Below are 132,195 nucleotides of genomic sequence, written 5' to 3' on the forward strand. Positions count from 1 at the left end.
TGAACATTGAAGAAAAGTAGTAGAGTCCATTGCTCAGATTGGTGCTAATTTATGTAAGTGCTCACATGGTGATTGACTTGGTAGGTGCTCATCAAACTCTGAATTACTCAACAGAACACAACTGCACCACCATCTTCTTAAAATAGCCTGTAATAGGAAATGTCTGTGAGAGAGCCCCAGGCTTATAACATCCTGTACAGTATCACAAGCAAACATTGGATTCTTTTTTAAACCCTTTCGTGCTTACAGTCACATTGGTGTGATTAGCCCTTTCGCGCATATGGTCAAACCGTTGTGATTAGAACACTAGTTTGGAAAAATTCTTAACTTTAGCTTTAACTGTGATTTAATGTTACAAAGTATAGCAAATGTGACGGTGAAAACTATGAGAAGCTTAATAACGCTAATGAAAACATAATGAACCATGTAACGTAACACATATGCTACACGGCATAAAATAAGTCACGTACGAAAGGGTTAAAATTTGGAATGCCTTTTTCTCATTTTCTGCCGATTTGGAATGCCAAAGTTTGTTATATAAATGCTGACCATCCGGGAGGTTGCAGACCAATGTGTGCTCTCCTGTGAAACACTCGATGTTACTGCTTCTTTGCACACAGCGATCCCCATGCCAAGCTTGTGCAGACATGAATCTGAGGGAGACGCCTCTTGTGCAGCTTTGTGCAGGCAGACCGCAAGCGCCTGATTGACCAGTGGGGCCGTAGATGAGCAACAGGACAAACAAACACCTAGCCAACTTACCCACCCCTACGTCCCAGCAGACCAAAGGCTCTGTGTTCATCGTCTGCCAATGACACCGCTGGGATTGAACAGAGGCATTTGAAAGAAGCCTTTTACTTATAAAGCGTTTACTTTATGGATTCTTTCTGGAAATTCAGTTCTGACTTCCAGTTTCAGGTTTTACCTTGCTATAGCTAATTTATCCTTAGATACATTTATCTCTCCTTTGTGAATTTATTCTGTGGAATCTTCAAGGCCTGTATGATTGCAGAACTGTCCTTGACCGCTGTATTTCCATCATGTTTTTTTCTCACCTCATTATAGTCTAAGAGCAGACACACGAAATTGGGCTTGGGAATTGCCGAAAATAATTGTTCTTTTTTTCTTAAAGGGTACTTAATTGGAATATTCCGTTCACAGTGTAATGGAACTATAGCCTACAATTCCTTTTCATACACAATAAAAAGCTAAGGCATCTCTGCATGTTACCTTAGCAATTTTTTCAATGGTTCCGCATGAGACATTCACTGTCTATTGCTTATATGATTTTTTTCAATATACAGAAGTGGTGTCATGTGAAGGTGCAATTACTTTAGTAGAATATACATTATACTACAGCATATTTTGATGGACCACTTACTGTAGGACCACACATAATGTATATTTTAAATTGGAAGTTGAACAAGGGTATTTGTGAAGTTAAGCAGTGGTTTAATAGCTCCAACACACATGCCACCTACCAGACTTCAACAGAAAATGTTTTTGACTAACTGTAGTTTTTCTCCAGTAAGTCAATGATAAATAAATCTATTGGAGTTCAGGGACTCGACATGAGAAATCTATTAGTGTGTTTTGCTTTAATCAGCCCGTGGATGCATTACTTACTGAGGGTGACTACAGAGTTTTTTCCAGACAAATATGGATTGGATGTGACAACAAATCTTATATAACCAAGACGGTATGTCATATTGTTCCTGGTTATTTTAAGTATCTTTCAGACTTTCATCACTGGAACTGAAGCATTGCGCATTTAATTAAAATAGAAAAAAACCCACTTCTTTGTCTTGAGGCTCAGCAGAAAGTGCCTCACATATATTTCCATTTATTGCTTGTATTTCAGTAGTTCTAGAATGTATATAGTAAAATGTATATTCCTAGAGTGCTCATTTATTCTGGCATTTTCTCTCAAAACTACACTGCTGTATTATGTTGAGAAAAAAAGTATTTTGATGTGATCTCTGACATACACAACATCGACAGCTTCACACGAAGTCTTTGTTCCATCAGGACCCTATGAGGCTGCAGCTGGATTTGTGAAAGGAAGAATCATAAGTTTCACAGGGATATGGTGACAAAACGTTGATTAGATTTGTAATTGAAGGGTCCGCAGTGATCTGGGGGTAAAATGTTTCACTATTTGGCTTCAGAATCACATGCAAATCCAATGTCACAAAAAATAAAGCCATGCCGGGCACCGCATAGATCAGCCTTGTCTTTAGTAAGCACACTTGATTGATACTGATGCTGTACTTTCAGACTTGTAAAAAAAAAACATTAAAAATTAATATTTCAGAGCACTCCTGTGATGCTGGCAGGATGTTCACAGTGACCCAAGAAACTTGGTAGTCGTAAATACATCTAAACATGCACATTAACCATACAGGCATTGTACATGCTAAAGACAAAAATTTACCATACACATATGTAGATTCAACATGTTGGACTGCCATAGTACAGCAACATTGTTTTGTAAAGGTTTCTCCCAATCAGAACAGTATTTTCATAATGGAGACTGAAGTAAACGTGGGATGATTTCATCCCGCTTTGCTGCAACACACATTATACAAAACTAAGTTTGAATATATATGTATGTATATACACTGTATGGACAAAAGTATTTGGATGCCTGACCATTACATTGTAATGACATTGTATTCAGATACATATACTTTAATATGGAGTTGGTCCCCCTTTTGCAGCTATAACAGCTTCCACTCTTCTTGGAAGGCTTTCCACAACATTTTGGAGTGTTTCTGTGGGAATTTGTGCCCATTCATTCTGTAGAGCATTTATGAGATCAGGCACTGATGTTGGATGAGAAGGCCTGGCTCGCAATCTCCATTCCAGTTCAGCCCAAAGGTGCTTGATGGGGTTGAGGTCAGGGCTCTGTGCGGGCCAGTCAAGTCCTTCCAAACTTCCAAACTCATCAAACCATGTCTTTATAGTCCTTGCTTTGTGCACTAGGGCACAGTCATGTTGGAATAGAAAAGGGCCTTCCCCAAACTGTTGCCATAAAGTTTGAAGCATAGCATTGTCCAAAATGTCTTGGTATGCTGAAGCATTAAGATTGCCCTTCACTGGAGATAAGGGGCCTAGCCCAAACCCTGAAAAACAGGTGTGGCCAAATACTTTTGTCCATATAGTGTGTTTACATATATGTCGGTATCTGCAGAGGGGAGGCTGTGGGCCTGTGGGAAGGCTCAAGAGCAGAAAACACACTGACAACTCAGAGGCTCATTGTTGCTTTTGATCAAAGATAGACACAACACCAGTTAATGGAAAAACATGGAAATAGAAACGCCCAGTGACGTCTTTTTGAAGAATGTCTGAAAAGATTAATGATGTTCACCGTCCCTTCTCCCTGCTCATTAGCAGTGCTGATTTTTTGAAAGCGGTACCCACACCAGACAGTCAGTGAAACTCGTAAAAAGGTCAAATAAAGTCATGTGCTGCCATAGCTCCACTAAAGCATCTTACCCTATGATATGCAATTATGCATACCATCCAATGGAAAAGGAAAGCATCCAAAACCATTTTTTGTCAGTTTCAAATGGGATTGAATCAGGCATTTGACAACACAAAAACTGTGAAACTGAATTTTTAGGTAACATAGCACCAATCTTTTCGATTTTTGCTTATGTTATGCAAGATAAACCTTAGGGTATGAGAGGATTGATCATCCTTGAGAATCTAGTCCAATATGTATGCACTCCTTGACTAGTTTCATATTGAGATATATAAAATAAAATATGATATTGTCAGGCTTCCAGGTGGAAAGACCCAGGCGCAGACCAGAATGCCAAACTTTTTGATAGTGTGACCTGGGGGGCGTAAAGTAAAGGTCTTGGCTTTAGGGTACTCGACTACACCACCTGGGGACTTTCACCCCAAGAAATGTTTTCAACTTAGAGCCCCAAAATCTTGCACTGAGACAAGAGGGTTCTCACCCGCAGGTATGTTAGAAGTGATGACAGTGACGTAGTATTTCAGTTTGAATACAAAAGTTTATTAACAAATAAATTAATTAAAATTCGAGTCTGCAGTTTATTTCTGCCAATGTTGTAAAAACAGATTAGTCTGTAATGAGCGACGAGCAATGCCGCAAAAAGGGGTAATGGCTGCTATCAGAGACAATAAAGAGAAGGGAAAATGGCAAGGGATGAGTAGGCTGACCGCTGGGGAGGTTACCTTTGCTTGGAGAGGGAAGAGACCAATACACCACGCGTGCCCTTGTTCCTGGTGCCCGCTTACACACACACACGCACATATACACACACAGCAAATAGTGACCACGGTAAATGGTGAAGTGCACTTTACCCCAACCAGGGGCCCCAACCAGCTGGTCAAGGACTAAATACACATGTCGCTACGGACAGCTTCTTCACCCCATTCCTTCAGACGGGGCCTGAAGACGCACCTCTTCAGACTCTACCTGGACTGACCCAGCACACAATTGCTGCCCCCCCATCAGTGCTGTCGTAAATTGCTGTGCTTGTTTCTTGTTGCCGCCTTTACCCTGACGCTCATTGCGCTGTTTGAAGTTGTTGAAGTCTGCCGTTTCAAAGTGTATCATATTAGTTGCCCTATAGGCTGTAATTGTACAAATCTAATAGTACTGTGTCCTCAAACAGACCTTGCTCTCAGCTGAGAACTGTCTCATTGTGGAACTGTACACATCCTGTCCCCGTACTGTCGCTATACTTGCTGTATGCACTTTTGTGAGTCGCTTTGGATAAAAGCGTCTGCTAAATAAATGTAAATGTAAATATAAATATCACATAGAGAGATACTGGGCAAGACACAGTAAAAACAATGAAATAAAGTAAAAACACTGGGGCAGCCAGTACCACACCACTGGTCCGTCACAATGAAAAACCACACCAAGAGGTGGTCTATGTGGCTTCCAGTTAACGTGAGCGAGATTGTGCTTACTCGGCATCTCCCAGCACAGACCATTGGTGGAAAGCACACATACCACCAGGAAGCGTTTGTGGACCAGCAACGCCTTTCAGCATTGGTCGCAAAGCAAACAGGAAAGCAAGGAACCAGGGGACTTGAACTTCCGTACCAGACAAAGCTGCTATATATACACAAATATGGAACCTTGGCTAATTAGTAGTTAGCCACCCAAGGAAAATCCACGAAAACAGGCAGAATATCCAAAATCACGAGGCAAGGACAAATCCAAAAATTTAGGCAGAAAGTCAAATTAACCAGGTAGAGAATTATTCCAAAAACAGTAGACAATCATAATACAAGAGGCAGAGCATACAGATATAAAGAGGCTGGAACAAAACAGGCTAATACACTGAGACAAACTGGCAGAGCTCAAAGAAAACAGAGGAGTATTTATACACAGACTAATAATGACTAAACAGGGAATAGGTGAGCAGGACGGGCTTCAGGTGGTGGGTGTGGCAGAAGGGCAGATCGGCAGGACAGGAGTTGGGACGACGGAGCACATGGGGCTGTAAACAAAAACAAAAGCACATGCACGCAAAGACAAAGACACACCCACACTGACACACAGGAAGACAGAGAAACACAACACAAGCAAGACATCTCAGGCTGGATACTGACAGGTATATTAGATCAAAATTTAGAAGCATGAAAAGTACCCCCAGCCAAGTATCTCTACCAAAATGGACAGATTTATGTACTTTTTGTTCATACTCTACCTTCTGGCAAACCATTCAATGGTGAAGAAAACTTGAAACTATTCCAGTACCAGCAATTATTGAAAATGCACATTCCAAATTGTCTGCTGTAGTCAAGTCAATTTTGATGCCATCTAAACTTAAAAACCAGACCATTGCTTAAGCCAAGCACAGGTGCATAATACCCATTCATTAAAGCTGCATCAACATTTCAAGCTGTGGTACCCCTCCACCTGATGAACCAATGAAACTTGAGGCAACAAAAGAGCTGATAGCAATAGAAGAAACATTTCCATCCTTGAACTCTGCTTTGCAAACCTTCATTTCTTAGCTACATATGATATGGCAAAGAGTAGACAGGTGAAAAAAGGAGAATGCTGCTGGACAAATTCTAAATGAATGGACATGCCTTCTACATTTCTCACTGTTATCAAATCCTTTGAAACTTGCTCAGAAAAAAGGAGTAGTCTAAATCCCTGCTCATCAATCTGAAAGTTCATTCACATTTATACTACATGTTCTGGAAAGCCTGATAACAATCAGTCATGACCCCCTGGGATGAAAAGTCACAAGAGCAAGTGCCTGACCACTGACTTCCCATTTCCATTTCACATGCCTTTGTCATATCAAACAGTACTGCCCCTTTTCCAAGAGTTATTCCAAGTTATTTTTAGATTATCAGATGATTGAATCTTGTCTTAAAATAGTCCCTTTACCTAAAGCATTCTGCAACGAACGAAATTCCATTTAAGTTTCAGTTGATAGGCCTGCCAATAGGAAAACAGGGTCCTAACTACTGTAGCTGATGTTTGTTGCTGTTGCTGTTGTTTTTTTTTAATTCAAATCTCCTCAAGGTAAAACACACTCTTTCTCCTCTGTAGGCCAAGATCTCATCACCCTTTTTGGTAATATCATACAGAAGTAAATTTAACAAGGTTCCTTAGTTAATAGTCATTTTACTGCAAGGCCTGCAACTACACATTATTTACAGTTAATCCGTTTCCACTCATGTCAATGTGTATAAAGACATGAATGTGTAAATTATTAAACATTGGCCATGCTATACATATTTACTGGGGTATTACAGCATCTTTTATTTTGCATATGCTACTGCTGTTGTACAATACTACTACAATCATGAGCCCATAGCTGGCCCTTTGTGACAAAAGCCTTGGGCCACTAAGGAATACATCAAAGTCATCAAGTTCATACCCATGACCGTAAGGGAGTGCTGTTGTTATAATGACAGGGAGCATTATGCATATATATATATATATATATATATATATATATATATATATATATATATATATATATATATATATATATATATATATATATATATATATAGATGGCACTGTGCAAAAGTCTTAAGCACGTAAGATTTGTCACAAAACATTTATCTTGAAATAGTTCTTTTCTATCTTCTCCATTAGTGTGTCAATAACAAATATCATATTTTAGATTTCCGAACATTTTCTTTCGAAGTGAAATGTGCCACTAAGACTAAATAAAGAAAGAAAGTGGCAAACTAACACAAAACCTTCCAGACCCTCCAAACCTTTTTTGTAGGTATATACTCCAATGCATGATAAAACAACTATACCAAACAACTATTTCCAGATGTGCTATTCAAGCTCTTCTGAAGAAGCACAAAGAAACGGGCAAGGTTGAGGACCAGAAACGCAGTGGTCAGCCAAGGAAACTTAGTTCAGCAGATGAAAGACACATCAAGTTGACATCTCTCCACAATCGGAGGCTGTCAAGCAGTGCCATCAGCTCAGAGCTGGCAGCAACCGCAGGGACCCTGGTACACCCATCTACAGTCCGGAGAAGTCTGGTCAGAAGTGGTCTCAAGGGAAGACTTGCAGCCAAAAAGCCTTCCTCAGACATGGAAGCAAAGCCAAGTGACTCATCTATGCACGAAAACACAAAACCTGGGATGCAGCACAATGGCAGAAGGTGCTCTAGACCGATGAGTCCAAATTTGGAACGTTTGACTCTAGAAGAAGGCAGTTCATTCATCGAAGGGCTGGAGAACGCTACAAGGATGAGTGTCTGCAGGCAACGGTAAAGCATGGTGGTGGTTCCTTGCAGGTTTGGGGCTGCATTGCTACAAATGGAGCTGCATGATTCTTATCCATCATGCAATACAATCAGGGAGGCGTCTGATTGGTCCTAAATTCATTCTGCAGCATGACAATGACCCCAAACATACAGCCAGAGTGATAAAAAACTATCTTCACCAAAAAGAGGAACAAGGAGTCCTGCAACAGATGGTGTGGCCCCCACAAAGCCCTGATCTCACCATCATCGAGTCAGTCTGGGATTACATGAATAGACAGAGAGAATTGAAACAGCCGAAATCCATAGAAGAACTGTGGCAAGTTCTCCAAGATGCTTCGAAAAACCTACCTGGCAAGTACCTTACAAGACTGTGAACCATAGTATACCATACGAATTGGTGATGTTTTGAAAGCAAAGAGTGGTCATACCAAATACTGATTTAACTATTGATTTTTGCACCTTTGCACAGTACTGTATATATATATATATATATATATATATATATATATATACCCTTAAAATGACAATGACCCCTGTTTTTTTTGCCAGCCTGTAAAGATCTAAAATGAATTCAGAATTGCATTCTGAGAGATAGCTTCAAGCTGCTATCAGACACATTTTGTAGGATCTCATGGACAACTACGCATCGTCAAGTTTAGGTGATGTACAGAAAATAATAAACCACACCATTAGAGCATCAATCAATCATCCAAAACCTGTTATTTATCCAACCCATGGTGTAATATGATTGAACATATAATACTATGCTATGGTTTTGTCACACTGGATTACAACCCCAGGCAGTATTGCCCATATCTAATCTCAGCTTGGACAAAATAATTAGCCTTAAGCAATTTCCAACCAGTCACTTAAAGGTCAGTGTTTACCAAATAGAACAAAAGAGAAACAGAGATGATTAGTTATACCTTGTGAATTTGTATTTGTGTCTGATGTGAGAGATTCTAATATCTAAGGATGCTCACCTCTCATGCTCTGTATTTAACAACTGGAGATGATCAGATATTATATTTGATCCACGGGGGAGGTGGATCACCGTGACAAACAAACATGCTGCTGATTTCACCCCAGCAGAAAGCATTCAGCCATGTTCATCCAAGGCTAAACAACAATGGAAAAATATATCAATAGATTAATCTTCCATCAGTTCAGGGCCCACTCAAGGAAATGAACTGAGCAAGGAGGCAGTGAACCCATGAAAGCAGGAGAAAAGAAAACATAAAAGGGGGCAGTTAAAATAATACAGACGTACACACACACACACACTCAATCTTTCACACACACACACACCAACACAGTGCTTACAGCACTTACAAAAACAGACAGGCATGGATAAACATGTATCACGCAAGTTAAATAGGATATGTAACAAAAATGATAATTGCAGATTATTAAAAGCAAATTTAAAGGGATAGGTTTTTCAAATGGGCTTAAAAGTAAACAGAGGTTGTACAGGGCTATACAGCCCTGTTGTTCTCTGGCAAGCTTTACCATAGTGTAGGAATCTGCACAGAGAAAGCTAAGCTTCCCTTTGTTTTTAAAACAACCATGGAGACACAAAAAAACTGTTGCCTGACAATATTAGAACCTGTTGTGATAGATAGGAGGTTAGTGACACACTCAGGGCCTTGATGATGAAATACCTTAAAAGTATAAAAGGAACCATATAAAATATATACTGTGCTAAAACCAACTCGTAGGTGGTGTAGACCCGAGGACTGGAGTAATATCTGTCCTCTTGTTTGTTGTGGTTAATAACCTAGAGGCATTTTGTACCAGCTGAAAGGGAGATAATGTCTGATCATTTGAAAGAACCAAAATGGTAGATTCATGGGACATAGCATTCATTAGCAGGTCATTTGGTTCTATAAAAAGGACCATCACTGTGACAGGAGTGGAAGCTAAACTTAATTTGTTCCAAAAGGCTATTTTTATCCAGGAAGGAAGTTGATTGTTTTAAAGCAATTTACCCCAAAGTCTTATCAAGGAAAGGTAGCTTAGAAATAGGCCAGTCATTACAAAGCCCAGAAGTATCAGAAGATCAGGGCTGAACCACAGACCTTAAATAAGTAGAGGCTGTACCACTTGCAAGCGAGCTATCAATAAGCTCACTTGCAATGTGATGTGATGTGAGAACATCATTGCACATGGATGCAGACGTCTTCAAGCATTCTAGCAGGAATAACACTGTGTCAACTAATCAGCTGATATCGAATGATACAATTTTTACAATATTCTTTCAGACTAATTTAGACCTGGAACAGACCTGGTTATCAGAGCAGAAACTGATATCTGATTATGGCAATATTAGGTCTGTGAGTTTCTGAATGATATCATGAGCAGCTGGAAGGTCTATGATTTTTTCTGATGGGTGCATAGCTTGTTCAGTTGTTTTTTTTTTTTTTTTTTGCACCCTGACATGGTTCTTAATGTTCTATATTTTTATATTTCGTGGAGGCATTTACTGAGAAAGTCTGAAAGAGTCCTCCTTCCTCTAACCCCTTTTTGCAAGAATACCAAGAAAATAGATGTGGGAGAGCAATGGGAAACATAGAAGAAGTTAGGAGACAGGTCAGTCAAGAAAAAAAAAATCTGTGACTTTACCTCAATCACTATCACACTGTATGTGCAATAGCATAGATTACCGTCTGCACTTCATTTGCTAATTACAGTTACAAAGGCTGTTGTGTTGCTGGAGGAGGATGAGGCAGAGGGTGAAGGGCACAGCAAGAAGCAAGTGTGCAAGAGATAAAACGCACATGCTAAAATGTATCACTCATTAACTACTGAGATGTTACACAGTTTATTGAGGTTCTTCTTTAATATGGGTGTTACAACCAAGTGGGTACATGCTTTTTCACGAATAAAGCCACAGAAAGAATGGAGAACATATTTATGATAACAGCCATAATTACATTTTTAACTACTTTTAATCATTTAGTGGATGCTCTTACAAAAGCAACTTGCAAAAAACAACACTGCTGCGACTGCATCTCCTATTGCTAATGTAATAACATTAATAATTAAGTAATTAATCAATTAATTAATTAATAATATTACTACTACTGCTACTACTACCACTACTACTACTGCTATTACTAATATAATGATAATAATAATGATGATAATAAATAAGAATAATAATAATAATAATAATAATAATAAAAACTTTTGTTCAATGGGTCAGGATATTGAGGAAAACATATATGAGGAGAGCATATTGCATCCAATATGCAAGATGATTTTGTGGGATTAAAATAATTGCAATGGATGACTCTTCTACAGCAACAGGCAATGAGCGGTCACTGACACTGAAAAAGAAATTTGAGTAAGAGTAAGCAATAATACTTGCCTAAATGTATTGCTCTGGAAGATGCGAGCAAAGCACAGAGGCAGTTAGATTGAATTCCCTGCTCCTCACGTCACTCTAATCTCCATCTCAACATGTGTCTTGGATGTGTGCTACATATTTTAAATGCCAGTATTTCCTTGTTTTCTCTTTTTTGATATTCTGTCTGATTTTTATTAGATGCAGGTGCACCTCGAAGTAATCTTTCCCACTGTAGAAAACCTTTTTTTCTTCTTAATTTCGCTACCCAATTAAATATGACTTTTGCACATCCTTTGAAAGTAAATGGAACAGGAGGAAGGCAATGTATTCCGCACAGGATATGCACATGTGTTGATTCAGTTATTTAAAGCTGCATAATAAATGGCCTTGCGCTTTTAGTTTTTTTTTCTTTTTCAAATGTCAGCTCTCTTTCTTCAAAAAGATACAAAAGAAAAAAATCTTAAACAGCACAGACTTGGGACAAAAGGTGAAACATTTATTTTTTGCCATGAAAAGGTTTACAGCACTATTAGGGCATTATACATGTATTTGCTGTGGAAAAAGGCCATTAGGGTGTGACGTGTGTGCGAAATAATGCAACCCCTGGATCACCGAATCAGATCAGCTTGTGTTCTCTCAGCAATGACAACCCACGCTCTCAGGCAAAGTAGGGACCTGCAGACCTCCTCCTTTTTGTATGTATTAGCATTCTTCTGTATGAATTTGTGCCGGTCATTGTGTTCCGAAAGGCTAAATTTGTGTGAAAATACCAGATGTGACTGCGTTACCATCAGTTATCATGCATGGCTATTACCATGATGTTGATACCATGATACCATGGTGTGACAAAGGCCAGCGTAGGTCATGATGGAACATTGGTGGTTGAAACGTGTGAAAGTGTTGCCGGCGCATCTCCAAAGCCAAGATATCAAATCAGTGAATGAAACATGCAAAGCCATGATCAAGGTCAAAATAAAACAGTTTGAAAAAGACATATAATACATCATAATTGTAAATCAAGTTTAGAACAAACGTCTTTGGTTTAAAAGGCACTGCACTGCCATGAAGTAATACTTTACCTTTTTTTCCATCTGTTCTCTTTCTGTAGTGTTTGAAACCATCTATTGAAGAAAATACCGCCACTGCCAGAAATACTGCCACTGATGTGCTGAAAAACAGATTCATTCGATGAGAAAAAGGCGGTACTGCAGCAGTAAGGTATCCCATTGTGCTCTCCCCTCTTTGCCACCTCACTCAGTCCTTTCACTTTCAGCTTTAAATCAAACTTAGAACAGCAGCGGTGATAGTGACACAGCAATGCAAAAGCTGCTGCAAACTATGTAGCAGTGATGCTGTTTAATTCAGTTCATGTCCCCCTGTGTAGCCGATAGATAAGATTTGGGTTAAGGCCGCACATTAGTCTCTTAGGGATTCTTGGCAATCGCATGTTTTTTTTTTTTTTTTTTTTCAGGTTGGTTATTCCTGCTGTGAGTCTTGACAGGCACATATGTCAGTGCGTAAGGGGATTTAGGCTCCTTCTCACAAATGCAAGAGACAGGATCTCTGATCAAACCCAGCACACGGCCTACAGGGGAATGCTGTAGAGTCCCAGCTTGGTGTGGAGGGAGAGGAGCAGAAGACTTGAGCACGTTTCTCTCTCTGCACTCTCTCGGAGATGGGGGGAGCAGGGTGGGCGGCGAGCTGTTATATCCCAGACGTATACACTGCAAGACTGACTGAAGAGTGCACACCTGCTTCCACAAAACCTGTTTCCAGTGCAACAAAATTTTTTTCTTTTTTTTTTTTTTTTTTTTTACATATGGGGACGAATGTCCCTTTCCAATCTTGAAAAATGATTGGAGGATTAAGCCAGAGCAGGGAGAAAAAAATTGCCTTGAAAATGTTCAGCAACAGTACTTTGATTGAAGAGCAAGCAAGCACAATTCCCTCCTCCCCACGGGCTTAGGGTGAGTGGGTGTGGCTGTGGGGGCCCCAGCTAGTGAGAGTAATCAGCACAGAGATGAATCCCTGATGTATCTTTCATTGCACCGTTTCCTTAGTGCTTATTATTGCACATACATAGTTGGGCGCCTACTCTGTTTCACATCTCCCACTGCAGCAGAGATCGAATCCACTGTGGGAGCAAACGATGGGCTTCCATCCACGTAAACTCTTCACGCCTCCTTTCTTCTTTTCATCTGCTCATCTTTTTCTTTTCCCAGGAAGGGGCTCTTTCATTATCTTTCCCCCCATCAAAAATGCAAATGGATGCAAAACTCCGTTGCTGTCAGTAACAAACAGGTTTGTACTCTGTGTTCTGATTAGTGAACCTGTAAACTTTGTTTTCCTCAAGGTTGCAAACAGTACAAAAGCATTTTACAGACCAGTACCAAAGTTGTGATTAAGGCACACATAGTACAGATGGTCCCGAGTCTCTCAAGTCGCGAGTCCCCTGTGCAAGTCACTGTGTTTGGACACTTGAGTAACAAGTCATGAGTCCCATGGTGACATTTCAGCCATGTCACAAGTAGAAGCCTTAGCAGCACCATGAATAACAAGGCTGGTGAATTATTTTGTGTCATCTCACTCTCCTGTATATCTAGTAGAGCAAAAACTCTGTACAACAAATGTTGTGATTGTGGCAATGAAGTTACTATGCTTGCATCATTGACACAGAAAAACACTGAAGCACATTCACTTTCCTTCATCATCCAACATCCAAGAGGAGACTAAGCTGGACTTTATGCCCATGTGTGATTTCCCTAATGTCTTTGGTGCCATTGATTGCGCTCATGTGCAGTCTCACGCACCATTGACCATTCCTGTAACTTATGACCACTGTATGGCAAGCAATCATACCACCCTCTTACCTGATGGCCATATCTAAACAAGGTTGGGCTCGATTAGTACTTGGGTGGAAGACCTGTGAAAACCATTGTACTGGCCAAATTTCTGATCAGCCTCTTTCAATTTCCTCCCCCAGATCATCATTGCAAAAGAAGTGGGTCTCAATTGACCCTCCCTGGTATAATGAATAAGTAAATCAGTGGCTCTGTTCATTCAATGCTGAAGAGGTTTGCAGTGCCAGCTGTATAAATACATACATACAGACGGGTGACAAATTAAAGGAAAAACCTTAGTAAGGTGTTGGGCCACCACAAGCCACCAGAACAGCTTCAATGCGCCTTGGCATAGATTCTACAAGTCTCTGGAACTCTACTGGAGGGATGGAGCACCATTCTTCCAAAAGAAATTCCCTCATTTGGTGTTTTGATGATGGTGGTGGAGAGCGCTGTGTAACACGTCGGTCCAAAATCTCCCATAGGTGTTCAATTGGGTTGAGATCTGCAGACTGCGAATGCCATAGCATATGATTCACATCATTTTCATACTCATCAAACCATTCAGTGACTCCTCGTGCCCTATAGATGGGGGCATTGTCATCCTGGAAGAGACCACTCCCATCAGGATAGAAATGTTTCATCATAGGATAAAGGTGATCACTCAGAACCATTTTGTATTGATTTGCAGTGACCCTTCCCACTAAGGGGACAAGTGGACCCAAACCATGCCAGCAAAATGCCCCCCACAGCATAACAGAGCAACCAGAACTCTTACTGTATGGGTCAAGCATTTAGGCCTGTACCGTTCTCTTGGTGTACACCACACATGCACTTGCCCACTTGTCAAGAATATGGTGAAGGATGACTCATCTGACCATATCACTTTTTTCCACATCTCTGTAGACCAGTGCCTATGGTTTTTGCACCACTGAACTCTCAAATGTGCATTCATCTTTGTAATGAGGGGTTTCTGCACTGCAACCCTACTATAATACCCCTCTCTATGTAATTGTTGACGGACTGTTCTTGCTGACACAGTCTGATCACGTCCTGCATTGACATTCTCAGTCAACTGAGGAAGAGTTGCTCTTCTGTTTTTCCTGACATATCGCACTAATGCACGAGCATCACGGTCATCGAATGTACACTGTCGACCAGAACTTCCGACCCTATTTACTGATGTCTTTCCCATAGATCTAAATGTAGATGTCACATTAGTCACTGTTCCTACTGAAACTCAAGCCAGTTGAGCAGTCTTTGTGACTGAAACTCCTGCCATCCATGCCCCAACAATGAACCCTCTTTCAAAGTCCCTTAGATCTTTTCCTCTTGCCATCTTGATCCAAAATCGAGATCAACTGGGCCTGCTCAGTATTTTTATACATGCCACAGAACATTATTGGATGTTAATTGCTTAATTGTACCATGCAGTACACCTGTGTGGAAACATCTGCATTCGTTATGTTTCTCCACTCATTTATTCAGGGTTTTCCTTTTTTTTGTCACCCGTCTGTAGATGGTCATGTACGGTCTACTCTACATCAGCTCACAACTTATTCATCCTGGCCACACTTGGCGCCCAACACACAACAACAATAGTCTTTCAACAGCCACTTGTCACAGGCTCAGAGAGCAGCTAAAAATGCTGAAAATTTGCTTGAGGTGCTTGGATAGATCAAGCGGCCTACTACAATGCAGCCCTCAGTGAAATAGCGCCTTTGTTTTGACATGTTTCATTTTGCACAACACAACTTTATGAAATGGATGTCACGTTGAGGCGGCGTGACGCAGAACAGCATGTTCCAGTGGCAAAGGGCCAGCTGCTGCACCAGCACGGGATGTGAGGGACAGGCTGGCAGGGTAACTGTTTCCTTAAAACTGTCGTGTTAGATACAAACAGAGCACACAATGTCCAACGAGTCAAAACGATAGTAGCTAATTCACACAAGTAGCGGTAATATAATTGAATTGTGCTCAGTGATTCAGTCAATTTGGCTGTCCCTCTCTCCCTCCTCCCCTGCTCTCTCGGGTGAGCCGCCTGGGTGAAACACTGGCTTGACTGGAAGGCTGGGTAGAGTTGAAGCTGAGACAGACAGCATGTACCAACGGGAGCAGAGAAGGCAGCTGCATACTGGCACATCACTGGCCGGGAAAGGTTTCTGATCCGACTGTGTCCTCTCCATCCTCTGCACCCTCTAATGCAAATATTTGTCCATTAGTCTCACAATTATTGAAACGTATATACATTTACCAGAGTGATATGATATGCTCTGTATACTGTATTTTGTCTTGATCATTCTAGTTGTAAATAGAATGACATTTATATCATTTGGCATGATTGTGTCCATGACACTAAACTAAATCAATCACATATGTAACATCATTAGAAAGCTCAGTTTAGTTGCATATATATATATATATATATATATATATATATAACATTATTGCATTAGCATCATTTATCAAAAGCTCTCCAGAACTTACAAAATGCATATCCCTGGCATCCTGTGCAAATGTGTCCATCACTAGGGTTTTAAATATTTATCACTGGAAATGAATTATGGTCAGACGTCACTTTTTCATTTCGACTGACATGGGGAACACATTACCCGCAGGCTGCTTGCCAGCCTTAGTCCCACCAAAGCCTTCCACACCAATGAAAGAGAACAGCCTTCTCCACTGGTGTAAGGGGCACACACATGGACACACTCCCTCATAGTGCTCCTACCTCTCATCTCAACTGCTGCAAGTTTACCTTTGTCTCTTCTCCTTAGATCATTAAACTGCTTTCGACACTGAAGAGTGATTCTTGGGATCCCAAAGAGGCAGGGACCATGTCAGCAATTTCCTCCCACATTTCTGTAGCATAAAGGGGTAGACAAGGGCTCCATCAGGTGCTGAATATTGCTTACCATGAAGCTTCACTCATGTACCAGGGAATTTATTTCCTCCTGTGTGAGCCACTTGTGGTGAATCCTCACTTCTATGATGCTGTTTATTTCAACTTTTTTGTGTGTGTTTTTGGTGACAAAAAACAACTATCAGAAGAAATTTTCTTTGGAAAAAAGGCTTACAAAAATGCAAACCCTGCTGTCGTGACATTAAGTCTGGCTGTTTTGTTTCTTCCTTGTTTCGTTTGGGCTTCTTCCTGTAAAGTGGAATAAAATGGCATCTGGTCCTTCAGGGTCCTTCTGTGCGTATCTTGTCCTATCGAAACAGCATGGTACTGTAGCAGGGTTTACAAAAATGGCTACACAAAGGCTGGGGAGCTGGCCCTGCTAAGAAGGCACACAGGGGTTCTTTTGAAATGATCTGTCATCTCAAAAATGATGGACGAAATCTGATTATGATGGAACCATTACTGTCTCTCATGGGGATGGATGCAGCCTTCGATAAGTGGAAACCCTGAGCTTTACTTTTCAAACCTAGTCATTTCTTTCCCTGTAAACCTTTCCAAAATGCAGAAACACAAAACAGGGGTTACTGAATAAATGGAACTGCTGCACAGGAACTGAATCTACAGGTCTCATCTAAGCTGAATTTATACAGTTCTGTTCAGCAGTTCTATTAGTGGACAGGTAGGAACAGTAAAAAGTAATGGTGAACAGCATATACAGGTCAGCAAAATAAAACTGCGGGAATTAAAAATCGAGCAATTGTTATTTCATGGAAGGACTTGGCGCAATATCCCAATACAGCTTTTAAGATTTTAGATTTAATTTAAAGTAACCATTTTTCCAAACCTGCAACTTAAGTTGTGCTCAGGTCTAAAGCTTGCAAGTTAATAGTCCTGATCTTGCCACTGTAATATTTAAGGGATGTGCCATATAAAGGGAAATTCCTTGTTATGTTCAGCTTTCTGTCAAGTAATCATCTGACTCATTTGAGGAGTTGTTTGAATCCTAGATCTAATATGCCTTAAAATGAGTACAACATATCAGTACTAAGGTGCACATGAACCACATTACGCAAAGTTACTGCACCAAAATGATCGGAATCATGAGTGACAGGACCAAAATGATCATTTATACCTGCAGGGAGACAGACAAAAATGACCCCTTGACCCCTTTTTGGGTCTGTATTATACAATCTATCTTAAAAGCAAATAACAAAACGTTGGTCATACCTCCCCTGTAGGTTCTAATAATGCCTAGTAACTGTTCATGCGCTGGCCCACAGTTTGTGAATGGAGAGTTTATAGAACAGGCATAAATGGAACCAGAACAATTGTATTAATCACCGACTGTGAAACCTCCAGCTATCGGCTAGCTAATTAAAATATTTCTCACCTGGAAATGTGGCAGGGTCTGCCAAGAGAGAGTAGGTATGTGCTGTTGTGGAGCAGGATAATGGGAGCTGTACTGATGAACCACAAGCTTTCATTAGCTCTCAGTGCACTTATGAATAATTGCCCAATTCATGGAAGGGTTGCTAAGAGACCGTGATGTGTCTCTCAGTTCTTTTCATTTGACATTGTGCAACCATATTCCTCTCTCAACGGACCTTCCAGTTTTGTCTCCCCAAATGGAATTTTTCAGAAGAAAAGAAAAAACCTCACTACCGCAGTGATCTCAAAATCCTTTGATTTGCAGCTTGCAACAAGTGCTCTTTTCTCTTTTTTTCATGAAACAGAGGACTTCTGAAGATGCTTTTGAACGTAAAGTTGTTTTGCCTCATAAGACTGAAAGAAATGTATGGTGATGCTGAGAAGTTTTCCAATTTCTTAGCCAATAAGAAAGAGTTCACAGAAAAATCCAAAAGTTCTACAGCGGTTTTAAATAGCCTAAGGTATTTATGTTATTGTTATTATGTTAAGTGTGAACATATTATGGTATTAACATTTATCATATAACTTGCTAATCTAAACAGAACATAGCCATGCTCCACTGTTTAAATTTTGATTTGAATCTTCACAACTAGGAATGAAAGGTACTTTTCCATTTGTGGCTTATTATTTAAAAAGCAGCTTAGTTTCACCAGTTTAAAAGCACCCCCTATTATCGGTCTAATGGTTGTCCAACATACTAAAATATAATAGGGAAACAGTTGCAGAATGTACCCCATTAGATAAACTGTAATATTTGATTGTCAGATGCAACCACAGAAAAAAAGAGAGCGCACAATGGAATGGAAGCTGTCTAAATAAGCAAATATGTAAAACCATTGCCCCACATGTGCTTGTGATTAGGTTTTCTCTTCCGGTTTTTTTAACCAACACAACAGATAATTACCTGGTTGGGTTCACAGTTACAGAAAGGCTGCACAGAAACCTGCTTCAGAGCTGTTGTACCCCGTGGCTCTGAAGCCTTGAACAAACTCCAGGGGTGATGTCTGAGTGTGACTCACCTCAGCTCCAAGGAACATGACCATGTTGTGATTCACTGAAACACAAGACAGAGTTTGCATTTTATCATTTTCAGGTACAGATGTCTGCACTCAACATTCCCAATGGGCATAGTATGAAGTCACTGTCTCACAGACTGTGTAAGACTATTACAGATTAGGTGTGATCCCAGCTGGGAACAGCTACATCTGAAGGTTCTGACCTGCTTTAATCAGTAAGCAATACGTGGAGACCCAGTCACATAGGTATTCATTATCTACCGTATCAATCGAGCAAGATTATTTGTTGGACCTTTTTCCATAGCTGAAAACACCCATTGTATGATATCACTCTATAGAGAATAACTAATAAAAGTTGCTATGCTGTGCAACATACTGCCTTATAACCCATAGAAATATGTATATCAACAGTGGAGTAAGTGAGATATGCACCCCATTGTATATTCCTCCCATGCACTCCCATGAGCAGCCTTTTGTCTTGTGGAAAGGTAATTCTATTCTTTAAAATAAAATCTGACAGCCTTCATGGTATTCAGACCAGAAAAATTAGATGGAGATATACCATGCACCACGCAGAGAAAAAAAATGATCCCACCCTCTCATTCCGCCTCCGTGTCAAGCTGAAATGAAAGGTGAAAGGGATGTCTTTGTAACACAACAGTGCATCAGGCAGTGTGGAGCGCATTACATTCTGATGTGCCATTCAGCGTCGGGTTTTCTGTGGGCTGCGCTGTCAGCACTTCACTGGAAGGAAGTGCACTGAGGCCCGGGGCTGAGCTTGGGGCGGCCAGAGAAGCCCACCATTGCCATGGGAGATAAATCCAGGCACAGATGTGACAAACTGCAGCCTAACACCTGGTTCTGGATCAGTGTGCTGTGAGTGGAAGAGACACAGCACCATTGTCACATCTCTCATCAGCCAAGACCAGCAAAGCAAGTGGGACAGAGGACCATCCTTTACATCCACAGCCAGGGTTTTCCGATTGTTCTGGGAAGGCCATGCAGCTTTCTCTCTCCATGTAGGTGTACGGAGTGGAACTGTTCATGCCATGTTTTTTTTAAGCAAATGCAGTGTAAATTATGTTAGTTATGTATAAAGGGAAGAGCCTTTGTGAGATAGATTCCGCAGATATAGTGCTATAACACAGATTATATACGGTAGTCTACAGAACAAAATAAATAGCTACCCAGATTTCCTTACAGCCTGTTTAACCTTACTTTTCACGTTTCTATACTTGATATGAAGGTTTAACTGGAGTGAAATAGTCTATTGATTCAGAACCCAGCCAGGCTCAACAAGGGATCAGAGATCTGCATTCTTACACAGAAAAGCCCTTTCTTTCCAGGTTTACTTTTTAGCTCCTAAATCCACCCTTTGATCCGGTAGCAGACCCAGCTCCAGGAATAAACTGTGAGGGAAAAGAAAAATGCTCTCGATTTGCTCTGGTAAGAAAGTAAAGATGTATATTGTGCAGGCAGCAATGCAGATTTCCCCAGATAAACTCCATGCTGTTACATCAAAATGAACAGACTTTGCTTTAGTAAAGGAAGCATTTCTACTGCAAGGATAAAGTTTCCCAATGCCAGTAGACAGGATGTTCTTCCATTTCCTTAAGCAACTTCAAAGTACCACAACATTCATTCAGTGGTGTCTTACAAATGTTTCATTGCCCTCTCAAGAAGGATGAATGACTTTAAGTCTCCTGACATTTCTTTCTGTACTTCAGTTTGAATGAATTTTGCACATTTGTGCCCTAGGCTTTGTATATTTATTGTACCGAAAGTTACATGAATTGCTGTTTTATTTGCTCTGAGAATTATGATTTAATGAGAGATCATCAGTCGTGTAGTGGTAAAAAAAAGAAGTGATTAAACAGTTGTCTTTACTATATTAAGATTTATTTTTGGAACAAAAATGTAAGGTAATATCCATTATTAGTAAATACCATATTATGAAAAGTCTTATCAGATAATCATTCAATATCAATTATCACGTGTTTTCTGTTTTTTACTCAGTGTTTTTTCTGTAATTCCTCACATTATTCTATAATTTCATGGGAGTAAACAGGAAATATATACTGTTGTTCTATCACAGCTGAAACCAATGGCCAGAAGCGTAGTTAAATTGCACCTGTACCAACCAGGTCATGGCTTGGTCGCAGCAGATTTTGACATGGGCCATAAGGCCCTGCACTCTCCCCATTACTGTCAAACTCACAGATGCTTTCTTGCGTTCTTTGCCACTGGGTCATTCCAGTATAGCTGGGTATATCTGTTTTCCATTAACACCTGCCAGTCATGAGTGAACACGACAGGAGTTCCTCAGCAGGTGTTGAGTCCCTGGTTTCCTGGGTGTCACTGATTGCACCCACATGCAGTTATGTGCACCATCAGACAACCTCAGAGTGACACACGTTCAGTAGTTATCTAGGATCTGTCCGTGATGCTTTCATTTTGGCCTACCCTACTCTGTCATTCCTGCCTTACCACAACTGCACCTGTCAGGGGACAATGGCTGCCCACTGAAGCCATGGCTGATGGCACCATACATCATATCTTCGACAGAAAGACAAAATGCTGTCAACCGTAGACTCACTCTGTGATAGAGAGAACCTTTGGAATGCTTGAAACGCATTTCGGATGTATGGACAGGTCAGGTGGGACTCTGCAATACTGCCCTCAGGGAGTTAGTGAGTTCTTTGTGGCACATTTTACACAATGTTGCCATGAATAATGGATGTCATTCTGACCTTCCAGAGGACACATCAGATTAGAGGACTGTAGATGGCGTGAAGCTCAGCTGCATGTGCCAATGGCAGAGGACCAGAGGGCACCACAGTCAGCGCAGAACAGCAGAGACCAGTTAGCTGTGCAGCTTTTCCCTGCATAATGAGAGCGGATTTATTCTTCATAAATGTGCATGGCTGAAATTACAGTCAACATTTTTAAACAATGAAAACATTTATTCCAAAGCAGTACAGAAGTGTGTGTTAAACAAAACACAAAAGAATTACTTTTCAATTCATATTCACTCTCTTACTCGCAGGCGGGAGGGTGTCAGAGGGGTCGGCTGGAGTGGGTCATCAGACGAGCACTCCTGTTTGGACAGAGCTCCTCAGATGAGCGGTGGCTTGGGGGGAGGCGGGGACAGGATGACAGTCGATCCACTGCATTAGCCACTCTCTCCAGACTTTGGGACATGGCTCTTTACAGCAGATATGCCCAGCTGTCAGTCCTGCAGAACTCATTATATAAAAAGTCAAGGCTGTGCCTCAGGGCCACCAGCTCCCTGTGCAGCAGGTCAAACAAGGCCTGCTGTTTTTACAGAACAGGAATGCAGCTCTGTGTTCAGGTATGATTCTGATCCCTCCCCCACCTCTCACTGCTGTTGGCAGTGCTGGAATGGGTGGTGGTGTTCAGGGTGGTGCTGGTATGGGTGGTGGTATTCAGGGTGGTGCTGGTATGGGTGGTGGTGTTCAGGGTGGTGCTGATATGGGTGGTGGTGTTCAGGGTGGTGCTGGTATGGGTGGTTTCAAGTTTCAAGTTTATTGTCATCTACTTGATAACAATACGACATCATTACAAGTATTGAAATTCTTAGCCTCAGAGCCAGCTCAACTTTACATAATAAATAAATAAAGTAAAATAAAATAAGTAAAAATAAGTCAAATAAAGTAAGATAAAAAATAGAATAAGTAAAAAAAAAAGTAGTATAGTAATAAGTAACAATGTAGCAGCGTAAAAACATTGCAGTGCAATATTGATATAATTAAAGTGTTACCCTAAAGGTAAGGGTCTATCCACTGTGGTGAGTGTATGCCATGTGTATGGTGTGAGTGCAAGTGTTAGTGTCAGCAGTTCAGAAGCCTGATGGCTTGCTGGTAAAAACCGTCTCTGAACCTGCTGGTTCAGGTCCGGATGCTCCTGTACCGCCTGCCACATGGCAGGAGCGTGAAAAGTCTGTGGCTGGGATGGCTGGGGTCAGAGAGGATCCGCTGTGCTTTCCTCCTGCAGCGCTGGCTGTAGAGGTCCTGGATGGCTGGCAGCCCAGTCCTGGTGATGCATTGTGCTGACCACCCTCTGCAGAGCTTTGTGGTCAAGGGTGGTGCAGCTGATGTACCAGGCCGTGATGCCAGTCAGGCTACTCTCGATGGTACGCCTGTAGAAGTTCATGAGTATCCTGGAGTCCACACCGAACCTCCTCAGCTGTCGGAGGAAGAAGAGCCGCTGCCTTGCTGCCTTCATGACCACACCCGTGTGGTGTGACCAGCTGACATACTCACTGATATTTATCCCCAGGAATCTGAAGCAGCCGACCTTCTCCACTGCTGTTCCCTCGATGTGGATTGGGGCGTGCCCCCCTCCCTGCAGCCTCCTGTAGTCCACCATCAGCTCCTCGGTCTTGCTGACGTTGAGCAGGAAGTTGTTGTCCTGACACCATGATGTCAGGGCTTTCACCTCTGCTCTATAGGCAGACTCGTCTCCGTCTGTGATGCAGCCGATGATGGTGGTGTCGTCGGCAAACTTTATCACAGTTTTGAAGCTGTGTGTGGCCTTGCAGTCGTGGGTGAACAAGGAGAACAGCAGGGGGCTGAGCACACATCCCTGGAGGGCACCGGTGCTGAGTGTCAGTGTGGAGGAGGTGGTGTTGCAGATCCGCACCGCCTGTGGTCTGCCTGTCAGGAAGTCCAGGATCCAGCTACACAGGGAGGAACTGATGTGCAGGTCTCGGAGCTTCATGACGAGTCTGGACGGCACCATGGTGTTAAAAGCTGAGCTGTAGTCGATGAACAGCATCCGCACGTAAGCGTTTCTCTGGTCCAGGTAGGAAGGGGCAGTGTGCAGTGCGAATGCTATCGCATCGTCTGTGGACCTGTTAGGCCTATAGGTGAACTGGGGTGGGTCTAGTGTGGTGGGCAGGGAGGATGTTATGTGGGTTTTGACTATGGTGGTGGTGGTGTTCAGGGTAGTGTTGGTATGGATGGTGGTGTTCAGGGTGGTGCTAGAATGGGTAGTGGTGTTCAGGGTGGTGCTGGTATGGGTGGTGGTGTTCAGGGTGGTGCTAGAATGGGTGGTGGTGTTCAGGGTGGTGCTGGAATGGGTGGTGGTGTTTGCAAAAGATGCTATTTATATAAAGTTATACAATGTCAGTGTCACCAATGTGTTTCCTCTGAGCACTGGTTGTAATTCATAATGCAGTATTTTATGATGCTGGTCATTAAAAAACTGAAATCTTGGCACGCCCTCGTTACACACACATTCCTTTTTGACCTTTCCCTGCCACACATCCACACACACTCACACCAGTTACCTACAAAGCTGACCTCTATCCCCACAAATTCATTCACGCTCTTCCTGGGGAGGGGAGAAGCTGCCAAGTCCTCCACTGGTGTGAATGGATGGCTGATGGACAGACCTCCTCCTGCTTCTGTTGCCTCCTGTCTGTTGTCTGCCAATTTTTCATTTTCCCCTTCGCTTGACATCATTGAACTGCTTTCTGCTCTTTGTTCTGTGTTTCTGTGAGGGCCAGACAAAGAGGCATTTTTTTTCTGTCTCATATCTCATCCCAAGTCATTCTCATGTTATTGAGACAAGTGTGTGTGTGTGTGTGTGTTTGTGTGTGTGCGTGTGTGTGTGTAGCCGGGGGGGTTGCATATCATGGAGCATCCATGCAAGGTATTTAATGCCTTTTAGATGGTTAGTTTATGCTTACAGCAATACGCCATGACTAACCTCATACCTCAGTCACATCACACTACTAATGACAGATGAAATTAAGGTGTTAAGCAAGCTTTTTCCCTCACTGCCCTTGGCATCTGTCCATGCTCCAATATGGTGATCTAATATGGGGATTTTTTGTTTAATTATAATACTGATACTACAGCTATTAACACTAGAAATTTTATTTACAGTAACATATCATTCATTAAATTTAAGCATTAATGATATGTTTAGTTGCAAATATTTATTCAGTTGCATATATTTAAAGCATTAAAAGGACCACAATGTATCACTGCAATTGTGTTATGTATCCACAAACGTCTGGGCACATGTTAATCTCCCTAATTTACATGTGTCTAACTTAATGTCAGGTATTCTCATCTTTGAACATGAGGAATAATCACCTGTTCTTCCCTCTGATGCTGGCTGATGTTCCTGACTGCTCTCAACAATGACAGCAAATGAAACAAGTAGAGCATATTAGTTATACTAGCTATTTTAACAGATTAACTCATGTAGGTTGTGAAATAAAGTTTCATCTACACATTAGACTAACTGCCTGTAAAATATGGAAATAAAAATCTGACAGTTACCGAGAACATTCTAACCTTGAGCTAACCTTAACTACTGTAGCACTCTAACTTGCACTCAATTTATAACACAATCACCTGGCACAATCACACTTCCTGTAAAAATACTATTCCTCCATGTCACACTGCCATTGAACTAACCTAGCAAGGTAACTAATGCGGAATGTGATAGGCCTACCGATGAAATAATTGGCAAACTAGCTTGCGTCAACAACATAATCTAGCTAGCATCACTGATGCAAGGTATTGTTAGCTGAGAAAAACTTTGCACAAGCATATAGCTAACTAGATGCTTTAAACTTCTTCAGTACTTATCTTTACACTGCACCTGGATAACAAGCAATCTAAAGTAATTTCGTCCACATAGGCTACTTTTAGCTATTTTGAACCGCTCTGCGATGTCCTTCTGTATTCTCACACTGTATTGATCTCCTCCCATTGGTGAAGATGGTCTTTAAAGGTACATATCGCCACCTATTGGGGTTGAGTGTGGATTGCAGCAAACTGCATCTTAAAATCTGTGTCAGTTATAAAACAATGGCAATTCCTTTAAAAAAACAGCAGCACAGACAAAAAGTTGCATCTCTCTGAAAGCGGAGGGGTTGGGTGTGGCTGTGCCCCCCCACCACCTTTTTTACGCCCCTGACACCGGCCACACCTGGACTTCTGGGACAAGCACCTGATTCCTCCTCTATGAATCTAACTTAGTGAATCCAGTCAGCCTGCTCCTCATCTCTGCTGACATCAGCAATATGCCATGACTAAACTCATTACCTTTTACAGGAGAAAGACTAGGGAGAACTGGTCCAACCCTCACCATACCCACAGGTAATTATTTCATGCAACCCAGCCCATTTACTAAGAGCATCGTGTTTGCACTGGTTTGCTTTCTAATTATCAAATAGGAGATTTCTCTGCCCCAAAACCATTTTGTCCCTCTTGTATGCAATGCTTAGTTATAGCATTTAGTTTGTAAAAATAGGGCACAATTTTTCAGTTAAGTCTTCAAATTCTACCTTAAAATTGACACGTGTACAACAATGCACCTGGATATACACATTATGTACTTTATATTTGCCATTTTACATTATTTAACTTATTTTGCACCTTGTTTTCCCTGTTTTACCAGGTTGTCACCAGTTTGTTGAAATGAAGTAAAACTTAACAGCTGTTTATGTTCCCTCTCATTTTCACTGTTCTGATTACCTGCCATAACAATCACGCTATTAGCTTTGCTGAGCAATGATTAAACAGTGAGTGACCCTTTTCATGAATCCCCACAGTGCATCTGCCTTAATCAGACTCGTTGACAGACCCCATTAATCAAGTCCCCTGCAGGGGATGACAGCGAGGCACGCTGTAATTAAAAGGTCAATCAGTTCCAATTTGTTTTGCAGCTTTCACGCAGACACCTGTGCGATACCTGTGGTCGGTGCAGCTTTTGTAATGAATATTCATGTAATTGGATGTGCTCACCTGGTTTTAGCTGTTGCTTCTATTCTCTCCTTAGCCCCTGTCCCTCATTTAGTCCTTACAAGTCTGTGTATCATTGGCATTCACTGCATAAACACTGAACACAGTTTTCCAGTTACAACTGGATGGTATGTTCTGCATACCTTACCATGCACACCTCTGCATGGTAACAAATGTCACTCCGTGGTGAATCGGGGGCACTATGAGGTATTTCAAATCTGCTGGAAGCAAACATTTCAGTGGCTTTTCCATGCATGATACACTCTGTCTTAAGTTTACAATAATCACAGACTGCATTGCTAATAAGACAGCATTTATTGGAATATATTTTCAACAAAAGAAATTCTCATTATAAATTCAGCAGTGGTTCCTCATTACTGTTTACAAAATTGTCCATAATGCTGCTATTCCATCATAATGCCCTGCCAGAATGAATGTATGATCTGTAGCCAAAATTAATAGAAAAAACAAACAGATATATGCCCTCATTCACAGATACCGTATCAACAACCTTGTTGAAAACAGCTGGCAGACCTAAACTTTCCGTATATGTCAGACTGAGTGCAATTAGCTCCCTGTGGGAGGTGTGTGAGATGACATCATTGTAAAATGTTTTCACAGGATGTGGGCACCGAGCAGCACCATGCCAGTCTGACTGAAAAAGACGAATGAAATTATTTCCATACATTCCAACAGCCTGGTTCAATGCCAGTGCAAATCATTGCATCATTGCACAGCGTTCTTTATTTGACTGACATTTAAAATGTTCACATTGTACATTCTGTTACCGTTTCGTACAACTACATTTTCAAGTACACTGGCCGGTAGCAATTAATTAATTAGATGGATTAATCCACCAACTTTTTTATGCTGAAAGAAATTGAGCTTTTGAAATAAGTGGTATTACGTGTCTATCTTCAGACTGGAAATTCGAGCCTCAAATTGGTGGTCTGTTTCTGTTCAAGGGTCCTTATCAGCAAAGGGAGCTCATTAAGCTTAAACACTTAAGGCTAATTTATACTTTGCAGCTTCAACATGCAAACTTCATTTAAATGCAGGGAGAGCTTTCAGGAGCTATGTACGGCATGCACATAAATGTAGGTGTGGACAGCCATCCACAGCAGTACACACCTGCTCCATGGTAGCTTATTTCCACTATGCAGTAGCTAGCTAGCCAGCACTGACATTCAATTACTGTCAAATTTCATTTAAATTACAACATATGTGCAAAATTATAAAGAATTGGAGAAGGCTTAATAATGCAGTAAAAATAATATAATAATAATATTGATTATCTCTACAGATGAGATCACTCTGACTGGACAACTCTTCAGCTATAAATCTGCAAAACTTTTCCTCATGGAAATTACCCCACCCTGGCTTGAAAGTGAGTACAGAGCAATCGTAAGTTAGCGAAATGACCACCTAATCATCTGCTGCCACCTTGTGTAAGATCACTCACCTGCATTTCTTTTGATTCCAAGCACTTTCATCACACATTATAAGTTAGCCCTTAAGCCAGCTGTTTGGTTTGTGGTCTGGTCAAGGAAAACTCATATCATTATCATTAAGCCCTTGATTGTGGTCAGTGGTGTGAAACCGGTGCTTTATTGCTGAAAGCGCCTTGACTGACAGCTGAAACAGCAATAGAGATTTCCCATGTGTCATCAGCTAAAGTATAGTACTGCCAAACTGATAACAGCAGCTTGCACAGTGTTTGAATCCACTCTGACCAACAGTATGTGGGCACACCTTTCCTCCTTCAGAAACTCACTGGCAGTGGTCTGCATGATCTGAAGAAAGGCAGTCCCCTCATAGGTAGATGCAGCGCTGATCAACTCATAGGGTTTTGACATACCTACCTGTCCAGTGCTGGAGCCCATTGATGTACACAGAGAGCTGAGACTGAGAAATGGCCACTGTATTTCCCACTAAAAGGGCAGCCCATTTTTTCTTTTCGTCACGGGAGCCTGCTGCAGTGTCCACCTCATCACAAGGTGTCTGTGTTGGTCTGAAGAACTGAATGGGCTGTCTTTTTGGGCTTCAGCTAGGCCTACCATCCACATCAACACTGTGTACACATTTTTTTGTATTGGGGATCTGATAATTATAACCTTGAAATGCTGTGGAAAGAGCACAGCAACTCGTGTTATTTCATCCTGATAAAATGATGTCGATGTCCATCCAACTCTGCTTTTTCGCCCTCTGGTGGTAAAACACGGTGACTTCACAACCTGCTCATTCAGTGAGTCGGTTGATGAAAGACTACCATTTTCAGGGCTGCTTTATCCAGTCAACAGCTAATGTAATGAAGGGAAGGGAAAATGCATTGTAATGATCCTTTGATGAGACCTCTGAAATATATAATTATTGAAAGAACTGCTCAAAGTGTTCCTATCTTCCTGACCAGGCTTGTAATGTTGATTTCTCAATTTCCCATGTAGACGATGATGGCTCTTGAATGTGATTGTAGTCCAAGGGGAGGCAGTGTGTCTAATCAAGCAGAGGACATTATTGTAAGTGGCAATTTCTTATTATTTTTCTGGGTTTGATGGTGGAAAGGGGGGATGAGGGGCCAGTCATTTTGATGAGAATTAAGGGGTTTCACATCCCTCTTTGTGGGGGAGGGGTAGTGTAGACTGGTAGCGTCATATCAGAAGTCCCTGTGCCAAATGGCTTGTGTTCTTTAGGCAATGTTATTATCCAGGCTCAGCAGAAGAACTGAAATTCACACACATAGACATTTGTATTCAGTACCTTATTGGGAACACCCTCATCTTAAACCTTTAGCATAAGATACTGGCTATTCCTCATCAATGGCTGTTCCTAGGGTAGCAGTAGAGCATAGTGGTAAGGAGCAGGTCTTGTAACCAGAAGGTTGCTGGTTCAATTCCCTGTTGGGGCGCTGCTGCTGAACCCTTGGGCATAGCGCAGAAAATATCCACATGGATAACATGCCAAAAAATGTAACATATAAGTCACTCTGGATAATAGTCTGTTAAATGACAATAATGTAATGTAATATTCCATGGGCAACAAATATGGAGGTGGCAGTGCCTGGTTTTCTAACCCTTGGAATGTTCAGAGAATGCTAATCCTGATTACAGAGGCCTAATATTGCAGGAGCAGGAGTGGAGAAGGGCTGCTTGCTGTTGACAAAGTTGGTTTATATGAGATCAAGCAGCAACACTGGCCTGCTGGCGTCCTCAGGCAGACGTTTATCATTCACAACCGCTTCTGACAGCCAAGTCTGTCACCTCCATACCCTGAGCACATTGCATGAACAATATGATGAAACCATCGTGCAATGCCGCTTACTTGTTGACACGCATCCTGTCTTGTCCTTGACGTGTTTGTCCAATGAACAGTGGCCTTTCTTTAAGCCCTTGTGATTTAGTTTTGAATGATATGTTTACCCTAACAAGTGAACAGACAAAAATCTAAATAACATTGCATAGAATTTATACACCATGCACAGCCACCAATGGGCAGGGTGACATCATAAAAATTCTTAAAACATACAAAAAAAGACTAAAAATATCAGTGTACCTAGCAAGCTGTCAAGAAGCAATGGAGCCTGAATAAACTGGACTTGTTGATTTGATAGCACTCTCATTCCTGAAGATTTCTGCAAAGCAACAGTAATAAAATGAAGAGGTTCATTTAGCAGGAAAAGATGGTTGCATCACACTAGGTGCTCACAGGGTACAATTACTTAATGAATTAATTGCTTTCATTTCCTTGACACATGAATTTTCTAATTACCATATCACAGGTATTGTCCTCGTATTACTACGCAACTGTTGCCAAAACTTACACCATGATGTGCAAAAAGTCCTTACTCTTTTCCCTTGGCTAGTACAAACCTTTCCTACTATGCATGTTGTATGCTTTGTTATTTTGTGCATGTGGAGCTAGTGAGCTTGTTAACTTTTGTGATATTATTGACAGTGGATTTGATTCACATAGGGCTGAAATTGTTTTTCAGATTGTGTGACCTTCTCCCCATGTTACTTCTCTAAATATACTGTGTCAATGACCTTAATCTCTCATATGTACTATTTTCATGATAACATATTTTCTATTCACCTGCACGTTTAATTACTTGAAATCACCTGTCAATATTTATTTGGGCTTCTTAACAGATCCTCATGATTAGAAAGTTAGAATACTGTATAATGACAAATTAGTAATAAACTACCAACAACTTGTTTCAATTTTTTAATTGAGTAAGTAGCGCAAAAGTGTTATTGCAAAAAAAATTGTCACACAGTATGAATGAAAAAATGATGTCCATCTTTGACCACTAGATGGAGACAGTGCTCTTTCAGTGGTACAATTTATGTCTATTGCTTGGCAAGGAAAATGTTGGAAGTTACACATTTTTATTTAATTAATAATATATGACTAGAGTAACACTGCAGTCATTTCATATTCATTTATGCCACCATAGAGTTGAAAACATTGCCTCACTATTTCTGTGAGAAACTCAATGAGATATATCAGTTAAATTTCATTGCACAAAATATCTGTGTTACTTATGCGTACAAATCATTAGTTTATCTGCCACTGAGAGCATTGATATTCCCAACAAAAATTTCTTCCTTACATGCACAAATCATATACTCAATAAGTAACATAAGTGTACAGAGGAAATATTGGGTACTATTCCTTTTGTGCTTCTTTAGTATGTACAGGAAGTAGTTTAAGCACAATTATCAGTTTTAATTTGATGTAACTGATGTCAGTAGGTCTTGTTAGAAAGGTGTCTGTCCTGACGTAGGGAATATACGTGATTTGCCTATATGAGAAACATGACTGGTTAATATTCTGAACACATTTTTGTAGGGTTCCATGTAATCTGAGCATTCAAGATTTTATAAAGGTCCCATATGTGTCATGGCAAGCGTAGGTCCTCTGAATGAGAATGTTCTTCAGGAGAAAGTGAAAGTGAAGGAAAGTGAAAAAGCTGTGCAGTGGTGCTTATATAAAATTTCTCCTTCTCACTTTTCTTCCTCTTTCTCTCTCTCACTTTCATCCATCCATCCATCAAACAAAACAACCTTTTCCTTGCTCTCTACCCTCTCTTATAAAAAGCCTGTTGGGTGGGTCAGTCACTCATGCAATGAACGCATTATCCAATGCTTTTACAGCTACTTACACACATTCTCATGCATCTAACCTGCATGACAAATTACATCACAAGTTATTGCAAGGTTTGTAAATATTTGAGGCACATGGCCCTCAGACACATATAAATAGGCACTCAAAGAGAAAAAAAACAGGTAAAAAAATGTGAGTATTTGTGAACATTAAGCCATCTAGATATATATTTTTTGGTATCTTGTTTTACACTGAGCATCATTATGGAAGTTGAAATTATTTAATGTAAAAATGGACTTACAAAATCAAAAGAAAGAGGAACAAAATCGTTGATGTTGTCAAGGCACTTTGACTAGTATGGAAAGCCTTTTAATTAGTGCTTTGGCTCATTGCTTACTTATTTAAAAATAGCCATCCTTATTGCCACCATGATGCATTATTATTTTGCACTGCTACGAATGAAGTGAAAACACTTTTTGTGATTTTAATGGTTGTTTTAGATACTGGGATCAGACCTTTTTCTCAACTTGAATGTCGTGTCACTTGCATTTCAAATTTGAATCACTAGATGGTAGTAAAGCTCTTTCGGTGCGCCTGAAAACAGGGCTAGGTCAAGTCAGAAACTTCTTAACGGCCTTCAGAACTTTGTTTGCAACTCACCTTGTTTAATCTTCGCAGCAGAGCTCATAGGAATTGACGACCCCATTTCAGCCATGGGACATCCTTCTTTTCTTTTCTGAATCTTGTCTTTTTGAGAACAGAGTTCAGAGACAGAGTTCAGTGAGCTAATATTGTCCCCCCCACCCCCCCCCCCCCTCATCGCCCCTTTGATTACAAATGGAACGTCTTAAAAAGATTTGATCTAATTCCTGATAATCTGACCCAGAAATGAGATGACACGACTGAGCAGCTGGAAAAATCTACTATTGTTTGGTATACTCATATTACTACAGAATAATGCTATCCAGCTGTTTGGAAAATGCACCTCCTTAGGCAATATAGCCAGCAATCACAGACTACCAGGAGACAAGACTTGCTAACCACATTTAACTGATAAAAAGTCAGAGTGGCAATCAGAGTAGTTGACACCTGTCAGGCAACTTCAGCCGAGGCAGTGACAGCAGTCCTCGTTTGGTGTGGATGGAGCCTTTGAATTTGTGGTTTGGCAAAATATTTTATATTGTTCATTTACTTGGCAGATGTTGCTATCTAGGACAATATTCACAACATCACATGAATGCAAGGGATTTCCATTTCATGGCTTGTCACGATATATGTATATATTATATATATGATGAAATATATGTGATTTATTTATTAACATCAGAAATGCAGCATACACTCATTTCTAGAAATGCGTATATTTCAGTGGATATTGTTGTAAGTGCACTATGAACCCACAGTGCATTGTGAAAGAATGCATTTTCAAGTGACATTAATAGCTTCTCTTTTTGAATTAAGAAGGCTTTGCAGCATGCATACTGACATTCATTTCCTTGACTCCACTGAACAGCGCTCCTTTGATTCATATTCATATTCATATTCATGTGCATATTTAGATTCACTTCAAGATAAGCAAATCAAAATAGGGGCATGGGGGGTTATTTCATCAATGTAAAAGACATCATTTCTGTTGACCAAGGCTCATTTATAGTCAACCTGAAAGACTTTGGATCATATCAGTTTGCAGCCCCATTGTAGGTCACACTCAGACATTGCATGGGTATAAATATGCATAATTAAAATATCCAGAGTGTATCCTAAATGGGCCCCATTGCAGATAATGGGAGAATGTTTGACAGATGAAATCACGGTGGGTGCTGTGCCGATCAGGATGGTCTATGCATTGGGTACAGTGCATGGCCTTAAACAAATCTGTGAGACCAATGTGCACTGGCTGCAAAGGCAATCACAATTATCTAACATAAAACTTGTACCAGAGAAGCTGTGGAGGATCTTCTGAAGGGGCTGCATTTGCAGTAGATGGATTCAACGTTCTCTTCTGACTAATCCTCAATGGACCTTTTTCAGAAAAAAGAAACCCAAAACTCCACAGATATTAATGCCAAGCGAAACACTTGGATTTGTTGGTAACAAGTTATGTTCTGATTCTGTGGACTCATTCCATGTTTAGAAAAAAAAAAACTTCAAACCCTTTTTTTCTGAAGTGGTATTCATGAGATTCACACAGTGAACTCGGATCATTCTCTTAAAATGTAAATTAAGGTTGCTGCATTGCTGCAAAAAAAGAAAAAAAAAATATATATATATATATATATACTGTATATACACACACACTGAAGCTCTTTAGTCTTCTCAGTTTGTGGTATCTGTCAATATTAGAATGAATATTGCTCTTTGGAATATAATGCATCATTGCAAGTTGGTATTTCTAATCTGTCATTATCAAATAATGCCTTTCTTGTTTATCAAAACAATCATTCCTATTATCGATAGTCCATTATAAATAAGATGTGAACTGATATATTCAAATGGATACTGGTAGTTGTCAATTACATAGAAGAAGGCAATAAAAAAGAAAATAATTTCTCATCACCCTGACAAACAATTTAAGTTCAAAATATGAAGTATAATTTCTTACATATCAAAATATATCAACGAATGTATGTAGCAACTGGCACTACTTTTAATTCAGAATATATTGTGAAATCATGTATATTGTAAAATGGTAGTGATTAACATACTGTATATTTAATATTAACAATATGTTTTGCTGTTCTGATGGAAAAATTTTTGTAATACCTTGTTCTACTTTTACGATGTTGTAATATTTTAAAAGGAAAAGAAATATGAGATTTCCAAAACTGTAGACCTGACCACCTTTTCATCTTCCCTGGACAGGACATCAGTCAGTTTGATGTTTCTGCTCTATCCAAAATGCTAAGCTTTCCATCACGCTAGTCTGGACTCTCAGAGCTTGGCTCAGATTAATCTGTCCATATTTCTGCAGTGAAGTCTTGCGTTATACTTATTGTCCTGCAGAGGAGCATCTGCTCAGAAGCGCAATAAAGGCGATTCGCGTCGCCGGACTGCGTCCCTCTGTTATTGCCTTTTGTAATGACGCCGTATCTCACAGAAAATTGCTCGACGCCAAAAGTCTGGCACCGGCCGGGCTGGTTTTGTTAACTCTTGTGGAGATGTAGTCGATCACTTAAAGTCACGGTAAGAGTCAGGAGGCAAATGAAGGGTGTGATGCGGCTGCCAGGGTGGTGACGTGATCTCTGCGACCGAGGCTCATGCCACACACACGGCTCCGGTGTCTGAACACGTCGGCGGCCACCGGGGGGGGGGGGGGGGAGATATTTGGCGGCTGCCCCTCTGCAGCCTCGGGAATGACCTCGGGGGCGTCTTGCGTCCGCGCGAGGACGTCTTGGGAGGGGAAGGGTTCATTAGCGCCACCTCCACCAGCAACCCCCTCCCCTTCCCTCCTGCAGTCCCTCTACCCACCTCCTCAGTATTCTGGTCAAGACTACTGGGAGAGCGAGGCTGCCATGGCAACCAAAACAAAGACCGGAATCCAAGGAATCACCCAGGGCTGCATCAAACAGTTTTAACTTATAATATCAGAGAGAGCCCACACTCAAATACCTGGGTATGTGGAAGTGGACGGGCAGATTATTCTCATGTATTTTAAAATCAAATCACAGCAAAGAAATTCAAGTGGTGTTTGAGAGAGATGCACCATGAGATGGATTGTATTAAAAAAACATCAAGATATTACTGTATCAGTTCTCCCAAAAACAACTAATGACAATGTCATTACTCCAGTTATGCAAACATCAGAGCCTGTATCTATGATCCAGCAATGGCCTGTAGCATCATCAAATGCAGTAATTTAGAGTGTGATTAGAATTACATGTGTGTCATGATTTCTCATATGCATTAATGTTAATTACATACAACATACATAATTACATTGTAATAACATGATAATAGCATGCTTTTTAATTACATTCTTATATCAATTACATATTACATGCCGTTTGTTTTCAACAAGATTAATTACTGCAAAAAAACACGCTCTTATGAAACAATATATAACATTATATGATTTTTAAAATAAAATAATTTGAAAATAAAGCCTTAAAAAGGTATTTACAGATAGTTATTAAGTATGTATTTGTATGTAATTAGGTTTTGTCAATGGTCACCTTAATACACCTTAATATACTTGAGAAAGAGTGATGTTTACCTGTATAATTATCTGTACGATCAGCAAATTAATTGGTATATTGCTGAACATAGACACTAGAAATCTGGCGAAGCCAAGCTTCTCACTATTTTCACACATGTGTGTGTTTTAAATGTGCAGCAGTACCCTTGTGCTCTTTAGATTCATCGCTTTGGTGTGTGCAGGGTGTCTGGAAGCTGAGAAAGTTGTGAATGACATCACCAGTGATCGTCAGGCTATCCGTCAACTGAAGAGCATTGCTGCCGTCGGGCAGCCAGCAGGTGTCAGTCCTGCCAGCGAAGTCGAATCCTATGGAACCGTCATCACTGTCATACAGAAATGTATTAGGAGAGCATGAACTAAGACAATGGCATACGATGTGACTGACTCTGCCAACTGGAAGACACTGCTGCTTGCATCATCTTGTCATGTGCATGATTATGGATTTGGAACATGACAAGCTGAAAAGGGAGGGCACTGTAACATACTGAAAGGCTTTAACCGTATGCAGTTTGCATATCTGAAAGTCTGGAAATTGTTAATGGTAGCACTTAATAAAAATGTCACCATTTCAACTGTCTGTAGTCACCATTAATGACACTTTAGCATGCTGCTCATTATTCATATTTTAAAATCAAATGTGTATGTACATATGCGCAAAGATTTTCATTAATATTTTGGTGTTCAGTTTTGTTTCATAAGTGCCTGTGTTTTTGCAGAGAAAAAATGCAGAGCCACCAGCAAAGTGAAGCCTTTGAGGCTCTACCACGCACAAATGCAGTGTGTGGTTTTTTTTTTGGCCTGCATTGATCTCACTCCACCGAGGTAAGCCCGTTTCCTCATTCTGCGGTTTCAGACAGACATTCTCCTGTCTCTCCCATGTTCCTTCCATGGTGAGTGGCGAGCGCTGTGTTTCTCCGAGGTTCCCCTCTGCAGAGCGAGGCATCAGGAGAATCCCAATAACGACACACTGCAGGGCTCAACGAGTCCGTCATCCAGCACATCCGCTGCTCCTTTGCGTCTGATTGGCACCCAGATAGCCGTCCTGTCTGCTCTTTGTTCAAAAGCTGGGGTGTCAAGCTCAATTCCAGGAGGAACGGGTATTCGACTTCTTCCCCCCCCCCCCCCCCCCCCCCCCCCCCCACAAACCTGTTCTCACTCTCATTTGTTTATTGGCTGTACACTTGTGCATTTCCAAAAAAAAAAAAAAAAAAAAGATAAAAATATAATAAATAAATAAATAATTGCACTGCAGTGAAATTTTTCATGAGCATGCCCACAAGATCAGCCATCAGATGCGGCTGACATTTCGCAGAGATGTGAAAACGGACTAGGAGAGTAAATGACTGGGATAATTAAGAGCAATTAAGTTAATCATGAGCAGAGGTCGCAGTAAAGACCGGCATGCAAACTGCCCTCCAGGAGCCGGGTTTCACACCGCCTGTCTTAAAGGGAGGGGCATCGGACATCATGAAACAGAGACATTCAGTGAGCCCCCCCCAACCCTTCCCTGTCAATTCCTGTGTAGCACCATAACAGAGGAGAGCTGTTTTGACAGCCTGCGGTATGAATGGGGTCCTCAGTGTCTGCAGCATTGGACGGCGGCACCGAGCATCAGTGAGCTTCTGAGGGACAGCGCGTTCGCGAATGGGCTTGCTCTGGCACGCTTACACGCTGCTTACAGGACACAGCGAGAGCGCAAACAAGCTCGGTACACAGCCAGCAGGGGCCATGGGTGCTGCTCCGTCAGCCTCAGCCTTCCTCTATAAGGGGTGGGGGGAGGAATAAATCAATACATCATCTCAACGGCCTTGGCACACAAGGTCTGCATGAGGAGGAGCGTTTAAATCAATGGGTTTTTAATCTGCCTTTCATTACGTAACGCGGTGTCTGAGATTGCGGCGGTGCCTCCGCTTTGCATTTAACGATCAGGGAAGATCGGCTCGATCATTTTCAGGGATATTTCTTCTGAGCTGCGTTGAGTAAAGCAATACAAAAAATTCGTATTGCGTGAATTTTGTTTGAATTTGTTTGAGACACAAACGGGGTCTGACCAGGACATGGAAGGATGATTGTAAACGCACAGCGAATGCTTCACAATAACGGGTCAGCCAACCCAGTCAAAAGACCTGCAAGCCCGACAACAGATGTGGTATCGCAGTCACATATGCACAATGTGCTGTTATCTGGATAATATCCAGAAGCTTGTAATACAACCAGACTCACCCAGAAATGAACAAGAAGGCAAGGCTGAGCACAAGGCAGAAAGCCTTATGAATGAAATATAGGCATTAATAAGAACCAGATCTGCCAGGGCCTAGCTACACATCGGCCTCGCGCCTCTCTCTCCCCTCTCACCAGCGCTATCGCAGACGTTTCATTGAGGGGCAGGATTTACAGGGTTTGGGGTTTTCTCAGAAGCCAACAAAAGTAAAGGGAAAAAATGTGCCTTCATCTTTTCTGCCTTCTTCACTGATCCAAACAATCTGAGAGGCTTTGACTAAGATTTCTTACCAAACAGTCTCGCGTGAAGCCGAGGACATAATGCAGTCAACATCAGTAAGTCCTGCAGTAACCTCTCTGAACCCGCTGCCCTTTGTCAGGTGATGAAAAATCCCACAGCCTGCTGCAAAATAGATGCTACCGTTACGGGCACAGAGACATCATTGAGACTGGGAAAATAAACAGAAAGACAAATGCTGTTTGAAAACAACTTTGTGTGCTTGTATAAACAGGGCCTATTTTGGATGTAAATATCCTCTTAGCAGATGTTGATTTTGGTGGGGATTTCCCCCCCCCCCTCCTTCTTCGTTCACTGCAGCGAGGCTCTGGCCTTCTGCCAGCTGTGAAGGGTGTTTTTGTGTGTGTGTGTGTGTGTGTGTGTGTGTGTGTGTGTGTGAGAGAGAGAGAGAGAGAGAGAGGACCTTTTGGGCACAAGCTTCAGGAAAACAGTCAGCAGATTTGATAAGATGTGAAAGCGGGGTGTTTATTTTACTCCTCTGAAATCAAAGTCCGCTTTGTGAGGAACCTGATTCCATTCCAGATCCCAGCTTGGTGGTTTAAGCAGGTCCTCTGAGTTCAGCGCTGCAGCTTGTTTGTACCCTCGTCCTTCCCGCTTTTATGTTGCAAAACACTCCCACACACGCTCCCTATTTAATAATTCCGGTAAAGTGTGAATACCCACTTTGCAGAATGAGGCAATACGTTTCACATAATGGGGCAATACATTTTGCAATGATGGATTCATCAACCTTAATAATGGGCCAAAGACAAACAAAACCCTTTGGAAAAAATATGGTTCCAGTTGATATATATTCAAAAAAGGAACTTTACCAAGAATCATAAATCTAATGTGTTGCTCCTTACCTTACAGCCTTGGTGGGTAAGTATATTGGAAAGAATGGAATTGTTTTCACAGCGGATAATATCCATTTCCTCACAGTCTGGCACTGCCTTTTCAATCTCCATATGAACCCTCATAGCATGAGAAGGTGGCTGCCCTGAACCATTCAAGCCACTTATATTGTAATTGAAATGTTGATATATATATATTACAATTTTAGCTGAAGTGGAGTGTCGGTTTTTTTTCCATTTTGCCTAACAATTTGCTGAAATGTGAATGTAAATTCAGATTTCACAAAGACACAAACCATCTGAGCACACAAAAAGAGTAATATATCTATAGGTTAGCTAAGTGTTTGGAGTGTCCCTTTACGGGTTTTAAGTGGTTGATAATGATTATTAAAGACAGTAACAATGGCGTGATTTGCAGATGTAATTTGTACAAAGAAGAGGGGTGAAGCAATGTATCCTGGGCTTTGTATGAGGGCTAAACAGCACAAAGTTGGTTAAGAAACCAGGATTTTAAATGAACCTGTGTTCTTACTAAATAAAACTAATGCTTTTCAATATGCATACTTCCTATAGTAAAGGTGGGGAACAAAATATTCATTTTCCGGTGAAGTTACCTTTTAGTATAATATCACATGTTTTAGGCAAAGTATTGAAGTAATCGTGAAATAATGTTTCAAAGGGCTTAAGGATACAATCGCAAGTACAAAGCTGGCCGAGGCAACTGACCAAGAAAACAAGCAAAAAAGAAAATTTCAAAGCCATGCTTGTTACTGCAAAGCCTCTGAAATTTTGGCAAGGGGAACGCTGTCTTGTGCCTCTCGCTCCTGGCTGCTGTCATTTCAGCTCGGGTGCAGCGCCCACCTGAGCTTGCGAGTCTGCACTATTTTAAGCAGCGCCGTCTTGGGTAGGGTATCCGCTCTGCAGGGGCCAGAGAGGGGACAGGCTCAGGCACTTTCCCTCCACAGTTTGGGCTCCCGTTCAGTGGCCACACCTTCAGACCCCCGGTACCTTCGCTCGGTTCAGTGTCGCCTTGAAAGTAACAGCCACATAAACAGAGAAACAGTGGAACAGTCTTGGTGTTGTCCTTGCGTTGGGTGAGGCTACCAACCGGTGTTTGTTCAATGTCACACCTTCTGTCGTACATTAAGCAGACTTTTAAACACTAATACATGTTTATCATTCGAGTGACTGAACAGGAAAAAATGCTCTGACAACATGTTTAGCTTGGCTGATCTGGAACACCGTCTTGCCCTTAGATTTTGGAAGCGCTGTGGGGACAGCCATAGGCCTGAGATCCAGGGTGAGGTACCAGGCAGGGGGGAGAGGGGAGTTGAATACAAAGGAACACGAGATAACGGGACGTCCCTACGTTGCTCTTGGATCTTAAACTGTGCCTCCATCTGGTCCGGCTCAGCAATGCTGGAACAGGCCCATATCAAACGGTGCGACGGCAGACGAATGCGTTTAGAGACTCGCGAGGTTGAGGCACTGCACCCGAGCTCCGACTTATCATTATCGTAATGAAGTCTGCTCTGAGGGTGACCAGACATCTCCCAGTGGTAGCGCAGACCTGCTTTCTAAAGAGCCAAAGTTAGAAAGGGGAAGGAGCCAAAGAGAGGTATCCTTTGACAAGGTCAAACTTACTCAAAGTACACTTCTTCTCAGAAGCAGCAGTGTAGGGTAGCTGAAGGGTAGCTGGGCTTGTAACCAAAAGGTTCCAGATTCAAATCGTACAGAGGACACACACAAGCTGCTGTTGTTTCACCTTTGAGCATGGTAGCTAACTTGAATTGCTGCAGTCTCCAGCTCCGTAGATGGATAAAATGTAAACTATGCCTGGATAAGAGATGCCGCTAATTAAGTAAATAACATACATTATGACGCTAACAATGGTTAACAGCATGTTTCTCCACTTGTGAATATTATCATTGCTGTAACATTTGAATAATGTCAGACTTGCGGGAGGTGTTCCTGCAGTAGGAAAGCTCCCTGCTTTGTTCCCAGAGTGTGGGGTTAATGATCGTCCCTGCCCTGTTGCAGAGGAGTGACGCGAGCGAGCCAATTAGGATTCAGCCCCCATCGGTCTGCTGGTCTCCCGGCGACGCAGGGGCAGTGACAGAGAGATGGATGGATCTGCAGCCTGGCTGCCACACGCGCGCGCAAACACACACACACACACACGCGCACGCAAACACACACACACAAACACACACACACACACACACACACACACACACACACACACACACACACACACACACTCACACAAACACACACACGCGCGCACGCAAACACACACACACACACACACACACACACACACAAACACACACACACACACACACACACACACACACACACACACACACACACACACACACACACTCACACACACTCACACACACACAAACACACTCACACAAACACACACACGCGCGCACGCAAACACACACACACACACACACACACACACACACACACACACACACACAGTAGAATAGATCCTTTGTGTCTGCCTGCTTGCTGTTTTCACACAATTGCCTATGACAAAGTCTCCGAAATTATTTACTGAAAAGGCAGACAAAGTATTGCAGTGATAATACCATCATTTGGTGTTAGAAATAATAAGTAATTAATTCATTCCATACGCAATTCACATTTGAATAAACACTGCAGATTGTAATACATCAGCATTAAATCTGCATCAGTGTTCCACAAACTGATCCAAAAGAAGGCAAACACCAACTTTTTGAAAGAGAAAAGCAGGTTTATTGTTTTCTTTGAAAGGATTAGCATGAAATAGGATATTTAATATTCTGGATTGTGAAATCACTGAAACAGTACACTGTAAACAAAATAATTATTTCCAAATTTTTTTGAAAAAACAATGACAAAATCACAAAAAAGATTTCACAATTTTATACCAGGCACAAGCATTGTTGCATTTGTACAATAATTGTTAAATATGTGTAAATACGTGTAAATTTATAAATATGTAACATGTATACATATATGGAAATAACAGCAAAATATGTTCATATTCACGATGCTATTCTAATCCATTACTACTGTGTTGAAACAAAATGACTTTGTATAATTGTTATTGTATCTGTAAGACTCTGTGTGTGTGTGTGTATGCGTGCAAATACAGGTGCATAATGCTAACCAAAAATCTATAATGTTAACCATCTCCTTTAATGTGTTGAAACAAGAATGACTTGCATAATTGCATAATGCATAATTTTTTATTGTGTCTGTGTATGTGCGTGCATGTGTGTGCATGTGCCTGTGTGTGTGTGTGTGTGTGTGTGGGGGGGGGGTTGTATTGTGAGTTGAGGGGGAGGGGTTTCTGGACTAGGGCTGTGTGTATGTGTGTGAGAGAGAGAGAGAGAGAGAAAGAGGGGGCAGACAGAAACTGAGGGGTCGCGGGGGTCCCTCATCACTGCCGTCCTGCGGGATTTCGGGCCTGCCTCCCATCCCCCGCTTTGCGGACTGTACCTGCCCCGAGACTCCGCCCCGTGACACGTACCTGCTGTGCTGCGGCGGAGTGCTAACGCGGAGCCGGACGTCGGGGAGCTCCACTGCCGCCGCCGCCTCTGCGGGCCGGCAGGGTGATGACTGAGGGAGCGCGCGCCCCGCCCCGCCTGCTCCGGGAGCCAGAGAGGAAACATACATCACTATTTAAGTAACTGCAGCGGGAACAGATGACTAAAAGGTCACGCGGCCCTGCTGGGCACAGTAGGCGTCTCTTTTCAAGCCGTCCAAATGACTCTGAGCTTAATTGCACAACGTAGATTGTGTTTTATAACAGCCACGGTGTTTGACGTTTCGCGCCGACTTTGTAGCAAACCAACATTTCATGCTGGTAAACGAGATAATAGACCCTGGACTTATTCTTAGATGCAATACTGATTAATTAAAGCCAAGTGGCTGAAAATGATATCTAGGTGTTTATCAAACTATAAGATAAACAAACGGCTCTCAGTATAAAAACACCTTTACATATAGCATCACATGCAATTGTTCATTTTAAGGCATTATTTACATTATTAATAAGCATCTGGTAACCAAACGTTTTTTGATGATTTCTCTGACTTCTCTTGCCACAGCATGGAGACAGCAGACTGCAAGGCATCTAAGAGAGATGGAATGACAATAATTAGCACAGGATAAATTATACAAAATGACAAAACATGATTGATGGCAAGATGGCTTTATACCCTCATAATGCATTGAGGAGTGCACTTTCAATTAAACTGAAGGGAGAGAGATACAAAGACTGGGCCAATTTGTTCCCAGTGCATTCCTGATATTTTCTGGCAACGAGAAAATAGTAACTCATTATACATCAATCATTGCCTGCAATACACTTGACCAACAATATGTCCCAGGAGCAATTAGACAGAGTGGTCTTGGATGTACAGACACACAAGCTGAGGAAGATACCCTTTCGGGGGTCGGCTCTGAGCAGCGTCAGGCCGTGGAGGGGACCTCCTGTGGTGGTGAATTTGTCAGCGTTAGTCTCGGGCTGGTACAGTGGCAAATGGTGCACCTCCGCATCTGCATCCCTCAGAGAAGCACGCTTCAGCCACTCTGCACAACACCACCAGACAACTGACATCAGATCCAGGTTACTCTGGAAGCAACGGCGTGTGTATGTGTGTATGTGTGCCTGCCTGCGTGTGGGGGGTGTCTGTGCGTGCGTGTGTGTGACACCATCTGGATGGCCGCCCCTTTCGCCGGGGAAGGGGGCGCAGACTGCGGTCGGCACGGGGACCGCTGACCGGTGGCCAACGGGTTAAAAGCTTTGCCACCGACAACAAAGCGAGGCCAGCTGTAGGTCATATTCAAGTTCCAGCCACTGGAAAATGAACCTGCAAGACAGAGCCTAATTATCCGCTAAAGCAAAAGCCGGTCGCAGTTCAATAACTCCAGCAAGCTGGCAGCCAGATACTGCGTTGCCGTGGAAACGCCTCCAAAGCGGCACTGCGGAGAGAGTGCACAAAGACGGGCGATAGCCCTGGGAGTGAGGGGGGGGGAGTTGGAGGGAATTGGGGGGGGGGGTGACACTTGTACTTAGCAAGACTAGCACAGTGGCCTGCTACCCTGAACCCAGGCACTCCACACCGATAGGCTCTTGAGGCCTCATTCCGATGGACAATGCCAGGCATGGTAAGGCTTCAAAACATCTTCCTCTATAATAGAGTAATATGCTGGCTGGATTCTGTTTTCTTCTCTCTCCCCCTCTCACACACTTTCTGTTTATTTGACAGATCCATCTCAAGTCAGGTGATACAGCACCAAATGCACATATGATCCATCACAATAATAATAATACACAATAATAATGATGTCAATCACAATATATACAAAATATCCCACAGTGGCATGACAACTGGAATATAACCTTGATTATTCTGAGCTACTATGAATATCTGTAGCTGCAGTTATAAAACTGCTTAATATATAAATACTACAAAGTCATTAAATCATATTCACGGAGTTTAAATTATTCTACTATGCAAAATGTAGGCAAACTATGCAGTGATATTAGTGTTGTTCCTAACTAAGGTTCAAAAGATTGAAAAGTAATTTTGAGATCCACAGTTATAGAGTATAAGGATATGCAGCTCTGCAGATAATAGATTTTTTAATTACATTGTCTCCTATTATTTATTGACTAACTTTAATATACAACAATGCAGTTGGCAATTAGAATTAACTGCATAAAATATACCACCTTAAGCACGCCAAAATAATATCAAATTAAGTCAATGAATACAAAAGTAATAATTATTACAGAACAGAACATTAAATAAGAAACAGAAACATTTAATAATAATATTTGATAAATATAAATGTTTAACAATCACTACAGGTGTTGCATTAAAACAAAGCATCTTCCTTTGAAGAAAGCTTAATCTTTTCGATCTTAAGAAAAAAAGCAATGCACATTTGGCAATCACTGACACTTAGTATATTCTGTTCTCCCGGGGCGGAGACCGCTTTAAGATTTTAGCGGCGCAAAGTCTTCAGATACCTTGTCTTGGGTGGCAGCTCTCAGATAAACAATGTCAGTCTGACTGGTTTTAATTACGTTCCTGTTGGACTTGGGGAGAGGGTGATTGCGAACACGCCGCTCCCCTTGTCTTTAAGATGGATTTCCAGCCTCTATCGAGCCCCTTTAATCCTTACAGATGTGTGTCAGCCGGAGACGGCACGGCCCTGCGATTATGAAACGGAGGAAGTGATTGTGTTCAGGTGACTGTCTGGCCCCCTGCCGCAGTGTCTGGAAAGCCAGACGTCAGAGCAGCCTCCTCCCTCCCCTTGCTCCCTGTGTGTTCTATCAGACGCCTCTACTGTTTCATCATCTATCCTGATAAGAGATCCCCCCCACCCCTGCAAGTCATTGAGTTGACAAAAATAACAATGCCTGACAATAAAGTGCAAACCCCCCCCCCCCCCCCCCCCCCCCCCAAAAAAAAAACGACAATCTTCTTATTTTGTTTAGTCTCGGCTGTTTGTGTTAGCAATCGGTTATGTGCACGCTGAGCTGTTGTTAATATTTCTTTACTACTTTTATCAACACATGTGAAGCACTGCAGCTATACGCCATCTTTTAAAGATGTACACTTTTTGTCTTTAGAGTATCACCATTAAAATGCGAACATGCATCTAGAGGCCAGCATCATCATGGAATCTCTGTCTCTAGCGTCACACATTAAATGACCCGTTACATTCAGTCTCTTCTACATTATCACATTTAAAAGAGTAAAATTAGCACAATTTGGAGTGTTCATGTGTTCTCTCTTGTCATTTCATCCCCAGTGCGTTCAACCGTATTCCACCGGCCATGTGCTAAAACACATAACAGCTCTTTTCTGCAGTACTGGATCTGTTTTGACTGATTAACTGGATGATCAGGGTGTCTTTACTTTATCGTCATTGTGTGATTGTGTTACATCATGGGATGATTTTTTTTTGATGGTTTGTTTCTTTGTTTTGGCTGAAGGCATCACCAGTGTTGCTATTCTCTGTCCACATTCATATTTCAACATTTTCCATTGAAATGTGGCATAGTAGTGTCCAGCTATAAGCTGTATCTCCCAACATTATTATCTTCTAGTCCTTCTTCCTTGTGCCCTGCAAAGCGCAACTTTGCTGTGAGAATTGGTATACAAAAGAAAATTAAGTTTTGGTGATTGCTATGCATTTGAATGCTGTCACGGAAACACTGGTGCTAATTCCAATGTTTCACATTTTTCTTCTTCCTAGCTTATTACATTTCTTCTGCTTTCCTACCACCTGCTGGAGTCTCTTTTTCATATCTTTTGCAGTCTTTTTTTCAGTATCAGTAATTGAAAGCTGATAATAAGTATTTATTCTCAGGCTCAGATACTATATCTTGCTCTTGTCTGTAACTCACCCTCAAAGGGTGGGTAATACAGAAAAATAAGTAACACCTTCCATTAAATTTACATTAGTTAGCATGAACTAATGTATGAGTTATCATTCACACCTTTACCAATGACTAAATAATGTGTGATGACAGTTTGTTATGCATGGTACTTCAGCATGAATTTATCCTTTTCTGCACATATAAGTAAAGTGGCAATCATTCACACCTTTATGTCTAATTAATTCACACCAATGTGTAATTAATGTGCCATGACTGCTCCTAATGCATTGTAATGGTGTAAAGCATCTGCCTAGTTTTGGAACATTTGGCATCAAGTGCACAATATTCATATTTATGCATTTGTTAACAATTTGCTAAGTCTAGCCTCATCTATAGTCTATAAATTGATCATTTATTCATGATAACTGTCACATTAGTTCAGCTGATGTAACCTTAATGTAAAGTGTGACCAAAGCAACCATATCTTACCAAAGGTTTCTTTAATACATAGTAACTGAAAGCCTCAGATGGCTTTTTAAGAAAAAGAGAACTTGTTTATAACCATGCAATAATGGGAAAACCAATGAATAAAGTACATAAAGTATCAAAGAGAGTATTCAATTACAGGCCATTGATCCAAAGGAGGGTTTTGGTGGACCTTTAATTACATATACTGTACCTATGGGTGGTGGAAAAAAATGGCGCTCAATCTGTGCAACTTTACTGCCGATCAATTGAAATGATTAATCATCCCTCTGCAAATCGTTGCATTTACATCCTGACACGTCACGGCCCAAAGACCCTCATCATAGCTCATCAATGACCGTATTGAAGGACAGCTGCACTACAGTGTATTGGATTAAAAGCGGAGTCAATCGACGCGAGGAGTATAGATGCTTGAACTTGTACGTTTTGATGAACGATCGGGTATTTAATTGATTAAAGAATGCATGGAACGTTGTAAAACACAGCTTGGTGCACAGTGGTGATATTAAGAAGACACGTAAATTTGTTTGGATCAGATTTGATATATCCTTAAGTAGGAGATTCTCAAGACAAACACCATTTGCATATTCCAAATGTGGGCTACCCCTAATTGCTAAAAGAGATAGCTTAATGAGTAAACAAGTAAAAATGTTGGCTATCTTGCTACTGAACCATGTGCTGAAATGCTTAGATGAAGAACATGTCTTAATACAACTGTGCTGTAGGGCAATCACAGCATATTGACTTACTACATTGAAGTTCCAAAATTTGTACTCTCAGTAATATAATCCCAAAATGCCTCTTTCTAAATCACCACAGAAATAATTAATGTATTATACATCGGTGTTTGGAATTGCAGGGCATAGTCCTCTTTACTTTACAAGAGTCCTCTTTACAACCAATTTGATACACCCACACAGAAATAAATATGATTAAAGAGTATCAGAAAGACTCAGTTAAAAGAAAGTAAGGCATACAATTCAATGTAAATGTGAAGTTTCACACTGGCATGAAATGTACTTTAAATGTCTATACATTTTACACAGCACGAGCAGGAGTAAGTGGCATTAATCCCTTTAATTGTGCCACTATTTCAGTGAAGATCAATTGAAACGTGGCAATACCTTCTTGATGACCATATCCATGAAATCTGCCCTCATTAGCACTCTCCGGTACGCATTCTCGCTTCGTAATAATATCAATTAATGGGCACAAATTTGTGTATGAGAAAAAAATCTCAAATTGTCATTTGCATTGATTGAAGTCTACCTCTGGCCCTGTTTACTTTTCAGATACACCTCTGACCAGTTTTCATTTTTACAATTTGAAGAGGCCTGTCTAAAATGCCCCTTTAAATGACAGGGCTCTTGCACATGGTTCTTAGGACGCTGCATGTTATTTAGTTTTAAGAGTGACAGCTAAGGTAATATGATGGGTACAGCTAATGACACAATGGTTTGGACAACTACATTACCGGCAATAACAATTCAGTCTCATGTTCCTTTGTCTACTCTATATACAATCTCCAGTCACCACAATACACTTTGACCTTAACTTTGAACAACAGATTAAATGAGCCTTGCATAATTTTGTCACTTAAACCATTTTCTTTACTCATTTTGCTGATCACAACTGAATAATACAGTTTGAGTAACTTTACATGTGGCTGTCTTCATCCTATCATTTAAAATTAAGGGCAGATGCATTGCAATTAGAATCTGGGCCTCGTTCTCTGTTTGTCTCTCTCGCTCTCTCTCTCTGCCTCTTTCCCTCCCTCCCTCCCTTCCTCCCTCCCTCCCTTTTTCCCTGTGTTACAACTATTGCTACTGCAGCAAGACATTGCGGCAAACGGCCAATCGTGACTTTAACTAAACATTATAACATATAGCAAGGTACTGTAATTTGAAATAAATAATGACAAATGGGAGTAGACATAACACGTATCTCTACTCCAAAGGAACTCAGTGGATTCTGCTTTCCTGCTGTTCCAGCAAAGAACTACATTTTCCTTTTTGATATTCGGAATTATGTATACATAATGTTCCCTGTGATTTTGTTTAAACTCAAGATGGTACATGAAAGAATAATGTATAGTCTGGAAAATAAGAATTAACTCGGAACACCAAGTAAAGACAGACAGAGAGAGAATGAAAGAGAGAGAAACTTTGTTAATGACAGAAGCTAACACCAGATTATCATCACCACTGGTTTTTCCAACCTGAAAACAAAGGAAGAAAAGGGAAAAAGCTGTGCCTGTCCAAATCGTATTGATCAGTAGCATTTTGCTTCATGCATTCATGCCCTATTCCCCTCCATTGCCGAATAGGTCCTAAATACGTCTCTATTCAGATTAGGGAATAATAATGCAATTATACAATGAAAGTGAAGTTGGAAAAACATGCTATGTAAAGAAGTGTGGGCCCTGTTGTTTGGCAGACTCCCCGGTGGCAGACAGCTCCTAAATAAGTGTCTCGGTGTCTGACTGCTTGGTATGCATAGAGTATGCCACTGTCGCTGGGGGCTGGTGGCACAGGCCCAGCCTGATTAGCTGGAATCAGCCATTGTTCAGTACAAAACAAAACAAGAAGAAGAAGAAGAAAAAAAAACTTAATTAGAGAAAGAGAGAGGGAGAAAATCAATTTTGTTGAGACTACATTTCTAATGTGGGTAATTTGGCAAAAAAAAACTATCTTTCACAAAGTAAATTGCCTTAGTGCGGCAAAACTGAAGAAATCAGGTCAGATATGAAAGAGGATGACTTTACTCCCATTTAAGGTTAATTCACTGGGCTGACTCTAAGAATGCAAATCTTTGCATAGAAACCAATGCCATTTAAGGTGAAGACAAATGCCTCAGCTCTGCCCAATCTCCAATGGCATACTGTCCACAAAACCAGAAATGTATGAAAATGTAACATTTTTTGAGAGGTCGTTTTAAGAAATGAATGATGTCTTGCTTTTACTTCATATTAACTCATCTGACTAGGGACAGATTGCTTTCAAAAAGAGTCTCTTTGTTAATCAGTATAATCTATTTATTTAGTACATGATCTGTTTTTGATAGACTTTTCCTGTACGGCTACTGCTATGCTTGCTAGATGACAAGTGTATGTAGGGATAGTCTGTTCTGAGGAAACAAAAAAAGAGTAAAAATTAGCCAAAGGAAAGATCATCCCTTTCTGATATCAGATTTTATTCCCATGAGAAAAGTTAATGTACTTCAAAATCATGAAAACCCAATTCAATTTCCGCCCTTATGTGTGCACACCCTTATCCAAGGTGACTTATTAGGCTGGACCACTATGTTTCCAGTTGCTGAAACCTCACCGCATTCAGAGAGATATTTCCACAGCTGGACTGTTACAAGGCCACTTGAGGTAAACTTGCTTTAAGCAGAGTCTCCCTGGAAATTCTAACCCACAGTCCTCAGGTCCATTACACCACAAACTCTATCACAAACACACTGAAAACCTATAAATGACCTCTATGCACATTATTGGTTTATTTTAATTTGGTTCACGGGGATCAATTTTTTTTTTTTCAGATGTACCGGTTAGACTGTATAAAGAGAATGCCCGCCCATTTTGAACAGGACCAGAAGAAAGGCAGAAGTCATAAAGTGAACTCAGTGTTGTATTACTTTGTTTTCTTTCCCCATGTGAGGTTTCCTATGTTGCCAAAGGGGAAAAGACTGGCTATTCAGCACACTGGAATGAAATCTGATAAATAAGGCGGCTTCTGAGTTTCAGTATAAACTTACTTCAAGTATTTCAAATATAAATATAAATGAAAGACATCATGATGGAGAAAATGTAGACCTTTTAAGAACTGGTCCTACACCTTTGAGAACAGTTCACTAGGTATGATTGATATTGCTATGGTCCCACTGTTTAATCAAACTATGAAATCTTTTGAAATGACCAACTGATGACTGAGGACAACACAGAAGGTATAGCATAGACTTGGGCTGGGGAAACCATAAGTAAATTAAATCATGATAACCCCCCACCGTAAGATAGGGGAAATCAAAGAAATCTGTCTTGGATTAAAAGTAGTAATCCTGAGTTTGCACTGGCTCAGCAAAACAAGAAATGGCAAGGGCAGATAAATCCACACCTACAGATACAGCAAGTCTTTTAAAGGTAAAAGCTATGGCTAAACTGTGCAATTCCAGAAAATCGACTCTAAATACTTTTCATCAAACTGTGCGAAACAGTTTAGCCCAGAGGCCAGCTACACAAAATTTATCCACTGATAGCTAAGGCAGAAATGACATCACTTTGGATTTGAATCAAGGCATCCTTTGATTGGATGAGAAGGATATACTTCAATACGTTAGACCAAATTCTCCTGCTGACTACCGATCATGATTCATCACCATCATCACAGTGACTGTGATGTGGCGAAACTCGGCGCGACAGTTATGCTACACCAACATGATTGTCTTCCAAAATACTGTCAAGGGAGTTGGGTCAGAAGCCATTGGCTTGGTGGGTATTTGGCAGAAAGTATACATCCCAGATTATTCTTGATTAGGAGGTGCTCTGTTTTAAGGCAAATCTAAACACTGATATAATTTCCATGCTAATAATCTTTTAATGCGGCATAATGTGGACATATCACAAATGGATTCATGGTAATGAGACATTAACTTCTCATTACACTCCTATTTTGTGATTTATAAATATGAATCAATGCTTAAAACTATAGCTCACTTTTGGTGTATCGTGTCGTGGTCAATAATTTTGGTCAATGAAGAAAAAGGGACCAGAAACTTATAGCTTTTGTGCAGTAATCTATACTTAACTTATAACATTTTATCTATATTAGACATTCTTGAGCTATGTTGTTACTTGATTAAATATATATTGTATAGTTACATTACATAAAATATACTCATATATGCACATTTATACACATACATTTTAATTTCAGACACAATGAAATAGCTAAAAGCAAATGATCTAGATCTATGACTTCTCACTTGCATGTATTTGTATCTTTTTAAAGTATTCCTCTTTGGAAACTGTTTATAAACACTTTGTGACTGCGGAATGACTAGTCAAAGAATTTACGGAAAACAACGTAGGTGAACTAACGTGTACAACGGCCTTCTGTACAGAGCATTACGACATTAAATTATGATCAGTGAAAATACCTTACAGCTGTAGCACGCTACCTATGAATCTAAGATATTTTCCTAAACAAGTCAAATATAATTGAATTCTTTCACTTTCACATAAAGGTACATATGGCAAGGAAAGGCTGAATATTATATTCATAGGCATGGGTCCATATGTCAAAAAAGTTTTTGAGGAAATGTAGGCACCCGCTTCCAGCTTTCTCGTTCAGATTTTGTCTCCTCTCTATTCTCTAAAAGGCAGAGGCAAACTAGAGACATTTGTTGAAGCTGATATGCGGACAACTTATTGGTACGGTGAGACTTAAGTTAAAGCAGCTAACGCGACGCATCTATCTCGCTGTGTCCCTTTTTTCTTGCTTTTCTGTCTCTGTCTTTCTTTCACCGTATTTCACCCTTCCTCTCCTGTCCCTTGCGTTTGAAGTTGCAGCCGTCCTGTCCCGACTCCACCCTTCAAAGATGGCTGATGTCCAGAGCCGCCCGTGCCCTCCGCCCAGGTCCCAAGAGCCGAACCCGTGATTTTTGATTCAAAGAGCTCACGAGTTAGGGTCTCAGGGAACAGGAGGAGTACAGCAATGTCCGCTGAAGAGCAGGAGTGAGCGTGCGAGATGAGCCGGCGCTCCTGTCCCTACACCAAAAGCGAGGAGCTTCACTCCTGCCCAATCTCCAAATGAGCAACTGTTTGCTCAGCCAGTGTCTGACTCTGGCTGGCTGCTGGGCCATGCGCTGTCTGGTTCTGTCTGCTAACACTCTCCCCGCTCTGCGAAAGGGGGGGGAGAGGAAAAAAAAAAACCTCTGTTTCTCCCTTTAGCTGCTGATAACTTATCTCCGCGTTCGGATAGCTCAGTAAAAGGCTCGGAAATGCCCCACACCTATGCACAAAGACAAACGCACACAACACGCAGGCACACGCACAGAAAAACCGCAAAAAAACGACAACGACGACAACGGCAAAATAAACGAAAAGAACGAGAGGAATTGAGAGGCAAAAAAAGAGTAGTGAAGGAGAAGCAGGCTCATTACAGACAGTCAGACTTTAATTTCTCCTTTCGAAGAGTCGAGGATCAAACAGCGAGCCTGCACCTCCCGCTCAGCACTAACTAGCCTTTGTGCTCGCAGAGGAAAGCCCCCAGCCAGACGGTCAGTCCTTCCTCTTTGTCCTCAGAGTGACTGCTGATCACTAGTCCACATCTCTCGTCCTCAGAGTCGCCCCGCGAGACACGCTGACCGTTAGAGGTGCTGGCCCCTGTCTGCGTGCTTTAAACAAGAGGATACGAGGGGAGCTCGGGATTTTTTTTTTCCCTCTCTTTTCGCCTCCTGAACATCATTTCAGAAAAAAAAAATATAATAATTAAAAAATACATGGCATCCATTTCTGGATGGTCTGCAGTAAGGAAACTAGTGGTAGACCGGCAGAATCAGAGCAAAAATAACAAAGGAACGGCGCTGTCTTCACTACAGCTTTAGTCTTAGAGCATCTTACAGTGCCCCCCCCCCCCACCCCCCTACACACACACACTCTCCCCCCACCCCCACTGCCAGCAGTGGCACGCTCTGCACAGTACAGAAATAAGTTGTCATTCTGGCTGCGGGAGTTGCTGCTGCTGCCACAGACCTAGCGGATGCAGGCAGCGCTCCGGTCGGTCGCAGCGCAAGTCGAGCTTTACTTTCGACCTGACGCGGACGTGCGGCTGTCTGCGAGTGGGATCCGCCAAACGGCGCGGAGCAAAGTCGACCTGAGCGGCGATTATTTCATCGTTACTGATGAAACTGAACTGAGCTCAACTGTCCTGGCGTGAATTTCAGTTGCGCGCCGATGGCCAGGAAATGTTTTTTGATGCTCCCGTTCCTGTCTCTTTTCCTTTGCACCCCTTCCCCTTTACAGCAGCCGCTACCCCCCGCCACCACCCCCCTGCCACCGCCACCCCCCCCCCCCCCCCCTCCCCTCCAGTCAGACGGTTTCTCATCCTCTGGGGATACAGAGCTGATGCTCCCGGAAATGAAAGCGCGCCGCCGCTGCTCCAGACACACCTCCGGCTCCTGGCTGACTGAAACCTTGTCATCCATCGTTAAGGGAGAATGATTTGGGACGAGTGGTTAGCGGCGCGGGCTGCTGAATCAGAGGCGGGCCGGCAGAGGGGGTTCGGGAGGGCGGGAGGCTCGCGGTCCCCCTCCTCCCAATCCACCATCCACCCCCACCCCCACCCCCAATCCCACCCCGGCCCCCCCAACTCTCATCACCAGCCCGATCGCAACATCCATCACCCGCTCCCTCTGCCGCTGGGACCCCAGCGTTTCCGTGACACCCCCCCCCCACCCCCCGTTTCCCCCCGCAGGTTAAGCGTGGCAACAACGCGGGTGACAGCGAGACACAGGGACGCAAAACGGTTAGTCTCTCCCTATCCCCCCCCACCCCTCCCCCCTCCCCTGTACTTCTACCTGTCTGGTCCTCTCTGAAGCCCGTCTGCACCTTCGGTGCGCGTTGCAGCGAGTGAGGGATCGGCCAGCCACAGCCCTCCCTCCGCCTGTCCTTCCTCCATCCCGACTCCGGCGGCTCGCACGCCTCGCCCCCCCACCATCCCCCCACCCACCCCCACCCCCACCCCCCACCTCCCCCCAACCCCCATGCCGATCAATCCCATCCCTCTCGGAAGCCGCTCGGGGCTCCGCAGGCGCGGCAGACTGGGAGGACACGCAGCGCCACTCTCACTGTGCCGCAGCGCCGCCGCCGCCACCGCGCCTCCGGATACCGTCCGCGCACAAAGGAGGCAGCGGCCACGTAGAGCGGCGCTTTGCGGGCATGCTCGGGGTGCCTGTCCTGGGCTCCCGGGACGAGTGGGGCAAAGCCGTCTGAGTGCAGAACTGGAAAATGCTCACGACTGTTTAAATGACAATGGGCTGTGCTTTCTTCAGCCCTGCTTCTGCATGTCTCGCATGTCCAGTAATATATCTATATAGTATATATATATATATATAGTAATATAATATATAGTTATATATAGTAATATATGTATAACAGATAAAAGATTGACACTTTTACACATGCAACTGTTTGTATACATGCGTTGGCACATGCTTTCTAGTAAACAGTATATACAGTACAAGAGGCAAAATTTGACAGATCAGCGATTTATGACTTACAACTGAGCAAAGATAAACCCCTTACATTATATTTTTATATCACATTTCAACTCATATGCTTTCTTGGTAAGGGCAGCACCATCTATCAGCTATCTGTGCATGTGTATATCAGTGCTCTTCTCTGGAAACTTGCCATCCTTCGGAGCAGAACCATAACTATCACAATAAATAATTAAACATCCTTTGGTGTAAGGTTTCCATCCTCAGCCTCCACTAATGAAGTTCAGCGATCGCTATAGAAGCAGCATAGGGTGAAAAAAGAATGTTTACTATTTATTGAGCAGATCTATCTGTTTACTCAACATAGTGTCAGTAATAGAAAATGAATACGCCATTTCTCCTGGGATCAGACACATTTGGTTTGGTGATGGTTTCCTTTTTTGCCCAGCCCCCTCGACGCCCTTCCTTAATCTTTCAGCCTCTGACCTATTACCCACAATGCCCTGGATATATTACTGTCACGACCCCACTGTGACTATCAGACAGAAAAGAGAGAGGGAGGGAGAGGGGGGAGAGAGAGAGGGTCTACCATTCTGAACATTGATTATGTGTCTTAACGCAAATACTGAGATCTTTGTCATGCTGCGATGCAGACCTCAGAATAACGATTAAAACATATATAACTGAATCTTGCGTTATTACTTCCAATTCCAAAGGTCTGATTCTGTATTTTGTAGCCCTACGATGCAAAAGAGGGGGTGTCTGCAGGGTGGGTCAGCGGTTGTCCAGGTTCAAGTCCACCTGCTCCTGGAGCGGGGCAGGGGGTGTGTGTGTGTGGGGGGGGGTTCAATACTGTGGGGATATCAGCGCAAATGAAATCAATAGGGGCCTTAAACTAGTGACGGTGATCAATCAACTCTATTACTGCTGTGGCAGCGTCTGCGGCGCCGCTGGGCCCCTCTCTCCGGCAGCCGATGCTCTCTTATACACAGCGAGCAGCAGAGGGCTGCCGACTCACGCTGCTTCACCACAACACACACCAGCCCATCCGCCGCCTTCCCCACTGAGCTCGCACACATTCAAACCACGTCCGCAAAAGGAGACCGTACTCTGCGCTCCCAGCTTTCCGAAACCGCGGCTTCCTATATTCCACTTTTATCTGTGTCGTCGTCGTTTCTTCTCTTTTTTTTTCTGGTTTTCGGTTTCTCGTCCAGTAATGTGTTTGTAATGAGCAGCTTAAAAATGATTTTACCCACCGCTGTGACAAGGTCCCTTGTACTATTGTCAACAGCTGGTGCTGAGGAATGCGGCGTTATCCAAGGTTGCTTTCGATTCATTTAGAAGACAACTGCCTAATTAAGGATTAAAGACACACTGAGTCAAATTCGCAGTCATAGAAATGTAAGCTTCTGTCTTTGTTTCGTGCATGTTTACTTGTTACAGTTCATGAGATCATGGAAAACATAATGATTTATATTGAAAAATGCCATGTATTATGTATACTCCTTTCCTGAAAAATCTGTCTCGGCAATGTCTACTATATCGAATACAGACAACAGGATTCATTGTATAGAATGCAGAAAACATGGTTCTTCTGTCTTGGCCAACAGTGTACATTCTGACTTATAAAATACCATTTCTGACGGATGCTTATTTGTAATGCTCCATTAATGTTAATTTTGGTCCATGGCCGACCTAGCCATCACATCACACATTTCTACATTCTATTCATGTCCTTCTATAACCATTTACTTAACAAGAAAATATTGTATGCTTCTCGCACACTCACTTGAAACAGTTAAACTATACAGCAGTATGTGAGAGCTATGAATATAGCTCATTGTTATGCTAGAAGAAATCAGTGGGCGGGGTCAGAAAAAAGACTCTGCACCAGCATTTCAAGCAAACACATCACTATTTTACAAAGAGATCCTGAGCCCTTGAAGTGGCAATATATAGCGAAGGAACAGTACGTGTGCATGCAGCAATGTTCTAGTAAAGCCCCACAATATGCCCTTTAAATGAAAGAGACTAGTAAATCCACAAATCGCAATGGATGACACTGCAGATTACACAAATTCACCATTGCTGGTTTGCTACTACTAAAACACCGTTTCACCCTATGACATGCCAGTAATAAAAAAGGAACCATCATATTGTGGCAACTGCATCAAGTCTTTTTCAGAATTCAATTTTAATTTAGCAGAACACATGCCTCCATCATTTATTTTAGCCTGAACTTGCTTGTTAAAGGTGTATGCACTTGACATACCTCCAAACAGATCATTCAGATCAAACTGGACAATGTTCACATGGTCTCCAGGTGTTCACGGTTATGGAAACACATAGGGTATGTGAGACACAGAACCAGGGTAGAAGAGCTGACAAGAGAACAGCATCACAGCACTGTGAGAGTGAGACAGAGAGGTATTCATGACCATCATATCTTGTCACACTAGACGCAGGCCCAGTCTGCAGATCTTGCCCTTGCCCCTGCCCTTACCAATCAATGCAATTGATTTCTCCCTGGGGTCAAAGGGCACAGCTGTATTGATCCAAGAAAGTGCCTGATGCAGCAAGCAGAGGACCAGCTCCAGACAGATCAATGACACCTCTGTCTGACATGTATATATTATGCTTATTTATTGGACATAAAACTAATCACTTTATTGCGCATTTATCCATGAAGAAGTCTAAGTACAATTTATAACCAACTATGACAAAGCAAAGACCCCAAAGGTCTGGTTGCTAACTCTTTCTGGCTGCTTGATTGGCTGGTTTTTTAAATGAAATGCAATTTTTAATAGGAAATTAAAGTATATTCGGTAGGAAAATGGAGGATCCCGTGGGCCTATTTTCCTTTAATCTTTCTGAACAGACAAATTGATAATTTTATATAAGGTTTTTTTTTTTTTTCACTCTCTTTGTTAATATAAACCTATTCAATCCACACCAATATTGACAATAATCATATCCAGTATGAAGAAGTAAGTGTTCATGCCCCATATAAAATCCAATTGCTCACATCTGCCCAAAAGTATACATGTTGTGCAGGAACATATGACATGTACTGTTTCTGATGGGCTTTTTCGTCATCTTTTGACAGCATTAAAAAGACCACAGAAGTAAAAGGCGAAAAAAAACACTTCCAGCATGCTGTTGTTCGGAGGCCTTCAGGACAGTTAAACAAAGGAGTCTTCTTTCTCTCGATCTAATCTGGTAATTTATTTTTTCAGCCATCACATAAATCGAAACGCAGCTGTAACCAATGACTTGCAGCTCCACTGCATTGCCAGCTGGAGGGAATTGTGCTGAGGCAGCAGGATTGTCGACATTGTTCGCTCTGGTACATCTGGAGGAGCCATTCGGGTTCAGAGGTGAAAAAAAAAGCTCTTAAAATAAACTCCAGCAACGACACAGTTTGACGCTCTTTGTCCGCTTAACTCTGGAAGGCGAAGGAGGCCCTTGAACATTGTAAACAAGGCCACAGTCTGTTTTGTGGGGCTTTCCCTTTTGTGCCGGGCCTATATTCTGCCAGCTGTAACATGCTGAAAAGTGATGATTGTTTATGAGGGTCTTCATTTCTGAAGGCCGACCATATTCTCGGATGCTGTCTGACACCTTTATTTTCATTACCAAGTGTCAGGGGAACATCAGAGAACAGCACTGTAGAAATGGGAAAGTTTGAACTACAAGGCGCGTCATGTAGAGCTGTTTTTCAACAGTTAATGTGCATAACATCAAAGTATATTTACAAATTCAATTCAGTTCAATCCCAAAGCATTAATTACAATTTTGTTACAATTTAATTACAACTGATCTTGTCAGTACTATGTTTGTCTGAAGTCACAAATTACATTTTGTCTTTTTATCAAAGTTGTAATGTTAGCTGAAAACCGTAATTGATCTAGTTATTGAGAGTGAGGTAGTGCTGGAGGTGACCACTCTACCGCCATACTGTCATGTTGAATTCTCCGCTAACTTGAATTGTGTTGCCGTTAAAACACAGCAGTTGCTGGTGTGATAACGCGGTAACCACAAGGCAATTGACCAAGACAGGCTAGTGCCTTGAAAATGGATGAATGCAAAGTGAAGGCCGGGATAAAAGACACTTCAATTTTCATGCTTTAAAAGGATAAGGCTAGGCACAATGTCAATCTGCTGGTGTTATGAGAATGAAAGGGTGTGATTTGAGATTCAATGAACAGACCTCTTGTGCTCCTCTCACTGAATCCCCATTAATATCATTCTGCATTTGTTCATTCTTAACTGATAGCTGCTAATTCCCTTTCACCATTTTTCTGCCATTGAAAAGTGGTATTTTGGGCTTAAACGGCCTCTCAGACAATAGAGAAATACAGCTAAGACCGGAATTTATATGGTGACAAGCGAAAACAGAGGACCCGGGCAAACCAAGTGAGTCTTTAGGAGAGTAATTAAATACCAAAAAGCCACCAAGATGCATGACCCTTGTACTCCTTCAGCAGTACCCCTCCACACACTCCTGTAAAATGCAAGCAAAGTCAACAGACTTAAATCAAAGTCAACAGCCCCAGGCTTCTCTTTGTCACTGTCCATAAACAAAGCGATCAGACACTTGGATATAGTCCCCAAACCAAGATAAGGACACCACCACCACTCCACTGGCTGGCCACTCAGTTAATTCCTTCATATCATTGGTCAGGTCATTCACAATAAAGGGACCAACCAGACTCATGGTCCCCCTTATTTTCTTTCCTTTCGTTGGCTATAAATAACTTGCTTTAGGAGCAATGGCACACAGCCAAGAAACCCCTGGAACCCCTCAGCTGCCAAGACAGGCCATATTAAATAGAGATTTCAGCGGTTTCTATGACCATGGTCTGGGGTTCAATCAAAACCATGGCTTGACAGTGAATCATGACTGTGAGCCAGCTTTTATTAGAGGGGACACAGAACTGTACATCCTACATAAATCTGACTGTAATTTAAAAGTGAACACTTTCCCATACTGTACTATTGGAATATTATGTTTCTGGCTCAAACGTGATGTTTATATCCAACCATCTGTAAAACATTATTATAGTCACTAATTCAGGGCTCAGAAGGAATGTAATTTCAGATGATGTCAAGGCCATGTAGCTGAGAAAGTACCTTGATGAAGACAATGTAAACAGAAGCCAGGGAGCTGGCATTAGAAAGAGGTGTGTTCTGGGAAAACAATTAGCTAGGTCTTGTAAAATTGTTTCCTTGTGCATGTAATGTAACTACATGCACATGGATTTTAAGGTGTTTTCCATGGCACAAGTTACCAATGATAATTGCATGGGGCAAAAATGTCCACACATTGGTTGAAAAACAATAACGAACTTTAATCAGCAGCTGAAATTCATAGTACATTCATCACATGCTAGAAGAGAAGCAATAATTTGTATGAAACATTATATGATTATGACTCCATGAAAAACAGATTTACACAATTATTGTCTACCTTTCTTTCAGTACAGCCACACTGACATCATGTGGTAGGAGGACCAAACAAAACAACAATCACACAGCCATAACAATAAGTCTGGTGAATAAACTACATTTTGAACATTTTTCCTCTCTATTTTGTCAACAGGTCAAGTTTTTTTTTTACTCCAAAGATGGTCAGACTAAAGTAAACTCAACACTTTGAAGCTGCTGGACCATACAACGCTTCATTCCAAGTCCTTGCAAAGAATGCTTTCAAGCTTTTCCCAGACTACAGTGCAGCCACAATATCAAGCCAACACAAGCAAAACAGGCAAAACTACCACTATAACGTTGATCTACCTCATGAAAATAAGATAAGCTTTACCTTTTTTGGGGAAAGCAAAACAAAAACAAGCAAAAATAAAAAGCACAAGATTTGAAATTTTTCATTTCAAAAACTCCTAAATGTGCAGTGGCAGAAAGTCTTGTCCTTATTTTATAACAATCCTGAGAGGCAGATACTTTACAGTATATCACATTACAGCTACCCTGTGTGTTTATGTACTCTTTCCCTCATTGCATATTGGAGAGGATTGAGTTGCCAGGAAAGGGTCCCAAAGTATACATCATTTCAACATTATCCTAATTGAGGTAACGGTGCATGTGTAGTGCAGAGTGTCCATGGATCTGCTGGCAGGAAAAGGTCATTAAAAAGGATCTGCGTCAAAGCTTTTCAACCCCCGACGTGCCCGAAATTTCACAAAAAGTCCAAATGGTGGTTTGCAGTAATGAAAGGGGCCAGTCATGTTCTCCATTCACAGGTTAGTGGACAGCACAAAGGATTACCTGCAACATGAATTCCATGGTCACCTTGCGCTCTTATCAGAGCAAATTAATCAGGAGATGAGAGAAAGGAATATTGCCTTTAAAAAAGGGAGACAGCACACAAGCTGAAAAAGCTCACATGCTTTCAAAAGTTATTGACTGCACGGACGAAGAGAATATCCTTTCTTGAAAAAAAATAACTCGCCATCAATTTTGAAGGATCAGTTCTTTTTAATGAAATGAAGGGGCTACAAAAATGTAATAAAATAATATTGTAATATATCTCAACTATGTATTCAGTATAATGGAGACAGCTATGTACCTTGTGTTAATGCTATAGCTTTATATTTGATGATGCTTGAGAGTGCAAGTTGTATACCACTGACAATTTTCACCATAGACAGTGGCTGGCCTACGGCAATATTAATTCAAGGAAATACAGTTTTAAACAGACCCCCAATCTTACTGTATTTCTTAGCTGATGTCACAGTTCTTCTATTTCAAATATAATTTTTGTATTTTGCATTTCAGTACAAACTCTTCTAATCATAATGAATAAAATATTAATAAAACAAAAGAGAATTCATAGAAAAAGAGAGTTTATTTACATCTAAGTATGTAAACTAAAATACAATAGCAATTGTGTTTCAATTTTAAATCATTTTGTGTGGACCTGAATTAAGCAATGTGACTTTGTCCTGAATGAGAATTCAAGCTGACTGAACCAGCTTCAGCCTGACTGCCAAATCAACCTTTGAAATGTGGTAGATAATGTAAGTCCCTGAGAAAAGTTTAATACCATTAACAGAAGACTTTCTGGAAACATTTCAGCCAGCAAGTTTGTCTGCAATCAAGGTAACCTTGGTGCATTTTAAAGGACAGCCTTAAAGTGACAGAGGGACGAAGAAAACGTCTCAGCCTGTCACATTCCGAATCGCTTGCAGACCGTCTGCACGGGGAAAAGCGACCCTCTATTAAAGAGATTTTATTCCCCCAGATCTAAAAAGTAACCTTCAAAAAGGTCAAAACATTTTTAAGAATCAAGATGGCACACAAGGAGGAAATTCTGATTGCTTTGTAGGGTAAGGCCATCCTTCACAATGGTATAGGATCAAAGAATTTCAGTTAGAACAAATCAAAACTGTTCAAAAGGACCTGGGATTGCTCTCTGAAACAAACAAATAAACACACAAACAAAATTGTGCATATTCTACCAAACAGTCATGATTCAGTCACCTAAGAATCAGCAACATGATGTATTCTAGGTATGGCCAAACAAAGACTTTCCATGAGTTTAATTTTACAATCATTTCCTGGCTTTTTAGTCATTAACTCCAAGTTAGATAGAAATGAGAACTTAAATTCATCAAGCAAAAGCATGGATATTTCAGAAAGTATCTGTGGGTACCTTTGATTGGATAATAGTGGCTAATAATTTGATAATAATGTAATGGGACACAATATTACTTAAATTTCTGACAAGATGTCGAATATAAATGTGAATGAAGTTAGTGACAGCAACAGCAAGGTCTGACATAATTCAGATGTGACTTTCTACTTGTCACTATTTTGCTTCACTGCTCCCCCCGGCATCAATGCGACATACTAGCACCTCTTCTCAGAAACACACACATATTTGGCAACATTCTGGCGAACAAAGCCTGATGCTCGATGACTTGAGTGTACTCCAAGGAAAGCTAGAAGGTTGTACAGTTAACTCCCAGGGTGTAATTCTAAACCATACAACCTACTACCTCAACCCGGATGTACACAGTTTCTGAAGGTAGAACATTTCATCTTCTTCTCTTCAGTTGGCAGAGTCGTACTGCTTCTCCTGCCTGCATGACTGCAGCATGCAGGTGTCTTTAAAAAGTATTTCTTGTCATCAACTTCATCAAAAACAGCAGCAACAAATGAAAGTATGCAGTTACTTAGTAAATAGTAGTTGTTATCATCTGTTCACTACAACTCTAGAATATGGTCACTATTTTGATATTCAATATTATCCATGCTGTTATTTGGATATTTTAAATAGGCTTATTGGCTTAAAGAAAATTGTTATAAGCAAATTGCTCACTGTGTGGCATATTTTAAATAATGTCCTCTGTAGTAATCTTCAGATCTTTTTGACAGTATAAAGTAAATAATTTAAATGGAGCAAGAATTTAAATTACAGCTTAAAAAGGCCATAAGTTATTTAGCAGTAACTGCTCACTATTTCAATAAATGAAGAAATTATCCTCTGATAATACTGTAGAACATAACTTAGAAAACATGGAAAGCATGGCTCTGATCAAATCACTGGCATACGACATAACATTCAAACATCTGGTTCCATCATTTTTATATCTGCATCATCAAACAAAAGATTTCATTGACCCTTTGGTTTGGCTTTGGTAATACTCTAAAGAAAGAATTGGAGAGAGAGAGAGAGAGAGAGAGAGGAAGAAAGAAAGAAAAACAAGGAGGAGCAGAGAAAATAGATACAGCTTCTGGATCAAATGTCTGTGAGTAACTAATGTTCTATGCTGATAATTCATTGTCAGTAGTAGTTTTATTTAATTAACAACCACAGCAGTTAAATTAGTACAATAAATAATTAAATAGCTACAAAAAACATTTTACAGGACAACATTTTTGCACAAAGTTTTTGCAGAAAATTGAGTCAGTCCTCTGTAATGTTGGGGAAAGCGGGCCAAAACCTAATACAATGTTAAGACACAATGTCAAATTGATGAAAAAGCTAACAAATAAAATGAATGTAAATTAGATTTGACGAGTAAATGGTATTATGGAAAGCTCAAACTAATCAGGCTAGCCATCTACCAACAGACATGAGATGATTACATGTTGCTAACTAGCTACATAGAAAGTTAGCTATTCAGGTGTTCTGTATATTTCCATAGATATATATGGTATAAAGCATTATCTAGCTAAATAGACAATATTCTTGTAACATATACGGCAGGAAATATAATCAAGGGATTTTGTGTGAAGAAAGATCTAATTCACCATGTCAGCTAGTTAGCAGGCTGCTTTTAGAATTCTGTAGTTAGCTACCTAAAACAAAAAAATGACATGTTGATAAACACTAGTTTCAGTGCTAGCTATTATTATTAGCAGGTTTTGTTTGTCTAGGTGCTACTGACAATAATCCTAGTCAACAAAAGTTCAGGTACACAACTGGTTCATTAAACAGCCAAAAACTTATTTATAGTTATTGTGACAAAGGGAAACAACTGAGCAGCGATTCTATGGAGGATGACTTCTTCATTTTGTAATAATTTTTTCCAGTAGAAGATTCAAGGTGCATGTCGAAAATGAACAACTTAACACTTGAGGCTACTCCTCAATTGATAAAATTGCTTTTGTAATGATAATTGCACCTTATTTTGCATTCAATTGATAACTTGTAAAAAATATGTAAAGTGGTATGTTCCTTCCTGGAAATCCTTTCAATGGTTTATGGATACATGCATAAAAAGTAAAAAGCAAAATGGATCAGAAGAACTGGTTTCAGCTAAAACAAGGCACTTGTTTGTCACAAGGCAGTCGTTATTTAAACAGCTTCAAAACGATAACCACAATGTGCTTTCTTCTGGTAACCTAGTGTATGTCTTGCTGTAATGTATAAAGATTTGCTGTCATATTTTCCCAAACCCTATGGGAGGGTAGTAGGCAAAGAGACAGGCAACTGAAATAGCTGCATTTAGTGGTCTTCAATCCATCAATCAAATTTTAAAGTCAACTCCAGGTTTAAAGAATGCAGATTTGCAGATTATTTGAGGTTATCCATGCCAGTCACCAAAATGTAAATATGGATGGTTTTCATTAATTAAAAATATATATTTTTCACCCTCTTAGTCACGTCACAAGTTGATCGCAATATTGAATAAATCTTAGACATTTAAATGAACTCATGATCTACGAGAAGGGTACGTCAAATAATGAAACAATTAAAACGCCACAGGATTAATAATGAGAATGAGATGATGATTTTAAAAATTTCTACAAAGTTATCTTGTTAGCTGGTTAACAGTAGCGACATATGGCAGTTACTGTTTACTTAATTTGTCACCATTAGTTCTCACATTATCATAGCTAATTGTATCTTTCCAAGAAGCAGTTTGTAAACAAACAGGTTGTTAGCTACCTCTTCAGCAGTCTTTTTTATGTAGTTTGACTGAAAATATTATTTATTGATTTAACCGCAGTTTAAAAAAAAAACGATAAACGTTTTTGATTTTCATTGCCACAGCTCTCCTCCATTTGCCTTGATAATCGGGAGTCAACTGTGTTTGCCTTAGTGTTCTTAACAAAAGATTTTTCTCAGTGTGCTTCAAAGATCAGGTTCATAAAAATAACTACTAATGGGTATAATCCAAAGGAATTAAAGATATCCTAATAGAACATCTTATGGTTACATACAGGATGGTGTTATAGAAAAAAAGATCTCTGGAGGGGACAAAAAATTAAATGTTTGTCACAAAAAAGAGGATGATTACCACATGGTAACATAACATAAACTTTAACAGACAAATCTACTTCATCTATTTTAGTGGACTAAAGATAGCTAGCTAACTTGAGAGGAAACTTCACAGTAAGAGATGGACACAACATTACTGTGAAGAGACAACTTGAATGGATATACAATACACATTACATCTGTTCACATAACTACAATGGTCAGCTTCAATTCAATGATCAGCTAAATCCAACCACAGACTACTTGGTAAAAATATTCCCGCTAAGCTGTCACGAGACATCACTTTATTAGTGAAACTGTGAGCCAATCTGCTGAGATATTGTAAGTTCAAACAATAACACAAAAGAAAGTGAGTTTTACCACAGAGACAGAGACCCACAGAGGCGAGCTTGTGTTGTCAAATTTACCACAAGATCGGATCTACGGGTTTATGACAAGTGGTTAATCTTCAAAATAAAGCAAAACACCATGTTACAGTATACAAAACTGAAAAATTCATAGCATTGTTAAAGTATATATATATGTCTCAAACAACTGTTGACTCTGTCTACATTACACATGGTTAGCATCTTAAAGTGCTGTATTTTCAGTTTGTAAAGTGAAACCAGAATTACATATATATTATAATTACATATACATATAAAACTACAAAATCAAACATCTTATATTCTCAGTACAGCTTTACGAACAGCAACACAACTGAAATGGTTTGTCATTAAATTAATATTTATTTATATGACTCACTATTGAAAATTATATTAACCTAAATACAGAATGTATTTACCTAAATACAGGATGTATGCAAATTTTATGTGAAATGTACAGTATCTGAATTCCTTACAGGTTAATGTTGAATGAAATACAGTATTGTATTACTATTTTGTAAATCCAGCGCTGGGGTCAGCTCTGAAGGTTTCCAACTTGTTGACAAATGATCTAAAGATCAAATAGTTTTCAGCCTAAGATGGCACTTGAAATGTATGTTTTGTCTTCGTGGTAGCATACAGACATGCTAAAGCAATGTGAAACAAAGCAAAGACACGCAGCGGGTAATTGCGATGTATAGCACACCTGTTCAAACATGGCAGAAAATGTAACGGGTGAAGACAAACATCTGTTGCACCACGCAGAACACAATCCGTTTTGAGGTGGCGAAGAATCTCAGGAATATGCGTCACTCTTTGGAACACATACTGGCATACACATTTCTAAATCCACTGGGGGCAATGTGAGTTTCACTTTGCGTATTTCACTGGCTCAGTCTTGACCACTGTGCATAAAACATCATCTTGTATAAATAAATGCCTTCAGAGCTGCATCGGAGCAAGCCTTCCGTACTTGAAATCTTTAAACCACGATACAAATTGTGGAAATCAAGAAACCTCACTACTCACTGAGTTACATTTTAAGATAAACAGTGTGTTGCGCGCTGTCAGATGACCACAAAGGAATCTTTTGATATGTGAAAATATGCACAAAATTTGAAAAAACATTGTAAAGACAGCCAAAGATGAACTTACCTTGCAGCACAAAATTCAACGGTCTTGAGTTGCATACACGTTGTGTGATCCTCTCTTGCTGAAACAATAATAATAACCACAATTATTATAAGGCCACTTCTTTCAGTTCAGAAGCATGTGTAACACAAGTGCACAAAGAGACAATACCGTGTAATATGAAACAAAACAAATAAAGCCGCAAATGAAGTTACATGGAGAAATCAGTGCTTTCTTAATATTTTCTAATGCAGTTTAAAAATACACAAATAGTTTTTCAGCTGACAGAAATTATGTATCAATCCTCCATAGTGTTCCAGAACGTCAGTTGTGGCAGCTTGTTCAAAGCAATAGTGTCAAACATGTAATGCTTTCCTTAATTCCAACACACATTTAAAACAATTCTGTCAAATGGAATAAATATATTTTCTTTGAAGGGGGAAATAATATTTAATAACTGTTGATTAGAGTTTTATAGCAGTATACTGTTTGGAGCCTGTAATTTCATTTTCTTAAAAGCAAAATACACGTTTATACCAGTATCAATGAAAGCTGTTTATTTACATCATGGACCATTTAATATTAAATTGAAGGTTACTTTTCCTGGTTCAAAATGAGCCATAGAATCTACAAACATTTTAGGAACACATCAGATCTCTGGAAATCTGTACTGAAGCAATTTATGATAATAGAAATAAATATATTATAAGAATTCATTTGTTTGCCACTTTTGTGAGACAGGTTTCTAAAGTAATATGAAGTGATGGCTATGGAATTTCTACTCGAAAATAATAATAAAAATAGACTGATTTAAAGGGGGGTTCTAAGTATGGGGAAAAATGCAAGTCAAGAAAGGTATTCATGCCACTGCCTATACTGTAAAATGCCATGAATTTGGTGTTTCTGACCCACATGTAGCTTGTTTGTGTGTCTACAGACTGCACAACTATGCATCGAGTTTGCACATCTGTTCAAATTTTAAAACAATATTTGAACACAGACACACTTGTCACTGTGATATGCATCAATAAATCCCAGGGTAAAACTTGTGCAAAAGACCATTTTCCTGTCTCAGCACCAAACTGCCACTGTACCAGAAAACACACCATTCCTCATGATGACCTCCTGCCCTGTGGAGTTATTGGAGGAGCAGGCAAACTTTGCAAAGACTGTATAGACTGTAGTGAGAGACAAATCTGCCATAACAAGGTGCCAGCTTGTTGTGAGTCTGTGTTTGCGTCCGTCGCTGTAGTTGCCCGACCCGACTGCCCGTGCCATGAAACATTCTCATGACCCGCTACATTTCCGCGTTGCCAACACTAGGTTTAGCTGAATGCAATCGCAGGCTTACGCAAATTGCTGCAATCATTTCTAATTGAGTCCCTTTAAAGTTTGGTGGTACAGAGATTAAATACCCCTCCTAAACTTACTTTTATATCTGTAGACAAGCAGCAGGGTTTGTCAGGCATGAAAATGGACCGAATCCTGGTGTACTGCCAAAACCAAAAAAAATAAAAAAATAAAAAAACGAGACAAAAAAAAAGCGGCCAAATAAAAGGCCAGGTTGTGTTTCAGTGCTCAGTTCCTCTTCCGAGTCCGAGTAAAGTCAGCGCTGGTTGTTCCGCCATTTTCTCCACAAACGCAAGGAAGGGGAGAGAAAAAAATCTTTCACTGGCATTGCTTTCCACATTTCACCCTCTCTGTCCTGGCACCTCAACAAAATCTCAGCCGTAAGGTCATGTGGTTCCATGCCAACGGGCGAGCAGATTCCCATCAGCCATTCTGCTGACGCTGTGAAGACATCTTTTGTCTAAATCAAAACCTAAGCTCAGCCCGGGCGAAACATTCTGCACCTTCGCACGGGGGGGGTGTATGGGGGTGGCTTTGGGAGTCATGGCAACGTCTACCTGGCAGGCTGCCTGCTTTTTCCTCCTCATCAAGAAAAGATGGAATAGCGTCGGCTAATGTGGCGATGAATAGGAATGCGCCGGAGCCTTCCAAAGTAAACCTGATGCTCTCGTTGCGTGCCTCGATTTCACTGCAAATGCCAGCTTCTTTCCATGTCGAAAATAAAAAAGCTTATTAGATTACATATCTCTCTCCCCCTCGCCCCAGTGAGAGGAGAGCATTGTCTAAAGCGCACATGTACAGCAGACACCAGCGGATACTCAGGCACTCTCAGGTGAGGGAGTTTCCCCGCCTGCAGCATGTCGGCAGAAGGTGAACCATGTTCCTAATCTCTCTGAGCAAGAGTGGCACATGGCTACATAGCTCACATATTTTACATGGTAATTCAAAGTGCTCCCATCTGCTCAAGTGACAAGTAAATCTCGACTGTAGCCACGCCAGGAATTTGCAAGCATTACTTCTTTCACAATGGTAAACTTTGCTCCGAGAAGCAGAACAATGCCAAACCTAACTGAAAAACACACAGCTTGGAAAGGTTAGACCATTATGCTTAAGGGTGTCACAAAACGCAACGAAACTGGAGTGTCTCTGTGATCACGTAAATCGGCACTAATTAAAATGGATGTTCACTTTAAAACAGATCAAAACAGTTTTAACCGGTCTTAAGATTCAAATCATTCTATTTATTAAAATGACAACTGACAAGAAAAATAATATGATCGCAGCAAACTATCAGCTGTCATTAATTCCAGGGGAGGTCCAGTACATGAAGAAATGTACTTTAAGTAGGGCCTGTGGTAAAGATGCAGTGCAGCTGAAGCACCATTTTATGTCAGTGCAGGTAGAGAAGACACTAAACAGTAGATACTGCTTGAAAAGTTGATTGATGTAAAACCGAATGGCCCTTGTCTCATCTTTGAATCACAGTAATGCACTGTACCAACTCATTAAGATACACCAAAGATAGTCCTTGATTTTACAGACACTTAAACTTCCTCTTGGAGCCCATTCAAAGTACAGAGTTAGGAAACCGGGTGACGGCATAAGACTTTGTCACCCACAATCCATTAAGATGAGAATGCCTTAAGACGTTTCAAAGGGTTCACTTAGTTATCAAAGAGACAATGAGGGAGCCTAGTGCAGGCAAAACTGTCATGCTGTTTATTCTTCATTATTAAATAATAAAACATTTTCATTACTACAAACAAGTCAGTTTCTATTCTCAGCATGTGGGTTTCTGCAGTTATTTTACTTCAGTGACAATAAATACTCAATATTTAACAGTAAATGAAACTATGCAATTAAACTACGATTACTCATTATTAATTATTTTCTTTTCAGATATGAAACAACGGAACATAAATTCTGACAAAAGCAGTTCATGTTTCCTGAAAAATTCAAGCAAGCGTCACTTTTAAGTATTTGTCCTCCCATTCAATGCAATTACAATGCAAGGCAGTCATGGACAAGCTAGCATAAAAAATAACTTAAGATACGAATTATTCTACTTCACAGCAGACTAATTGGTATTATATTCACTTCACTAACTTCACAGCGTTTGTATTTGGATACTATACACATATAGAGAGAACGCAAAGCCCTTTAGCCACTTCAGAACTACATAATAGTCAACGGTGACACCACGCCACAATGTGAGAAAACACCATTACAGTCACAGAAATGCAAACGGTTACTGTACAAGTAAAATTAAACAGAAAAATCTGAGACCGAGCAAATGACTCACTGCCAACAGAGGGGCCAGGGACTAACGAGGACAGCGAGTACACCTGACGTGAGGGTCTGAACGCGGGCATTGTGTTTTGGCGGGACCCTCGCAAACGATTCCTGTACTGATCAAATAGCCAGGGCAGAATACCTCTCACCAGAAATGACACTCAAATAAAGTGCAAAATGTCACCTCAAAAACTATTTGTCCGAACAGGTGCACACCAAACATTGTCGTGACAAAATGAATCCTGCTGAATGAAATGAAAGTGATATTAACTCTTCCTACAAACTGTGAACATGACTCTCTGTACCGATCACTCCACTGACCTCAGCTGAAGTCTGGTGATGTAACTCTAGTGTCAAGGCTGGATGAAAAACACATCATTTTTAACGGGTTGCCCCAACAGGTAAAGACCCGAGCTCATCCAATCTAAAAGCTTTGAAGACTGGTTGAATACTTAAATTATATACTGAAACAGCAGACACACTTGAAATCTCTACAGTGGAGAAACCGTTGAACTGAAATGCTGTAAAAAAATGGCTGCTCCATAGATGTCTGTTTCAAAACCCCACCTTTTCCATCACCTCTTATAATTTCAGTGCAAACAGTTAAAGACACATTCCACAGAGGAGAACAGTCCAAACCTGGCTATTCTGGAACTCAACAGAACAGTTCTGTGTGTGGAATCAATTAGAGCACTGTGGGTTTCTGTTTTTTGTGCCTCACTTTAAAAGATATTAGCTCAGCAGACACTTCCTTCTTTTCTGTGCCACTAATTCATGAACGGCATATTAAAAAGAAAGCATGCTCAATCAAATCTCCAAGTCTTGGCTTGTTTTGGCCTTGACACCGGTCACATTGTGTAAAACACTGTACAGTCAAATAACTGAGGAAAGTACATAAGTGTATGTGTGTACCTCATGTGATACATTGCTGAGATAACTTAGGATACTACCACATTCACAAGTCTTATCAATCAACCACTCTGGAAGACAAATACTTTTCATGGAGTTCCAAACCAAAGTGAAAAAAAAGGAAATAGAGGCAGGTTTTATATGATGTACATCTTATGGAATTTCATCTTCACAGTGACTTTCTGTTCCTGAGTAATTGTTTTTTATCACTTTCACACACAGTACTTGCACATGCCTTATCAATGCAGTTGTTCTATTTGCCCTAAAGGCTCCGTGACCTACTCTCTCAATTCCGGCAAGAGTTAAAATTATCACTTTATTCACTTTGCACCACACAAATGTAGTAAATCAGACACAACCTCATACGCGCTGTTTGCTGTTGGTATTATCACTTATTCAAACATTGACTGAGATTGCAAACCAAATACAGTTTGGTACACAGAAATACTGTCAAATACATGCAGCATGTAAGCTTTGTTAATCTATGGTTATTTACTACTTTATCCTGTCTGGTGTTAACATTTCAAACCACAGTTCAGTGTGGCTTACATGTTGAAATTTACAAAATACTGTTTAAGTAAAGCAACAATTTATAAGCAACTCTTCACAAATAAATATTCACTTTTCATGGTCTTGAATTTGTAGTAAAAATGCTCAAAACACAGCATATAAATACATTAGAATTTTCAAAGCTGTACGTATTTAAAACAACAGAAATACTGCATCAAGCAAAGCTTTCATTTTTTGGCTACATCAGATAACTGCACAGTTTAACAGCAGAAACAGGAGGAAATACAATATTAGAAAAGCCTGAAATATGATAGCATGTAGCACTGTGCAACATAATGAAGATGGAGCAAAAGTCAGTTTCAGGAATTTGTATTAAGAGGGTAGCTTCAACAGGTTATTCAGCTTCTTTACAAGTGTCACACACATGCATTAAAAGGGGACTTAAGGGGGCTTACAATTAAAGCTGTCAATAAAGTCCACTCCGAAACAGGTATGCAAAAGAGGAGGGGTAAAGACGAACTAGCTGGTGTATTAGGAAAAGCATTTCAGATCACTTTGAAGAGTCAAATGCATGCGGTCCGCGCGCAGTGGTCCTGTTCAACAGCTAAATAAATCACGAGAGAGAATAAAAGTTCCTGCTCACTCGCTGTTTGGGCACAAGGCCCTGTTACACAATATAGTGCAGGAGTCAGTGAGTTCACAGCGATTCCTCAAACATATGACCAGCCTCATGACTCACAAGGAGCGCTGCATTTACTGCGGAAAAAATTCAATTTGAGTTACAAAAGCTTTCCTGACATATGCTCCCCCCCCAATAATTTAAATTGATTTAGACCATTCTCTGAGCCAAAACTGAAAATCCTTTGCCAGTCTCAAACTACCCCCCCCCCCCCAACACCGCATACACCCCACTAGCAACAATTCTGAAAAAGACTTCATTTGCCAAGAGTGTTACCCATGAATGTATTTTGAAAGTTGATGCATTTTGCAGGAAACACATTTTCTAGCTCTCTCAATTCATTCTTACAAAAAAAGTCATTGTTTTTCAAGTCGACAGGAAACTCATGTCTGTAACCAGGAGACTTTCTTACACAGCCTGATACTTACAATACCACAACTGTTTTAAGTGGCATGAATGCCATATAATATATAAGAATATATAAGAATCACAGAAATTCAGGAAAAGATAATCATTTAAAATGAGCTAAAACAACAAACAACCAACCAAAAAATAATAGGCCCACAAACCTTTGTTTGGCCTCCAACATCAGTATCAACACAAAAGAGTCTATTAGTTTCTCCCACCATTCTGGTGCAGATGACTAGTGATGATAATAACATACCATTTTGAAAGCAATTCAAAGAGCCCAAGGCTGCGTCTGCTGCACCTCTCTTGATTGAATTGAATTTATTAACACAGTGCGTTCCAAGCTACCCTCCGAGCCTCAAGGAAGGGTAATTTCATATCCGGAGAGGCAGCAGGCAGAGGTCAGAGTTCAACCGAGGCCAGGAAAAAGTTCCCCTGGGACAGAATATACCATTGCAAGCCAGACAGGGGAGAAAATAAGACAGACAGTGCCTGTAATGTGAAACAGTCGAGATTCTGTCGTCTTAGGCAGGGCAAACCAAATGGGAGGGGGATGAATGGCTCTTCTCTGAGCAACACAATTTAAATTTGAGCAATTGTGACAGGTTATAAAATATTATATTTTGACGTTATCAATCAATTCTGAATGGGTGATAATTTGAGGAAATGCAATGTTCTGTTCTTGCTGTACAGCAAGAATAATTATGTAGACAGCAGTGTGGACAACCTTCAAAACGGCTCTCAAATATAGATATAATTTCCCTTCTTCAACAAAAAAGCACTTTTCTTTCTGATGAAGAGAAGATTATTTTTATATGGCTTCCTTACCACAGACCTGGTAAAAGCCACTCTTGGTAATCTACTACTTTACTACCTTTCAAAATAAAAGCAGCCATACCTCCCTAGGTTAAACAGCTGGCCTTCACTGATACTTGAATCAAGGTCCTCCTGGAGAAAACGAGATTGCTGCTGGAGGTGGTTTTGGTGAACCAGTAGGGGGCACTCTTCTCTCTAGACTGTGTAAACCCAAAGCCTCCTTGCACTGTAAGGGATTATGCTGGGGTGCTGTCTCACTGTGGACATCAGAGATCCCACTGCACTTACTGACAATGAAGGCATGATTACCCTGGTGTCTTTGTCAATTTATCCACACTTGCCACCCTCCTCTAGCAACCAGAATCATCCCTCCCCCCACCACCACATTTGTTTGGCGACTGTAATTTCCAGGGGTTCTTAGCTGAACTTCCTTGTTCAATAAATAAAAGCAACAACAGAAAGGATGCAGTCTGTTTCTCAAAACATGTCGGAGGCCTTGTCACCAGCAATCTAATGTTGCCTTAAGCAAATTTTTGTAACTCCAAATTTTTAGTATGCTACTATAGCTACAGTATGCCTGTCTTCTCAGAGCAAGGGTCGCATCAGAATGTCTTATGAGGTACTGCAGTGTTGCATTCAGCTATTTGTTCAGCTTTTGCTGACAAGAGCTCAGGAGAACTGTAATGAACTAAAGAAAATGGAATGGGCACAGTCTCCAACTGTACAGAGTTCATTCATCTTGGCTCTGTTTCATTTTTCCAGCAACACTGAAGGAAAATACCTCCTGAACTGATTAACTTTTGAACCCAGAATTTATTATTACATTTTTTTACTTCTAGGATGCACGTAAAAATCACATTATAAATTTCATAATCCGGTCTGTTTTTTTCCATTCACCTTTTCTTCCCTTTTTATCTGGGTGTGTCAGGCGTGAAAGTTTTTGTATTGATGGAGGGCACGGCTGATTCAGAGGGACTGAAAAATGCCGGGCGTAAACAGCCCGAGGTGAAGAGATGCGCAGTTACCGCTGTGGAGAGGGGCCTTGCCCAGGGCCCCGCTTCAGCGCGAGCCGAGGTTAGCTGGGAAACTGGCCAACAAAATGACTTTGCTTGACCCGGCTGCCACTCAATCCTGCAGCCCGGTGCCAGACTAAACACTGACACTGCTTCGGCAGGCCTCATTGGCTGCAGCTGCTGGCTCTGAGGCTGTGAGCGGAGAGGGGCGGGGAGAGGCGCCGAGGTCCTGCGAGGGGAGAGAAAGAGGAGGAGCCAGGGGGACACGGAGACTCACTGAACCCAGATCAGCCCGTAGCACGTCCCTTCAAAGCCCCCCCCGCCCTGTGCCAGTGGCCATCGACTGTAAGAAACCCTGCACTGCTGGAACAGAAGTAAACATGTCCCCCCCCCCCCCCCCACTCTCTCTCTTTCTCTGAATCAAACCACATTCCCTGAAATTCTAACAACGCTTTCCTTTTTTTCACAGCTGCCTGTGTAATGTGAGAACCACTGTACATGTGCAAGTCATTTCTAGACCATTGGCAGAAATCTGCAGTAATCATCGTGACTGTTAGGTAGGCAATGCAGTCCATCAGTCTCTCACCTTTGAGTGTTTATCTGAGCCCTACCTAGCCCAGCAGGGGAACTCCTGACACTCTAAAGGGATATATTTACCAGATCAACCCCTTTATTTACCAAAGGTTTCATGTGTCATTGGAATGCCAAATCCACTGAAGGTCTAAAAAACATGGAATCTAGAACAAAGAATGGAAACAGGAACATATTGGTATCCTGTTAAGGAAAAGCGTTGCGAGTGAAATTCTCAGACATGGTGCCAAATTAAATAATAATATATTCTGTTTCATTGTATTTCTGTCCAGTTCTTGACATTTGGAACAATGCTAATGTTGTTAGAATCTTTGATTCCTGCTCTCAATTGTTCATTCATTAGGTAAATGGTTACACATGGCAGCAGAGATGGGTTTAAGAACCATGTTATCATCTAAACATAACATTCATGAGAAAAATATTACCAGAGCTAAAAAAATAAGAAATCTCAAAACATGAACAAATTAGCTGCTAGAATAAAAGTAGGACAAATGTTTATGCAAATAAATGTCTTTCTACTGTACTCTACTTTTATCAATTAGTTAATATCATAAGAAATGACTAGATCAAACCAACAGCTGACCAAATTGCAGATGACAAATCCAACCAAACATCAACCAGTGGCTGGACTTTCAGGAGATGACAGCCACAAGGCAGTGAAAATAATTGCTGAACAGTTTCGTTGTTTCTGATTAGCAGATGTGAGCTGTGAGTCAGTCTTTGTTCATTCATTTCCAGTCAGTATCTATATCAGTTCAATTCATTATTTATTAGCCCCAGGCCACAGCATTTCAACAGAATGGGATAGCCTACCCACACCCATGATGAAAATCACTAAGTCCTGATTGTTCTGAGCTAAATCTACACCCCAGAATAATCGTAGGCCAAGGTACTCTTGTGCTGATAATATCACATGTTGAAGTGTACAACAAAAAAGCAACTACAACTGCCTTGGAGTAGCATACACTGACATGGCCAAACAGCCCCCAGAAAGACCACTATAAGACATTGTGCGTTTAACATTACAAAAGAGATCAATACATTATGAATTCCAAATGATCAAGTTTTGAAAAATAAATGTAACCTCAACATGACTACATAAAGCATTCTCTCACATGATCAATAAATATGGCATTACACAAAGCTTGTGAAAGCCTTGTCTTAATTGACCTAAGCCTTTAAAATGAATACCACCACAGTGCAGTTTGATTAGCAAGTGCCTACTTAATTTCAGAATAGTCAGGAGACCGTGTAGAGCAGAATGGGTAATCTTAGCAGAATGCAGCTGCTTAACATTTGAAAATGGAAAGGGGTCAGTCTGAATTAGACTCTGATCACGATACAATAAGAGTCAACGTATGCAATATGAAAAGCACGGTACAAATGAAATTCATTAAATTCATTAATATATACCAACAGGCACTGACTTCCAAAGAATGGGAGACTCTGCCCTGCTGATTATTGATTGGCAAAGCTGTCCTGAATAAAGATTTGAAAAGAGAAACCCAGACAAGGCACATTTAAATCAGCATGGTGCTCAGAATAAGACTGAGGCCAGGTCTTGAAATTAACATGTGCCTGGGGCAACCAAATATTGCCATTTGACCACCTCTAAATTGAAAGCTGGACCTGCCAAGATTACAAAACTGCATTCAAAATTGCATGTTATCTGGCCTATGTGCAAAAAAATGCTGTTTGCTCATTTTGCAATGACAGAAAGTGCCTTAAATTGAGAGGGTAACTCCCAGAAAATCTACAATTCTACAAATTACTAGGTACAGTACAGTTTTATGCTGCTTGAAAAACAAGGAATCTGTTTCACAGCAGAGAAAACTCCATTTCATTCCACAGTTTTGTCACACTTGGTTGTCAGCTTGTGACATTCCCCATTTCTAATGCATGAATAATGAAATGGACATTTAATTTTTTTCTGATCTCCATGAGCCTTAAAATGCACAGTTGGGTGGGCTGACACATTTAAATAATTTATTTTTCAGTGAAATGTTGATAAAAATCTGATAAACTAAGATTTATTCATCTCACTTCACCCACTTTTACCTCCTGTCCCAAGAGCATACTGTGAAGTGGGCATCACCCCCTTCTGCTTTTAAGCACTGCTGAAGCAAACACACAGCCAAATCCCAAACACTCCATAAGTAACACTGACTAACCTGGCATAAAGATAACACATTATATCTGCATTTTATTTGAGTATTTGTTCACAGGTCTGCCTTCCTTTAAAACTGAGCTTTTGGATCTTTTAAAAAATCAAATATGAGTGATTAAAATGCAACTACAGTTCCATTGCATATAGTGTTTGGCTACAGAATATGAATGTAATCTATGTACTGAAATGAAAGACCCCCTCAAATGTCTTTCATTCTAGCAAATATCTTATTCCTGGTTTAGGGAGTTTAGGGAAACACGACAAACGGATGAAAGAAATGTGTAAGACGGACGATTAGTTATGTATAGGGAAGGCATTTGGGGCTGGTGGATGTAAAGTTATATCTTCAGAGCTAATCTTTCAAAGCTCCCCCATGATATCTTATAATGCTGGTGGTTACACTGTCCGCATAATCTTTTCAAATTTGGCAGTTGCCATGGACACCTGTGGGCCACTCAACTATTGAAGAAGGGCTTTCCTACATTCCATGTTTGAGACTCATTCTTATGCAATAACAGTGAGAGTCCTTATTGGTCTGGCCTCTATTGTGTTTTCAATTCTGCTTGGTCGAACCCCAAGAATGATCAAACATAGTTCCTGTTCCATTGTATATGGTAGGAAATATGTAAGTATATAATACTCCCCCGAGAGACTTGGATTATGTTTGCATCCATGTTTGAAACCAGCACTGCTCTCATTACATATCCAGTACCTATGATGTCAACTAATTTGGCTATAAAATCCTTTATTTGGAACCAGTAAGTTAATCTTAGAAAAGCCTCTCTGTATATTTAACCTTTCTTGAGTTGGCTGTTGCACAAACTTAAATTTGACATGGGTACCTGGTGGACAACAAGTGAAAAAGCTTTAGTATAGCATTCTTTCGGATAAAAATATGTTCACATTTTATATTTTTTCTTGTAGTCTCTCGAGAGTCAACTACTGTATGTATCTACAGAATGCCCTTCGATAGTTAAACTCTGGAGAATATGGCCCTATATTCTAATTCCAACAAGGTAATTTATGTCATATGTCATAAATTGCTCTTCAGCTGACTTGCAAAGTAAGCAGTTTCAGCACTGATACTTCTAGTACTTACTCTTTGTAGTTGTTCAAGAGCTCATCCTCAGTACAAACACATCCCAAATGTGCAAAAGAGTGCTGTGAAATTACCAATATGTCTGACCCTTTGGACACATAGATTGTAGATTTAATACCTTAATTATGTTTGTGCAAAACAATCACGAGTAATATTCAATTAATACGTGTTCATTAAACCTGGGAGAGAAGAACATTTGAACCCATTTCCACTTGATATCTCCATGTCTTTATACATCCAGTAGCCTTTCAATTTACTAGTATCATTTTCAAGCATAACACTTCAAGAAAGTGATAAAGACTGAAGGGTTCTTGTCTTGCCCTTGTTAGGAATCTGTGCTATGGGGAATATCACATGCCAGAGTCCATTTTCGAGTCCAGCAAATTCCTGCCAGTTATTTTTGATTAGCTTTACAGATTTTTGTCATCCTTTCAAGCAATCCTATGCACAGGTGAAACAACAAAAAAACCACATAGTAACCGCATTTTATAACAATCCAAAGAAAATCTCCACCAAACCATATACTAGCTACAGTACAGCCAATCAACCAATACACCACTAGCTAATAAAATTATCTGATGTTTACTGCAAGATGTGGCATTCTGAGAGTATCTTTGTACTTCTTTGTATAAATTTAGAGACCAAAGTTTTCAGTACCTTCTAACGAGGCATACTTAGCTTTTAGTGATCCACCATCAACATTATTTGTACAGATATAAGTTCCCATCAGTGACATGGGAAAAACGATGTACTTTTTATAAAACAAAACTTTCTTTGTGCAAGAAGGATGCACAAATTTTGTACCAAACTCCATCAGACCAGCTTTGTGTACTATGAGCTGCTTTATAATGAGCATATAGCAGAGGATTAAGTACAACAACATGTAAACATGTGCCACTACTTCACAGAGATCTTTAAACCTCTAAATACTGTGATGGCTGTGCTATTGAGGTGAGATGTAATAATATTTAAGTTACATTACACAATACCTGTGTTTGTTTTTAAGTTTGATTTGATATGATTTCATTTGCAGAGAAAGAGAGAGATTCCCTTTAAAAAATCATGTTAACAGAGAATTCATTGTGCAAAGAAATCTGACCGCAACATTTTTATTAATACCTGAGAATATTTGCAAGATCATTTTTTTATTGGTATTCAATCATAGCTGTAAACCCTGTTGATATATTTGGCTGGCCCTAAAGAATTACCCAACAGAAAACATCATTTTGATTCTCATCAATAAAATAGATTGTTCCTTTACTCTCATGCTGCCAAATGATACCAGTGCCCCAAAACCAAAAGGCGCCATTCTTGTGCTAAACACATGGGAACGTGTGTCAGTCTTCAGCAGTTTGATGCATTCTGCAAGACTAGCCTTCCCTCCAACTTGACGCAAGACGTTTGGTGCCTGCCAAGCATTGACTTAGCTGGCTTTGAATAATATTCTGCTTCCTAGGTGAGGAAGAGGTTAATTAAGAAACACTCCTTTTCAGTGCCAATGTTTTGTATCATACTATATTAGATAATGTGTTGACGCATTTCTGACTAACCACAACAAGCTAACATAGTTGTGTTTGTGCCATTACCTGACAGGAATAGGGATGTACAAGTCTTACTGGTCACTTTGGTGTCTGAGTGGTTCCAAACCAAAGAATCTGTGGAACCACTGCAGGTTAGTAAACCAGCAGATATATTTATTTATTTTTTATTTTTTTCAAAGCGAATAAACTATCAAGTCTTGCAATCCTGTCATAAACCCTTCACAGGCCTATACCTAGCCAAGGCTCACTGGCTCACTTCATAGCAAGCAATGTTTTAACGTTGTTAAAAACTTGGCAAAAAAGAACAGTAAGGGGACGTCCAAAGGATTTCCAGCTAATTAAAATCATTTTGTACCACGGGTGTTGCCAAACCAGAATGTGCCCAAATACTTGTACAAAATATCAAAAAGTGCAAAATTACTGTTTTATTTTAGCAATGCAGCAGCATGCTATCTATTCTCAATGCAAGCTAGAATAATATTTCTGGCAGGGATCTACAGTACAGTTACATCAATATCATATTCAGTGATTCTAAAACATGCAAACCGCACTCCTACTAGATGACAACAGCAATCACAACAATACCAACCACCATTTTGTTCTTTCTGTTCTGTTCAGATCCACAACATATTAATCCCTTGGTTGAGGTTAGTGCTGAGTCCTCGCAGTCAAACTTTTCTAAACAATGTCCATTACTGTTGCTTGAGGCTTCTCTTACACGAGAAACGGGAATTCCTGGAGTTTAACTGCAATATGTTGAGTGAAACCTCTGCACAGTACTGTAGAACTGCAGGACTAACTAAAATGGAGGCCATACAAATGAAATTTAGAGCTCAAGCAAATGTACTGCCGGCCAGCATACAACTGAAAACACCATTCATTGCTGGACGACGAACTCTGTAGGTCTTAAAATGACTGAAATGATGCTTTAGAGCATAGGATATTATAATATTACCCTGACCAAAACAGACGCATTTGCAGTCTGAAGTGAATTAATTCAATGTGTAATGGGTTCAAATAACAGTGTTACAGTTTATTGTTAAAAATAGAATTTAGCCTAAAGGCATTACAATGTATAATGCTCGATGCATAGCAGTGATATCTTTCAGAATTCCATGACACCAAATGATTTATTTATTCTCAAACAGCTTCTAGTATACGGTTTTACCCAGAAGATGGCAGTGACACCAGGGAACTAAAGTCAAGGTAAATTAATAGACTCACTGAAGAAATGGACCGTTAAGGGCCATGGACTCATTTCACAGAGTTAATCAGGAACATATAGACACGTAAAGGCCACAAATCGCCACTGAACCGATTTGAAAAACACCTCATATGTGATACACCCATCTATTGCAAGACATTCAGTGTTTCAACTACATCTCCTGAATACAATAACTAGTGGCAAATGGTCCCCGTAGTATGGAGGATTAAACGTTTATAAGCCTGCATTTCTCAGAAATTGAAGATTGGGTTACATTTTCTGAAAAAGTTGAAAACAGCCTTGTTGAGAAATGTACTAGCTTGGAATACAGAAAAATACATGTAAATCAAAAGATGCCAATTAGCAGTGCAACCTCTGCCCTGCAGTAAGGACAGGCACAGAGTTAATAATCATATATTATTGATATACTTCATTTGCGATCTGTATCGACTATCAGTGTAAGTCCCCTGGCGACCAAAAATATATATATATATACAGAGCCAATTACTTAGTTTACCAGCACCAAATATTTATATAAACCTGTCAAAGTTCAGAAGTTTTAACTTACAAAAATAATGATTAAATATGAAGGTACATTTATAAGGACAATGCATACAGCACACATGGCACATTTACAGCACATTTACCTTTTTAATAAATGTATTCTATACTATATTATAGCACTTACTGTATGTAAAAATACAGGCAACAGTTTTTGTTTTGTTTTTTGAAGCTAAACTTCAGATTGGACCCTTTAAAAACAAAGTTCTCATCAATTTAATGATTCTAATAAATAAACCACATCTGAGCAGATGGAAGTTATTGATTAATAAAACTGAAGCTTAGTCTCATATTATGCTCACGAAATGACCGGGGAATAACACAATTGCAAGAGGTGTTTTACTTTAAAACGGCCAAAATGCATAATCCTCCAAGTGGATATAAGCAATTTTCCAATCAATTGGACTCTGTGCTGATGTGTAGTCTATGAGGGACTCTATGGATTGCTGCAGACATGTCGTGTTTACCACATCTTGGCCAAACACCAAGTATTCAGCTGTCAGAATAACTATTTTTTTTGTCTTGTGATATGTCACAGGAGGCCTATTCAATTAAGATTGCATAAATTATCTTTTTTTTTCATGTGTTTGTTTTTAATGTGGGGGGTTGGGGGAGAGGGGGTGATTTGCAGTGGTGGACTTATTTGAAGTAACTACATAAAAGGCATTGCATAAACTAAAGAAAATCACCTGGATATACAGTACCAGCATGATTAACCCACCACACCAGCTGTCCACACTTTACATCTGCATGAGGGGAGAGAGAAACAGCTCTGTTTTATGTGGTTTCTGAGCATACCACAATGATCATTTCACCACACCCCACCTTTAGCTGACAAATGAACTTGGGGAAATTCTGCAACGCACGGATCAGAGCGGTACTCTAAATGCATCATCACTAGTCTTTGCGTACTTGTACTGAATTTTAATGGCAGCAAATTTGCATCTTTCACGTTGACTGCAGACATAATCACGCAATCTTTATTCTACCGGCTCTTGGAGAAATGGCTCAATTGCAAGACTTTCACTCTAGGTTCGAGCCACTATTAAAAACAAACGTGTGTATTTGCACTTCCAACCAAAGCACATTACCACTATTAAGGTTAATGTTGGGGAGAATGGAGAATATTTAATGAAGAACCGCTGATGTGCCTGTGTCCACTGTCTTTCCTGGCCATAGGTTACTATTCAATCTTATTGCATTATCTGCCAAGTACAAACACCTCCACACAGCACTGTAAGCTTCAAATGAAATTACAAGTAAATGAAACTGCAAATACATACATCTCCAAGAACTTAATGTGATTCAACTCAAAGCTGATTCAGTACTGATCAATAAACCTGTCACCGAGCCTCCCAAAAAGAGCATTTATTGTTTTACAACGTTCTGGTGTCATGGCATCTAATTATGCTGCATATACATAAAATAACGTATATGAAAACAAATATGAAAGAACAAAAAAGGCAAACACTATAATAAAGAGTAGAGTATGGGGATAAAGGATTTCTTGCTGAGGCATTTGACATTTTCCTGACACTAGTATTCATTTAAGTTGATGTAATAAGGTAAACTTTCAGCTCAAGAGCTGTAATTACTGGGAGTTTTAGCAGCGGTGGAGTTCAAAAAGACTTTTCACTCCATCTAATTTCAAACGTTTGTCTACCGTTATCTCAAAGGCCCCACAGCCAAGGAGATACATAACCACAGTATTGTCTGGGGCAATGTCAGTGAAATAAAGTGTGTTTCTTCTTGAACGTGTGGCTCCTCATGAGAACTCTATAGGCCGATGGCAAATTCCCCTGCTTGGGATTATGAGTAAAACAAACAGGAACCGAGACAGTTAAGATTACGGCCGCCTGGTGCTTCCAATGTACTCCCCTGCTGTGTTACATGTTCTCAGCTTCTTTTGTCCACCATTAACCCGTTAAATCCCACAGAAGAGGCCATTGAGTGGAGTGTCACACGCCCCAGGGGGTGTTGTGACTGCGCTTTTGTTTGGAACAAAGGTCTTAAAGGGGTTAGATACCAGTAGCACTTCCTCGCCTCTGTTCCTCCTCCCCTCACCCCCCTCCCCTTAGTTCTCTAGGGTTGGGTATTCACTCATTCACGTACTCTAATTTAAACAAAAGGCAATCATTGAACTACCTAATGGGGAAGGGACCACTACAAACACAGATCAGCACTACAAAAAGACAGTCACCCTCTACGCCACTTAATACGGCAGAGGGGAAAAGCAAAACTGTGGAAAGTTGGAGAGACGGCCCCGGAGCGGCGGGTGAATAGCCGGTCGGCGCGGGCGCTGTCGTCAAAAGTATCACTCACCGCAGGGGGTTATCTCGACGCTGCCTGTGATGTTTTGAGAACGAGTGACTTTCACAGGTGACACGGGGCAGTGCGGCGGCGGAGCACGGAGCCGCACAGCATGGAGAATAAACAAAGAAGCGGTGTAATTACTGGAGCAATGCCCACAGTGATTAATGATCTGAGCCCGTGGAATGACAGCACGGGAAGAACAGCAATTACGTTGTAAAAATAGCAGATAATACAAAGGTCCGCACAGCCATAGTAAAAAACATCTTTACAAGTATACACACATATGCATATATGCGCGCACACACACACACATATTACATATATATATATATATATATATATATATATATATATATATATATATATACACAGACACACACACACACACACATATATATATATATATATATATTATATATATATATATATATATATATATATATATATATATATATAATATAATAATATAATATATAACATATTATATGTACACACACACACACACACATACACACAGTGTAATCAACCCATTAACCTAAAGTACTTCTTCTCTGGACCTACTTAGCATAAGTTAGCATAGGATCTCCCTGTGAAGTGAATGAAAGCAGTCTCTGGGTCACAGAGAGAGCTGTGCCCAGCTTGTGTGTGTACCCAGTGTCCCCCCCACCCTGCCATGTTGACTGCATTGGCAAGGACACGACGGCAGGCGCCGTTCCAGGCGGTAACGCCGCCGTGCCTTCCGCTGCGAGCCACCGAGCGACGAGCCCTTTAGCGGCGTGCAAGAGTGCAACAGCGACACCACGCCCCGTGTCAAGCACTCCACCCTGCGCCTTCCTCTGCGCCGCGGCCGACTGCACCACGGCAACGCGGCGGAAGGGGCAGAGACGTCTGAAGGCTGCCCTGTGCGGCGTGGGCGCTGACGGCAGCGGCAGCGTGCTCCTGCATGTGAAGAACACCTGCCAGACGGACAGCACGGCAGCATGTAACCCGGGGTCCGTTTAATCACCCGTTTCTCACAAAGTCATGGGGATAAATCTACCTGCCAGCTGCATTAAGACCTCCAACCACAGTAGCCAAGGGCACCAAGGCTACCGAGCTTACAACAGTAGTTAAAAAAAACACGTATAAAAAAAGCATGTATTTAACGAAGGGCATTTCTTAAACACCTCCAAAATCCTGATTTCTTTGTCTGAGGGAGAGTGTGTTACATGTGTATTTGAAAACAGAGGAACGGTAATTCAATGTGGTGTGCGGAGAGTGTGAGACCGCCCCATAGGACAGATTGGATGGAAATATGAGAGCGCTACAGGGCAGGGTTAAGCGCACCCTTGTTTTGGCATCTTCTTTTGGGATTTGGGGGCGAGTAAAATAAATACGACATGCTTATACAAGTTCTAAACAAAATATTTTTTCAATTTATTACATTATGCATTAAGATATGACAGCAGAAAAGGCTGGCAGAGTAGCTGCAGTCCACATGAAGTGCCTGTTCATTTTCTGTTTGTTTTGTTTGACACGGCTGTGGAGTTCTAGCATGTGAGCAAGTAGCTACCTAATGTTTTGTACTGAAAACCAGGAAAAATTAAAGGTGAAAAAAATAATAGATTCGTCTTGCATTTGTTCATTTAAATAAACATGTTTTCAAATATAAAAGTAAGCATAGCTGGTTGAGATTTAAACTAATTAAAAATATGCTTACATGACAAGAGGTACGTAAACTAAAATAGGTTTGTGGGTACTGGTAGTGGGAGTGCAGAGGAGCCTCCCCACAGAGCCTTCTGCTTATGGTCATTACCAGGCTTGCGACGTGCTGTGTGAGTGGTTTGGCCAAGCAATGGCTACACCTGAGATAAGTGGAAAAGCTGTTGTTGGAGCAAGCGGCATTTATTTGTGGGTGGACTCCTCTCAGTGGAAATGTGACTTCTGCGTCTCTCAGTACACTTTTACAACTAGACCATGTTACTGTAGGGGAAGAGGGGGAAGCAAACACCACAGATACAGAACTGGAAGCTAGGTTGTTGATATTTGTTGCACTTTTAATTCCACCATGGCATCCCGAAAGCACATGCATGCAGGGAAAGGCTACCGAGCATTCTAGTACCATTGCCAGGTTCTGTTCAAACAAAGATTCATATTCTATCCTATCCAATTTTGCCCACCCTGCTCTTGCCCATATTCAAACAAGCTTTTTAATGGGTAGGAACAATCTTGTAATTGTATGTCTATGGGACAGTCAAACCATTCTGTGGGCCATTTGTTTTCCTGATAATTAAAGCCAAGTCTCTGCCGCTTCTCCCCAGCCACGTAGTTGGTGTCTGAGATCCCCAGCGTCTCAAAATTGCTATCAATAACTGCCTGCATACTTAAAACACTATTAATGATTCCAGTTGAACTCATCCATGGTCAATATTGTCTTTCTTTGTGTCCCTTTTACCAACATGCACAAAGTGCACTCACTCCTTTTTCAAAAGCAAAAAGGATTCTTTAAATGCCCTCCAAGATTTTGATAAAAATTTCATTTGAATATTTTAATGCCAATCAAAACAGATTTTCCTTTGATGATAAAAGCATACACGAGGCATGCCTGTGAAACATATTTAAGTACATCTAATTTACTAATTTAAATATAAATTAGACTACACTTAATTTCAGGGCCATTCTATATTCTCAACCCTGTTCTGAGCTGCACACCTCCAGAAATACACCTCCAGTCAGGGTGAGTAAAAGAAATTATAGATATATTTTAATTCTTCACTAAAAGCAGAATCACAGATAATTAAATAGGGCACTTGTAAGTGCAGGATAGTTTTCCTTTTAAAGAAATCCACTTTGTGGTTACTGAGAGCTCTGGATCAAACTATACAAGAAAACAGAATCCTAGATATCAAATACTACCAATCAGAAAAAAACAAAGAGACAGTAAAACTGTGCCTATAATGGTGTCAATCAGAAAGAAATGATGGCTACATATAATTACGCCATAAATTTATCATTGAGATAACATTTTAAAAGAGGTTGATTAAAATTTTTTTATGTTGTTTTTTTTTTTTTTAAATGGACCACAACTATGAATATTTTCCAACAGAAGGGACTGACTCACAGATGCAAATTCCCAATTGCATGCTGGCCAGTTTTTTTTTCTCTTCTCGCATTATGTTATAGTTCATTTTCCTATTTGTCTTAATCCGGTCTCAGCCTGTGAGCAGGTGAAATCAGCCAAAGACTTTCCCACGATCCCAAAGCAAATCCACTGCCCTGAGCCTTTCCTAGAAGTCAGCCATCTGTTTGCCTTATTTTGATTCTGGGAGGACAGGCGTCAGCTGAACACATTCAGCGTTCCAACGCAAAAAAAAAAAAAAAGAAATCGCTCACCAAAACAGGCCTACCACAACGTCAGCAAATACTCCCTTTTAATATCTTGCCTGTTTTTTAAAGTCTCTCACCAAAATAGGCCTACCACAAAACCAGTAAATACCACCACACTCATTTTTAATAATTTAACCAAAGTACCTTCACGCCAAAAACAACATCCACCAAAAGTATTGGAGTCATTTAAGCTTAGCCTCCCTATATAATTCTATAGACGATATATGAATTTATGTTTTATATTAATAAAATGTAGGGTTAAATACACAGAGAATTGCATCTATTTGAAATAATAATAATAATAATGTTTATTTTTCAAAAGACAGAGTAAAACAACATTTTTAGCTTTACCAACAATTGCCTTATGAAGAATTAAACCTTTCCCTAAAGGTTCACCTTTGCAAACTGTAACTGCAGGATTAGTGTGCTCCTTAGTTTAATACTGTTTTTGTATTATACATTTATTGTGCAAGGCATATACGGCATTTAAAAAAAAATGAAACTGCTTCAGTTTTATAAAAATGAGCTAAACAAAAGGTGAGAAATGCATATATAAATCTTTTTTCTGTTTCTTTTTACTTGAATCATTGCTATTGCTATTTCAAACACAATCAGTTAGAAAAGTTAAACACCACAAATTAAAACTGTGAGCACAATTACAAATCAACTGAACCGGTCAATGTCAGAATAAAATAACGTCATGTTAATTTCAGATTGCTGTCACATAAAAAGCTTATGTTCATTCATTGCTAAGGTTAAGCATTATGGTTGGCTGACGTGCTTGTATTCTAGATTCCAACAGCAAACACAAATGCTACACTGTCCTTTGCAGCCTGTTTATCGTTTTGAAGGAAATCCCGCACTTTGAGAAGAGAAATTGGACAAAAAACCTGAATGAAATAAAAAGAGCAAAGAAAGCGGTCAGGCAGCTGGAAACGCATTACTTTCATGCTCTGTCAAACTTATAATAAGACTCCAAAGTTGAAAGCAACGCTGAATCCTAATTAAAAAGACATTCCCACCAATGCAAAAGTAACAATAGAGCATTTTGGCCTTGCCACGTAAACCTTGACCCTTGGTCATTTAAAGAGCAACCCGCGAAAGTTACACACTTTCTCCGAAAAAGAGCAAAAAGAAAAGCACGCACACCTAGAACCGGTTGAAAAAAGGCAAGAAAAAAATGACTGACCGCCAAAAAAAGAATATTTTGCAAAGCAAATAACAATAATAAAAAAATTCACACTCTGAAATAAGAGCTCAGTTTCACGGTGATCATGTGATGCATCCCTTTCTCTCCCCCCCTTTTTTTTTTTTACCCTGCAAACAGCCATGTGCTCCCGTTATATTTCACTCTCAAAGAACGGTTCTGCTGATGGGGATATCATCACCGCCAGCCTTTGCTCAAAATGCATGACACTGCCTTAGCCAGAGCATGAGAACAGAGGCTCTTCAATAGCAAGGTCTTCATACCCGGCCCGTAACCATGGAAGCAGATGCCTTCTCTCCCTGCCCTCCTTACCTTCCAGCAGCCACGGGCTGCTCCCTATTGAAAAGAGGGTACGCCTCGATTTCTCTTCGTCGTGACCGAACTTGCCTCATCTTCAAAGGGAGCCATTCAGCAGGTCACTGGTCTAGACTTGTTTGCACGGTCCAAGGAGCAGCCTTGAGGTAACCCTTGCTCCCTGCTCGCCACGCCACCAGCCGCGCGACTGCAGACTGTGGGGGGACATCGGAGATCTGTATTTGAAAAGAAGCCCGTCCGATTTTGCCATTGTGCCTTTTCACTCATCGATCGAATGAATATCGAACCTTCTGTCGGTGCATGTGTGAAACAGATAGCTTAGCAAGCATTTTTTCCTGTTCAAACCTGTACTGTGGGCCAAATGTCTCTCTCCTATCTCTTTCCATTTTTTTCCACTATGTACTTATTTCAATTTTTTTATGTTATGTCATTATAAATCATCCTCACCATTACCCTTTTTAAAAAACAAAAACTTTTATTTCAAACTTGGACTTTATGCAAATTTCAAGATTTTGAAAGGGCAATATGCATATATCATCATCTGATGGTCAATGGACATTCCTTTTGCTTCCTGAAATTTTTCACTTTTGATTTTAAAAACTTTCGGTTTTCATTTACAATATAAATTTGTTAGAAATTACCTTCAACAAACAGAAACCATTTACAGAATTGCTGTTTGATTCACTACATAAAATGCAATGAATAAACATCATAGCAGTGATCTTTTATACCCAAACCTTAATAGTAATTTTAATTTAGTAGTTTTTTCTTTTATATGTTTACTTGAGACATTTAATTTCTTTCATTCTTTTTCATACAGTTTCACATACCATCACAGAGATGTTAGTTTGTTTCATCTAAACATAACATTTCTGCATAATAATGTTTAGCTTTTTTCCTTTTCTGAAATTTGATCTGATCTGATGACCTGCATTTTCATGGAATTCTCATAATGAAGGTGAGTGAGAAATATTGCATATATGCTAACATATATCCATAAGTGTAGCTATGTTGCAAATGTTTAACACATCCATAATATTATTTTGTTTTTCATTTCTAACATTTGTATACAGTTACCTATACCATCATAACAAATGGCCATTACAAGTCAATAATGCATACGCCAGTAACGTCACGTAACAAAAAATTATTCTTACATAATGGCAGCTTGAACACAAACACAATTATGTAGAATGTCCTTTTCCCTTGTGCCATCAGTAATGCTGACTTCTTGCTATGGGCGTGTGTAGGCCAGCGGCTATGAGACGTACCAAAAGCATCAGCAAAGCAAGAAGAAATCAATGTAAACATTTCAGTGTTTCTCCACTTTGCCTATATGTACACATATCTGTCATCAAACTTCATCACCTGAAATGTTCACATACCCAGTCCTCGCTATTGTTTCCTTGCCACAAGGAAAGGGACTGGTTCAGACAAGAATATGTAAGCCATGAAATATAATTATTACAGATTTTTTTTTTTAAGTGGCTTTAAAGTGGGATATATTTCTGATTTTTTCTAAACAGTTTACTATGGTATCAACTCTTCATTTGGCAATGTTTCACATTTTTGATGAGAATCACTAACAATAGTCCGTATTTCCAACGGCTGTGCTTATCATAGGTGTTGTATTGCCCTTTAATTTGTCGGTTTATTCTGTTACAAATAAACAATATTCATGTGTGATAATATTTCAGAGATTTCATTTGATTTCAATATCGTCATTTTCATTCTGCCTCTTCTCGTTTAATTACATTCACTTCGTATGTTTTGAAATGTAACTGATACAATGTAGCCACCTTTTTTTTGCTTATTCATATAGATACCAAAATAATAATGATGATGATAAGATAAGTAAACACTTCTGAGTGATGCCTTTATGGTAACAAAATTGAACCACAAGATCCGTCTTCGTAATACCTCTGGACATTTTACGAAGAAATAAGAGGATCATCCTATGGGGCACATTTTGCATTAAAAGCGAAATTAAAGAGCAGGGAGATGGCCGTACTCCACCCGATCTGTTGCTATGGACATGCCGAAAGGAGGAAAAAAAGGGGGGACAAAACAAGACAAAAATCAAGCAAATTCAAAGGCAGAGGAAGGAAAGGAATCACTGGAGTGAAAAGACAATTTCATTGTTCCCTGGATCAAGAGGGAGAAAAAAGCTGACTGCCCGGACAATGCACTAAAACCTGAGAGTTATGGTGTTGTGGTCAGTGTCACAAGTAAGACACACAACAGACAATGCTTTCAAAAGTTGAGTTTAAAAAATGTAGTGGTTTGATAATAAAATTGGCCAAACACTACGGCTAAACCGCGATTTTTAGTCTGCTGAGAGACACGGTTTAGAACTTGCCCTGTAGGAATAAAAGCCAGATATCAAATATAAATGATTAGCTGTTGCCATTCTAAATATGAACACTTTTTTTCTGACACATATGAAAATATCATATTTGAAAACACAGGTGGTTAAAAAGACGGAAACAAAAAAAAAAAAAAAAACAGATGGGCACTGACGAACACCTCAGTAACCTTCAACAAACAAAACAGCAATACAAAGTAGGGCCATTTATGTTGCACAGAACTACATTAAGCACGCTGGCGTATATTACAAAGGAATATATTCTTAAGAGTATGAAAGTGTTCACTACAAATGGATAGAACATATGCATGATATAAAAAATTTGACCAGAAGTAGGAGCACTGAATATTTATGCAAGCCTTGATTCCCCGAGAAAGCTTTTTAGTCTGCGCTAAAACATACAAATCCAGTCAAAAAAATTGCCAATGTCACATGCACTGACACTTGCTGTCCTTTGTGAAAATGAAAGAAAAACGTTCAGTTTCAATCATATTTATTTCTCATATTACAGAGACTGCGGTTATTCTTCAAACATGCTGTTTCACAAGTATGCATGTTTAATTTTGTAACTATCCCTAACATTCTCTCTCCTTTTAAAAGATAAATCCAGTGAATCATAAATATATTCATACTATTTGTATGAATTAATAAATTAATAAAACAAAACCTAGCATCTTTTGTCTTCAGAAAACAAATACCAAAATTAATTTGCATTTATATTCAGTATAAAAATTAATAATGCATATATGAACACAAATATGTTGAAATCAAATAAATGCAACATTTTTTGCTTTGGTTTGCCCTTGAACAAATATGAGGAAAAACTGTACACCCAATCAGATCGTAAGGATTGCACTGCCCATTCAGGAAGAGACCGTCCACAAAAAAACAACACTTACAAAACAGTCCTCTTTTCCTGTCTGATTTAAAGAAAAGAATGCAATTACATTTTAGAAATAATATAATTTTTACTGCATAACCTACAAGTGGAATTGGCTACATACTGAATGACTCCATCTGATTTTATAATTCTTTATACAAACCTAAATATAGAATATTGTAGTACAACCACAAATAAGCCCTAAATAAAATTAATCTCCAAACGGCTTTTCAAACCAACAAAAACAGTATCATATCAGCATAATTAAAATAACCCACTACACTGCAAGGCAGGTCCATTAAAATATGAATAGTAATGATCTGATGATATTTTCGAGTGAAAAAAATTTAAAAATGTCTGGTAAAAGGTATTTATTTACAGGTTTCTTTTAATTTCCTGTTCTTGTAAACCACTAGGAGTGGCGCACGCATTATGGCTGTGATGGGAGAGAGGGATGAATTTAACGAAGCAGCAGTTCATGTAACGGGCAGGAGAACGTCTGTGACAGACGTCTGAAATAAAGTGAATCTGTGACACCGTTTCGCGATAACGGACTCTGTTTTGGTTACGGAAAGGAGGCGCGGAGGCAGAGAGTGTGACACGCTTTGGGTTCAGGTGACATTGCGGGTTGGGTTGGGGGGGCGGGGGGGTGTGGGGTGGGGTTTGGGGGGGGGTCGGTAGTGGGGAGCGGCCTTTGACTGGAGAGGACGGCTGGGGGGACGGGGCTGCCACACGCGGAGTGCCACCTGGGTGGGAACAAAAGCTGAAAATGGAGTCAGGGACCGTGCAAGCTCAATGTCTAAGCCTTTCCTGTGAATCGCTCCGCCACAGTCTGCTGATACTCTGCATTGTTGGCCGTCGCTCGTGGATGAATGGGAACGTATGCTCCGCCATACACAAATATCTAAAAAAAAAGAAAAAATACACCGGCCACAAATCCCACCACAGCCAAAATGTGAAGCAGCACACCACACCAATTGACCAACAAATCAGAAACAGCTATTTCCAACCACTACCCTGTCTAGTATTCAACACACGTATTTATGTGTAATTGTATAATTATTATTAGACTGTTCTTTCCTTTAGGTTTTTTCTCTTAATTTTACTCTAAAATAACCCGTAAAACTCTCATAAAATATTACATTCACAAGAGAATGAGTCTGTCTTTTGTATACTGTGATACTAGCACTCATTGTTTTGGCAATTCTCTCCCTGAAGAGAGGAATCCTTCATTCCCCTTCATCACATTTCCATCTCATCTTAGCTGCGGCCATGGATGAAAGTGGCTCAATCCCACACGCAGAAAGATTTAAACAACTCAGGAAGCTTCATCACTCTGATAATCAGCGAATTCATTCGGCTTCATCAATTCAATAAACAGCGAATTCATTCAACTGTTAAGCCTAGGGTCAACTCTTTTGATGGTCCAATTTTCCTGTTATCTCTAATAAGCCAAAAGAGAAAAGCCCATTTACTGAAGCAAAGGAAAACATTAAATTCAGATGTGAGGAGTGTTTCAGAGGTCAAATAAGGGAATGCATGTCATTTTTTTTTCTTTTGGGCCTTTGTACAGGATAATAACAAATTCTACAAACTAATGTTACTTTGGGTTAAGCTAGTATGTGAGGCATCACAATCATCAAATATTTTTCAGTTATTGTTCTGTGATCTTCATAGTCTGAGAACTGACATCAAAATAACTAACCTGGATAAAATGTCTTTAAAGAATCTTGCATTGTAGAAGTTACGGCTATTACAACTTGGACATCTGTGATAAAGTTATTTACAAGAATGCCAATTGATAGGACAATTCTACTTTTACTTAACCTTGATCACTTACAAAAAGAGTGAGGATAAAAGATATTTTTTATTGTAGAGAACAGAGTGCTCCCTGGAATTTGTACAGAGACTATCCATCACATTTGTGTCTTAATTGAATGACACCAGAATGCAATCAATAAAATGTAACAGGAGACAGCTTTGCATTTCCAAACTCTGGAACTGTCTTCCTCTTGCTAATGGTGACCTGCAAGCATAATGTGGGGCCTGGTTTGGGCCAATCAGCCATGCCAAAGCCAACCCCAACCCCAACCCCAAACTCAACTCCAATGCCAACGCCAACACCAACACCGGCACCACATCCCTGGACTCGTAGCAAGCAAAACGAAGGGTAGCTGAGGTTTTCCTCAGAAAGCCTCTGGGAAGGCACACGTATAAAAAAATAGCACACTGGGAAAAAGGTTTGAGGATATATCCAGTTCTGTCGTATTAAGTCCAGAATCCTTGGTTTTTTTGTTCCCTTTTTTTGGCATCACATAACTTCCCAGTGCCTGATGTGACTACCGTGCTCAAACTGTAATAATCATGAAAATAAAGGCCCAGACAGGCTGCAGCTTCCTTTTGAGCCGAGGGAAGAAATTTCCCGATGCACGGTGTAAAAACAAGTGGACACTGTGGCCTAATGCACCCTGCCCTTCGACGGCTTTTGATTACACAGTCCACCAACAACAATGTCCGCCATCTCTCTCAGCCTCACAATACACCCTCCTCCGAGTGAAACACATATTTGCGCACACAAAGCTCTCACTGCACACGGTTCTACCTCCAACACACCCAGGGGGCATTCAATCTAATGGCTATGATGCTTTGTCCTTTACTTTGAGATTGAAAGCCCCCCCCCCCTCCCCCCGCCCGAGTTAAGGATAACGCTCCAAAGCTATTGGGTCGACTACCCCCACCTCTACCCCCAGTCCCTGAGTCATAACAAAAATAGTGTGAGGGATATGCTGTTGGAATGTGGAGCAGGATAGGGGGCTTGTATTTAACGCATATGTCTAACTCTCCAGGCTGCCATAAACGCAGCACAGAAGGTAATTATGCAGTGCAATAATATTGCTTTGTAACTGATAATCGACACACAAAAAGTCTCAATGCAACATGCAATAGGTTTTAATTAACTATATTAATACTTATTACATTCAAAATGGGGAAATGGCAAAGAGCTTTGAAATGTCATGAAATATCAGCAAAGAAAAGATGCTTTTGAAAGAAGGGACAGGTATATGTATATCCACCACGGCTATCTCATTGCTTCCACCACCAATAACAACGCAAGTAGTCTGTAGTACTACAAGTAGTATTTAAACAGACTAATGCCTGGATTTAATCATCATCTTTTGACCTACAAAACAAGAAAGAAACACTTTCTTCCAAAACAATCCATTTTTTTAAATATGTGAAGCTGAGCTGCATGTGTGAAGAATATATGTGAACACACAAAGAATACAAGTAACAATTATTGGTGAGAATTATAGAGAAAAACTGATTATATTATTAAACACTCACTGAATTGTGATTATTTGATGTGCAATTCAGAGACATTTTACCTTTTTGTTACATCCATATCAGATTTAGTTTCACCCTTTTATCTGCATCTCATAATACCAGTATTTGAAGTAATACTACATGTATTATCTCTGAATAAAAATATTATATAAATGAACCACTTGAACACTTACTTTTACAACACACAGACTAGGGTCTTTATTGCCTTATAATCTTTCCTAGTGTCCCCAGAGTTTTTGGACAGTTTCAAACATACAACCCAAACACTAACCTCGATCCTCACATTCATCGCCATTGTCAAAATCATCATCACCGTCATCATCGAAAACAACATAATTCCAATAACTCCCTAATACCAACTCTGTAACTATGTGAACCAAACTGCAGCTGAAATCAGCACCATGGTGAGGCAGGGCCCCTATAGCAGTGACGTCTGGAACACACCCACAGCAACCTCAAACAACCTTTCTCCACGGGCTTGTTTTTGTGATTCTGGACAAAAGGATGTTTCTATCGCTGCAACACAAAGAAGCGTTTAATTAACTGAAGATAAGTAAATACCCTCTATTTACATGACACGACACTGCTGCTCATGAAGTGTTTTCCCCACAAGTCTTTCAACAAAAGATGCTGATCGTCGTGGAGAAGGTGCCCCTCCACCAAGACAGCCAAGCTCACAAATTACTCTGTATTAACAAGCCTCCCATCTGCTTTTCCAGCTAATTGTTTTTTAAATTAGCTGACTCAGATGCAAAGTAGCCCCTACAGTTGAAGCCACCGCAGTGTAAACAGCGTTTATTTTACAATTACAGCAGTAGTTGAAATTACGACGTGAAGATAGCGGGTAAATTACTTTTGAGCTAAACAACCGTGCCATGTTTGCGTAAAAAGCTAACGTAACCATAACGCAGTAAGTGAGCTGCAGCATATGAACACAAAACCAATGTCCTCAACAGAAATCCTTCTGTCTGTTTGCCTTTTAATATTAAACCAGAAAACAACACCCAAACACCACTCAGACACTGAAAAGATTAAACACTGAAAAAAAACTGCTGATAATATAAAACAATTATATGCTGTTTACCAGTAATAGTACGCATTTAGAAAAAACTGTGTCTGAGCTTCTCCGACTCATTTACTCAGCTGACAGCAGTTTCAAAAATCAATTATTTTTCACCACAACAGAATAGTAAACATAAAGCATTTAAAAGACATTTTCAAATAACACAGGAAAGTATCTGTATTCATACTGTAGGCATTTTGCTTCATAAACAAAGTCACACATAATGCCAAAAATAGCCAAAAAGAAGAAAATATTGATAAGATAAACTTCTGCATTATAATCACAGCATGATCACAAATATATTTTTGGTCTCCTAGATCTTTGCACAGCATATCTGGCAAGCTTCTCACACAGGGCCCAACACTTAAAATTAAATACAGCACATCAGGATTTTCAGACTGCTCTACCAAAAACACACTCAGCAGAAACAACATTCAGGGTATACAAACCAATGCATATGATGATATTTATTACACACACACACAAACAAAAAAATGAATATTTATGTAACTGTTCTTTTTTATCAAAATGATTAATAAATAAGCTTGCAACCTTTAGGGGTTTTAAAAGTGCAGCAGTGACTGGCCAAACCAGTAAGCAGGAACTGTTACACTGCTGTTCAAAGACAGTATCGGAATGGCTTGTGAACAGTTTGTATCCACGGTGATTAACACATGATCGGGCAGAATAATTTAATCCTGCAGAACAAGTACGCAGTGTGCCATACATGCACCGAGACCGATCTCATTTAATGCACCCCCCCCATCCCCCCCATGCAGGCCTGAGGAGGAAGCCCTTTCAGCATGAAGTGGCTTGATGAAGCATGTATATCTGATGACAACTTTTCAACTTTAAGGCTATTCAACCACTACAACACCTAGTCCATAATTTTAGAGCAAATTTAAGACATTGTTTGCACTCTGGATTCTTGAAATGGTATTTTTCGTAAAAGTTACAACAATGAATAAATTCAAATGTAGCAGCTGCTTAAATGTGTTCATCAAAGCCAAAGAAAAAAAGAACTAAATTGCTGTGAGACTGAATGCCCACCTCACACATACAGTGCAGAATTATTTACCTTAAAGATTCATGTGATGCGAAAAAAAAACATAGCTATTTGTCCAAATACAATAAAGTATATTCACAGATCTTACAGTATACACCTGCCTTATTTATGTATTAAAGGGAGAGAGCTAAAATATTAAACAAGTTGTTCAAAGTATACAAACTCAAATCTCATCAAATCTGTACGGGTTATACTTGATTTCTGTTTATTTAATGTTCTTTTTATGCATCATAAAGAGATGCACTGATTTAACATCAAACCATACAATACATATGGTCACATGATTTCTGGCAATCCCTCTATTCCGTTATTGCTATAAAATGATTTGTTCAATCAAATACTGAGCACTAAAAACAGTTTACAAAAAAATTAAGTGCTTCAAAATAACACATCAAAATTCACTGGGCTGCAACAGTTTTGAAAGCAAGAGGAGCACAGATGAATGAATGAACTGATTATGAATCCAAGATGTTGCAGAAGACCTTCATGAAGAGGGTAATAAGGGGGGGGGGGGGTTGATGAGGAAGAAGAAGGAGAAGAAGGGTGGAGGGAGAGCAGGGTCTCTCGGGGCGGAGGCAGCAGCAGAGGAATGTGCTTGCTTTTCATTCGTCCCCGGGACGGGAGCCCTCGCAGGCTGTGTCTTAAGCCACGCGGGGTCAGGGCAAACACAGAGACGCATTCATGGACAGATCAAGTTTATGTGAGAATCTGCTCCTCCTTTGCCCTCAATTTCCATATGAATTGTTAATAAAATCTTGGCTTGAAAGTGTAAGATCCCGTCCGCAGGGAAGTCATGCAGAGAAACTTTGCTTAGAAAAAAAAAGTGCTTTCTCTTGTGGTCTCTCTTGTTGAATGGATTTAGCTACTGCCCACCCCCCGCCGCCCCCACCCCTGCCCCCGCCCCATCCCCCCAAAAAACCCCAACACAATTGCCCCTGGCCTGCCATGTGTGCATCCTTAATTACACATAATATAAACTTTCCTTCACCCACACTCCCGCCCCCTCGTCCAGTGGAACCCTCTTTAATGCATACACTCACAGGTCAATGCCCACTGTCAGCACCGCGGCTCGTGAACAAATGCTGGTACACGCACACTCGCAAACACACAAACACACACACCCACACTCAGTGAAAACACAAATGCATGCACCCACACACACTCATGCACATGCACGCACGCACGCACACACATGCACGCACACTCACTCACACACGCGCGCGCACACACACAATGAAAATTCCACCCAGGCTGCAGCACAGCACCTCAGCAGCAGCACCCCAGCGTCTCTGATTTCAGGCTGGCGCTGACAGCAAATGGAAACAGCATTACTCCTCGGGAGGGCCTGCGAGATGACGTTCGGGATGCGCTCTTATTTTTCAAGCCCGTTTCCTCTTTAGCCTCGTCACCGCAACTCAGAGAGCCCCCGGGAAAAAGGAGGCCGAAACGGACAGTTTAGAAAAGAAAAACAGACGGACAAGAGAGGAGAGGATGAGAGGAAGCAAAGAGCAGATCCGCATACCCCGACGGCCGGCATTCCCTCTGCCGAGCAGCAGGCCCGAGCGGCGACCTCGCGGTGGGCGTGGCGCGTGTGTGTCTCCTGACCCCTCCGCGCACTGCCCGCGCCCCGGCTCTCTCCCAGGGTCCCCGCCCTACTCCAGCGCGCTCTTATCAGCCGCCAGTCCCGGGGCCGCGGCGGGAAAGAACAACACCGCACTTCCTGCCTGCCCTTTAAGGTGGGCACGAAGAGGTGAGGTGATCAATTAAAAAAAAAAAAAAGAGGCAGGGGGAAAGAGGAAGAGGAAATGGAGATGAGGGGTGTGTGTGTGTGTGTGTGTGTGTGTGTGTGAGGGGGGAGGTGGCGGGACCAGGCCGGGTCGGAGCGGGGGGGTGGGGGGGAACGGGCTGCTCTCCTTCTTCCAGGACGGCTCAGGCACCCCTCCGCAGGACGGATAAGGCAGAGTAGTTTATGACCACCGCAGAGCGGTCTGTGTATCTGAGGGTTTTGCTGACCCCACCGCATATGCATGGAAAAAAAAAAAACCTCAGGAAGTTTGTGTTCAGACCAGAAAGAACCGTGACGACTTTACTGAGCATTTGCATGAACAAGAATTTAAGTAGGCATTCACAAAGAGATGGCCAGTCAAATTAAAGCTACAGTTTCATGTTTTACCTACAGAGTGATAGTACAGAAAAAAGTTATATATGTGTGTGCGTGTGTGTGTTGATACATGTGTGATACATGTGTGTGTAGATACATGTTCATGTTTTTAATGCATACACATCATTTGCAGATTTACAGGAAATAAGAATATTTGGTTTTATTAAACTGCTTCCTGAAAGCAATCTGTGACATATCATCTCTTAACCACAGGAACGCAACAGCTACATATTTGCTTTGCAGATTGTGATTTTACGCAGACGTAAAAATCACAAGATTTTGCGAGGGAGGGAGCGTAGCAGTGGGAGCGTAGCGGTCCGCTCCACTATGCAGTTGCTTTTAAACACGGAATTCAGGAAACTACCAGTGAAAGACAAATAGCCCTCTAATTTAAACCTTTATAGGATACCTTCCATTATTTTACATATGGGCTTAATCTATATACCTGATAATAACTTTTGGACAATCCACTACACTGCCAAACCTTCATGCATCTTTTTCCAGCTTTGTCAATTATATATTAATTTCTGCATTTACTTGAGACAAGGCAGGCACTGAGAGGCACGTGCTTTGGTCCCACATGAAGATATCCCCTTTCTCAAAAATATTGTGAATGTGTGTATTTGGCACAGAGCTTGCATGCGCATGTTTCCCATTGGGAGAAAGCAAATCATCTACAAGTCCCCCCCTTTGGCTTGGCTCTGACTCCACACCGCACCGCAGCAAACACACCAGACATTCATTAATGATCCATGTGAAATGGTAATGCGGTATGTCCTTCGATGAACCCGCTCAAAACTTTTTCCCTTTTTTCCCCCCAATATTGGATCTTCTCTCCCAGTCACACATTTGCAGTGTGTTATTTCTTTTTGATTGCCTCTTGAGTGGTATCAATTAAAATGCTTTTTGCTGCGATGCCTGGAATAAGGCTGGCTCTTTTTTTTAATTTGAGAATAATAAAAACCATTGACGCAGCAAGTATTTTATTCATAAGCCGAGAAGAAATAACGGATGAAATGCATTCGGACGGAATCCCGGGAGGTTCACAGCAATCCCCTGCACACATTCTTTTTGCACTGCAGTCACAGGAGAGAGACGGCAGTACGCAGACGAAATGCATCCACACTCAACTGTATCATTTATGCTGGAGCTAGCAAGAAATATGAGAAGTAGCGTGGGACAGATTATGCATTTAAAAAATCACAAATGTTTACAAACCTACACTTAAAGTTCAAAGCGCGACAAAACAAAGGACAAAAACAAACGGAAAAAAAAAAATCTTGATAGCTGTTTAAAAAAGCAATGCAAACAATGGCAGGGAATGCGGACTCATGCGGAGATGCAAATAAAGGAGACTGGGACATATTTTATTCTGCTGTTCACCTATTCTTCACCAATGTTCCCTTGCACTGAAAAGCCCACATCTGTCCTTATTCAGTAATACACTGGCCCCTGAGCAGGGGGCAAAGGGGGTGGTGAGGGGGGGCACTTCTACCAGCTAGACAAACACTGAATGAGAGTATGACATCAGCGCTCTGTCATGCCCAAGACCTATTCAGGGATTATAGTTCAAATTCAGCTCCTACTTCGACGGGGGCTTACGCAACTGAAATCCTAGCTCCGCATTATGCCCCGTCTCTGGGTGGAGGGTCTGGCTTAAACACAGCCTGGGCCGTCATTAAGACCGGCTCTTGTTTCAGTGTGGTCTGGGGCTTTTAACCTCCGGGCACCGTTTCTTTACACGCGTCTGGTAATGGACGGTGATGGGATGCCGGCCCCCGCCGCAGCGGACGGGTTTTTTTGCGCCAAAACCTGTTTCATGGGCAGGGCCCGCCATCCCCGCGCCCACACCGCCCTCGCTGCGAATAAAGGGGACGTGTCGGCTCCCCGCACGCAGTGAGCGAATCCAATCACGCCGCAAGTAAACAGAGACACAAATCTTAGTCCCTCGGGACGATCTGTAAGATGATCTCATTCCCATCCTATTCATACCACTCAGAGAAGACTTTTATATCTAATGGGAACTTTTACTAAGGAATAGTAATGTGATATTACAATCCACCAAAAATAGGATAAACATTTTTGTAAACATGGTAAAAAAAAGTCTGTGTACACTTAATATAGTTTTCTCCTCTCTTCTACATAAAAGTTATATATCTTCAAAACATAATCTGCAATTATTGCCTCTAAAAGTGTCAAGAAAGGATTATGGCAAAATTGAATTAAATGTATGATGAATAATTTAAAATATAAATGTCTCAGACTACCAGTTTCAACACTACAAAGGTTTATTTGTAGAAAAAAACTAAAACATAAAAAAACAAATGTTCTTAAAAACAAATCCATCTACAATAATTTCTCTATCATTTTGTTATTGCTGCACTGCAGCACAAATCTTTCAGACTACAAAATATGTAAAAGCAGCCTTTAGTCCACAGAGGCTATGCTACCTATCATTTTGTTTCCGGTGAATGCTTTTTTGACAACACTATGAAATCATAGTGTGCCAGTAGGAACGTGGCCAATGAAACAATTTGTTTTGCAAGAAGCAGGCGGACCTCTCTTTTTTTTCCATCATTTCATTACCTTCCATTTCATTTATTTTGGGTGCATAATCCTTTCACTTTCAACGGCAAATTTAATGGGTCCCATGGACACTGCCCCAGACTGGTCAATATAGAACCAGACAACTAATTACTTCACACGCTGCTATCAGCAGCAGCTGTAGACTTGATGTGCACAATAGCGTCAGCCGGGCGATATTAAGTTTCCCCTTCTCAGATCCCTTTTTATTTCTTCTTAACCTGTCTCCCAAGGCCGCGTTAACCCTGCTCACCCCTCACAGGGCCTGCTCGCTCTCCCGGCTGGCAGGACAAAGCCCCCACCGTGCATTAGCCTGGGCTTATCTTTTTAAAAACACCTTCTCCTATTTTTACTCCCCACCCCCCTTTTTTTTGTCTCAGGTCTGACAGACACAATTACGGCACCAGGTTAGGTGGAGATCCCTTTGCCCCCTGCCCACTTGCTTTTCAGTTTATTTGAAACCATTTGCTGTTTTCGAAGCCATTTAATAAGGTTCTGCTGGAAAGGAGTTGTTTTGCATCCTGGAGTTGCAGATTAAGTGAATAAAGATTGTAACAGAGATGATAAAAACAAAAAGTGATGTTCTATAATAAATATTAATAAATCACATTTCTCTAAACTATAGTACCTTCGCTCACTACTAGTTGGACTGCCGCAACCTTGCCACTAATATCATTCCTTATTTTGTTTTTTTTTACAATATCATATTTGGATTATCTCAGTTTAGGCTGTTCAGTGCTGAACAATTACCATCAAGGTTTAAAATACATCCTTTTTCTTATTTTATATCTGTGCTGTTGAGTGAAATAATGTTCTATTAATTACTGCAGTACCAATTCAATTAAATGAGTAGCAGGCACGGGAATGAGTGATTACGTCATGATAAAACAACACCAGATACAATAACAGAAATGATATGTTAATCGATTTCATGTAAACTTGACAATTATTCCAAGTAAGAGTAAACTAGTTTGAATATTCCAATAAAAATTAAGTAAAAAAAATTAGTAATATTTACGTCTCATTCTCAGCAGACCTTGGCCTAAGTAAAAGACCATCTTAATTACCACAGCATTTTCCTGCCAATTTGTGCTGTGTGAATAGTTTAAATGTTTGAGATTGCTATTTTCAGGCTTTTCAGGATATAATTAAGAGCGAGGCTGTGAGCTTGTTGCATATTAGGCAGTGCATTTATTCCACTGAAATGCAATGCACTTTGTCCTTAAATTTGAAAGAAGCAAATATCACATTGTTTCACAGTATCTGCAAAACACTGGAAGGTTGGCCAGACACTGAAACTAACAAAATGTGTGAAAATAATAATAAAAAAATAAGATACAAATTATTTAAATTTGTTAGTCACAGGACAAAATGCACTGTAGTTAGCTTGAACAGATGCCAGTAACAGACTACTGCATACTATACATGCAGTGCTGCTGTATTGCTTTTTGGCCATATCTAAACAATGGTGAAAATATTTTTAGACTTTTAGATCATTACTTGTATAGCCTGTTGTTTAACAAGGTCAAGTAGAACACAATCACCCTGTATAATTTGTGGATGAACAAAAATGATTAAAAGACAGAACATTTAAAACAGCTCTTTTAACAAACAGCTGTTGACTGTGAAAAGAGAATTCTCTTGTAGCCATGTGAAATTCAATAACTAAAAAGGAAAAAATGCATCTTCATATTTTGTATTTACAACTAATGGTTTGAATTAAATCACATATAAGTGTCATGATACAGTTCAAATGTATTCTTGCAAAAGGCTGATCCATTTATACACATCGAAAATAATAAAACGCTATAGCATGGAATGTTAGTTAAGACTTCACACTTGACCACCATTTGAATTGGACTGCTTTTACATTAATATTCCCTGAAATTGTATTATAAGAATGGAGGAGATAACTGCATTAATAAAATTTTCATTATTTTCATTGAGTAACATTTCTCAAAATTATTAAAATAAATAAAGGTTAGACACCTAATTTGTTTCCTTTCCTAATTTTATTAATTTGTTATCAAAATTTGTTATCCCTTAGTTATGAATATAGAAGTACAATACAATTAACACTTACTTTTATGGTTAAGCACCACAAGTGAAGCAAACCTGTTTTTTTTTCAATATTTATATGTTAAAGTGAATTGAAATGCAGGTAAGAGCAACTGACTGACAAAACTGATATGAACAGTTACCTAAAATATGATCATTAAGCCTGGATTCCATCCGACCACTTCAAGTAGCAAAATACAAGTAAAAATACACTGCATTTCAGTAAAGATAGTTATTTTGGAATTCCAAATTTTACTAGGGCCAAATTACAGGCTTAGTTAATACATGCATAACTGACCTGAGAAATGTGTTATTACAACATTTCAGTGGGTTGAGTATGTTGCACTATATCAGCATTTAAGAGACATTTCTTCACGGAGTTTAAATGTTTACAGAAATGTGTGGAATTTAACATCCTTGATTTTGTATTACATTTTGTAATAACTTTCTGCAGAGAGCCACAAAGCCTCCAGCGCTCTGCAGCGTTCAGAGCATGTGACTTCAATGGCTCTGAGCATGACGGATCAGTGGGGCTGATTCCCTAATTTGCTGCAGGTTAAAGATTTCCCCAATTAAGCCCATTCCTTGTGGGTAATGGGAAGAGTTAACCCTGCCGTGAACTGCTTTGAGTGGGCTTTGTCTCAAGCTAAATATTTTCCTTAGCCCATTGTATCTGCAATCCTCCACGTCCTTGCACGCCATTTAAGAAAGTGCCACACTCCCATCTCCTTAACAAAAAAACACACACGCATACACTCTTAAAAAAACATTGCTGACCACATTGCCCCCCTGCACAGCCATCAGAGGGACAACACTAAGGTAGTTAAAAGGGCCCCAGCATTTTTAAGTGGTCCAGACAAATGTCCTGCAGCTCAAGAACAAGGAGACGAGCCCCCCTGCCGTGTGACTGCTAATAAGGAGGAAGTGATCTCAGAGTGATTGGCGTCACAGGCAACACAGCACAGAGAGAGGGGTTTACTGGGAACAGTCACACTGCAGCACAGGCTGTCAGTCACTGGGGACATGGAGATAGAGGGATGGCTGACCCTGACATATTATTTATTTATTAATTTAATCATATGGCAGATGCCCTAATCCAGGGCCACTTACAACACAATGGTTACGTGTGTATCGTTTTTTTTTTTTTTTGTGACTGCTTCAGCAATGACCAGTTAAGAAGAAGGGACTCCCAAAGTTCCCAAGAACGTCATTTAAAAATACAGCATCTCTGCCTCTTGTCAATGCTTTTCCTTGAACATAACATTAAAATGAAATACAGCAAAGCAGGACGTACTTTGTTTCTCCATTAACCTAATATAACCACCACACTTTAAATACATAACTGCATCAATTTCATCTCCCGGCATATAACATATACAGTCTTAGTGGATACTATATACACAGTTGCCATATCCATTTACCTCCAATATTCAGAGAAATAAGGGAAATCAACAGAGTCCTCGTAAAACAAAGTAAAACATACAAGAAAGACTGGAACAGCAAACATTTCTCTATCATGGATACTTTCCACAGCTGTATTCAGGCCCTGGCTTCATCCCCTTTGTTCCAGATGGCTCTGCACAGTTGATAAATACAGTAAAAATAGCATACAATGGAAGGATTCATCTGCTCTCAGCTTGCTTGTTAGTTATGAATTATTTTATGGTGTGCCTTAAAAGTGAGCTGAAAAATGTGACAGAATATTTACTGTCAGTTTAAATTTGTGGACCGTACGTGTCTTGCCTTCGGAAAGGAACAGCTGGAGGAACGTGATGACATAGGCACACAGCGAAACATATTCCACCTTTTACTGTCTTTCTAACTTTGCTAAGAGTGCAGTTACTCACATTTCAGCTGGCCTCAGCTCCGAGAGTAAAACCAGCCTGGGTGCTCTGCAGCGTATTCGTAAGCACATGCTATTTACTGCTGGAGCAAGGACACTACTTGTCCGCACCACCTCACGTTAGTACACTGCGATCTTGACAACTGTCGGAATTCAAACGTCAACATCACGGATATCGGCACGGTCCCGGACATTGTGTTTATAGTGCAGCGCAGCTCTTCCTATCATCATCTTGTGTTTTCTGGTTTGTTCAAACTTTCTGACCAAACGCTAACTCTGCTATGCAGTTTTTTTCAAGAATCCAACAGAGATCAGATTTAATTTTAATACTCAATAGATTTTCAGGAGGGAAAAAAACCATTTAAATATATTTTTGATAACAGTCTAAAGTACTAGTCAAAGTCAAGTGCAGGAGTGAGTTTTCTGCTTATGGGCCACAACCAAATTTAGATGAATTAACTGAATTTGCAAAAATGCTGCCTATACGTAGGGTGGATTGGATAGCTAAGTGAGGTACGAGCAAGCCAGCGTTAATAGAGAAGAACCTACAATCCATAATAGACATAACATCATCCCTCTTAGAGACAGCCTTAGAGATAGACAGACTGTGTCTTCCAACAGAGCTCCAGAACCACAAACATATATTATTCCGTCAATGCAATTATATTTTGTATGCAATTACCATATTCATTCAATTTAATGTCACAATCCCAATCACCACCTGAATTCAGGTGTTTTAATATTTTAGTTATGTTTTTTAAATGTTCTATTTTTAAATGAGACAGTATTTAAAACAAATTTTATGATAAAGATATGTGTTCAGAATCCAGTGTTTGTCACTGTGACTAGAAATCAAGACTGGTAAAGAAATAAATAAATGAATGAAATACAGAACACAGTACAAGTTATGCAAAAGTATGAGATACGCTGTTAATAAACACTAAATGAACATGCAATAAATATAAATCACACTGTTAAATCTAACTTTTAACTAAATCTAATATAATATATAAGGGTTTAAATAATGAAGCTAATCCGGATACTTCCAATGGCAAGATTTGCAAACTTTAAAAAAGCAACAGTTGACTTAGTATTCTTGCACACATATCTAATTGAACATCTATGATCCATTTTGAAGTTTTCTATAGAAAGTCAATGAGTATTTGAAATATAAAGCCAATAGTACAAACTAAGTTTGTTTAAGAGGGGCCCATTGAAACCTATGAAGAAAGTTAATTGTTACATGTTCAGTTGTCTTCAGGTCAGCAGTACCAGCCTTCTCAACATGACCATCACATGTTTTGTAATACCAAAACACACTGACATATGAGTAACAACATGTCCAGTAACTATATATTGCATTTTGGTGAGGACATATTTCCAATGAGTAGGTGTGGACCAGAGGCTGACCATTGCTGGATGTGAACTGGGGATACCTAGCCCTATACAGAGAGGAGGTTATACCTGAGGCAGCTACTTGTCCACACTCAGTAAGACACAGCTATGTGATGCTGTCATGGTATCGACATCAGACTCCATTAGCTACAATGATGAATGAAGGCCTGAAGCCAGCTAAACCAATCCACTGACCAGCAGAGCCCAGATGAATGCAGAGTGGTTCTGAAAGTTCAAAGCAGACCACCCAAATACCAACTGCTCAACATTTTTAACCAGTAGAAGTGGGTGAAAGTCGAACTCAAGTGACAGCTGCACAGCATTTGCAATGAAGGCTACCTTTAAAATGCCACATCCATTGAGGACCGCTTTACCAGTGAGAGAGTGTAAAAAGGGAGACGGAGGTCCATGGGGAAAGTGTCACAGAAAAACCCATGAGTAATACTATCGTGGGAGAACAAGCCTTCAGCTACATGACTAACATGGCCAAAACCAGTCTTCCATTCTGCTCCAACAAAATAGAGATCACCAAAAAAAGTACAGGATAGCGGACAACTCGGCAGCTTGGGAAGACTGTTCAAGAGCAGAAGTGCCCCAGGAGGGACCTCAGTACCTAGTGCTGAGATTGTGGAGGAGAGGCGTGGTAGTCATGAATGGGAGGTATCCCATTGCTGTGCAAAGCTTCAGCCTCCCCTCCCCACAGCTGAAAAAAACAGCGTTTATTGTTGTCCCATCTAATCAAGATCCGTGTATAAAACGCTTACTATGTTTTAAATGTGGTTCAGTAAAGCAGACCAGAGCACAGCAACAGTAAGTGTGCAAGATTCATTCACAACCCTGCAGATGAACAAATTGCAAATTTCTAACTTGGTACCATACGTGAAGAAATTCTGGAATGCCTATGTATTTTGGCTGTTCACTATTACCCTACAAGAAACGCTACTCCTGTGGGGCAAACAAGGGGACCAGACTGTCTGATTGAATCAGGCTGTAGAAGACAGAGAAATCAACAACCTACTGCAAGGCCCATCTGATCAACTTGGCAGGCATTAGCTCCGCAATGTTACCAAGGAGGATTGGATTCAAGAGATTAGTGTTAGTGCTGCTGGACAGGGTATCTGACATGGGGGCCATATCTCATGGTGTCATCCTGCAAACCCACGCAATCAACCAGGTATGCCCAGCAGCCACCAGCTGCTTCTGCAAACAGACCTTACAGTCAGGTGGCACCCAACAGAGAGTGTGCATGGACAGACCCAAAAACCTTTGCATCTCATATATGGAATAGAACATGGCTTCATTTTTAGAAAGGGGCCTATCTCGCTTCCTCATGGTGTGGGGGCCTTCCACCCAACCAGGCAAGCAAAGCTACCATCAGGAAGCTCTGATCCCCTCGTCTACCTACTAAGCATGACAACAGATCCCTGCCACTGTACTACTGCTGCAGACAACTACAGCAGAACCACATGCTAACTAGAAGAACTCTGGTGGGGGGATTAGCACCAGAGGCGCTAGTTTACTACTATTGTTAGTTTACAGAGCTCAGAAGAGGGGAACAATGGCACCCTTAGCATAACACAAGGAGTGAGAGGGAAAACGTGCACCTTTTAATGTGAAAATGTTGTGTAGGTTATGACAAAAAAAGTTACAGCTACTGCCTTAAATGTGTTATTGATTTTATTTTTAAAGGTGGTGCTGAGGCTTAATGCTTCACGGTTGATTGAATCTGTCCCCTCACGTCCTCTGATGATAGGACCCATAATACCAGAATGAAAGAATTTACAGTGGCTAATTTCTCTTTAAAAAAATTGAAATAAAAATGGTAATAAAGATAGATCTTACAGGCGGGTTCCTGTTTCTCTGCAAACACCACCTCTTTCTGCTACATAACACCTGGTAACTGGCAGCCCATAAACTGCCACAGCTAATTGTGGTTTTCCTTCTCTACCCTCCAAAGGTTAATGAGACAAATTTACAGCCTGCAAGACACAGTAAGGCCCAGCATTCTGCCCCATCAGTGGCAGGCATAAGCACTGGGACACAGCTATGTCTAACCCAACCTTTCGATTTTTGTCCTGAGAACACAGAGCAATGTAGTTAAATATAAGCTGCAATTGAGTTCACTTTCTTCCTCAATTTCAGATTTATAATGTGGAAAATTGTACTTTGTAATAAGCTCTTTTAAGATCACAATCCACAGTTGTTCCCTCCTTTAAGAGCAAGGAAAATATTTTATTAGATGAGATGATGGTCTTTGTATTTATTTGCAACCAATAGGCACACACAAAATAAATCTGTTATTGTGCCAGAAAACAGAACTTCAGCTCAAATTGCAATGGTACGCAATTGCTGACAAATTCAGACTCGGCCCGCATAAAGAAGGAGCTCTGTTAGGCCATTTCAGGAGACAGTGACCCATATGCCCAAAATAGAGAAGTAGATTGAGTAGATGACATTCTCCATGTGTATATTTTTAAAACTGCTATGACCGTTGAGGCCAAATCACTGTTCAAACAGTATGCTGCGTCTTCAAAAACCACGAATAACTCAAACGTAAAGCTGAGGCCAAAAAATGCATATGATGTTTGTTCAGATTTTCTCTTGGCCTGCAGCCATTTACTCAGATATCAACATCAAAATGTTATTTCTGTGAAGAACTGTGAAGAACAAATAAATGATGTTTTCAGAACAACAGCAAGATGGGCTACTGATCACAAAAAAGGAAATGGACAATCACCTGAAAACAAACATGCTGAAATTACGGACCACAACCCATCAGCACCGGCGTAAACTTAAACACTCTAAGCACAAGAGTTAACTAGTGTTGTACTGTACCTCCACAAATTTGATTCCGTGCTTTTTGTGCTAATCTATACAGTCAACACATTTTTTTCACCAATTTTAGTTCAAACCCAGATTCCAATAATTTTACAATTAATAAAACGATTGGTCTTGTATTGTAAATGCATAGTTCATATTGTACTAGAGATGTGCATTTTCTGATTAATCAAATTCCACTTATTCGGCAAATACAAATCTCTCAGTAATCGCAAGCACACCATCTTATTAACTCAAGCACTCAGCCTACAATACAATACAATACCCATGTTTTTCTGCAAATTGTAAAAAGAAAAAAAACCTGAATTGAAGGATATCATTTTGAAAACCTACAATTTTTCGGCGTAAATCCTTCAACATTATGTCATGTTCCAGCATAATGTATTCCCTTAACCTTGCTCAACCGGCTGAGAACACGGTGCACAAAGAACCTTGCCCATACCTCAGGCACTTTCTTCATTCTAATGTTGAATAAACTATCTTTGAATAACAAGAATGGCATACATGGATATATCATATCTCTTGGGGAATTCTTCAACAGGAGAAATCAAATTTACATCAAAATCCAAGCCAAGTTAATTCCAACGGGAAAAAATGACTTCTTTTGACAATGTGAACTTTTGAAATGTATTGGTATGATGCTGCATTAAGATGATGTGATAGTAATATGTTCAACCATTTCAAACATCTCCAGGAGACTGCTTTACTCAAACATCACCTCTGTCCATCTTTACCTTAGAGTAACTAGTGTCACCGCTTGCTTTCACCAAAAAAGATATGTATTTGCAACTACATGACAATGAGCTAGGTAGTATATCTATATAAGAGTACATCTGTTAGGCCAAATGTATCAGATGTAGTCACTACTACTGTACAGTAAATGACTGCCTAGAAATCTTGTCAGCTTTACAGCTACTTTTTAAAATTTTTAGTCACAACTTTTTGAGAGTTAAGTTATGATTGAGCTAGAATGATTATCTATGCAAGATAGTCAAGCTAACTAGCTATCCATCTTATCTAAAACAGGTTAGCAATGTAAATTGAATGGTCCCTGGAGAAGGAATTCTTCAAAAGTCATTGTTCAGTCCATCAGGTTTGCTACAGGTAATGCAGAATGAATGATGTTACCTTTATAGTATAAATTGTGTTTTTTGTACTTTTCCAACTTTAATGTAAACATGTATGCACATATCTAATTTGATTTTTGTTTAGTTTACATTACTGTTTTTATCACTGTTTTTAAAAGACCTTTTAAGAACAGTTAAATGTGAACTAAGAAGTCACAATGGAGTTAAACCATCACTATTAAAACCAAAACAAAAACAAAAAGAAAAAAAAAAGATTTTGGAAAAATAAAAAGACAAAATCAGAAGTTACTACATAAGCCTAATTACATTTCTATGGTGTCATAAATTTTTTAAAAGTATTCTGATTTTTTTTTTTAAATCTCAGATCAATACAGCCTTTCTTGAACTCTGATAATTCCTTGAGGGAAAATGCACATACCAATATGTGGGCCAAAATATGGCTGAAAGGTAGTAAAAGTTTTGCTTGAAGACTGTGTTAAAAATGCCTTCCTGTGTTGGCTAATCTTCAACTATTTCTTGAGTGTTTATTTTTCATTTGGGTGCAGTTAAGAAAATTATTGTGAGTCAAAAATTATTTTAAAATGTAGTGTCTAATATTTATCTAAGTAGTGTTCAAAGGGATAACTAGATTTCTCCTTTTGGAGCTGAGCTGCAATTATATCTGCAAATACTGCATTTCAACCTCAGGTTAAATGTTCATGGCAATAAGTGATCCACTGAGCTAATATTACTTCGTAAATTCAACAAATCAAAATGTATAAATCCACTGTGAATTCTGTCACGTGTTGTCCTGGAATTTGCATGGCCTGAAGCATGAATGAAAAACTTGAAAAGTTAGCAATTCAGAATTAGGGCCTGGATAAATGTCTGGATTTCATTCCAAATTATGTCTGCTTTTATGAAAGTATGAGCAGTGCTGACCTTATGGCCCTCTTGAAAATCATGAGGTCAAAGGTGGTCTGAACGGACTGGATCAACACCTGCTTGCAAAAGCACCACTGGGTTTCTGAGAGTGGCAATAATGGTTTCCAGCATCTCACAAAATTGGAATTACAAAATGTCGGGTGAAAGCTGTTGCAGTCAAATGGATCCCAGATCAAGCAGACCCAAAGGATGGGACGTTCCTTTTTCTTTTCTCTGAACAAGCAAGCAATCAGCAATTTATCACACAGCATTACATCTGGAATGTAGGTGTTCAGGCTTGTTATAGGCTCCTGTTATGACCGTAACATCTTGACGTGTCCTTGCAGAACTATTGTCAGCCATATAATGCTTCAGGAAGGCAGAGTAGTAGGTAAGCATACACAAACACTCTAATTCTCCATGTCACACAAAAGATTATTTTCAGGCTTAAGCTAATGTAATATCTTGCTTATGAAAGAGGGCAGTGTGACACATTGAAAGCAAACAACATGAAAAAGGAGACACTGCACACTGCATTTTTAAAAGTAACATTCATTCATATGTCAAATGTGAGATAACACCATTTATGTTCTTCATTATTGATAGCATCATTTTCCCAGGACCACTTCTGCTAATCTCCTAGAATGGCAATACTACAATTACTATGACCTACCATGTTCATTTAATACTGTACATATGTAAATATCACCCATTTTATTTGATAAAGCATGGCAAATTGGTTTTGGTTATATACGCGCTGTCACAGCACTATTTATAAAGAACAGAAATGTAGAAGGCCCTTTCAGTCGCGAATGCTGTTCTTTTAAAGCGCAAAATGGTTTGCAAATTAAACAATGACTGGACTGTGGTGTGTGCCAGACCCTCTGCTCCACATAGTTTAAAAATGGAATGGTATGCCATTTCAGTGTTTCTTCACTCTCAATCACTGACACTCAAAATAATCAATTTCAGAAAGAGTATGCTGATTACTTTAATGTGCAACTGGGCCACTGTTGGACCTTCAGCTGAAATTAATGCCAGATTCCCAAGCAGAGTTTTGAACTACTACCTGCAGAAACAATAATAAATATGGTTATTTACTGGGCCAGATTGTATAATAAAAGTTCAAAAAGCCTGCAGTGATTTAACTGTACAGTTACACATTTACAATTCTCCATATATCACAGGTCTTTTTCCAAAATAAACCTAGTCATTTTACATTCATACAATAAATTCAGGCATGCAATATAAAAAAAATTAGTTTGTTTTGTTGAATTTTGAACCCTCCCTCCAAAAAACAGCAGAGAACAGGACCAAAAAAGACCATTATCTACTTCAACAACATACTTTTTGTTGTATTAATAGAATAATTGCAAGAATGCTCTGACACAAAGAAGTGAACAAACTTTCAAGAACTTTTCAGCCCATTCACAAATGTCCAAGATAGAGCATTATCTGATCAAATATAGCTTTTTCTATTCTGAGAGCTTAAATGCTGTAACCACATTAATGAAAACTGTTCATCATGTAGGTGTTAAAAAAAATTCTCATAGCGTGCAGCTACTGCAAAATTCAAGCGGCACGCTTGTTTCAAGAACCGGTAGTTAAATACAAAAAAAGTTATCAAAAACCCACAACTGGAGGAGCACCAGAGGCGGTTTGCAGAGTTATATTACTTTTTATCTGATGGGATCCTGTGTTGGTATGTACAAATACATAGTCATCCCGCAGGCCATGACCCTCCAGCTCTCCTGGAATTCAAAAGCACAAAGCCCTCTTTTCACTGAAACCCTGCGACTCAGTTTAAAAGATAAGGTATGAAGAGACTGTTCTCTGGCAGGGAAAAGAGAAACTGCCCGACCCCCAGACAAATCCTTCGCATTACGAGCCATTTTTCAGGGGAACAGGTAGTGAGTTAGAAGAGGAGCAAATATTACAGAGCATCTGCCACCCTAGAAGCCTATCTGTGCATGCCAGCATAGCTGCATGTGTGCAACTTTATAAATAAGCAGTTATGGATTCGGAGAAAATCACCGGGCAGAAAAAAGAGAGAGCTATACTCACCACAAAGAGTTGCAACCTCCAAAAGTGTACAGGACTCCTTTTTTCTCCCTGATCTATTCCATTTTGTGTTCCCATAAAGCTCCCCTGTAGACCTAGCTGAAACTTGGAACTGCTAAATTGAGCCCCTGACCCCCCCCCCCCTTCCTCAAAGAGAGGGGCTTTAACTGCCTGTCAGACTGTGTGCCGGCTCCTGCCTTGTGCAGCTGTGCACTTCCAGTGTTCTCTCTCTCCAATCAGAGCCCAAAATCCCTTTCAGCACGGTGCAAAGGCAACCAAAAAAAGTTCTCCCCTTACAAGTATACGAACGCAGTGAGAGAGAGAGAGAGAGAGAGAGCGCGAACGAGAGCGAGAGAGAGAGAGAGAAAGAAAAAAGTATATTAGAATGGCTCCGGGGCTCTGCAGCCTGGAGAAGCAGGTTTAAGTTTTCACTGTTTCCCTTAGTTCATGGAATCGCTGCTCCGAGAGTGGGAGGGAACACGGCAAAGCTTCTGGACAAGGAAACTGCGCATAATCCCGGCCCGCAGAAACTTCCTCCCTCTCGCTGCTAATAAGCTGCGCTGCCCCCTTCTCCGCGCGCTGGAATGCAAAGGCAGGGCTGCGAGAGGCCCAGTCAGACAGGGCTCCGAGTCACTTCACCGTGACCCTGGGTCACACACAGCAAGTGTGTGTGGGGTGCGCGTTCAGGCAAGCGAAACCACTCTTTAAAGTGCACATCTCCAGAGGGCGGGAGGGTGCCGGAATGAGCACGCTGTCAAAAATGAGGGGGAGACGGGGAGTGAAAATAACAGCCAGGATAGAAAGCCCTGTAAATAATCCTGTTTTACACCTAACTGTGTGAACTAATATGAACAAGCACTAGCTGCCATCATTATAAAATATCATATCAAAGCAAAAAAATATATATTATTATTTTTGTTCATTTAACTATATATTAAACATACTTTTGGAAGTAAGTGCTAAATTACCCTTTTGCAGGAAGAGCTTTCTCTTAAAGTATATTTTAATTTCATGTAGAGGATAGGTCTATATCTCACTTAACAATTTAAAATATTCCCCTGAAAAAACATCAATAAAAATAAATGCAGTTCTTTTGATGTTAAACATTTATAGTAGATGATGGTTAAGTAGCAATGGCTTTTTTGCTACTGAATATTAAATGAAAATGCATAGAAACTGACTGCTAATTTACATTTACAAACCATTTGCTGAATTTATGTTCTTACATTAGCTGATAAACTGAATGTCATGTTGGCCTTCTGAAAACCCACCAAACTCTAATCTGGAACAATATTATTTTATCACTTTTTATTTTATCACCTCATTGGGTCATCATGAAAAAACAGCCAAATCTGAAAATAACCAAAAATTATTTTTTTCTATGACAGCATTGCATATGTCATGAGAAATTTAAGTCCGGCAGTGTAATTTTTAGTTGAACAAGTTACAAGTGGTATGTAACAAGTTATAATGTAGTTTTTATTTTTGCTTTCTTTTTGTATTTATTATATTTGTGCTTGTCTTTACTCAAACTATTCATTTGTGTTTCACTTCATGAGATGGCTCTATGTGAAGTTCCTGAGTAACGTTCTTTTAATTAAACTGATTTTCTCTGTTGTTGTTGTTTTTTTGTTCTACCAAAATGAGTTAAAAGAATGTACTGTGTACTGATGGGTTTATTGGCTTTGTCTCATAATAGTTAACATTACAAACACAAAAGAAAAAAAAGCAATGTTAATTTCATTCTACCCCAACAAAGAAAAAACTGTTGAAGAATATACAACATTTCTGTAACTCCGTCTAGTACAACATCATCAAGTGGATCAGGTATAACCTACTGCTGTAGTATATAGCACACATTGCACACTTACACACAAATAGAATGCAATAAGACCACCACAGCAAAAACATATGTAGGAATTGAACAAGGACTTCAATATGGATTGTAACTTATTGAAGTGGTGTTTAAAAGAAGGATTGTTGACTGTGACCTCTTTCTGGTGTGGTCCCAGAACACACAAGACTAAAGTTTACTCCAGTGGTGCTAGGATACTAGATAGGTCTACCCGTTATCCTGTTGTTTAAAGATGTTAACACAGCCCCTTAGGCAGTGTTTCCACTACCAGGACTGCCTCTGGGCCTCATTTAGCAAGTTTTATTTTTATCGAGATTCATGGGTGCAATATTATGGCTGGCTCATTTTTAGATACAGCTTAATGATGGGGCAAGTTACGCAACACATAGGGTCACAAAACATAAAGTTGGCAACTTCAGCTGTAAAGATGAAGTCACCATATGCACTGCATGAGGGCAAGCATTAATTGTTACTAATATTGGTGGGCCAAATGTAAACAGCCAGCTAGTGAAAATATAAGGCTATACATGCAGAATATTTCATTTCCACAAATTAAATGACAGACACTTCTTTGATTCATGACACAAAGTGAGTTGCTTAACTAGGACATATTGCACTTAAAACAGATAATTATGGAAGTTAATGTTGCATCTTGCTGACAGAGAGGAGTGCAGGATCGGTGTTGAGTCCTGCAGTTAAAGTTGTTCTTTTTCCTGCTAGGCTCAGATTCTACTTCCTCCGTACTATATATCACTCCTACAAGCCTATATCTAACATGCTAACATCCTAGCCTGTCAGGTCTCCAGTAAAATATATTGGCAAACTGGTAGAATCTTCTGAGGATTGTAAAACAGTGTCGTGCTGAGTCTGCTAGTTTTTAGCCTTTTAGATACTTTTAACTGTTTACATACTCCACCATACGTCCGTGAGTTGATACACATGGGTTGAAAATTAAATTGGCAAAATGTCACAATGGGACAGGCAAAAATGGACAAGCCGGCCAAAGTTTTATGAATGCAAGACCTTTTTTCCTGTGGTTTGATCAGTTAGAGTTTGCTGTCTGCGATTTCGACTGGAATCGCATCAGTTTGTTCCAGAACCAATTAGTCCTGAAAGATGCTCAAGGACAAAGGATAATTAAATTCACTGCTTTTGAGAAAATGTAATAGATAGACTTAATAAGATCTGTTTTGGATGGTGTCATCTAGCAGAGTGGCTAAACAAGAAGCTGCCAAACATTCTGTCTATGTTTAATAGAAAGTGCCTGTGTTTGAAACGTTGGTAATTAATACATTTCTTGTAGTGGTTTGGCCGCAAAACAACAGCCATTATTCACAGGGACAACTTTCCACAAACGTTCTCCAAAACGAAGCTTAATGTCATATGCATCATTCTATCTGTTGACTTTAAAAAAGAGGTTTCTTGAGGACAAACTCATAAATGCCTTCAATGCAAGTTACTGGCACACACAGCCAAATAGCTCACGGGTTCTGCATAAAATTGAATATGCCAAGGGAGCTGGCAAGGAAAACAATACTTCTTAGTCATTCTCATTGTGATATGTTGGGGAAGGGGAAATCGAAATAAACTATAAAACTACACTCAAAATTACGATTTATTACTCTGTGGTTTGAAATGAACGTCTCTTTAGAAGCAATGTGTGGCGAGCCTGCATTCTGTGATCCCTTCCACCCCAGCCCCTTTGAACAGTTGAGCCTGTGGTAACAGGCCACTCGCTGTCTCATTTCTAAGAACCTGGCTGGTAAACTGTATGCATTCGTCAGCAGGACGCTGGTCCACCTACCCAAGCCTGCACCCCTTTCCGTGCCCCAGGTCTACGCTTCACAGCATGGAGAATCCCCCCAGGTTAACTCGTCCCCGCTCGCACCAGTAGAGCGTGGATGGGGGCCTCCAGTTCAGTTCTCGGCTGCAGCCCCATTAAGCTGTCCCCACAGCCCATGGAGAAATCAGAGCCACACTGGGGGGAAGGCTAGGCCTCGCTGCCCACAGAGAGCTCCACACCTTGGGTAGCTGTACACCGCCTGAAACACACAGCGAAGTCACCCCCATTGTGAGTGGGTGGGCACCACTGTCATCACGAGGATCTTGGATATTCCTGTCTGATCCTGCCCACACCTCCAATTCGGGCAGTGGCCAGTTTCTACAGTCAGTCACTACCAATGAGATTGAATGAATAGCAGTGTTTGAGCCTCATAAAGGAGATCCTTTTCAGGATATCTGCTTATACTATTTAAACATAATATAATGTATACGGATATTATTAAAGCATAACATAATCTGTACAGAACTTTGAAACTGACTCTAATAGCCACCATCTGGCTATTATAGGCTGCAATGCTAATGTATTGTATTGCAGCTGCAATGGTAATCTTAAAGTCAACAGTACTCACAAGTGGTCATGATAACTTCAAGCAATTCATCAGACTCAGGCAGAGTGTTATTGAAATGGAAAATAACTATCTAGTTTTCTGACATGAGAAGGAGCCACCTATATACACCTAAATACACCTAGTCTTATGTTTCTAAAAGATATCTACATCCTTTGTTACATTCAGATTTCATTAAGGTAGTGAAACACGACTAACTGATAAAATAATTATGCTATTAGATATGAGATGTCATATCTACATTTCAGACAGTCATGCAGATGTATCTGATAAGAACCTATCCCACACTCCAGGATTTTCCTGTTACCTTCAAACAGACTGAATGATTACACTTAAGCCGCCATTCAGCTGAATTCAGTTGGACCACAATATGCTTTGTCCTTGATGTTTAAGTTACAAACTGAGTTGTTACTGTTTTTCTCACAACACTGAGGAGGTGAATGAAATGAACAAAAACTGTTCAATGAGCAATTATACACACAAAAAGAACACCAGCTTTACGCTTGCAAAGCACATTGTGTAAGATCAAACAGATGGTCTGTGATCTCAACACTAACTTCATAATTCATAAAAAAAGAATCTTAACGGTATTGCGGTGTTGCCTTTTTCATGCTCTCCTCTTGGACGTGCTCCCGCCGTCTGAAAACGATTTGTCCTTTTACTCCCTGGCTTCTCCATTTCCTCCCTTAGACTCTTAGTATCTTGACTCCATCCCTTCTTCCCTCTGCCAAGCACTTGACCTCTACTTTTCCTCGTTCCTCCACAGCTCCTCCAGTGGTTATCCAGCTGACTGCTGAACATGCAGTCTACAAAGCATCATGTCAAGGGCCTGGTACTGTCACGCCTTCCCCATTGTGACTCAACATCTCAGAATCCTGCCACTGCCAGCAATCCACTCTTTTAAACACACATTTCCATTTCTTTTTCCTCTCCTAAACCATCGTCTTGCTTGTCAGAGTCTAATGGCCCAACAAGCCCTTATTTAGAACAGTACGGTTTATACTAACTTTAAATGTATTTTATTTAAATTATTATTATTATTAAACTATTACTAGAATTATAATTTAACCTGGTAAAGATTTCAAACTAACAGTATCTTAACAAGGAGCCAAACTGACAACCCTCTTAACATCCTGAAATTAGCCCATTACCAAGCTTCACACTGCCAACATTATGAAACTTGAAAACAGTTAGAATATATGGCACCAGCAACAACAACAAAAAATCAATCAACCTTATATTATATTTATCACAGATTTCTATGGATTGCAATGGAATTTTTCACATTGTGGTCTGGACTGAGTGGACTCCTGAGATGTTATCATACCCTTGCTAAACATGACCAGGTTTCCACTGGGGTGTCAAAGCGGAACAGAGGGTTCAGGATGCCAGCGGTGCCAATGGTTATACTATCCAGGAGGGGCCCTTTTAGTTGGAGCCAAAGACCATGCATGAGCTGGCACTATAAATACCAACTGATTATATGGAATCTCAACACTCACATGCCTACAAACACCTTTAGAGTGTGCACTTCCAAACTACATATTTGTAGTTTTTATTATTTGCTCACAATTTGTGTCTCTGATTTTTAATCTTCTACAGCCTAGTTTGCAAATGCAGGCTGAAACACAGTGAACACACAGTAACTGTATTTCATAATGTATCAACGTTATGTTGAATTTGTCTTAATTACAGACACTAATAAGATATAAATGATGTAATGACGTGTTTCACAAGTGTTTTACGTGATTAATCTGAATATACTGATACTGTTAACAATGTTATTACGACACATTATTCGTCTATTTTTCGTGGACACATTGTTGTGACAATGAATGACATGCCATGTCTAAGTGAACAATTTTAGTGCACTCATGACAGCCACTCATAGCATAAAAATTAATGACAGGACATATGGAGACATGCTTTATAAAAGAACATGATTTTCTGTATTGTTTAGTCCTAACAGGAATATATCTAAAGAATAATGGTGGGACACTAATATTGTAGCCAATATTGTTGAAATGGTTTGTGACATTCATTCATCTGAACAAGTTTCCTCCAACTTAGGAAATTCCCAGAAATTGCACGTTCACGAAAGAGGAGAATGGGTAGTATAGGTAGAACAACCTGGCCTTGCAAACGCTATTCCCAAAATGAGACCGAGGCAATCTTCCCAAGTGAATAATACCCAAATGTACGTACAGATCCTATCCGTGCACTAGAGCAGAATCTATGGTGCTTCTCTACGCTGCGAAAGTGCCCCTGAGGGGTAATATATTATTACAGATGATTCAAATTACAGGACCTGCAGGAAGCAAACTCAACGCGAAACCAGCAAAGCCCTGGGCAGAACATTGATGAGTCGGTCATGGAACGTAAACGTAGGCTTCTTTCTTTTCTGTCGTTCCGTGTTCAACTGAAGAAGGGAAAAAAAAAAAAAAACAACCACCCGTGCTTTCCCTTTCTTGTGTCCAGCTGGACAGCATGGAGGAAGGGTTCTATGTCACAACTGTGGGGTGGAGTTTCACAGAAAATACGAGACAGCAGCAAAGCAGAGACGGGCGTCGACAAAAAAAAAGTGTATTACGCAGACATAGTGGAAATTTTCATTAGAAATATGATGAAGCTGCCCAAACTTCCTAATGTCTGGAGACCGGGTGCGCACAGAGCGCATCAGCTTTATCACATGCACTGCGTGTTTGCCCACTACTTGTGCAGCGCGTAACAGTGCACAAGATGGAGTGTCACTATCGTTTCTTTCCAGGCAAGCTCTCAGACTGCACCATTCCAGCGAATGGATGCAAATCAGATATTGTGTGCGCAGAGAAAGTGTGGATGGAAAGAGGGGGGATGGGAGGGGCTGGGGTCGCACTGGAACTCATTCAAGGTTAGAAATGACCTCAGCGCTATTCATTAGTAAAATGACATCTTAGTTGAAATGAAAATCACAAAATCTTGCCCAGCCAGGCAGTGCCGTCCTGGGCTGATGCATTCTTTGGAGAAGTGTAATTCCGAACATGAGCGCGGCAAATAAATTTCAGCGACAATGAGCACAGAAAATAGGGAAAAAAGGAGAAAAAATACACAATGCCCAGGCGTGAGATTAGAGCGGATGCAAATGCAAGCCAGAGAGAAAGAGAGGACAGAGTGAGAGAGAGAGAGAGAAAAACAGGGCTAAGCACAGTTTGCATAGCTATTCTGATTTCGCTGGCAAAATAATTAATGGACGGAGCTAATCTATGTGAGAAAAGCAATATGTTGAACAAAATTCATTACCGCATGATGTAAATGAGTTCCTCACCAATGAAGTCACTGATTGGCTGGGAAGTGGAGTTGCTTGTTCGAACAGTGCACCAGGGCTGGATTGGCTGATGGGGCTCCTGGTAACGGTCTGGCTGGGCAGCGGCAGAGTCAGACACCAGCTTGCCTCTTGTTTGTCGACTGAAGGGAATCTTGTTCAGCCCAGCTGCGTCTCCATGGAAGTGGCACCTTGAGAGGCACTCCCCCCGGTTTCCCAGCGCTCCCCAGTGCGAGGCAGTGGCTGCCGTGAAACACCAGACCCTGGCACGGAGCCCAGATGGCATTTTTCTCTCTGCACAACTTTCATCCGACTATAAAACGGAGCCCAACTAGAGCGGCTGTTAAAAAGCATCATTAAGCGCTAAGTCAACTGACAACAATTTGCGCTCTAGCTGTTTTTTTTTTCCTCCTTTTTCTCAAGCTTCAACCAATTAAAGACCCGTCTGTTGAGTGATATACAATTAAGAAAAAAAAGGTGCTCTTGATCAAAAATATCCTTTTTGCACAGCTTTGGTAAAAAAAGAGTCCTTCATGGCTTTCCTTTTCTGTGCTTTCGGTGGATTGTAGTGGCATTGAACAAAGTGGCATTACCCAGAAATCTGCTTACTAACAATGCCTTATCAGCCTTAGACCCATTGTTATCGTTCCCATTAATATTTTGGGGAATCGTAATTAGCCCTCTTTTTTTAACTATGCGAAATGAAATGGGTGTGATATATGACAGAAATAAATAAATAAATAAATAAATAAATAAAACTGACCATCTTTCACAGTTCAGCAGTCTGACCCCATGTAAGAGTGGAAAGCAGTCACATCAACTTTCCCAGACAATGGAGCACCTACAGGCTTTCCCCAGCCGTCTACTTTATAACCCGCTGCTATTGTGTGCTGCACCCGGTGGCCAATCGCTGTGCACCTCACCGCAGAAGTGACACAATAGGAGCACCAGCCATACTGTCTTGCCAGACCCGGGCTTGTTTACTGTTCATTCAAACACAGTCATTAAACAATTGCTATGGAATCGCTGTCTGAGGTCCCACTTAATTGTGTCAGCTTAATTACACATGCGCAGCGCAACCAAACGAGCGGCAGTGCTTTCCCCGTCTGCATGCTGCATTAATATGCATAAGCGCGCCTGCGGATTTAAGCATCAGAACGACACTTGTATTGTAAAACGGCGACAAATCGCTGCAAAAATAATCGTACATTCCTGCGAGGGTTATTAATTACATGCCAAATTGAATGATCGAAGAACATTTAAATCCGACACACGTACTTAAAGGCTTCCACTGTAAATCTCTGGAATGAGGGAATCAAATCACTGATTATTATTTTCTTTTTAAGATGCTTGATCAGGACTCACCAATGATAATATAGCTTGAAAAAAAAAATGTGTGAGTCCTCTGAGGATTCACCTTTGATAATCAGCACAACAAAAATAATATCTTTCCAGCTGCATCTGTATCTACATGTTTTGACAACTGCAATAGCTTGTGGACTGTAGCTCAATAGTTTATAATTTACAGTAAGCAGCGATGCTCCTTTGAAATTCTTCTTGAGATATTCAGACCATTTTCGTGACACAATGTCAGATTATTATCCTCGGGAGGAGCTATAACAGCTGCAGTGTGCTTTGGGGGCATAACATTAGAGCACAAACAGAAAATAGAAATGCCTGATGATGATTTCTTCAGAACATTCCTCATTAGCTATTCATGACTCCGTGGTGCTAACACACTAACGAACTGGCAGGGCCATCAGGTATCCTCTGTCATTTAAATCTGCTAGAGGATAAATAATGATAGACAGCTCCTCATATTACGTGTTAAGCCTTATGGTAATGGTCACCAAATCGAAATCAAAGCTAGATCATTGATTTAGGACCTATGTGATCCTCTGTGGCTTTGAGAAATGTCGTGTCAGGTGTCACAGGATGTCTAGACAGTCAGACAATGACAGATTGCTATGGAAACGTCTGGCTGTTATCAGTGAAGTGTGGCAGTCAACAATTGGAGGAAGCCATGTTTAACAGACACATTCTGTCTGCACTTAAATGGCTGACCAATAAAAAAAAAAACTAGACCAACAAAAGCATCGAATTACAATGATTCATTGCAGCAGGAATGGCATGTTCTTCCTTTGACTGCATTATCAGGAGATTTTAATTTCTCCTATTTCAGAATAAATTATGGTACTATTTAATTTAAGGTCTTATACAATGAAAGGATATCCTACACAGATTACAGAGCAAAACAATGAAATAAAGCACAATTATATTTAAAAAGCAATTCTAATATACTAATAATAATTGTGTTTATTTTTATTTATTTGTTAATCATTTCTGAGTTTTAGCAATTTCATTTTATGAAGTGATTTAAAAAAAAAGTAATATATTTTATTTTATATAATAAAATAAAATAACCACCAATAACCACTGACCGTATTGCGTGGTACTGCACAGTTTTTCTGTTGTTGGCTTCATGTGTAAGAGCCGATGCTTTAAAAAGTGCAACTTTATTAAAAATTTCAATAAAGTGCAAACTCTCATTTTGCAGATCGTATTTTGCATAACCACTTATGGCTTTAATATGACTTGAATACAGGGTTTAATTCTGTGACGTTATGTTCTGGGGGTGTCTGGGGGATAACCTGGAATCGGGGCAATCAGGCCTATGCACACTGTCTCCATGGCAAAACATCTGAAATTACATTTGGCAGACAGAATTAGCCATATCATGAGTATCGAACACACAGCCTGTGGCTGACCAAATCAGGTTTTGATGCAGCTCTTCTAAGATATTAAATTATTAAAATATGAAATGAATGCATGCAATATGCAAATGTTGTAAGGTGGTACAAGCGTAACAGCAGAGTTAGCCAGTGGGCAGCTGTGATTACCAAAGCTATCGAGAACATTTGAAGGTCACTTATCCCCGATTGTTTAATGAAGCAATCCAGCAGACTGATGGCTCAAGAGAGACTGAGGAGACAGCAAGGGCAACACTGTATGTGAAGCAAAGAAGGCAAAGTCGAACGAGCCTGAGAGATCATAAATCATTCCTTTATGGCAATCTACGTCACATAATTATCATTAAAATATAAAATTCAAGTTTATAAAGGAAAAGAAATCTTGGAATGCCATAGTTTGAACAAAAAGTGTATACTTCCAATATGACATTTGAGAATTATTTAGGCCTACATATTTAGTTCTAAGTTAATTTGAATGTGTATGAAATCCAAAATTAATTATAGCAATGCCCTGCTGAATCTCTAATAAGGTTCCCCCTGTTTTTACGGGTATGTATTTGATACCTCACATTTGTTCAAAACACACACACACACAACAGCAACTACACTTTAACGCCTTAACAAACACAAACCAGGTCTATTTTATTTTGGAGAGTAAAAAATTACCACTGTGCTACACTAATAAATGACCTGCTGTTGAAATCAATCTAGTTACATTGTTTGCTTGTGTACCTTTTGATAATCTAATATCATATTCTTGAATCCCAGCTCTTTATAATCCCAGCTCTCCAAATATTTGGAATTTAGACAGCTTTGTTGGTTGCTAGCTAGACAGATAAATTTGACAGAAATATTGTTCTCTGAGACAGGACAGTCCACATTGGCCTGAACATACTGCAGCAGTTTTCCCCCAAAATACTGGTTTTCAAAATGCTAATATTTTAAAAAATTTAAGTGAAAACTGATAAAGGTAATACTCAGTAACAAAAGGGGTGTCATTAGCCAAGGCCATACCAATGGAGTGAATGTGACAGACATAACTTTTTCGACACTAGTACAGAAAATACTGAAACAAGGTGCTTGCGGTCCTTTGACACACTCACCTAAACAGTTACTTTACATACTATAAGTCTCACAGTACAATACGCTGACCATAACTTAGCAACTTGTAGGCACCTACTGAAGATACAGTACGTCTCTTTCGATGAATGCCGTTGCAATTATTTTTGAAATTGACACAATTTTTTCAAAAAATGTAATTTTTTTTTTTTGTTGCATTCCGAGCCCTATTTTTTTGCTCAGTAACACAAGATATACAGGATAGATGACACCTTCCAATGTGATTAACAAAACAACTATATGTTCTTCATAGACTGTTGCCGTTGTATTACTTTTTTGGTTTAATAGAGTACACTTTTGTAATTTATATAAGATTCTCTTCTTTGAAAAGCAGGGGTCCCTTTACAATTAGAACTGCCTTATATGTGGGGTGGCATGGAGATAGAAGGACATGAAAGAATCTCTCAGTAATAGCAGTATAGTTTTATAGTAAATATAGTGGCGTTGTGACACGCACTGCATTATGGGTCAGCTGGAAGTAACAGGAAACGTGAATGCATATCGCAGTCTACGGATCTACAATGTTTATTCACAGGGTAGGTGACGGCACACATATAAAAGGCTCAGACAAATAAATAACCTTCAACTCCCCCCACAGGTTCACTGAATGAAAACAATAAACTCAGATGAAAAATACAACAAACTAAAACAATGACCGCCAATGGGAACTTTTTTTTTTTTTTTTTTACTTTGCTGCTTTCGCTGGCTCTTATTCTCAATCTCAGTCTCACTGCCAAAGTTCTTTCTTGTCCCCAGTGCTATAAATTCTTAGGAAAACAGTCTTAGGTTTACAGACCATTACTGAAAATAACTTTCTGTATTTGTTTAAAAAAAAAAAAGAAAGACAAAAAATATGTTTGAGAATTTGTCTACAAGAGAGCAAGATCAGGTTCAAGCTAACCTAAACGACTAAAGATTTGCAGTTCTGTTCAACTGTGTTGCAAATCAGTTTTGAAACACAAAACAATCAATGCCGAAATTCTATAAATTTTGTAAAATTGGATGTTTGTAAATCAAGACACTTAAGAGAGGGGAACTACCTGTATATAACTGTCTTTGCCACCTCGTGTGATATTATCCCACTTGTCCCCTAAGTATCTCTGTGAATTGTCTGTCTACCCATAAAACACAGGGGAAATAGCTAAACTGTGTGTTCACCTCTCATTACCAAGAAAATACATAAACATATTAAAGAAACACAGAATGCTGTTTGTGTTATGGTGGCAGGTGATGGCATTCCATGGGATTTAACATTTAAGCTAAGGAAAAAAGAATGCTATAATCAATATTTTCTTGCAACTGGTTGGGTAACTGCATAGTTTGCAACACAGTGCTAGTTAGAGTCTTCATGGACCTTTATTATAGAAAGTTTGAAAAACTTATTTTCTTACTTCCTATGTAAATAAAGCAGCATTTTATTTAAGGTACAGTGTCTGTGTATTTTATTCCTTCCTTGTTGGTATTGGACAAAAACTGACAATAAAGTTAAGAACAACTGGAGTCATGAGCTGTGGCTTCTTGGCAGACTTCAGTGTAGGCCCTTGGTCACAGTTCGATGCCCTGTCAGTGAACTCAAAAGTGGCTTTTTATGGTCTGAAAATATTTTGGAAATGGTCTTCTTTTCTGCTGTGGAAATTAGGCTTTTCAGAAATCCCATATTCTCATAGAATTAATTTTACAGTCTAATGGTTTACTGCAGCTCCAATATGTATGCCCTCTTGACAAACAAATTTCACTCAAATAAATGTACAAATAAAGCATACCATATGCACATCCTACTCAATCCCCATAGGCCACCTGCAACTGGAAGCAGGGTATTCACAGGGAAAGAAGCTGTGGTTGGTACACAGTGGAGCTCTTAATTAATACCTAACTAAATTATATGAATTTACAGAAACTGTATGTTGATTGGTGCATTTATTTTTAGGTTGATGACATTTATAATCGACTACGTGAGGGTAACAACTCCGCTATTTCAGTTAAAACTGGGAGTTCTGCAGTATCACATACAGTGATTGTAAAAGCAGTTTATTATTAATGTTAAATTGTTATTTCATTATCATGAATTATAATCATAGTTTCACGTCTCTACATGCTTTCCTCTTTCAAACGGGAGTAACAGCTCATAAAACATATTTTGCTGAACACCAAAGCTTCCTGTATGACTGCAAAGGGCCTACACATTTCATATCTGTACGGGATCAGAGTAAGATTGTATTGGGCTAGGGTCGATCACATCTTACTATTACAGTTCCATACCAACTCACCTATACAAGCCCCAAAGACAACACTACGTGTATCCAGGCTATTTTGTTTTAATGGGATGAGCTAAGCACCCACATTATTGCAGCTCCGAGAAAGTGAAACTTCTTGGAACTCACGGTCTCTTCTTGTTGCATTCACAGCAGTCACATCTACGTATAACAGGCACATTCCACCTGTCACCTGCATCATGCATTTCTTCTCTGATCAATGGCTCCATGATTTTGTATTCATGGTCATCTATTGTTAGAAACCAATTGCTTCAAAGGCATACACACAAAGTCCTTTAGAGATTGTCTGTCACTCGACCCTCTAGGCTCTAAATTCAAACTTTAATGTTACAATCCGTTTTTAGATCATTTTAACGGGACTTCATGTATTTTCATGTATAATTTCGTGTAAATCGTTTTATTTTTCCGTAAGCCCTCAAATTACTGATTGAGTTCAATGCAAAATATCAAACATTAACTTGCATATTCCCTCTTACTACCATTTTTTAATTTTTTTTGCATGACAGTACATTTGAAGGGTAAACTGGTTAGAACAGGCTAAAAGCATACTTACTACCTTAATCCATTTGAAAAGAGGTCACCTGTAGATCAGACGGGTGAAGGACCGAGGAGGTATTTCACGTGAGCAAAGTGGACCCTGGAAGTAATCAACAACCTATCAATAAATCTAACACAACACTGAAACCCCATATGTGGGTATATGATTAAGCAAACTGTAACAAACTGATATTTGAACTGCTCTAATAGGCTACTGCGAGGGAACTCGGTGGGAAATTACGTTATCCACACGCGGAGTCCACTTTTATCTTGTTTTCTTACGCTTGCAAATGATCACATTTTTATTTTGGTGTTGACTTTATCGAACATCTCAAAGTAATGGCAACCGTAAATTAATATGACAGTCTCACCAGCAAGTAAATCAGCTAATGCTTCAAATCTTCGCCTCAGTGACACCTATAACTCCCTGGAATTTTCTAATTGCTTTTACGGGTGTAGTCTAAATGTTATCGTTGGGCTGTGGCGTGTAATCAAAACTGTATTTATCTATCGATTTAATCAGACTATTGCAGAATGTAGCTGCGCCGGCTCTCGAGAAACGTGCAAATGTACTGCTTCCCACCGAAAGAACGCAGAAAACCGCGATAACTTGCTTCGAGTACAAGTTAGGATGCGCAGCACACGTCTACCATTTGTTCAAGGACAGAATATGATAAGTCGCACACACCACACTTGTAAAATTTTGTGGAATGTGTCATCTTCTACTCAATAAAGCCTTAAAAAAGCACAAATTTCATGTCTTGTTCGACAATAGGTGGGACATGGGTTTGCCCTCCTTCCGTCCCTGGTTACACACTAATTTAAATGAATCATGTGTCCATGTTCATGTATCTTACATTTTAAAAGTAACCAATCGACGGTGTACCGCGCGTTGTTTTGTACCCAAGGGAGAATATTCCGATATCCGTTCTAGAACACTTTAAAACCCGGAAGTTTTTTGTCTTTACACGAGTTCTTACCTTCCCCTAATTATTGTGTTACTTGCTCGAAATATGGATATCAACACCGACAAAATTGCTCAGTGTGTTTGGGTCGGACATATAAAAAAAAGTCAGTCAAGTCCTTCGTTGTAAAATGAAATATAAGTGTAATTACATCTCACGTGCACCAACGACTCAAGACAAACGATAGTATTCAGGAGCCAAATGCATTCAGGTATTAGTTGTGATATGGAAGCACAGAGCGTTTTAATCTATAACTAAAAGGCCCCTGACAGTATGGTGAGCATTTGAGATTGTAATAAAATTCCCAAAGTATTCCTCGGTCTCCCAGTTGATCTACCCTCTACCCCTTTGTTTGGCACATAGCCTAAAAATCACAACATGCCTCAAGAGTAAAGTTATTGTGCTTCCCTTAAATACCCTGCCGTTTTCCAAATAACCGGAACCTAATCTTGGGCTTGACTGCCTCTGTATGAATACCCTTTTAATTAACAAAGACCAAGCAGCTCCTCTCGGGGATGTAGAAAAAGAAATAATCAATATTAACATCAGGGCACTATAGAGATAGAGAAGGACAGCAGGACTAAGAACTCAATACAACAAGGAACTTGGTAACAGAGAGCAAAGGGCAAAACAGTTTGGGGACTTGGGTATACTATGCAAACCTCCAGGATGCCTTGAATTAATGATGATCTGATTAGAGGTATGGTATGGGAGCGCTTCTATCCTTGAGATAGAGGTTAACATGAAAAATTGTGATATAGATCAGAAATGTGACATAGGCAATCAGATATAGATGTTTGGAGTGGAATAAAAAAAACACACACATTAAAGCAAAAAATTATTTGGCCTAAAAGGGCCATAAATAAAACTTTATTCTCTCAGTATATTAACAAGCCACAGGGAGCTGCAGCCTTCTACCACAGCACTTGAAACTTC

The 132,195-nt window shown here is 40.2% G+C and overlaps 1 long non-coding RNA gene across 2 annotated transcripts; it reads right to left on the bottom strand.

Annotated features, from left to right (window-relative positions):
- Window positions 1-43,055: 43,055 nt before the first annotated feature.
- On the bottom strand, window positions 43,056-116,618 carry LOC118774274. Of its 2 annotated transcripts, none has more exons than XR_005004818.1 (4): window positions 116,055-116,618; window positions 68,086-68,143; window positions 43,759-43,848; window positions 43,056-43,357 (listed from the first exon to the last, which is right to left on the bottom strand). It is a non-coding gene; the product is annotated as an uncharacterized LOC118774274 (long non-coding RNA). The 2 variants fall into 2 exon arrangements; XR_005004819.1 differs by lacking the exon at window positions 116,055-116,618 and adding an exon at window positions 69,492-69,877.
- Between the last annotated feature and the right edge of the window lie 15,577 nt (window positions 116,619-132,195).

The sequence above is a fragment of the Megalops cyprinoides genome, chromosome 3 (genome assembly GCF_013368585.1).
Source record: "Megalops cyprinoides isolate fMegCyp1 chromosome 3, fMegCyp1.pri, whole genome shotgun sequence".
In the NCBI taxonomy this organism is placed as follows: Eukaryota; Metazoa; Chordata; class Actinopteri; order Elopiformes; family Megalopidae; genus Megalops; species Megalops cyprinoides.